Source organism: Oncorhynchus tshawytscha, linkage group LG30 (genome assembly GCF_018296145.1).
Source record: "Oncorhynchus tshawytscha isolate Ot180627B linkage group LG30, Otsh_v2.0, whole genome shotgun sequence".
NCBI lineage: Eukaryota > Metazoa > Chordata > Actinopteri > Salmoniformes > Salmonidae > Oncorhynchus > Oncorhynchus tshawytscha.
In genome coordinates this window covers 23,871,056-24,015,234 of record NC_056458.1, presented here as the reverse complement: position 1 = coordinate 24,015,234, position 144,179 = coordinate 23,871,056, and the positions used below count along the sequence as shown (strand labels likewise).

Genomic DNA, 144,179 nt, shown 5'->3' with positions numbered 1-144,179 from the left:
GTAACCTTGACCTTAAACTTGTTATAATGTTCGCAAGTATGGCCCCACAGTGATCAGTGATACAGTACATCTCATCCCATGCCATCCTGTATGAAATCCATACTCGCTGGCAGACTTCCCCCTCAATAATTGGTAATAATGCTTGTGTTGGACAACCTTGTGGACACTGATGAGGACGATACACATGATCTACAGCCCCCTCCATCTCTCTCTCTCTCTCTCTTTCTTCTCTCTCTCCCTCTCTCTCTGTCTCTCTCTCTCTCTCTTTTCTCTCTCCCTCTCTCTCTCTCTCTCTCTCTCTCTCTCTCTCTCTCTCTCTCTCTCTCTCTTCGTCTCTCTCTCTCTTTTCTCTCTCTCTCTCTCTTCTCTCTCTCTCCTCTCTCTCTGTCTCTCTCTCTTTTCTCTCTATTCTCTCTCTCTCTTCTCTCTTCTCTCTTCTCTCTCTCTCTCTCTCTCTCTCTCTCTCTCTCTCTCTCTCTCTCTCTCTCTCTCTCTCTCTCTCTCTCTCTCTCTCTCTCATTGGGCTATTTGTCAGTTGCTCTGTGTGCAACAGGTGCACCACCACCTGTTGAATGCCTTTGTAGTCTGAATAGATGTTTAGAATTTACAGTATGATGTGTATTAAAGGCCTATAAACGTGGTTTCAATGTTGTGGTAATAAGTGTGAAGTGCTCCTCTAATGTAGGGTTTCCCAAACTCGTACCTGACCCCCCTCGTGGGTGTTCTGGACAGCTGAGGTGACCCAGCTAACAAGAAAATAATTTCCCTCTCTGTCACGGCAAACCAAGCTCAATTGAAGTGTGATGACTTCATTGATTTGAACAACATTACATGAAATTGAACAATTGCTGCGAACTAGGGTGTGAAATAGTCTTTGCAGGCCATATCAGATTTATAGAACACCGTTTAAAACTACATGAAAAATTCAAGAAGCAGAGCTTCTGCGATCGGGCAGAGCTATCAATTTAGACAACAGCATATTTAATGCAGGACCATTTTCCAGTTCAAAAGAAGCGCAATTTGAGTATAATAATTTGCAGTCCATTGGCTAAATTATCAGCCAACCTAAATGTTAAAGTTAACTGCTGTATGATTTTATAATATGCATTAAAACTATCTTTAACTACACTTAAAAATAAAGGTGAAAGTTGGAACCAAATAAGGTTATTAAGAGTAATGCCATAGGAGAACCATTTTAGGGTCTCTTAAGAACCATAAATGGGATGGTTCTTTGAAGAACCATACAAAAATCCAAAGCCAGAAATGTTTTGGCCCTCCAGGACCGGAATTGAAAAGCCCTCCTATAGCTTTTTAAGCATATTGTCCAGGGTGCATTTGGAGTGATTTTTTTTAGTTATCAGTAGCACCCATGACTGTTTTTGCAAGTGAGAGACACATGGTTGTTGCATTCATGAATTTTCAGTCCTGTGGCCTTCACCAAGTGGAATTCTAAGTGAATATGTTGTCATTAAAATGTTATTCTTCAAGACAATACAATTCAAATTTCATAAGGCCTTCTTTTGAGGGCCTAGTTTCACACTATTACAGTGGCCAGAAAAGTTTAGTTTACAGGCCACATCAGGCCTGCAAATCACATTATGCTGGCTTGCAAAGTGATGGATAATTCCTATTGGAATCCAGCCAGAGCAGGGATATCCAACATTTTTCATTTTTATAACATGCATTCAGAATGACTGCCGAGGTTGGGAAGACTAAGCTATGAGACTTCCTTAAACATCCAAACTGGAACAACCATTTTCGGGTGCAATAAGTCCAAGTAACAGATTAGAATAGTTTAGAAAAATGTATGTTATTTATATTTGAGCAGCATAAGATTAATTCATCAATCAATGTACATGCAAAAACATAGATATTAAGTCAAACAATTCAACAAATCTACCTGCAATAGAACATGCTTGGAAATAGGATAACAATGGACATGGTTTTGGTTCAATTGTGGTTATTAACACCTACACTGGGGTTATTTTACATCACTGAGTGTTAATTTAACTCTTTACAGTGTTCATTTGAATCTTGAATCAACTCTAGAAATATTACACTGAAAAATCAACACTAGTTAACACTAGCCAATTTGCTGTGTGCTATGAAAGGGACACATCTGCAGGCTTCCTTACATTTCAAGAACCTTTTAGAATTTTGAAGAAACGTGATGCCACATCAAGAACCCCACACTTAACTCAACGGTTCTGTCACGTTCTGACCTTTATTTCCTTTGTTTTGTATTTATTTAGTATGGTCAGGGTGTGAGTTGGGTGGCCAGTCTATGTTTGTTTTTCTAGGTTTTGGGTATTTCTATGTTTCGGCCTAGTATGGTTCTCAATCAGAGGCAGGTGTCATTAGTTGTCTCTGATTGAGAATCATACTTAGGTAGCCTGGGTTTCACTGTGTGTTTGTGGGTGAATGTTCCTGTCTCTGTGTTTTGCACCAGATAGGGCTGTTTTTGGTTTTCCACGTTTATTGTTTTTGTTAGTTTATTCAAGTCTAGTGTCTTTATTAAAAAACATGAATAACTACCACGCTGCGTTTTGGTCCGCCTCTACTTCACCTAAAGAAAACCGTTACAGGTTCTTTATCGGGCAAAAGTTATCCAAGGAACCTTAAAGGTCCAATGCAGCCGGGTTTTTAAAATCTCAATATCAAATCATTTCTGGGTAACAACTCAGTACATTAGTGTAATTGTTTTCAATTAAAATGGTTAAAAATAAACAGAAATTGCTTCTTAGCTTCTGTCACCAGGCAGGCAAAAAAAAAACATCCCACGAAAACAAGCTGAAGTTTCAGGCAGTCTTTTCAAACAGCTCTTACACTAAAAGGGAATTATCATTATTTTCACAATATTATTCCAACCTCAATAGCGTAGAATTATATAGTAAACACAGGAAAATCTATTTTTTTTGACTGCACTTTGCTGTTAGAGCCTTGGAAGAACCATTAGATATTTTTTTCAGTGTATGCAATTAGGGATACCTAGTCAATTGTACAACTGAATGCATTTTCTTCAACCCCTCTGAATCAGAGGTATGTGGGGCTGCCATAATCAACATCTATGGCGCCCAGGGAACAGTGGGTGAACTGCATTGCTCAGGGGCAGAACAACATATTTTTACCTTGTCAGCTCAGGGATTCGATCCAGCAACCTTTTGGTTACTGGCCCAATTATTTTATTTTTATTTAACCTTTATTTAACCAGGTAGGCCAGTTGAGAACAAGTTCTCATTTACAACTGCGACCTGGCCAAGATAAAGCGAAGCAGTGCGACACAAACAACAACACAGAGTTACACATGGAATACACAAACTTACAGTCAATAACACAATAGAAAAAGTCTATATACAGTGTGTGCAAATTGCACTCTAATGCTCTAACCACTAGGCTACCTGCCTAGCCACTATTTGTGTGGTCATGTACAATTAATTTGAGGCACACTTTACTCTTCACAAATTCTTATCAAAGTCATTCAGTTTCATTAAGTTTCAACCAGAGTAACATTTCTGTTATATAGTAATGCATGAGAAATTCCCACTGGACCATAAACTCTTACTGTGCATATACTGCAACAGCCAAACATACTGTATGTCATATACTGCTGCATCTTCATTTCATACAGAACTATGTTTAAGCTAAAGAAAGATAGGGGGTGAAAGAAACAACACCTTTTGAATGATAGGGCAAAAAAAAAATTCTGCCTAATAGACTCAACCGTAATTATTTGTCATGAGATGGCCATAAAGAATAACTGGTAATATTGCATAGTTTTAGAAAGGTCTAGAACTCGCCTTTCTGGTCATTTTTTTCATAAATTTCTGAGGTGTACTCACTTTTGAGAACACAAGCTCAAGTACATAGTACAAATATTATGAAAATAGGAAAAATCGTATTATTATTTTCCTATTCAACAAAAGTGGGGCAAAGTGGTCTTGTTTCAATTTTTTAAAATGATGTAGTATTTTTTTCCTGTTGAGATCTATAAATCCATCTGAGAACATCACAAAGAAATGACTATTGTTGAATCCGCTAAACTGACCCGTTTCATATACACTTTTGCAAGTGCAGATGTGAGTGTCACAGGCAGAGGAAATCATTCCTTTGTCTGGATAACCTATTTCCTGTGTCTGTGAAACATACAGGTTTGTTTGCAATAGGAGGCAGGTACCGTAGTGGTTAGAGTGTTGGGCCAGTCACCAAAATGCCACTGGTTCAAATAACTGAGCTGACAAGGTGAAAAATCTAATTTGCTTCAGGAGCACCGTACTACTATGGCTAACCGTGTAAAACAACACATTTCACTGCACCTGTCTGGTGTATGTGACAATAAAATATCTATTTAATGGGTGATTTCTCACATATGACTCGGGACAACCAGTACTTTTAGAGAGTGTAAGGCAATTGATGTTCACAGAAAATATTGGTATATAGGGGCCATCTTAACATCTAAAAGAAGCAAACACAATTAAAACAAAACTCTTGGCCCTTGTCATGATGTGTACATACAGTAATTATTTCTATAAAAGAAAAATGACTGTCACAAATATTCACGAGAGTTCTTGTTTCTTCATGAGAGATAAACTTGCATTATCATAAAGCATTAGGCGGGAGGCAATTTAGCCTCTGTTATCTTGTTCTTTAGCTAGCAAATCATCCAAGCTCTTTTCATCTGTCTTGGCAGTGTAAAGTCATGGTGCGCAAACCAACATACACATATTAGAATGGTTATGGCAGATGCCACGCCATGTTAAACTATTCAAGAACTTGGAAAGAGCACCTACTGTGGGGTAAGTTGAGCCAAAGGGCTAGTTGAGCCATCCCTTGATTCGAGGAGATGGAAAGTAGCCTAGCAGTTAAGAGAACTGAGCAAGTGTTTGAAAGGTCGCTAGTTTGAATCTCCAAGGTGACTAGGTGAAAAATCTGTCAATGGGCCTTGAGCAAGACACTTTTAACACTAGTTGCTCTGGATAAGAGTGTCTGCTAAATGACTAAAATCTAAACCATGCACAAAATGTGTCCTTTGACCAAATATTTAGGAAGAGGTCATTTCATGGAGTCTGTGAAGGAACCACATGGAAAAAGTAGGTACAGTGCCTTGCGAAAGTATTCGGCCCCCTTGAACATTGCGACCTTTTGCCACATTTCAGGCTTCAAACATAAAGATATAAAACTGTATTTTTTTGTGAAGAATCAACAACATGTGGGACACAATCATGAAGTGGAACGACATTTATTGGATATTTCAAACTTTTTTAACAAATCAAAAACTGAAAAATTGGGCGTGCAAAATTATTCAGCCCCTTTACTTTCAGTGCAGCAAACTCTCTCCAGAAGTTCAGTGAGGATCTCTGAATGATCCAATGTTGACTTAAATGACTAATGATGATAAATACAATCCACCTGTGTGTAATCAAGTCTCCGTATAAATGCACCTGCACTGTGATAGTCTCAGAGGTCCGTTAAAAGCGCAGAGAGCATCATGAAGAACAAGAAACACACCAGGCAGGTCCGAGATACTGTTGTGAAGAAGTTTAAAGCCGGATTTGGATACAAAAAGATTTCCCAAGCTTTAAACATCCCAAGGAGCACTGTGCAAGCGATAATATTGAAATGGAAGGAGTATCAGACCACTGCAAATCTAGCAAGACCTGGCCGTCCCTCTAAACTTTCAGCTCATACAAGGAGAAGACTGATCAGAGATGCAGCCAAGAGGCCCATGTTCACTCTGGATGAATTGCAGAGATCTACAGCTGAGGTGGGAGACACAGCTGTACATTTCAATGAAACATGGTGAAGCCCCAACATTGCCCTCGCTAGAAGCCTGTGTTTCAGACATAAGGAAGTTGATGGCTGCAAACGTTCTACTTTTAAAGTAGTTTTAGATTCTTGTTCTAGGTCCCAAGAAACAAACAGATCTTCTGGTGAATCTGAAAATTAATCTTGATGTTTGTACAGTCGTCTCAAATAAAACTGTGAAGGACCTCGGCGTTACTCTGGACCCTGATCTCTCTTTTGACGAACATATCAAGACTGTTTCAAGGACAGCTTATTTCCATCTACGTAACATTGCAAAAATCAGAAACTTTCTGTTCAAACATTATGCAGAAAAATGAATCCATGCTTTTGTTACTTCTAGGTTAGACTACTGCAATGCTATACTTTCCGGCTACCTGGATAAAGCACTAAATAAACTTCAGTTAGTGCTAAATACGGCTGCTAGAATCCTGACTAGAACCAAAAAATGTGATCATATTACGCCAATGCTAGCCTCCCTACACTAGCTTCCTGTTAAGGCAAGGGCTGATTTCAAGGTTTTACTGCTAACCTACAAAGCATTATATGGGCTTGCTCCTACCTATATTTCCGATTTGTTCCTGCCGTACATACCTACACATACGCTACGGTCACAAGACACAGGCCTCTTAATTGTCTCTAGAATGTCTAAGCAAACAGCTGGAGGCAGGGCTTTCTCCTATAGAACTCCATTTTTATGGAATGGTCTGCCTACCCATGTGAGAGACACAGACTCTGTCGTGGAAATTTCCTTAATTACCAAATGACGAGAGAGCAAATCACACACCAGTCAGAGTTATGCTTAATCTTCACCTTTAATAATAATTAAGCTTTTGCAATAGCATTTTGACTTTCAACAGTTCAGTATCTCTAATGAAAAGTTGAGAGTGGTCAATGGCAAATGGGATCTTTTATAGCAAAGATCCACCTCCCCCTAGACGACATGACAAACCACAGGTCTTAGGAACTTACACAAAGAAATAATTTACTTCAGAGAGGAGTATCCCCTAGCCAGACAGCGTTGGCTATAAATTATCATTCAGTTTGGTCTCCTAAACAAAGCTCTTATCTCGTTCTTGGTACAAAATGGTACCAAGACATTACCCCCACCCAATGATATATATCAATTGTCATTTTAGACACTCCCATCCCAAATACAACCAATTCTGGACAAGCTCACGGAGAGGAAAGTGAGCCTCTAGGTCAAGATAAGGGCAACGAGAGAGGGAACATAGAATGGTTGCAGACACTGCCATCCTCCTCTCCCCGATGGGAAAAGTAGGGAGTGACTGGCACACAGACATTGTGGAGCCAAGAGATAATTGTTTCCCCATCATTCATCCCTTCCACATGGTTTAAAATATATGTTTACACATGACGACAAGCTTGACCTCTCCCCTCTCCGCGGCCCAAGTAACTGAACCCTGACAGAGAACAGATAACTGCAAATGGCCACCACTATAGTACAACAAGATACATTCTGATGAGAAGTAACTCACAAGCATATAATGAAAATAAAACATCTTAACTATGTTACCCAACTAATTCTGATTAATCCCCGGCTTACTGGTGCTCTTCCATGCCGTCCCTAGGAGGGGTGTGTCACTTGGACCATGCCTAAGGTCTACCTGGCATGATGACTCCTTGCTGTCCCCAGTCCACCTGGCCGTGCTGCTGCTCCAGTTTCAACTGTTCTGCCTGCGGCTATGGAACCCTGACCTGTTCACTGGACGTGCTACCTGTCCCAGAACTGATGTTTTCAACTCTCTAGAGACAGCAGGAGCGGTAGAGATACTCTCAATGATCGGCTATGAAAAGCCAACTGACATTTACTCCTGAGGTGCTGACTTGTTTCACCCTCTTCAACTACTGTGATTATTATTATTTGACCATGTCGGTCATTTATGAATATTTGAACATCTTGGCCATGTTCTGTTATAATCCCCACCTGTCACAGCCAGAAGAGGACTGGCCACCCCTCATAGCCTAGGTTTCTTCCTAGGCTTTTGAGTTTTTCCTAGCCACTGTGCTTCTACACCTGCATTGCTTGCTGTTTAGGGGTTTTAGGCTGGGTTTCTGTACAGCACTTCGATATATCAGCTGATGTAAGAAGGGCTATATAAATAAATTTGATTTGATTTGCTGTCCCCACTTGCTTTAATATGTCCAACATTTGTCCTGTACCCAAGAAAGCAAAGGTAACTGAACTAAATGACTATCACCCCATAGCATTCACTTCTGTCATCATGAAGTGCTTTGAGAGGCTAGTTAAGGACCTCTACATGACCTGACACTCTAGACCCACTTCAATTTGCATACCACCCCAATAGATCCACACTGCCCTGTCCCCTCTGGACAAGAGGAATACCCATGTAACAATGCTGTTCATTGACTATAGCTCAGCCTTCAACACCATAGTACCCTCCAAGTTCATCATTAATCTCGGGGCTCTGGGTCTTATCCCCACCCTGTGCAACTGGGTCCAGGACTTCCTGACGGGCCACCCCCAGGTGGTGAAGCTAGGAAACAACACCTCCACTTCACTGATCCTCAACACAGGGGCCCCACAAGGGTGCATGCTCAGCCCCTTCGTGTACTCCCTGTTCACCCGTTACTGCGTGGCCACGCATGACTCCAACTCAGTCATCAAGTTGGCAGATGACACAACAGTTGTAGGCATGATTACCAACAATGACGAGAAAGCCTACAGGGAGGAGGTGAGGGCCCTGGCGGAGTGGTGCCAGGAAAATAACCTCTCCCTCAACATCAACAAAACAAAGGAGCTGATCGTGGACTTCAGGAAACAGCAGAGAGAGCATGCCCCTATCCACATCGACGGGACCGCAGTGGAGAAGGTGAAAAGCTTCAAGTTCCTCAGCGTACACATCACAGATGATCTGAAATGGTTCACCCACACAAACATTGTGGTGAAGAAGGCGCAACAACGCCTCTTCAACCTCAGGTGATTGAAGAAATTTGGCTTGGCCCCTAACACCTTCACAAGCTGATGCAGATGCACAATTGAGAGCATCCTGTTGGGCTGTATCATCGCTTGGTATGGCAACTGCACTGCCCACAACCAAAGGGCTCTCCAGAGGGTGGTGCGGTCTGCCCCACACATCACCAAGGTTACACTGCCTTCCCTCCAGAACACCTACAGCACCCGATGTCACAAGAAGGCCAAAAAGATTATCAAGGACATCAACCACCCGAGCCACGTCCTGTTCACCCCGCTACCATCCAGAAGGTGAGGTCAGTACAGGTGCATGAAAGCTGGGACCGAGAGACTGAAAAACAGCTTCTATCTCAAGGCCATCAGACTGTTAAATAGCCTTCACTAGCCGGCTACCACCTTATATACATAGACATGGAATCACTGGTCATGTTAATAATGGAACACTAGTCACTTTAATGATGTTTACATACTGCTATACACATTTCATATGTATATACTGTATTCTATTCTACTGTATTTTAGTCAATGCCACTCTGGCATTGCTCATCCTAATGCTTATATCTTTCTTAACTCCATTCTTTTACTTTAGATTTGTGTGTATTGTTGTGAATTGTTAGATATTACTGGAGCTAGGAACACAAGCATTTCGGTACACTATGTATGTGTGTGTGTGTATGTGACCAATAACATGTCATTTGATTTGAACTCAGTATGGTGCATTTTTATCGTTTCAGAGCAGACATTGTCATTTCCCATGTATACAAACGTGAAACAAGCAGGGGTCTTGCTCCCTCCCTCCCAAAAGCCTGTAAGTGACGAGAGAGCCAAGTCTATGGGTCTGTAGCTTGAACCCAGCAGCATACACACATCCACTGATTAATGGACAACTAAATGTATATTTCTTTGTTGTTATTTTTTGTTGTTCTTTTCAATATTATGTCTATCTCTGAGAAGCTACCCAGCAAAGGGCTGAAAATAGCCCATATATAGCCCATAATAATATATGTAGCGTAAGAAATAAGGTTAATGAAATCAATAACTTACTAACATCTGATAACATTCATATTTGAGCAATTTCTGAGAAAATTCCTTTGATGATACAGCAGTAGCAATAGAATGATATAACATGCTTATGGGGAGGTGTTGCTATACATCACAGGAGTGGCTTTAGGACAAGTCTCTGAATGTGGCCACTCAAGTCCTGAAGCCACTCCTGCATTGTCTTGGCTGTGTGCTTAGGATCATTGTCCTGTTGGAAGGTGAACATTCACCACCAGTCTGCGGTCCTGAGTGCTCTGGGGCAGGTTTTCATCAAGGATCTCTCTGTACTTTGCTCCGTTCATCTTTTCCTCGATCCTGACTAGTCTCCCAGTCCCTGCTGCTGAAAAACAACCCCACAGCATGATGCTACCACCACCATGCTTCACTGTAGGGATGGTGCCAGGTTTCCTCCAGACGTGATGTTTGGCTTTCAGGACAAAGACTTAAATCTTGGTTTCCTCAGACCAGAGAATCTTGTTTCTCATGGTCTGAGAGTCCTTAAGGTGCCTTTCGGCAAACACCAAGTGGGCTTTCATGTGCCTTTTACTGAAGAGTGGCTTCCATCTGGCCACTCTACCATAAAGGCTTGATTGGTGGAGTACTGCAGAGGTGGTTGTCCTTCTGGAAGGTTCTCCCATCTCCACAGAGGAACTCTGGAGCTCTGTCAGAGTGACCATTGGGTCCTTGGTCACCTCCCCAACCAAGGCCCTTCTCCCCAACAAGCTCTAGAGTCTTGGTGGTTCCAAACTTCTTCCATTTAAGAATGATGGAGACCACTGTGTTCCTCGACACAATCCTGTCTTGGATCTCTACGGACAATTCCTTGGACCTCATGGCTTGTTTTCTTTCTCTGACATGCACTGTCAACTGTGTGACTTTATATAGACAGGTGTGTGCCTTTCCAAATCATGTCCAATCAAGTGAATTTACCACAGGTGGACTCCAATCAAGTTGTAGAAATGTCTCAAGGATGATCAATGGAAACAAGATGCACCTGAGCTCAATTTCTAGTCTCATAGCAAAGGTTCTGAATACTTATGTAAATAAGGTATATATTTTTTTCTTTCTAAAAACCTGTTTTTGCTTGTCATTGTGGGGTATTGTATGTAGATTCATGAGGAAAACAATACATTTAATCAATTGTAGAATAAGGTTGTAACATAACAACATGTGCAAAGGGGGAAGGGGTCTGAACACTTTCCGATAGGCACTGTGTATTCAGAGCCATTTCTCAGTAATGCTTAGAAAATATCTCATGTCAAGTTCTATTGAAGTACAGTGGCTGCAGGTTCACCTGCCTAATCTAAAGCCTATTCTTTTCGGGTGTTGCTATTGGCCACCAAGTACTAACAGTCAGTATCTAAATAATGTGCGTGGAATGCTTGATAGTGTATGTGATGTAATCTGTCCTCTCAAGAGGAAGCTTCTCACTGTAACTAGCACCTGTAATCTGGTTCAGGTTATTAATCAACCCACCATGGTGTTAACAAACACTACAGGAACAAGATCATCCACATGTATTGATCACATTTTTACTAATACTGCAGAATTCTGTTAAAAAGCTTTATCCATACTCATTGGATGCAGTCATCATTATTTTTAGGCTATATCTAAGAGAACCATGGTTCCAAAAGCTGGGCCTAAAATAGTGTATAAGAGATCATACAAACATTTTTGCTGTGAAAAGATTTGCTGCTGTGATTAATAACATCCAGACGATGCACTTGATACAATTATTGATAAACATAGGAACTGACTGTTAGAACTATTAAGGCTCCATGGATTGATGAGGATTTGAAAAACTGTATGGTTGAAAAAGATGGGGCAAAAGGAGTGGCTAATATGTCTGGCTGCATATCTGACTGGCTGATTTACTGCAAATCGAGAAATTGTATCACTAAACTTAACAATAAGAAGAAACTGTATTATGAAGCAAATATCAATGATCAATCTGTCATCAAATCACATGGCTTATTCATCACAAAACCATTTGATGTTGCCATTTATTTTAATGATTACTTCTTTGGCAAATTAGGCGAACTTAAGCAGGAAATGCCAACAATGAACAGTGAGCCATCGTATTCATGCATAAAAAAACTAATAATGAAAGAAAAGCATTGTAAATTAGAATTTTGTAAAGTTAGTGTGGGACAGGTGGACAATTATTGTTATCAATCAATAATGACAAACCTCCTGGCATTGAAGACTTATATGGAAGGCTACTGAGGATGGTAGCTGACTCTATGGCCACTGCTCTCTGTCATATCTTTAATCTGAGTCTAGAGAAAGGTGTTTGTCGTCAGGCCTGGAGGGAAGCCAAAGTTATTCCGCTACCCAAGAGTGGTAAAGCGGCCTTTACTGGTTGTAACAGCAGACCAATCAGCTTGCTGCCAGCTCTTAAACTGTTGGAAAAATTGTTTGACCGAATACTATGCTATTTCTCTGTAAACAAATTGACAACAGACTTTCAGCATGCTTATCGAGAAGGGCACTCAACATGTACTGCACAGACACAAATGAGTGATGATTGGTTGACATAAATTGATAATAAGAAGATGGTGGGAGCTGTACTGTTAGATTTCAGTGCATCCTTTGATATTACTGACCATAACCTGTTGAGTTAACTTATGTTTTATAACTTTTCAACCTCTGCCATATCATAGATTCAGAGCTATCTATCTAATTGAACTCAGAGGGTTTTCTTCAAAGGAAGCTTCTCTAATGTCAAACATGTACATAGGGTGTGGTGTACCGCAGGGCAGTTCTCTAGGCCCTCTACTTTTTTCTATTTTTACCAATGACATGCCACTGGCATTTATCAAAGCCTCTGTTTCCATGTATGCTGATGATTCAACCATATACGTGTCAGCAACCTCAGCTAATGAAGACACTGAAACCCTTAACAAGGAGTTGCAGTCAGTTTTGGAATAGGTGGCCAGTAATAAACTGGACCTGAATATCTCTAAAACTAAGAGCATTGTATTTGGTACAAATCATTCCCTAAGCTCTAGACCTCAGCTGAATCTGATAATTAATGGTGTGGCTGTTGAACAAGTTGAGGAGACTAAATTACATGGTAATACCTTAGATTGTAAACTGTCATGATCAAACATATACAGTAGATTAAATGGTTGTAAAGATGGGGAGAGTTATGTCTGTAATTGTTCGACACTACACTCCACAAAGCAAGTCCTGCAGGCTCTAGTTTTGTCTCATCTTGATTATTGTCCAGCCATGTGGTCAAATGCTGCTAATGAAGACCTAGTTAATTAACTTCTTATGGATGGGGGGCAGTATTGAGTAGTTTGGATGAAGAAGGTGCCCAGAGTAAACTGCGTGCTACTCAGGCCTAGAAGCTAAGATATGCATATGATTTGTAGATTTGGATAGAAAACACTCTGACGTTTCTAAAACTGTTTGAATGTCTGTGAGTATAACAAAAATCATATGGCAGGCAAAAACCTGAGAATAAATCTAACCAGGAAGTGGGAAATCTGAGGTTTGTAGGTTTTCAAGTCTTTGCCTATCCAATATACAATGGAAATTTGGTCCGATTGCACTTCCTAAGGCTTCCACTAGATGTCAACAGTCTTTAGAACCTTGTTTCAGGCTTCTACTGTGAAGGGAGAGAATAAGAGCTGTTTGAGTCAGAGGTCTGGCAGAATGCCATGAGCTCAGTCTGCGTTCCTTTTCATTTCTAAGGACAAAGGAATTGCCGGTTGAAACATTATTGAAGTTTTATGATAAAAACATCCTAAAGATTGATTCTATATGTCGTTTGACATGTTTCTACGAACTGTAATATAACTTTTTTGACTTTTCGTCTGGACTAAGTGTGCCTGCGCCTCATGAATTTGGATTTGTGAACTAAACGCGTGATAAAAAAGGAGGTATTTGGACATAAAAGATGGACTTTATCGAACAAAACAAACATTTATTGTTGAACTGCTATTCCTGGGAGTGCATTCTGATGAAGATCATCAAAAGTAAGTGAATATTTATAATGCTATTTCTGACTTCTGTTGACTCCACAACATGGTGGGTATCTGTATGGCTTGTTTTGGTGTCTGAGCGCTGTACTCAGATTATTGCATGGTGTGCTTTTTCCGTAAAGCTTTTTTGAAATCTGACACAGAGGTTGCATTAAGGAGAAGTATATCTTTAATTCCATGTATAACACTTGTATTTTCATCAACATTTATGATGAGTATTTCTGTAAATTGATGTGGCTCTCTGCAAAATCACCGGATGTTTTGGAAGCAAAACATTACTGAACATAACGCGCCAATGTAAACTGAGATTTTTGGATATAAATATGAACTTTATCGAACAAAACATACATGTATTGTGTAACACGAAGTCCTGTGAGTGTCATCTGATGAAGATCATCAAAGGTTAGTGATTCATTTTATCTCTATTTGTGCTTTTTGTGACTCCTCTCTTTGGCTGGAAAAATTGCTGTTTTTTTGTGACTCGGTGCTGACCTCAGATAATCGCAATGTATGCTTTCGCCGTAAAGCTTTTTTGAAATCGGACACTGTGGTGGGATTCACAACAATTTTATCTTTAAAATGGTGTATAATACTTGTATGTTTGAGGAATTTTAATTATGAGATTTCTGTTGTTTGAATTTGGCGCCCTGCACTTTCACTGGCTGTTGTCAAATTGATCCCGTTAACGGGATTTCATCCGTAAGAAGTTTAAGCTGCAGCTGGCATAGAACAGAGCAACACATCTTGCTCTTCATTGTAATCAGAGAGCTAATATAAATACTAAGCATGCCAGTCTCTCTTGGCTAAGAGTTGAGGAGAGTCTGCCTGCACACTCCTTTTTTTATAAGAAACATTAATGTGTTGAAAATAGCAAATAGTTTGCATAGTCAACTGACACACAGCTCGGACACAGACACTTACCTCACCATACATGCCACCAGGGTTCTTTTCACAGTCCTCAAATCCAGGAACAAATTCAAGAAACCAAACAGTATTATATAGAGAAGTAATTGCATGGAACTCCCCTCCATCTCATGTTGCTCAAATGTATAGCAAACCTGTTTTCAAAAAACAGATAAAGCAACCCCTCACGGGCACAACTCCTCTCCTCTATTTGACATAGATAGTTCTGTCCTTGAGCTGTTATTGTCTGTTAATGTTCTGTATTATGTTGTTCCATGTTTTGTGTTGACCCCAGGAAGAATAGCTGCTACTTTCTCAACAACTAATGGGGATCCTAATAAAATACCAAATACTCTTGAGGTTTTTTAGACAGTTGCCAATGAAGTGAGAGAATGGAATAATTGAATTTGAGTAGCAGCATGAGATGCACACATAGACTAAATGACACTGAAGAGGTACAGTGACAAAAAATAAAATGAACATGAACCTGTGTGAAAGAGAGGCTATGTTAGAGTAGCAGAGGTACACATCGTCTTATCTGATGACAATGGAGTCTGAGCTTGCTAAACACAGAAAGAATCTCATGGACCAGTTTAATGGGCTTCGTAGCCTCAAATGCAGATAACTTTCCAATGAATTGGCACACTGAAATAACATCCCTGTCCCAGACAACTGGTCAAGATATGAACGGTTAAGTGATATTGAAAAGAGAGATCTATATCTGAATTTAGGCATACAGTTAAAATATACCATACCCCCATTCAATGGATTAAACTTTGACCTACCAGCACCATTACCCACAGTCACAGGACACCTTCACCCACTTACCCCAAGGCAGCTCAACTGACCCTGTCCCTAGAGACCTTTTTTTGACAAGCTATGTTTTCAAAACGGTTATGTTTACATGAATTCTGATTATTTCCAGGGATAGACAACATCCTGAAATATTTGTAGATTTATTTGCTTGAAAGAATACTATATTTCACTTGATGTATTGATGCTGAATGTAGAAAACGTCTCAACTTAACTCACTCTACTTTACAGTAATTTCTCTTAGTCCACTTTGCACTAATGTATAAGATGTGAGAGATAAAATCACTCTACATTCCCCATTACTTTGTGTTTAGGTGACTCATGCTGTGAGATGTGCTTTACCTGGTGTTAATGAAAATGAAGAACAGTTATATGATGGACAAAATGTTAAGTATCATGTTTCCCTTTCCTTGTACTCAGAGTGAATATGGCCACACATGAATATACTATTTTTAAAATAAGTTTATTGATACAGTTTAGATTGCAGCTCAATTCATAAATACAAACTGTATACAGAAATAAAATGAAGATAGTTAACTGACATACATCTTCGCATTATTACAATGATGCCTATATCCATTTGTTTTGCATAGAATGTGCAAGGATCTTCTTCATTTACATCACGGTAAAACAAAACAAAAACTGATTTCTCCATTTTAGCAAAAATGTGTCAACCCACCATTTTGAAATGTAAAATTTAAACGAGATATTCTGAAAGAGGACTAAATAAATGTATGTGAACTAAATTAATGTCATACCACAACATGGATGACATAGCTTTCACTTTTGAAAGCGATATATCAGATCAGCATCTTGAAATAAGAAACAATATGAACTTTTGATTGAAGAGAAGACAGGTAACCGATGTCCCTTTCCAAATAATCTCCCGTGGGCAGATTCTGCATGTAGACTGAAGAATCTGCCGGGACTGAATGGGATGCGTGAGATAACGAGCAGCATTAGTTCAGGCTTTTTGGGGTTTCGTCACTGGGTATTTGGACGTATCAGGATTTGGCGAAGGCGGTGCTCAAACTGCTTCGCCTTGAGTGGTTTGCGCATGTGCCCACACGGATTGGAAGGGGGGACATAGTCTTTGGCGGAACTTTCAATTTCTAATATGCATGAACACAGAAGTTAATCACGCTGACCACATTACGCAAGATTTTACTTCTGGGTTAATAACAGAGATAACATTCCAAATGAATATCTGTATTTACACTATTTTCAAATAGATGGGAGAATGGTCCATCATGCCAAACTCAAAGCAAGGTATGAAGTGAAAATGTGATTGATTGTGAGTGTTGTTTTCTTTTCAACATTTGACCTCATCAACATTTTGTGTTCCTTTCACATGCTGTTCAAAATCGCATCGACACATGGTGTAACACATTTTTGTGAAGCTAAGAAGTAAACAAATTACACAAGAATGCACAATTTCTCAAAACTTACAAAATATATGTCCTTCAATCATATAGTGTTAACACCCATTTTAACGAATTAAAAGTAAATTAGAATATTATAAACAATGCACTCAAAGTCCTGTTTTTAGCTCAACAGACCTTGTTCAACAGGAGAGGTGTGAGAGACAACACATACTGTAGCTAGCACACAAGATCAAAACAATATGTCTTGTAAAATGATAGCGCTGATATATTTATAATTATGTGTCTATTGGCAGGGTTTCATTTTGAGGGTTTGCTTTTTTTTTATTACCATGTTCACAGGGGAATTATTTCACAAATCATAAAATTTGTGAAAACCTTAAAATAATCCATATGAAGTTATGCATGTCAGATAATCCCTCTGAAGATATGTATAACATATATTTGATAAAGCCCTTTAGGAAAATCTGATCGGAAAGTAGCCACATCCTATATAAGCTGAGCTCCTACATCTTCATTCAGTATGGGCTAACATACTTGTTTCAGAGGACAGCCTTGAACGAAGGCAATGATTCATTTGTGGCTTATTAGAATAGTCTTAGAGGAAGTATTAATTGCTGTTCATTTGTGTACCCAGAACCAGAAGCAATGTCTAGTGTTTGACTGTTCATTCAAACTACATTAATAAAATACCATCTTGACCTTGGAAAGCCCTAGTCAAGAGATCAGAATGTTGAAGAAATTATGGCCTTACATAAAGAATGACAAAAACACCCAGAGACTATTCAATAACTGATAGTTAGAATATCATGTGTGCAGTGGACAGGAGAGTACTGGAGGACTGGGTCTGCTTTGAATGATTTACGATCCTTAGTCTGTTATTGGGGCTGTGGCAGAGTCAACTAGTGACTGGGCACTTAGCAAATACTTAGGGCTCTATTCAATCTGTATTGTGTAAATTAAGCATTAGAGCGTGATTGGGATTTAAAGTCAATGTCAATTTGGGTGGTGTTGATACACTCCTCTGATTCAGTCAATTAGCACTGGACACACGCATGTTTGTACACTGTGTGTGTGTGTGTGTGTGTGTGTGTGTGTGTGTGTGTGTGTGTGTGTGTGTGTGTGTGTGTGTGTGTGTGTGTGTGTGCGCGCATGCATGTGCACAGTTCCTAGTGAAATTCTACACATCCCTTGCATGTTATCACAATTTGCAACCTTAAAATTTAACAAAAAATAGATTAAATTGAGATTTTAAAAAATTGACAGATTTATACAAACTTGTTGAAAATTTCAAAGTGAAAGAAAAAATATTAGATTTTCCAAATTAATTACAATAAAAAAATTTATATATCTTGGCCCAGACGGCATCCCCAGCCGCGCCTCAGAGCATGCGCAGACCAGCTGGCCGGTGTGTTTACGGACATATTCAATCAATCCCTATACCAGTCTGCTGTTCCCACATGCTTCAAGAGGGCCACCATTGTTCCTGTTCCCAAGAAAGCTAAGGTAACTGAGCTAAACGACTACCGCCCTGTAGCACTCACATCCGTCAACATGAAGTGCTTTGAGAGACTAGTCAAGGACCATATCACCTCCACCCTACCTGACACCCTAGACCCACTCCAATTTGCTTACCGCCCAAATAGGTCCACAGACGATGCAATCTCAACCACACTGCACACTGCCCTAACCCATCTGGACAAGAGGAATACCTATGTGAGAATGCTGTTCATCGACTACAGCTCGGCATTCAACACCATAGTACCCTCCAAGCTCGTCATCAAGCTCGAGACCCTGGGTCTCGACCCCGCCCTGTGCAACTGGGTTCTGGACTTCCTGACGGGCCGCCCCCAGGTGGTGAGGGTAGGCAACAACATCTCCTCCCCGCTGATCCTCAACACTGGGGCCCCACAAGGGTGCGTTCTGAGCCCTCTCCTGTACTCCCTGTTCACCCACGACTGCGTGGCCATGCACGCCTCCAACTCAATCATCAAGTTTGCGGACGACACAACAGTGGTAGGCTTGATTACCAACAACGACGAGACGGCCTACAGGGAGGAGGTGAGGGCCCTCGGAGTGTGGTGTCAGGAAAATAACCTCACACTCAACGTCAACAAAACTAAGGAGATGATTGTGGACTTCAGGAAACAGCAGAGGGAACACCCCCATCCACATCGATGGAACAGTAGTGGAGAGGGTAGCAAGTTTTAAGTTCCTCGACATACACATCACAGACAAACTGAATTGGTCCACTCACACAGACAGCATCGTGAGGAAGGCGCAGCAGCGCCTCTTCAACCTCAGGAGGCTGAAGAAATTCGGCTTGTCACCAAAAGCACTCACAAACTTCTACAGATGCACAATCGAGAGCATCCTGGCGGGCTGTATCACCGCCTGGTATGGCAACTGCACCGCCCTCAACCGTAAGGCTCTCCAGAGGGTAGTGAGGTCTGCACAACGCATCACCGGGGCAAACTACCTGCCCTCCAGGACACCTACACCACCCGATGCTACAGGAAGGCCATAAAGATCATCAAGGACATCAACCACCCGAGCCACTGCCTGTTCACCCCGCTGTCATCCAGAAGGCGAGGTCAGTACAGGTGCATCAAAGCTGGGACCGAGAGACTGAAAAACAGCTTCTATCTCAAGGCCATCAGACTGTTAAACAGCCACCACTAACATTGAGTGGCTACTGCCAACACACTGTCAATGACACTGACTCTACAGCCACTTTAATAATGGGAATTGATGGGAAATGATGTAAATATATCACTAGCCACTTTAAACAATGCTACCTTATATAATGTTACTTACCCTACATTATTCATCTCATATGCATACGTAGATACTGTACTCTATATCATCGACTGCATCCTTATGTAATACATGTATCACTAGCCACTTTAACTATGCCACTTGGTTTACATACTCATCTCATATGTATATACTGTACTCGATATCATCTACTGTATCTTGCCTATGCTGCTCTGTACCATCACTCATTCATATATCCTTATGTACATATTCTTTATCCCCTTACACTGTGTATAAGACAGTAGTTTTTTGGGGGGAATTGTTAGTTAGATTACTTGTTCGTTATTACTGCATTGTCGGAACTAGAAGCACAAGCATTTCGCTACACTCGCATTAACATCTGCTAACCATGTGTATGTGACAAATAAAATTTGATTTGATTTGATTTGATTGCTTATGTCTTCACACCTCAAGTTAATACTTGGTGGAAGCACCTCTGATAGCCATTACAGCTGTGAATAATTTTGAATAAGATTCTACCAACTTATGGCAACTCTTATGACAACATATATCTTATTGCAACATATATCTATTGATTTTGTCAAATTTGCTCAACCTCAGTCAATTTGATTGGAAATCATTGATGCACAGCAATATTCAAACCTTATCTGTGATTTTCAAACAGATTTAAGTCAGGACTGACTGCACCAGTCAACACTCAACACAACTTGGAAAGACATTTTGTCCTGCTGAAAAATACAACTATCGCAGGGTTAGGTATTTAGAAGACTGAGGTTTTTTTCTTTTTTCTACCTGGGTTTTTGCGACTTTCATATTTATTTTGATCCTGACAAACTCCCTAGTCACTGCTGGTGGCAAGCATACCCTTAACATGATGCTGCCACCACAGTACTTTGTTTCACTCTTGTGTTGTATTGGATTTGACCCAACCTAAAGTTTTTAATTGAGGCCTAAAAGTACATGACACACCAGGATGGCTTTCTAGTGGTGTTGAGTGGTCCTGAGTTTCCAGTATCAGTCCTGACTTAAATATGCTTGAAAATCATAGACAATGTTTGAAAAATGCTGTTAATCAAAGATTCCCCAACCACATTTACTGAGCTTGAGACATTTTGACAAAAACAATGGACATAAGTTGACCTAAGAATTATGCAAAGTTGGTAGAATCTTATTCAAAGTATTTCAAAGCTGTAATGGCTGCTAATGGTTCTTCCACCAAGTATTAACTCTGAGGTATGAAGACATCTTAGTTTTAGTTTTTTATTAATTTGGAAAATGTTCAACATTTTTTATTTCCGTTTGAAGTAGCTGGGTTTGTAGACCAGCAAGGGAAAAATCCAATGTAATCCTTTGTTAGATGACATTTGAAGGCAAAAAATTGTGACAACTGTGAAAGGGGTGTGGCACTGTATGTACAGTATGTGTGTCTCATAACTTTTAGATGGTGCCAAACTGAAATATAAGAATGCTGTAGTTTAGTACAACTGATCTGCTTTTCAGACAATAATAACTATAAAACAGACAAAATTAAATGCAATGTGCCTGGGGAAATGGTTCAGTCATCTTGCAATTTAGTTTATTAAATACTCTCAACAATACTCAGTGGCATTTTACAGTGTGCACATCGGAAATCTAAATAAATAAAATGCTTTTATGTGGAGAAAAAAATTATATTTATATAATTTTACAGAGGCGATATAAAACATAACATCTCTTGAATATACAGTAGCACAATGCTCCACAACATTGACAGAGCTGTAAAAACCCTGCGGTAAAAACCCTCCTGAAGACTGTATTGCTTTCTTCAGCATGGATGATGAGCTAATAACAGGTGGTGCAAGATGAGGCAAACGGCCCCATTCAAATGGAGTAAAAAAAGCAGATGCTGATGCCAGGCAAAGTGGACTTTAGGAAATCCTTTTGCTCTCTAATGAACTTGAACACAGACACTGTTCACTTCAGATCGCCTCAGAAGGATTGCAGTGTATGGGAGCTAAGCACAAGACAAGTACTCAATGAGTACCGTACAAGATGACTATGTCATAGTAGGGGCCACTCCGCTTTTTGGTTTGTGTGTCTGTAACTCTGAGCATCATTAAACAAGTAAAGCCAAATACACAGTCGATAGAAGACATTAAAAAAAACTCTTAGTAGAACAAATTCCACACGACACACGCAAGGAATGCAAAGACCTCACCCCCAACTGCCAAACAAAATGGGCAAGCGTTTCATTGTATTGTTGATCTCAGTGTGTGAGAAGTTTACACAAAATAAAGAAAAAGCAATATAACCTTTACCAACTGGCAAACATGGTATACTAAACATGCTAACCTGTAGAATATCAAGATATTTACTTATTCAATCTTTTTTTGTTGTTTGAAAAACACATGATATTATAAAAGCTTTAATTTAGAAAAAGAGCAGATTTTTCGTTTCATGAGGTTGTGCCCTTGACACACTCAGATGTGATTATGTGTATTTACAGATAAACGGTATAAAAAGTTGACGCTCTTGCTTATATTTCAAAAACAAAAACCATATGTTTACCAACATGTCGGCCCTGATCTTCTTGTCAAAGGCATTAAACCGCTGAAAAAAGACGACAGGAGAAGAAGAGAGAGAGGGTGTGGCTGCATGCAGTTGGGTGAGTCAGAGATATCTTTGCATTCCCATCCTCTACACACAAAAAGGATTGAACCAAAAGGAAAAACTAATGTTGACAAAAGAAAGTCTGTGTGATGTGCTTCTCCTTGCCACAAGTGCATTGATATAAGGCACAGGCACAGTTTCCCCTCTTTGAACAGAGTGGGTCACTCCCAGTACGAGGAATTGGTAGGGTGACCACCTGTGAAGACCATCACCATGCAATGTTTACTATTACTACTACTACTAATGTTCTGTTAGTGGTGTAGGTTTAAAATCTGTGCTGCTTTTGCCTTCTTCATGATTTAAACAAATCAACGTTGACATGAATTGACATGATATGAAAATTAAACCAAGCCTGACATGTTGACAGTCAAAATGATTCAGAAAAGAAAAAATCACTATTGTCACACTCTTCATATTTCAAAAGTTACAATATCTTTAGAACTGCTCAAATTTTTATCATTGAACAAAATAGCAATGAGCCTTCTATCACTACATGTGTGGTAGGTGGCATGAAGCAGAGAGATGGGGAAATGGCAGGATATTGCAGGGTTTCTAATGTGGGTGATCACCCTAGTGATTCTGGTACTGAAATTGTCTTCAGGACATTGAACAGAACATTGTCACTCAGAGTGTCTCTTTGTAAATCTCAGGAGGATCCCTCTCAGTTCCTGTCAAAGGCTGTTAGAAGGAACAGACCCCCTAAGTGTCAATGTATATGCATGATTGCGTGTGTTTCTGTGTATGTGTAGATACATTTTTCTATGTGTTGCGTTGCGTGCATTTGTCTATGTGTTTCACTGCATGTGTGTGTTTCAGTATACATGTGGATGTTTGTTTCAGTGTGTGTGTGTGTTTCGATATGTATGTATGTATGTATGTATGTATGTATGTATGTATGTATGTATGTATGTATGTATGTATGTATGTATGTATGTATGTATGTATGTATGTATGTATGTATGTATGTATGTATGTATGTATGTATGTATGTATGTATGTATGTATGTATGTATGTATGTATGTATGTATGTATGTATGTATGTATGTATGTATGTATGTATGTATGTATGTATGTATGTATGTATGTATGTATGTATGTATGTATGTATGTATGTATGTATGCATGCATGTATGTATGCGCGTGTGTGTGTGTGTGTGTTTCAGTGTTAGTGTGTGCATGTGTGTGTTCTAGAGGCAGACATTGTTGCTGATCTGGCAGGTGGAGCCTGTCCCGGCCTGTGATAGGAAGAGTTTCCCGTTGGGACAGACACACACCTCATAGACAGTCTGTCTGGTAGTGGTCCCCGAGGGAGAGGCCTTGCCCTCAGGCAGACGCAGCAGCCTGATCCTCCGCGCGTCCAGAGTGATCTAACCACAGGGAGACAATGGGTTAAATGAGGACAGAGTCATGTTATTTATTTATGTATAGATGTGGTAAAGAGGTCAATCGAACTAGATCAAAACACTGGAATTGCCATGGAAACACATGGGTGAAAGGGCTGTGGGGGAAAGATCCTGAGTCTCCTCATTGCCCCCAAACAAAATTACCCTACATTTAGGCTATTATTTATACGTGTATTTCACACTATGTTGAGTTAAAAAACCATGTCATCGTTACCAATCAACTGCATTACAGTTCAAAACTACTTTGACTACAACCACCGATTTCTGTATGTGAGCTATTATAACCATCTTATACAAACGGGATGTAGCATAGCCACGGGAAGTAGGGGTGCTTGAGGGTGCGGTAGCACCCCTGAAAAATTGAAAAAAAAAATCTTAATCAAAAGAATTGAATAATTGAAAAAAGGAGTGCACTGCGCCTCTACTAGTCCTGTATTAGCAGACCGATATAGCTGTGTCCCCCGCCCCACCCTTTCTAAACTTGTTGAATGTGCGCCAATCTGGTCAATTAAACATCCACGTTCCATTGACTCCTTTACCGCATATATAGTTGGATAGGTGGGTGAGTGAGTGAGAGAGAGAGAGTAGAGAGAGAGAACTGTGTGACTCTACCCATGTATAGCCTCCTCTACCTAACTTCAAGACAATCACAATCAGAGATGATAAATCACTCAAAGCACTGTGGACAATATACTGTAGATCTGTTTGTATTACCTGTTCTAGCACCTCTGCTGTTCTTCTCTGGGCTAAAGAGAAGTGGCTATCGGCAGACAAAGCCGTTCATGGCATTAACCTCTTAACGGCCACACACCCAACTCATCTCTGTACGCTGAATGATTTACTCCTTTATGATTTAAGATGGACAAATCCATACCCAGCGTTCAAGCTACCAATCAATTCCAGTAATAACTTCTCACTTTACTCCGGTATTATCATTTGAATTGGTACAGTACTTCTCTCTCGCCCAACTTTACCATTCCACCAAACCAGACAGTCGGTCTAAATCCCATCTCTCTAACCTCCTCTCCCCCTCGCCCTCCCGGGACTTTTAAGGGGTTGTATTTCCCTAGCCGGGAGAGGATCTGCTCTTAATATAAAAGGTAAAAGGAGTCATTTCCAGGCGCCTCAGGGAAGCATTCCTATCAAATGACCTGTAACACTTTTAAGTAGGGAGTCTCAGCTGACTTCTCCACACATCTGCTATTGAGATAATCTCTGCAGTGAGAGAGAGGCCGGGGGCCGGGTATCAGCAGGTCTCTAATAGGTAAACCTCACCACTAATTGCGGTTGGAAGTGCCAAGGGGCTCCTAGAGAGCGAGAGGTGTCTTGTGAAGTGTCTGTCCACGAGTCAGGCAGGTGACAAATGGACAGTTGGAAGGCAACTCAAATGGAGTGTGAGAGCAAGGGTGCAGTTACATGAGGAAGATGGCAAAGCACTAAATGTTTGATATAAGCCACATCAAGTCGATAAAATTGAGAGGGGCCTCTGTTCATGTGTTAAATCAAATAGTCCCATGATTCTGTTAAATTGTCTGGTAAAACTTTGGAAGAATAACCCAAGGGCAACGATCGAACAAGTGAAGTTTTACCCTCATCAACATTCACTTCAGATCATAACATCGACAGACAGATATACAGATGTAGAGTATACACAGTTTAAGAACTCTTAATGCAGCCTTCCTTCCTTTCTGACTTCCTTCCTTCATGAGATCAGTGATGAACTAATCTGACATAACTTGAAAATAAAAGCTATGGAGTGAAATCCTTTAGATCAATGACTACTTTAACGGAGGAGTAAGAAAATATGCAAAGATACAAGTTGAGAGAATGGGCCCCCTACCTCTCCGTCTTTGGACTCTAGGCGTAGGTCACTTCTACATGTGGCCTGGATGTCCCCTGCCTCTGCTAGGATCTGGATTCCTTTAGGGGCTTCCATGTACAGAGACCGAGTGGGAGACTCCAGGCTGGAAGAGAGAGAAGAGACAATTCCATCAATGAATGACTGAATACCCAGGAGAAATCAGAAAAACCATATCCATGGGGTAGAGATGATTTATTAGGGGTTCACAGCGAAGCTATTGTTATTAATAAGTCAAGCATAGATTGGTAATAGTTTTTCTAATTTGGCACACAGAAACTACAGGCCATGATTGACTTGGTCAAAAGGAATGGTACTGATTGGCCTATAGGTGCCTCAGTTATAAGCAGTCTCACTTAAACCCTCATATCCGCCTCCAAATAACACCAAATGTATGCCCATATGTATGTATGCCCATGGTAGATCTGTTAACTTAGATAGAGAAAAGCTAAGGGATTTGTTAAGCGATGGCTGAGTTATTGATCAATCAGAAAATCAGATTTTACGTGTCCATTTAAATACTTTGTAAATCCACTTCACAGTGGCCTATCACATTTTTATGTTTTAGGTTCATCAAAGACATTACCATGATGAACCATGTTAAATTTGTCATTGGCATACAGTATCAGGACATCTGTTTTTGGGAGATGCTGGGTTATCACATATCTGGTCGCGAAAATGTCCTTTTGTAGGATACCCGGAGGGCTTGTTCGACATTGCAGCTGACATTGCAGCCGACAGTGCAGGTGAATGTCAACTGACTGATCTACAAAGAACCTTGCATCATAAATAACTACTCATTATTATTTGTAGATCAGTCAGTAACAATTTACCCATGATATATTACGGTTTTGATCCTCTCGAACATGGCCATTAATATCCTTTGGTTGATTGGTTGAGACTTTTTGGGTGCATGACGTCACTCCGAGCTCTTACCAAAACACAAAACATGATGAATAGTTTATCTCGCCTCGGATCTGATAATACCCGCGCCCCAATAACATTGTAAAACTGCTCAGCTAGCTAGGGAAATGCTAATTCACAGAGTGTACAAAACATTAGGAACGCCTGCTCTTTCCATGACATAGACTGACCAGGTGAATCCAGGTGAAAGCTATGATCCCTTATATATGTCACCTGTTAAATCCACTTAAATCAGTGTAGATGAAGGGGAGGAGACAGGTTAAAGAAATACTCATAAGCCTTGAGACATGGATTGTGTATGTGTGCCATTTGGTGTGAATGGGCAAGACAAAAGATTTAAGTGCCTTTGAACGGGGTATGGTAATAAGTGTCAGGCGCACTGGTTTGAGTGTATCAAGAACTGCAACCATGCTCAACAGTTTCCTGTGTGTATCAATAATGGTCCACCACCCATAGGACATCCAGCCAACTTGACACAACTGTGGGAAGCATTGGAGTCAACATGGGCCAGCATCCCGGTGGAACGCTTTTGACACTTTGTGTGTTTCTAATATTTTTTAGACTCAGTGTATATATCCTTAGAAGCTGTGTGAATATAAAGTCACTGCAACCTTAGATGGCTGCACCAGACCAGTTGGTGGTACTATAGATGTTATTGGCACCCGCTAGAGGATGCTAGAGCAATGTGGAATTTTCCTCATGCAAATTAATATTAGATTTAAATCATGCAGACAAACAATGTGAAATATTGTGATTAGTATATCTGTATATTCACATATTGTTGCCCTATTATATAGTCTGAACATACTGAAAAGTGGATATTTTATTCAGTCAAATGAGAAACCGTAAGTCCTGCCGCTTGCACAGTCAGCATATTACAGCTGTGAGAGTGTATTGAATTATTCTGGAATGCTAATGTGGAGTGTACCAATGGAGATTTAAATCAACATGGTAATGCGTTCACTAATTACACATAAAGGAAGATAGTTCCTACATGATAGAGGGCTTGCTTCGTTATCCAACTGATCGTGTATCCTTTCTGTCATCCTGTCCACCCCGTTCATTGCTGCAGCAAGCGACTACAACACACATCAAGTGACTAAAACACATTAGAAGTGAAAGGTAAATTCAGTAAATTGAGATTTCCCAAAATGATTTATGCTTGCTGCCATATGTATCAGTGGTTCATACATAGGGCCTCCATTGTGTAAGAATATGCTATCCATGTCTATCTGTTGGGGGAGTGTTGTTATCACTCTGTCAGTGATAGGAGATATGAACCAGAGTGTGGAACGGAGACAGGGAGACACTAGACAATGATCTGGGATAAGAGGTTGTGGCTGTGACTGCAGTAGCAGAGCTTCCAGTTCATTTCCCTCTCTCTGTCTTCTCTGGCCACTGCCAGCCTCAGCCGCCGCCCAACAAAGGAAATTAAGTATCGATCACATGACCAACAAACAACAAGCAGAATTTATATTCAAATAACTAGCTGTCATCTTTATTAATATCAAATGGGTTTGCTTTGCCTTCACACAGACATTCAAATGTTGTAGTGGAGGATGAATTCTAGATGAAAGATCTTGAATCATATCAGATTTCCATTATGTATTGCTGTGATATTACTTGACTGTGTTTTAGAATTGTATTATGATATTATATATCATATTATTATATTCTAGTATATTACTGCCATTTCATTTGTTCATGTTTGGAAAATGAGGACATGAAAAGGCAACAAAGGGGCCTGGGTTATAACTATAATCACATAATGGCAACCGACAGAAACAACATCTCCACCCCGCTGATCCTCAACATTGGGACCCCACAAGGGTGCATTCTGAGCCCTCTCCTGTACACCCTGTTCACCCATGACTACGTGACCATGCACGCTTCCAACTCAATCCTCAAGTCTGCAGACGACACTACAGTGGTTGGCTTGATTACCAACAACGACAAGATGGCCTACAGGGAGGTAAGGGCCCTTGGAGTGTGGTGTCAGGAAAATAACCTCACACTCAATGTCAACAAAACAAAGGAGATGATCGTGGAATTCAGGAAACAGCAGAGGGAGCAACCCCATATCCACATCGACGGGACAGCAGTGGGGAAGGTGGAAAGTTTTAAGTTCCTCAGTGTACACATCACGGACAAACTGAAATGGTCCACATACTCAGACAGTGTGGTGAAGAAGGAGCAACAGCACCTCTTCAACCTCAGGAGGCTGAAGAAATTTGGCTCACCGAAACCACTCACAAACTTTTACAGATGCACAATCGAGAGCATCCTGTGGGGCTGTATCACAGCCTGGTATGGCAACTGCTCCGCCCACAATTGTAAGGCTCTCCAGAGGGTGGTGAGGTCTGCACAACGCATCACTGGGGGCAAGCTACCTGCCCTCCAGGACACCTACAGCACCCGATGTCACAGGAAGGCCAAAAAGATCATCAAAGACAACAACCACCCAAGCCACCGCCTGTTCACCCCATTGCTATCCAGAAGGCGAGGTCAGTACAGGTGCATCAAAGCTGGGACCGAGAGACTGAAAAACAGCTTCTATCTCAAGGCCATCAGACTGTTAAACAGCCATCACTAATATTGAGTGGCTACAGAGTCAAATCTCTAGCCACTTTAATAATTAATCATTGGGATGTAATAAATGTATCACTAGTCTCTTTAAACAATGCCACTTTATATGATGTTTACATACCCTACATTACTCAGCTCATATGTATATACTGTACTCTATACCATTTACTGCATCTTGCCTATGCCGCACGGCCATCGCTCATCCACATATTTATATGTACATATTCTTATTCATCCCTTTACACTTGTGTGTATATGGTAGTTGTGAAATTGTTAGATTACTTGTTATATATTACTGCACTGTTGGAACTAGAAGCACAAGCATTTCGCTACACTCGTATTAACATCTGATAACCATGTGTATGTGACCAATACGATTTGATTTGATTTGATTTGACGGGTGTGCAATGTTGTCCACACTGGGAAATCATCAAATGCTTATAATATTCAAGCAGTCTGAATCTAGACAGAAATTCAAAATAGGCTACATATCCAGCTAATTCAAAATAGGCGACATATCCAGCTAATTCAAAATAGGCTACATATCCAGAGTGGGGTATAGGACACTACAGCATGTATACTTATTTTATTATGTTTAAAATCAAGGAGATGGTCACTATCTCAGTATGCAATTGGAAATATTGACCAACCAGGGAGCGGGCATATGGACATAATGCTTTGGACATAATGTACACTCTTAGAGAGTAAACATAGTGCTAAGTGTGTCTGCTAAAACATAAATGAGCAGAATAACACTGTGATGATACACCATGTCCTCTCAGAGGTGATCAACACAACAGGACAAAACTTTATTTGGAGTTCGACATCAGTATAGGAGGATGAGAAACAGCTTACTATCTTCACTGTAAAGATGAAGGACAAAACATTGTCATCATGTCATGTGTTGTTGTCATGTTGTGATCAGAAAAGAGTCAAACAACAACTGTTCAATCATTGATTAGAATCACAATAAAGGAATTTTAAAAAGTATTTATTGGTTTGAAAATCCAAACAATCATTCCCATTAATCTTAGCCCAAAGTGCTCTTCCTCTTTGAAAAGCGTGTGAGCCTCAGCCTGGCTATCTATCTGTATTCAGGGTTGGGCTGTGTTGTGTGTCTGAGATGCTGCTGGAGGGAAAATAAACCGATTATAAGACATAACATTACAGCAACAGTATCCTTGGTGTCGACTCAGGATCACAGAGAGTCCCCCTCCCCCCGCTGATTATCACCCGTAAAACAGGAAGATAACGGGTCGTTTGCATACACCGAGAATATGAGATGCCACCAGTGACTCCCTTCCTTCCCCCTCTCTCTCTCTGTTCCCTCCCTTCCTCTGGTGGCATGCACCACCATCAACATCTCCAGCTGAGATCAAAGGTTAATGACTTTTCATGAGTCCTCGTTCATATCACCAGAGTTCAAATATGCCATTGTGTAAATGATATGGTTTTCCAATTGAAAGAAATTGCATGGGATTACAATGTAAATGTACGCCATATTTTTGCGGTGTGTTTTCCCTTTTGTGTCCTTCACAACGTCTCCTAATCATGGCTAATTATGATCTGATACATACAGTATTATCTGTATAGTGGTCAACTGTGAGAAATTAAATGAAATGTATCCTACTTTAACCGGACAAGTGATCATAGAGTTAATTGGTTGGATAACAGTAGAGTTTATTATCTCCAGTGATTAGTGTGATTGTGGCTTTCTGAAATAATTTTGTGACCTGAACATCGGCAACGGCACACTATGTTCGCCCAATTACTCTGACAAATATACACTTTGAAATGGGGGTCTGTTTGACATGTCTGGGTCTTATTGCAGTGTGGATGGAAGCACTAAACCTATTGCATTTCCACCAAGGCCTACTTCCTCACCCGAACTACAGACACAGAATTTGTTTTAATGATTACAAATCACCTCCAAAACTCAACTCAAAGGTATAACAGTTATGACAGATGTCATGACTGTCCACGAGAATCCAAATAGGTCAGATCAGGTTGGCAATGAATAACTTCAATCAGACCCCCTCTCACCCAGAGGGGGAAGGAAAGAACTAGTGGGGATTAACAACTCACGTCCTATTGTAAATGAACGGAGAAGATCCAGGCCTGTGCACTCAAAATTCGCAACAGACTTTTTCCCGCTGAAACTCTAACATGCTCAAAAGCGAACACTGGAACAATATTTCTAACGTAGAACGTGGGGAATGGTCAGAGGCGATCTATAGAACACTAATGTCATTATGTTTGTTATTTTGTGATGTCATTAAAAATGTAATAAAGGAAATACTGTAACTTTGAAACTTACTAGGGGTTGTGCATGTAATATGGAACATGATGAAAGTGTTTTTGTTAAGAGAAGGATGTGATTTGAGAAGTTATAAGAGATAATTTTTTCCCCATAACTTGGCACAGTGAGTAGTCACTGCCCTGGAGTGAGGTCAGGGAGTGTGCCAGCCTGCCGGAACCACCCTTTTTGGGCAAAATGTATAAATAATGGGCTAAGAAAAAAACAGAAGGAACCAGAAAATGTATGAAGCGGCTGCTACACGTTTAAAATGGTTTGAACTTTGAATCTCAACACGAGGTGGAGATGATAACATCACCTTCCGGACAATCACTGGTACGGCTGATTAGCTGTCCTAAGTAAATTATCATCAAAAGCAAATATAAGTAGGACCATCCTGTTACTCTCCTCAAACCATCGTATTACTCTACTCTCATCACCCCACTGGGGAGTCATTGATAAGGTTGGCAAGCCTTTCTTCAAAGAAGTATCTTAAAGAGCGAACGGAAGGAAAATTAACTCTGTAGTTCTGTTCAGCACTACACAACAAGTCACCGGATACCGAACAACTACAAAGAAGGACAACAGTAGAAGAGTTGTTGGAACTATTTTGGACAATCAGAGCCTTACAAGCGTGCCGCGAAATGGCCCATCACCCTTTCCAAGACTGCCCCATTCACCGAGAAATCTCCGGCGAACCCAGGCATTTCAAGTAAATACATTCATGATTTCTTGCTCAAAGAGGGCTACGGTTCGTGTGCAAAGTATATGGTTATTGCAGGTGAGAGTAGTTTCTGAATGTGGCAATGTCAAGTGTCTCTGTCCCTCTCTCTCCCTCTCCTCTCTTCTTTAACAAGAACCCATGTTGTTGTCATTCCGCTAGGGACCTGTTTTCAGCATATTACGTCTCCAGTCAATAACCGGTGCATAGTGTGTATGTTTATCCTGTGTTCTCATTTAATTAGCTAGTAAATAAATAATTAAACCAATTTGTGTGGTACTGAATCATAAGTAAGGCTCTGGTTAGATGCAAGGAGGTTACGACTGTTCAGAATGGTGATATGATACGAGGTTTTGAATAATAAGTTGACTGTTTATAAGTGTGATAGGTAAAGATCTTTTAGAGTTTGATTCGGGAGATGGTAACTCTTTAAAGAACTGCTCTCGTGGTGCCCCAGATCCTAATTAGTTAATTGTTATGTGATTCATTTAATCAGGTAACAATTAGACATATTTAGTTAATTCGAAAAATAACAGTCAATGTTAATGCCAAAGTCAAGTCACGACACGGTCGAATAATAAAGCCAGATAAAATAGTGGCTCCATTTTCAAAGGAAGCCTTTTATGGGTTTGTCAAATTCGCTCTTGAGAACACATTCCATGTTCAAGGAGTTATTGTGATGTTTTTTTGCTCTCAAGCTAGGCGTCATATTGTTTTGTCTTTATTTGTGTAGAGAACGGGTCAGGGCATCTGTCAAATATTCCTGTCCTCCTTTCTGCTGCCACAAGTGAGAAATGTATTCAATAGAAAGACATGTAATGTGGATGACACATGATCATCAACCGAAGAGATATGATGCTGGCTATTGTTCTAAGTAGGAGAATATGACTCTCAAAATAGAACATGATGGGATCCTGAATTGATGCCTGCCAAGGATTCCAACACATTATGGAAATATTATTTTACTCATGCTCCACTGTGCTCACCCCTCTTTCCAATGTAATTGGATAATTTGGGCCATATCTCATTTTCAATTGGCTACTTGTTACAAAAGAGCGCATAAATAGAAGAAAAAGCCCTAGCCTCCAACCAAAAATTACACTGGGAATGGTATGCTGAGCTCCGGAGCATCACTCAAAGTGATCTGTCCTTTTCCTAAAAATGCTGCCAAAAATCCGGTGTTTCTATGTCAAACAATTGTGTTATATTTCAGTCTTCTGTGATGTATATAACGTGTAATATTTCGATGCAAACTCAAAAAAGAAAAAAAAAATCTGACATGGTACAGGTGTCTTCTTTTTTGCAAGCCTATAACCATGTTTGTACGTTGTATATGTTTGTTTCAAAGTAGATTTTTTTAAGACTACCAAGAGTCACTGTCTGACCCAGATTTAGCCCACTGCAGTAAAAGGTTAAATGATCATGTCTAAAGCTCCGTAAATGATTGATGAGTCACGGTTCATTTACATGAAGAAGCTGTACAATTCTATCTAAGTACCACTGAATGGGCCTCCTCTGTTTTGAAAGTAAAGGATGATGCATGGGCTGCTACAGTAGCATGGTGATGCTATGAACTGCGTGTTCATACAGAGTGTTCATTTTGATTGATGGGTGTCAGAATGTTTGGTGTATGTGGAGGCAGGGATGGTAACCAGTGTCAACTGTCAACGAGGGTGGGCCCACTGTACCCTTCTCTCCTCTCACTCTGTTAGGGCCAGGGGGAGGGAGAGAGGTGCTGTGTCTGTGGCTTCACAAACATCATTTTATGGCAGGGGTGTCAAATACATTTTGCCCCGGGGGCTCCATTCGGTCTGCAACGAGTCCTCTATCTATTGTTTTGGGAATTTTTGATACTCCCTGACTGTCTAGTTTTCATTTCTGTGATTGTAAGTGAGCTGGACAGTCAACAAAACTGTATAAATGTAGGTCCATCATTTCTACACAGTTTAAATTTGGGTTTAGTCATTTTAAAGTATATTTACTTTGTTTCGCCCCCACCCAAACGATAATCTCAAAACGCACACGGGCCTTATTGGACCCCAAAACACTGGGCTATATGTTTGACACCCATGTTGTAGATTGGAAGGTGAAGAGTGTGCTTGTGTGTATCCGTCCATATATATTTTGGGTGGTTGTGTGGTGGTATAGTCACCTGTGTGTCGGTGGAGGCCAACGCTCCAAGTGGCACTAACTGCTCATTATCTCTCTCCCTACAAATCTGTCTTTCCTGCCATGTCTAATCCACCACTTGTCAGCCATCAGCCACTCTACTTCTATTTACCCCTCTCCCTCTCTCCCTTCTCTATGTCTCTTGCCTCTGACATTGGCATTGTACTTCATATGTTTGTTTTAGTTCATGAGAAGCTCCTTTAATTACATTCTGATGAGCATCCGGGCATTGATCTGGGTGGAGAGGGGGCTCATCCACTGCCAAAGATACAGCCATTGATCTGTACATGTCGGAGACCACACAACAACGCAGCCAAATGGTTCTTCATCAAAACGGAACTGGACGGGATGGAGTTGCTCGAGGAGTGTAAATTGCTTCACAGAGTCGAGTCTTTCCAAGCTACAGGGCATTGGAAGAAAGTCCAATCCTATAGGCCTGTTCCAAAGCTAATTTTTATATTTAATTATCCTTTATTTAACTAGGCAAGTCAGTTATGAACAAATTCTTATTTACAATGATGGCCTACCCCGGCCACACCCAAACCCGGACGAAGCTGGGCCAATTGTGCACCGCCCTATCGGAATCCCAAACACGGCCGGTTGTGATACAGCCTGGAATCGAACAAGGGTCTGTAGTGATGCCTCTAGCCCTGAGATGCAGTGTCTTAGACTGCTGCACCACTCAGGAGTCCCCAAAAGTAATATTACACTGTATTATTTGCTACAAGGGTAAAATGTATCTATCTACCTGTGAGTGGAGCCTATCTGCTGTTTCTAAACTATTAAAAACGATACTGTGATTTAGTTGACTACAAAAAAGGTATGTTTATACTGTATGCTAGCATATAGGTGGGGACTCACATATCATTCTCTACCCCATTAAGAAGGAAAACTGAACCAAAAGGAAGATGTTGATGCTGTGCCTTAGCACAAGCAAATAACCTTAGTCTGATGACAGGACACACCTGCAGTATAGGCCCTGTCAGCAGAACATCTACAGGAATCTTTAAAACACCACTTATCTGGCTGGAATATATAGTAATGGTTGTCAGAGGCAGTATGCATAGGGTTAGTGAATCATTTAAAAGGAAATAATCCAATCACACCATCCCTCACCACACACCAAGGTTTACACCGTCCCCAAACCCGGCCGTGTGTGTGTTTGTGTGCATGTATATTATGTGTGTGCATCAGGGTGGATTCAAAGAGAAACGTATCTTACCGTAGCTCTTTGAAGGGCTCGGCCCTGACGTGTGGCGTCTCCACAGAGTTGGTGAATACGGCTCCCTCGGCACCTGTAATCACAGAACTACAACATTAGCCAGGAGACCTCCTCTCTCTGCCAGCCGTCGGCCCGTCGCTCAATACCACACTGTGATGCCAAATCAATGGACATAATCTCTAAAGCTACAGATCTATATGGGCCGCCATGGCCGCCACATCCCACAAGGTCTCACCTATGCCACAGAGTTAATTTAGGCTCTGAGCTACTGTAGTCCCACCCTATGCTATTGAATAACCTTTACATTGGGGTGCTGCTAGTGGATCGATGGCCTCACTAAATGTGTTTCAAAGCACTTTGTGGCACGGCAGGGACTCCAAAACACCTCTAAAAGTTTAGCCTCTAAAAGTTATCCTATTCAAAAACGAATAAGGGGAGTATTTTCAATAACAGCGACAGGGTGATGGTTGGGTACCTGAATACTTGAGAATATTTACAGGGACGTTATTCCTTTAAGGATTTTCTTGAATTACAGCTCTCAGTTTTTTGATCGGAAAGCAGCAAGGGAAAATATGCAAACAGAAGTACTCCCTCAGCTATGTGGGACATTCGGAAAGTATTCAAACACCTTGAATTTTTCCAGATTTTGTTATGTTACAGCCTGTTCTAAAATTGATTAAGTTACACTCATCAATAGACACACAATTACAAAGTGAAAACAGGTTTTTAGAAATGTTTGAAAATGTATAAGAACAATTATTTTGAATATCGTATTTACATAAGTATTCAGACCCTTTGTTATGAGAATCGAAATTGAGCTCAGGTGTATCTTGTTTTCATTGATCATCCTTGAAATGTTTCAACCTGTGGTAAATTAAATTGATTGGACATGATTTGAAATGGCACAGAGCTGTCCATATAAGGTCTCACGGTTGAGAGTGCATGTCAGAGCAAAAACCAGGCCATGAGGTCGAAGGAATTGGAGAAGGGAAGGGTCTAGGGAAGGGTACCAAAACATTTCTGCAGCATTGAAGGTCCAAAAGAACACAGTGACCTCCATCATTCTTAAATGAAAGAAGATTGGAACCACAAAGACTCTTCCTAGAGCTGGCCCCCTGGCCAAACTGAGCAATCTGGGGAGAAGGGCCTTGGTCAGGGAGGTGGCCAAAAGCCCAACAGTCACTCTTACAGGGCTCCAGAGTTCCTCTGTTGAGATAGGAGAAGCTTCCAGAAGGACAACCATCTCTGCAGCACTCCACCAATCAGGCCTTTATGGTAGAGTATCCAGATGGAAGCCACTCTTCAGAAATGGGCACATGACAGACTGCTTTGAGTTTTCCAAAAGGCAACTAATAGACACAGACCATGAGAAACAAGATCCTCTGGTCTGAAGAAACCAAGATTGAACCCTTTGGTGTGAATGCCAAGTGTCACGTCTGGAGGAAACCTGGCACCATCCCTGCGGTGAAGCATGGTGGGGATGTTTTTCAGTAGCAGGGAATGGGAGACTAGTCAGGATCGAGGGAAAGATGAACAGAACAAACTACAGAGAGATACTTCATGAAAACCTGCTCCAGAGCGCTCAGGAACTCAGACTCTGGCAAAGTTTCACCTTCCAGCAGGACAACGACCCTGTGCACAAAGCAAAGACAACGCAGGAGTGGCTTCGGGACAAGTCTCTCAATGTCCTTCGGTGGCCCAGCCAGAGCCCGGACTTGAATCCGATCGAACATCTCTAGAGACACCTGAAAATAGCTGTGCAGGGATGCTCCCCATCCAACCTGATAGAGCTTGAGAGGATCTGCAGAGAAGAATGGGAAAAAGTCCCCAAATACACGTGTGCCACGCTTGTAGTGTTATACCCAAGAAGACTCGAGGCTGTAATCACTGCCAAAGTTTCTTCAACAAAGTAAAGGGTCTGAATACTGAATACTTATTATGGGGCATTGTGTGTAGATTGATGAGGGGAAAAAAGAGATACATTTTTAGAACAAGGCTTTAACGTAACACAATGTGGAAAAAGTCAAGGGAATTATTTTCCAAATGCACTGTAGATAACTTGCTGGTCTATTCCAGGTGGAAGTGCTTCTGTTCTCCTGATGTAAATGTAATGGCAACAGCACAGCAGCATTTGTCTTCCTGTATGTATCCCAAAGGCCTCTTGGGCATATGTACAGTAGGCTTGGCAGGGGGTTTGTTTTACTCTGACAGCTCTGCTGCTAGGAGTCACACCTCTTCAGCAGAGATGAAGGGAATGGCTATAAGACTGTGTAACTGGACTTCTAGGCTGTAAAATGACTCAGAAAGTTTCTTCAAGCTATGTTTTTTTGTTTTTGCATTTTCTGTTTGTCTGGCTTCCCCTTTTAGGGGGTTTAGGTCAGGGTTCTTATTCACCACTCAGTGACACATCTTATTTGTCAAAAAGGTAATAATATAAACATTATTTGATAAAATGTTTTTGTAAGGAAGCAAACACTGAAACAGCGGACAGGTGTTGCAGGTAATGCAATGAGAGTTGCATGAAACAGATGAATATGAAAAGTATTATTAATGAAGTCCATATGGAGATAACGCAGGCCACATGGAATACAGTATAAATTGTAATTGAATATTATCAGATGAACTTTGTTTGAACTCCCACAGGGATGAGGGTCCATTAAGAGACACTAAACAGGAGACAGTACTCCATCGGACCATTCATGTGATGTTTTTATTGTCTTGTAAACTAGATAAGTGCAGTGAAATGTGTTGTTTTCTGGGTCAGTCATAGTAGTACGACACCCCTGGAGCAAATTAGGGTTAAGGGCTTTACTCAAGGACACATCAACAGACTTTCACCTTATCAGCTCAGGTATTTGAACCAGTGACCTTTCAGTTACTGGCCCAATGCTCTAAGCACTAGGCTACCTGCAGCCAGTGGTGTAATTTATTTAAGTGAAAATACTTGAAAGTACTACTTAAGTAGATTTTAGGGGTATCTATACTTTACTTTACTACTTATATTTAAGACAACTTTTACTTTTACTTCACTACATTCCTAAAGAGAATTATGTACTTTTTACTCCACACATTTTCCCTTACACCCAAAAGTACTCGTTACATTTTGAATTCTTAGCAGGACAGAAAAAATGCCTAATTAACACAATTATCAAGAAAACATCCCTGGTCTTCCCTACTACCCCTGATCTGGCAGACTCACTAAACACATGCTTCGTTTGTGAATGATGTCTGAGTGTTGGAGCATGCCCCTGGCTATACGTTGTGACGGCCCTGAATTTTTCTGAACCGTCTCAGTGCTTCTCATTCGAATAGGGCGCTTTCCCTTTAATTCCCAATTAAATAGCCAGCATCAGCTGCGCAAAAGTGGGGTTGTGATGGGTTCAACCCTAAGTTTCTAACCCGAGAAGTTTCTCTATTCCGTTTGTTTTGTAGCCTAATAGGGTTTACCCAGGATTGGATCCACTCTTTGCGTCCGTGGACTACACGTATCTGTTCTTCGTGGCCTTTCTCTGCTGGAGATCTGTTGGGCGGATTGGATTGTCTGATTTACTACAACCTTTTTGTATACAGTATTTCATTTGTTTTGATGTGATGTATACTGTGATGATTTATGTAGTTAGTTGTAGTTGAGGACTTAGTAAGAGTTGATACGCTTTATAGCTGTGTGGTAAAATAATTGTTATATTGATTGTATGATAATACTGAGTTTACGCTACACTGAAGGAACGGACAAACATTGCGTGACAAAAGTCACTTGAGTTCCCTGAACTCCTTTACCGGGCTGGACTCTTTTTAGGTCCGAGGTACAGGACATTTCTGGAGGAACCAGAATGTGATGTTATTATATATGTGTGTGTAATCATTGATGTTGCTAATACAACCCGCGCAAAAGAATATAGTTGTTTTTGAAGTTCTTTCCAATGTTTTAAGGGTTTATGGAAAGTTTATTTCCATCCTGACTTTTACATAAGTCCTTTGTATTGGTGTAGACTTGACGGACCAGATGGGACTCATTCCCTCCCAAACCAAAAGGAGAAACCAATGTTTTATCTGGTAGGCACAACCTACCTGGCACCCCTATAAACAATAACCTCAAGTCAAAACCGTTACAACGTAAATAAGAAAATGATGCCGTCTGGTTTGCTTAATTTAAAGAACTTGAAATTATACTTTTAAAATCAAATCAAAATGTAATGGTTACATACACATGGTTAGCAGATGTTAATGCAAGTGTTTTGCGAAGTGCTTGTGCTTCTAGTTCCGACCATGCAGTCATATCAAACAAGTAATCTAACAATTTCACAACAACTACCTTTATACACAAGTGTAAAGGAATGAATAAGAATATGTACATATATGGATGAGCGATGGCCGAACGACATAGGCAAGATGAAGTAGATGGTATAGAGTACAGTATATACATATGAGATTAGTAATGTAGGGTTTGTAAACATTATATAAAGTGGTATTGTTTAAAGTGACTAGTGATACATCTATTACATCCAATTTTTAATTATTAAAAAACGTAGTCAACAGGCAGTGGCTCGGGTGGTTGTTGTCTTTGATCTTTTTGGCCTTCCTGTGACATCAGGTGCTGTAGGTGTCCTGGAGGGCAGGTAGTTTGACCCCGGTGATGCGTTGTGCAGACCTCACTACCCTCTGGAGAGCCTTACTATTGTGGGCGGAGCAGTTGCCGTACCAGGCTATAAAGGTTTGTGAGTGTTTTTGGTGACAAGCCAAATTTCTTCAGCCTCCTGAGGTTGAAGAGGCGCTGTTGCGCCTTCTTCACCACGCTGTCTGTGTGGATGGACCATTTCAGTTTGTCCGTGAATTTTAAACTTTCCACCTTCTCCACTACTGTCCTGTCGATGTGGATAGGGGAGTGCTCCCTCTGCTAATTCCTGAAGTCCACGATCATCTCCTTTGTTTTGTTGAAGTTGAGTGTGATGTTATTTTCCTGACACCACACTCCGAGGGCCCTCACCTTCTCCCTGTAGGCCGTCTTGTCGTTGTTGGTAATCAAGCCTACCACTGTAGTGTCATCTGCAAACTTGATGATTAAGTTTGAGGCGTGCATGGTCATGCAGTCATGGGTGAACAGGGAGTACTGGAGAGGGCTGAGAACGCACCCTTGTGGGGCACCAGTGTTGAGGATCAGCGGGGTGGAGATGTTGCTTCCTAGGGTCTCAAGCTTAATTACGAGTTTGAAGGGTTCTATGGTGTTAAATGCTGATCGATGAACAGCATTTTTACATAGGTATTCCTCTTGTCCAGATGGGTTAGGGCAATGTGCAGTGTGATTGCGAATGCGTCGTCTGTGGACCTATTGGGGCCGTAAGCAAATTGGAGTGGGTCTAGGGTGTCAGGTAGGGTGGAGGTGATATGATCCTTGACTAGTCTCTCAAAGCACTTCATGATGACGGAAGTCAGCCTGACCAGAATACCGCTCTGTCTGCCTCTTCTGCAGCGACGTTGTTTTGGGTCGCCTACTGGGATCTGATCCATTGTCCTGGGTGGTGCTCCAAACAGAGGATCCGCTTTTGGAAAGTCGTATTACTTGCCATAATGTTGGTAAGTTGACGTTGCTCTTATAGCCAATAGTTCTTCCCGGCTGTATGTATAATAACACTTAACATTTCCTGGGGTAACTGTAAGAAATAATACATGAAAAAACTAAATTCTGCATAGATTTCTAAGAATGCAAAGCTTTTGATACCTAAGTATATTTTAGCAATTACATGTACTTTTGATGCTTACAGTATGTACATTTAAAAAAAAAAAACTTTTAGACTGTTACTCAAGTATTTTACAGGGTGACTTTTACTTGAGTAATTTTCTATTAAGGTATCTTTACTTTTACTCAAGTATGACAATTGGGTACTTTTCCACCAATGCTTGCAACCCATATGCATCAACTGTCTCTAGTGGCAGTTATACACTGTAGGCTGTTGTATATGTACATGTATTTACCAACAGACTACTGAGACTATGACAGATAAGAGACATATCCCAATCCCCAAACCCCAAAAGCCTGTCACAAGTCACCCAACGACACAGACCCGAAAAAAAACCATACATATTTCTACACTGTAACAAGGAGCTCTTGGTATAAATAACCAGGCCTCACAGTCAAGACATTACCTTTTGCTCAGATGGTATGGAAAAGAGTCATGATGCAGCTTTTATGAGGATTTTTATTTTATTTTTTATTAAACTAGGCAAGTCAGTTATTAAGAACAAATTATTATTTACAATGACGGCCTAGGAACAGTGGGTTAACTGCCTTATACAGGGGCAGAATGACAGATTTTTACCTGGTCAGCTCGGGGACTCGATTTCGTAACCTTTTGGTTACTGGCCCAACTCTCTAACCACTAGGCTATCTGCCGATTATCATAGTATGCAGAGAAAGATGGCCAGTATAGAGTGCCAGCTTAATGGTCAAAATGAACAATTTGGACTGTTTTTATTTTAACAATGCTGAAAGAGAACTCAGCCCCCTGCCTGAAAGAGAAGACCATTCAAACTTGCCACCCATATCCATGATAAGCAATAGAGGCTGTCCATATGTAATGTCAGTTTTCCCAGAGTACATGGGTGTGTGATGAGCTGTCAAAACAGCAGTATTTCAGAATACCAGAGTGTCAAAGCAACATTTTGAAATATCATTATTTGAGGAGCCTCTTTTGCCATAAACTCACACAAACTCACACATAAGTACCGTCTCTTCAAGCTCGTTTCGTTATGTGAATTCATACAGTCTGAGGGACATAACCCAGAATGGTTTGGCTTAATGCATAACACAGCATTAAGGTGAAGAGTAAAAACCCAGAAAATCTGTTCTAAATTACCAGTGCAGTATATCAGAGAACACGACATCAGTTCCTCATTCTGTCACTGCAGAGCCCAGTCAGTCTTCTCTCAAACACTGCTACCACCCCGCTAGCCACAGTCCATAGACAAGTTGATAGATGCTAATTAGAGCCCATTAGAGAGAAAGTAATAAAGTTACTCAGTGTTGACAGACTGCAGCTGTAGTCAGATCTAGACCAGGAAACAGAAAAAACAACCATTCATTGTGTAGAGACTTATTGTACCATCTAAACCGCTGTGAAATATACACTGCTCAAAAAAATAAAGGGAACACTTAAACAACACAATGTAACTCCAAGTCAATCACACTTCTGTGAAATAAAACTGTCCACTTAGGAAGCAACACTGATTGACTAAATTTCACATACTGTTGTGCAAATGGAATAGACAACAGGTGGAAATTATGGGCATTTAGCAAGACACCCCCAATAAAGGAGTGGTTCTGCAGGTGGGGACCACAGACCACTTCTCAGTTCCTATGCTTCCTGGCTGATGTTTTGGTAGGAGGAGCAGTAGGAGCACTGCCAGAGCCCTGCAAAATGACCTCCAGCAGGCCACAAATGTGCATGTGTCTGCTCAAACGGTCAGAAACAGACTCCATGAGGGTGGTATGGGGGCCTGACGTCCACAGGTGGGGGTTGTGCTTACAGCCCAACACCGTGCAGGACGTTTGGCATTTGCCAGAGAACACCAAGATTGGCAAATTTGGCACTGGCGCCCTGTGCTCTTCACAGATAAAAGCAGGTTCACACTGAGCACATGTGACAGACGTGACATTCTAGAGACGCCGTGGAGAACGTTCTGCTGCCTGCAACATCCTCCAGCATGACCAGTTTGGCGGTGGGTCAGTCATGGTGTGGGGTGGCATTTCTTTAGGGGGCCGCACAGCCCTCCATGTGCTCGCCAGAGGTAGCCTGACTGCCATTAGGCACCGAGATGAGATCCTCAGACCCCTTGTGAGACCATTTGCTGGTGCGGTTGGCCCTGGGTTCCTCCTAATGCAAGACAATGCTAGACCTCATGTGGCTGGAGTGTGTCAGCAGTTCCTGCAAGAGGAAGGCATTGATGCTATGGAGTGGCCCGCCCGTTCCCCAGACCTGAATCCAATTGAGCACATCTGGGACATCATGTCTCGCTCCATCCACCAACGCCACATTGCACCACAGACTGTCCAGGAGTAGGCGGATGTTTTAGTCCAGGTCTGGGAGGAGATCCCTCAGGAGACCATCCTCCACCTCATCAGGAGCATGCCCAGGCGTTATAGGGAGGTCATACAGGCACGTGGAGGCCACACACACTACTGAGCCTCATTTTGACTTGTTTTAAGGACATTACATCAAAGTTGGATCAGCCTGTAGTGTGGTTTTCCACTTTAATTTTTAGTGTGACTCCAAATCCAGACCTCCATGGGTTGATAAATTTGATTTCCATTGATCATTTTTGTGATTTTGTTGTCAGCACATTCAACTATGTAAAGAAAAAAGTATTTAATAAGAATATTTCATTCATTCAGATCTAGGATGTGTTATTTTAGTGTTCCCTTTATTTTTTTGAGCAGTGTATTATCGATTATATATTTTTAAAACAACCTGAGGACTGATTATAAAAAACGTTTGACATGTTTCTGTGGACATTACGGATACTATTTGGAATTTTTGTCTGCGATGTCTTAACCGCTCGAGCCTGTGGATTTCTGAACATAACGCGCCAAACAAATGAAGGGATTTTGGATATAAAAATTATCTTTATGGAACAAAAGGAACATTTTATTGTGTAACTGGGAGTCTCGTGAGTGCAAACATCCGAAGATCATCAAAGATAAGCGATTTAATCTCTTGCTTTTCTGACTTTCGTGACCAATCTACTTGGCTGCTAGTGTTTGTAATATTTTGTCTACTGAGAGAGATGTTCTTACATAAACGCTTGTTATGCTTTTGCTGAAAAGCTGTATTGAAATCTGACACGCCAGGTGGATTAACAACAAGCTAAACTGTGTTTTTCTATATTGCACTTGTGATTTCATGAAAATTAAATATTTTTTGTAATTTAATTTGAATTTGGCGCACTGCAATTCAGCGGGTGTTGATGAAAATGATCCCGCTAAAGGGATGGGTGCGTCAAAGAGTTAACACTTTTTGGTTACTACATGATTCCATATCTGTTATGTGATAGTGTTGATGTCGTCACTATTATTCTACAATGTAGAAAATAATAAAAAATAAAAAAGAACCCTTGAATTATTAGGTGTTTCCAAACTTTTGGCTGTTACTGTATATCTGGATCAACAACATCACCTCTCACTGGGAGGCCTGGTCCACACCGACTGTGCTATATAACCTATTTAGAAACAAGCCTCTGTCTTTGTCGTCCTTTGCCCATACACTCTTCTTCATCACCTCCCTCCATCCCACCACCAGTTGCTATAGTAGCTATTAAGTGAATGTTTATGAGGCCTCCAAACACTAGTGCTATATCCTGCTGCATGCTTCATAAAGCGCTGATTGATCAGCAGGAGACTAGCGGACCAGGGGGGTTGGAGGAGACGTAATGGAAGCACATTGACAAAATCATTTCAGGGGGGACAATAAAACAAAATGGCTTCATCGATATTTCACTCAATCTGTTTATGGATGTTTATGGCCAGTGCATTACAGGATGTCACCGGGAGAGTCGGCCAAGTCCGGTTCCCAATGGAGAGTTTAGTGAGAGAGCAAGTGTGTGCCTGTTTGTGCAAACATTTGTGCGCATGTGTGTGCCTATGTATGAAAGTCGGCTAAAGTTCACAAGGTGATGTGTCAATGAAAATGAGAAGATATTGATCAAGTGGTTCCCATAGGCAGGCTATTGATTCAAGGCCATGCATACTACAACTAAGCTCTGATTGTACTGCAGTTGTTAAGAAAGGAGGGAAAATAACAGTTACCGTTCGATCATAGGCAGTACTGTCTCCTATGTTGAACACCATTCTGTTACCAGATATAAATATATCTATCTATATCTAGGTATATACAGTGCCTTGCGAAAGTATTCGGCCCCCTTGAACTTTGCGACCTTTTGCCACATTTCAGGCTTCAAACATAAAGATATAAAACTGTATTTTTTTGTGAAGAATCAACAACAAGTGGGACACAATCATGAAGTGGAAAGACATTTATTGGATATTTCAAACTTTTTTAACAAATCAAAAACTGAAAAAAAAAAATCCAGAAAATCACATTGTATGATTTTTAAGTAATTAATTAGCATTTTATTGCATGACATAAGTATTTGATCACCTACCAACCAGTAAGAATTCCGGCGCAATTATTAGAAAATGGAAGAAGTTCAAGATGACGGTCAATCACCCTCGGTCTGGGGCTCCATGCAAGATCTCACCTCGAAGGGCATCAATGATCATGAGGAAGGTGAGGGATCAGCCCAGAACTACACGGCAGGACCTTGTCAATGACCTGAAGAGAGCTGGGACCACAATCTCAAAGAAAACCATTAGTAACACACTACGCCGTCATGGATAAAAATCCTGCAGCGCACGCAAGGTCTCCCTGCTCAAGCCAGCGCATGTCCAGGCCCGTCTGAAGTTTGACCATCTGACCATCTGGATGATCCAGAGGAGGAATGGGAGAAGGTCATGTGGTCTGATGAGATAAAAATAGAGCTTTTTGGTCTAAACTCCACTCGCCGTGTTTGGAGGAAGAAGAAGGATGACAACCCCAAGAACACCATGGCTGGGTCTTCCAGCATGACAACGACCCGAAACACACAGCCAGGGCAAGTAAGGAGTGGCTCCGTAAGAAGCATCTCAAGGTCCTGGAGTGCTCTAGCCAGTCTGCAGACCTGAACCCAATAGAAAATCTTTGGAGGGAGCTGAAAGTCCGTATTGCCCAGCGACAGCTCCGAAACCTGAAGGATCTGTAGAAGGTCTGTATGGATGAGTGGAACAAAATCCCTGCTGCATTGTGTGCAAACCTGGTCAAGAACTACAGGAAACGTATGATCTTTGTAATTGCAAATAAAGGTTTCTGTACCAAATATTAAGTTCTGCTTTTCTGATGTATCAAATACTTATGTCATACAGTAAAATGCAAATTAATTACTCCCCACTGTATATCTAGATATGGGAAATATTAAACGTTCAGTATTACAGCGCCCATATTAGGACTGCATCACGTTATCTTGCTCTCTAAATAAGGGTGTGAAAGTGAAAAGACACAGTGAGGTATGCCTTAAATCTGCAATATGAAACTCTATGTAAATTCACATAGAAATGTGCGTTATAGATCTCTCATTCTCATTGAAAGCAAGTTTAAGAAGCAATAGATCTGTTTTTATATGTGCTGTTTTTATGCTTCCTTTTTCTTAAGTTTAGTTTTTGCATCTTTTACTTTCAGTTTTGTACACCAACTTCAAACAGATGAAAATACTATATTTTTGGTTATGGAAAATACACTGCTCAAAAAAATAAAGGGAACACTAAAATAACACATCCTAGATCTGAATGAATGAAATATTCTTATTAAATACTTTTTTCTTTACATAGTTGAATATGCTGACAACAAAATCATACAAAAATGATCAATGGAAATCAAATTTATCAACCCATGGAGGTCTGGATTTGGAGTCACACTCAAAATTAAAGTGGAAAACCACACTACAGGCTGATCCAACTTTGATGTAATGTCCTTAAAACAAGTCAAAATGAGGCTCAGTAGTGTGTGTGGCCTCCACGTGCCTGTATGACCTCCCTACAATGCCTGGGCATGCTCCTGATGAGGTGGCGGATGGTCTTCTGAGGGATCTCCTCCCAGACCTGGACTAAAGCATCCGCCAACTCCTGGACAGTCTGTGGTGCAACGTGGCGTTGGTGGATGGAGTGAGACATGATGTCTCAGATGTGCTCAATTGGATTCAGGTCTGGGGAACAGGCGGGTCAGTCCATAGCATCAATGCCTTCCTCTTGCAGGAACTGCTGACACACTCCAGCCACATGAGGTCTAGCATTGTATTGCATTAGGAGGAACCCAGGGCCAACCGCACCAGCATATGGTCTCACAAGGGGTCTGAGGATCTCATCTCGGTACCTAATGGCAGTCAGGCTACCTCTGGCGAGCACATGGAGGGCTGTGTGGCCCCCTAAAGAAATGCCACCCCACGCCATGCCTGACCCACCGCCAAACCGGTCATGCTGGAGGATGTTGCAGGCAGCAGAACGTTCTCCACGGCGTCTCCAGACTGTCACGTCTGTCACATGTGCTCAGTGTGAACCTGCTTTCATCTGTGAAGAGCACAGGGCGCCAGTGGCGAATTTGCCAATCTTGGTGTTCTCTGGCAAATGCCAAACGTCCTGCACGGTGTTGGGCTGTAAGCACAACCCCCACCTGTGGACGTCGGGCCCTCATACCACCCTCATGGAGTCTTTCTGACCGTTTGAGCAGACACATGCACATTTGTGGCCTGCTGGAGGTTATTTTGCAGGGCTCTGGCAGTGCTCTTCCTGCTCCTCCTTGCACAAAGGCGGAGGTAGCGGTCCTGCTGCTGGGTTGTTCCCCCCTACGGCCTCCTCCACGTCTCCTGATGTACTGGCCTGTCTCCTGGTAGCGCCTACATGATCTGGACACTACGCTGACAGACACAGTGAACCTTCTTGCCACATCTCGCATTGATGTGCCATCCTGGATGAGCTGCACTACCTGAGCCACTTGTGTGGGTTGTAGACTCCGTCTCATGCTACCACTAGAGTGAAAGCACCGCCAGCATTCAAAAGTGACCAAAACATCAGCCAGGAAGCATAGGAACTGAGAAGTGGTCTGTGGTCCCCACCTGCAGAACCACTCCTTTATTGGGGGTGTCTTGCTAAATGCCCATAATTTCCACCTGTTGTCCATTTGCACAACAGTATGTGAAATTTAGTCAATCAGTGTTGCTTCCTAAGTGGACAGTTTTATTTCACAGAAGTGTGATTGACTTGGAGTTACATTGTGTTGTTTAAGTGTTCCCTTTATTTTTTTGAGCAGTGTATATCAACCGGGACTGTCGCTTTTTTCAATAGGAGAGGGAGAGACGATGGCTGCCCCACTCTGTTGCGCAAGCAAAACTCTGCGAACACCCAGCTATCCACTGACGCGATGTTATCTTTCTCTCTAATTTTTCAAAATAAAAGCCTGAAACTATGTCTAAAGACTTTTGACACCTTGAGGAAGCCATAGGAAAAGGAATCTGGTTGATATCCCATTAAATGGAGGCAAGGCATCCAATGGAACAGAGAGCTTTCAGGAAAAACAGCACTTCCTGGTTTGATTTTCCTCAGGTTTTCGCGTGCAATATCAGTTCCGTTATACTCACAGACAATATTTTGACAGTTTTGGAAACTTTAGAGTGTTTTCTATCCTAATCTGACAGTGATATGCATATTCTAGTTTCTGGGCCTGAGAAATAGGCAGTTTCAAATGGGTACTTTTTTTAGTCAAAAACGAAAATCCTGCCCTCGACACTCAAGAAGTTAAACTTTCAGGATAAGGTAAGACCCAGATGCAGACGGTGTCGAAGTAACAATGTTCATAACAGCAACAGGGGCAAAGGTACAGGACGGCAGGCAGGCTCAGGGTCAGGGGCAGGCAGAGTGGTCAGGTGGGCGGGCTCAGGATCAGGACAGGCAAGGGTCAAAACCAGGAGGACGAGAAAAGAGAGACTGGGGAAAAGCAGGAGCTGATACAAAAACGCTGGTTGACTTGACAAACCAGACGAACTGGCAACAGACAAACAGAGAACACCGGTATAAATACACAGGGGATAATGGAGAAGAAGGGCAACACCCTGGAGGGGGGACAATCAAAAAGATAGGTGAAACAAATCAGGGTGTGACATAAACAAATAAATATATTTTCTATTTGAAATTCTTCAAAGTGCCTTGATGACAGCGTTGCACATTCTTGGCATTCTCTCAACCAGTCTCATGAGGACTGCCACAGGAAAGGAAGACCCAGAGTTAACTCTGCTGCAGAGGATAAGTTCATTCAAGTTACCAGCCTCAGAATTTGCAGCCCAAATAAATACTTCACAAAGTAACAGATACATCTCAACATCAACAGTTCAGAGGACAGAAACCACTACTAAAGGACATCAATAATAAGAAGAGACTTGCTTGGGCCAAGAAACACAAGCAAATTTTAGACCAAAGTTGATATTTTTGGTTCCAACCGCCGTGTCATTGTGAGATGCTGAATAGGTGAACGTATGATCTCCGCATGTGTGGTTCCCACTGTGAAGCATGGAGGAGGAGGTGTGGAGGTGCTTTTCTGGTGACACTGTGTGTGATTTATTTAGAATTCAAGGCGCACTTAAACCAGCATGGCTACCACAGCATTCTGCAGCAATATGCCATCCCCTCTGGTTTGAGCTTAGTGGGACTATCATTTGTTTTTCAACAGGACAATGACCCAAAACACACCTCCAGACTGTGTAAGGGCTATTTGACCAAGAAGGAGAGTGAGGGAGTGCTGCATCAGATGATCTGGCCTCCACAATCACCTGACACTACCCTGAGTCTCCCTCACACTACCCTGAGGTGGCTGCTACCGAACAACAACACACCAGCTATTTGTCTCCAATTAATGGAAGCGTCATTGTAGCATCTTTTAAATAGGATTCCAGCCACAGTACTCCGGAAGAGAACTCCAGGTGGCCGAATGCAGTAAATGCAGTAAAATTGGAACTATCTATCTGCCTTGGGTGCAGTGCCATTTAGCAGCTGAATTGCATACATTTGTATCCAAAGACCCGGTGGACCTTTTATAGTGAAAGTGGCTATTGCTCCTGGAACAAAAGTGTACTTGAGTGTTGGGGAGAAGGAGGTTCTTGGACGTGATGTACAGTTGAAGAGTGCTCCAGGGATCCTCAGTGGTACAGTAGACTGCAGATTATAATGAAATGCATTTTGCATCAGCCTCCTCTTGGAATAGGTTAGAGAGGAGTGGGATGGGTGCATTAGTGGCAGGGGTGTGGAGGAGAAGAGGGTACACTGCATCGATAACAAGGCTCAACAGGGACTGAGGAGTATACATTAAACAGTGGGACATAGTTTGTAAAAGCAAGAAGTCAAGTATTTTCAGTACACTACCGCAAATGGTGTGAAATATATGTCTAATACACCAGAACATATTTAGTTTGTAGCTGATTACTTTGAATGCACAATTGCAAGTAAATGTAGGCCCATAGGTTATCTACATGTATTTTCACTATGTATGTCTCCTTCCATTTTTCTATGTACTTATACTGTACCCTTTGAACTACTCTACTATCATCTGGTCGTCCGGTTGATAGGTACAAACTGCAGTGATCACACCTGGAGCAGGTGCCTGGTACAGGTAGAGGGTACGGGATGACAGAACAGTGTGGTGCCGATAGCATCGTCCTCTGCTACCAGGCCATTTGTCACCCCAGCAACATGGAGCCATACATGGAGCTGTGGAACTCATAACTGTGCTGTGTGGATAAACAAGCTCACTCTGGAACAGTGTGATCACACTATTGAGTGTATGTTTGTACGTGTCGAGAGGGTTTGCGGGTGTGTCTGTAGTGGGCTGTGGATGTATGTGTGTGGTTTGGTGTGTGTCTGTGTGTCCTTGACCAGACCTTCAGAGGATTGTTACCCAGAAATAATTTGATATTGAGATAAAAACGGCTGCGTTGGACCTTTTAAAGATACTCAGCTGCAGGCTTACATTTTAGACCGTTACCAGAGCCATCCATGTTCACAGATACCATTAGTTATTATGGATCAGTGGTGGATGCAGTTGGATAATATTGCTATTGGAGACAAGGTGTACACCTAGAGCATCCTCCCTCTCACATAGCCTTGACAGGGATTATATATCCGAAAGATGAAAAGAAACACATTATCCGTCTGTAATGCAGGTCTTAGGGTGTCAGTGACAGAAACAAGACTTGAAAGGCAAACAATGTTGCCATGATTTTGCAAATGGCTCTGCCGGGTGCGCAGCGCTGTAAAACCCCAGGACTGTACTGACTCCATGGTTACAATCTAATCTAGCTTTGTGACCAGACCAGTGGCGGGCTCGATTTATGTGGACCGTGAAACCAAGCCCTAGGAAGAGGCTCAGGTAAAGCAGGAGGATATAACTCACTGGCTTTTAGAGATTCTTTATCATCTACTTAGCATGGTCACCTGACAGAAATCCAATGGCGACTCTGCAAAGCACATTCCCCATTCCTACCTGATCAGACGGTGAAATGTAGTCTCCCTCTTGCGCCCTATATTCATTTCATGTATGACACTTGTCACACAGTTACTCCCGGCTGCTCTTTATGATCGTTTTAATGCAAGCTGGAGCCACACACAAGGAGAGAGAGAGGAAAGGGAATAACATGAGGAAGAGAATGAAGTGAAATGGATGAATTTGGAATGACTCAGCTGTAATTTTGATGGCAATGCAGTGGGCATTTCCTTAACTCTTTCTTTTTATAGCAGACATCTGATAACTAAACTAACCCTAGGAAGCATAGTGCCATAGGCTATAGACCATTGTACCCCATGTGCTCTACTGGTCATTGTTCACAGTAGCAGTGGAATTACAACATACAGCACCAGGAGCAAGACAAAGTCCTGAGACTGACCCCTAACTAACCAAGTCAACCAGTCCACTGTAATGAGGCCACTGGCCATGTGCTGTAGGGTCATGCCCCCATCATCAGCAGTCTGGACCACCACTGCCAGGTAGCCACCCACCAGGAGTGGATGTGACCCTAGCCCTATACAGTAATTAGAGACTGGCTGAAGCAGGAAACTAAGGTCGTGTCAAGTGGCTCTCCAGCAGCCACACACTGTAATACACATCACAGCTGAAGGTCTGAAGGCCACATGATAGATACAGTAGACAGGATGTAAATAAAGGCAATGTTGTTTGGCCGCATGGCCATATCTGTATCTGTATCATGCTCTCCTCATAAATCTGATATGAATTAAACATTGCGCTTAGCAGACTAATTTCCCATTTTCTCTCACGGGTGTCATATTACAGACTAGGGATTGTACAAATATTATGGAGTTGGCATTGTCTCCCCGTCTGTCAGATCAAACATCTGGACTGGTGTAACGACCATTCACTGGGTGATGTGGTTACTGTGAGACAGACACATCACTGACGGATGGGACTACTTTCTGCACGTTGCTTCTCTCAATCCATATTGACATCCCCCATTGTAGCATCTAAAATTGGGTTTGCCACATTATCATCTGTGCCGTGCTAATAACTTGACGAGCATTTCTCCAAACCAGGCTATCTATTAATACTATCTGTTTCAGGGATCCTACAATCATCAGAGTGCTGTTGTGATTATTAAGTGTGTAATTCAATTTGAATCAGCCTCCACTGCAGTCCAATGGGATATAATTTAGGCAAATAAATGAGCCTTTAATTATAATTATATATTTTAAAAAAAACAGCAGCAGGTAATGTCATTATTCTGTGGATTCCTGCTAATTACGGTTGTGATGATGAGTAGAGAGAGGGGGGTGGAGAGGGATGGAGGGAATATGAGAATACTCGATTGAGCATGCTCCATTGACAATTCCGGAATTCCCTGTTCCAAGCATATATTAATTACCATAGAGGAGTGCTCCATTGTGTCCTCTCATTCCCGGCTAATTCATTCCTTTCTCTCATGGTTTTTCTTGTGTAATTGATTAGGTTTGGTTTCCTATGGAAGACAATGAGAATCGCTGTAAACTGCTGGTTGCGCTCCTGTACTGTACAGGGCTGGCTCACGAGACTGTATACACAACACACTGTGCCATTTGGCCACAGTTCTCTAAATCTTGATTAAAGGTCTGCAAAGTGCACAGTGTGTGGTCTTATGTACCATATACAACTGCCATTGTAATTATGGTTTGTGTGACTATTCAGTATTACCCTAATTGTACTCACATAGGTGAAAACATTTGCTGTAACTGACAAGCTAACAATTCATGACATTATTCTGCTCCACAGTGGCGTCTTGCTCAACAAAAACTATCCACCTAGTGTGGAACTTGAAGCAGTTGAGTAACAATAACAATAGACAGGTAAAATTTGAATTGCATTACATCAGGGTAGGTAACAACACATCTGCTCAACACGGCGGCCCCTCAGGGGTGCATGCTCAATCCCCTCCTGTACTCCCTGTTCACACATGACTTCATGGCCAAGCATGACTCAACATGCTCAAGTTTGCTGATGACACAACAGTGGTAGGCCTGATTACCGACAACAATGAGACAGCCTATAGGGAGGAGGTCAGAGACAACCTCTCCCTCAATGTGATCAGGACAAAGGAGATGATCGTGGACTACAGGAAATGGAGGGCCGATCACACCCCCAATCTCATTGACGGGGCTGTAGTGGAGCAGGTTGAGAGGTTCAAGTTCCTTGGTGTCCACATCACCAACGAACTATCATGGTCCAAACACACCAAGACAGTCGTGAAGAGGGCACGACAATGACTATTCCCCCTCAGGAGACTGAAAAGATTTGGCATGGGTCCTCAGATCCTCAAAATGTCCTTTAGCTGCACCATCGAGAGCATCCTGACTGGTTGCATCACCGCCTGGTATGGCAACTGCTCGGCCTCAGACCGCAAGGCACTACAGAGGGTAGTGCATAGGGCCTAGTACATCACTGGGGCCAAGCTACCTGCCATCCAGGACATCTATACCAGGCAGAGGAAGGCCCTAAAAATTGGCAAAGACGTCAGCCAATCTAGTCATAGACTGTTCTCTCTGCTACCGCACGGCAAGCGGTAACAGAGCGCAAAGTCTAAGTCCAAAATGCTTCTTAACAGCTTCTACCCCCAAGCCATAAGACTCAGCTAAACAAATGGCTACCCAGACTATTTGCATTGATCCTCCCCCCATTTTTATGCTGCTGTTACTCTTTTTATGCTGCTGCTAATCTATGTACAGTCACTTTACCTCTACCTACATGTACATATTATCTCAATTACCTTGATTAACCTGTGCCCCCGCACACTGACTCTGAACCGGAAACCCCTGTATATAACCTCGCTACTGTTAATTTATTGTTAATCTTCAATTATTTGTTATTTTTCTATTTTCTTCTTTTTACTTTTATTTTTTATTATTTATTTTTTACTTCAGTTTATTTTAGTAAATACTTTCTTAACACATATTTTTCTTAAAACCACATTGTTGGTTTTAAAACCACATTTTATTTGATTTATTAAACAGCCAAATCAAGTGTTGATATCATAATACAGCCATGCGGTCTCTCGGGTCTCTCATTGGACAATAATCCATTCTGAGGGAGGCATCTCGTGGATCGCAATCTCACTTCCTACAATGCTCTTGTCAGAAATATTTCACTTGTGTTTTCCTCAAGTGTCAAGCTTTATATTTCCACTTCATTGCTTTCAGACACAGTTACACAACACTGGCTTCATATAGCATCGTTCATCTTTGAGACCATCTTGAAAAGGTTGCAGAACACTGTAATCAAGTTTTACCTGGCAGCACTGATTGAGCCTTGTGTTAAAAAGAGAGACATGTAAAAAACAATCATATTTAATATAGCGATACGTGTATAAAACAATCAAATTTCATATTTGCCTCTAAAAGCCTATTTACAGCCACATTTAAGTCGCAGATTGCTTTGACGACATTGAAGACATTTGACGACATTTATCCTTTTGCCTGCAATCAAAAGCTACAGTATATTCTTATCCCAAAGTTGCTAGTTTTGTTCACTGGATGTAGCACCTGTCAATCTAATTTCAGGGGGTTTATTAGCTGTGATATGAGGGAAATCCAGATCTGTAAAAAGCTAGTGACAAATTGCTAAGTTAGCATGATTCCAAACACCTCCCCTATTACCCATTGGAAGCTGAGGGTTCCTGGATCACTGTTCACTGTAGATAGTGCAATAAAGGCCTAATGAAGGCAGTGAAAGCTCTATCATAGATTTCCAATGACCTCAGTTGGGCCAATTAAAGTTATATGCTCAGCATAACTATGCATTTTATTGGTTTGGACAGAAGCATTCATTTGGTAATGGCATGTGGCAGTTTTATAGGAATCTGGCCTCACTTCATCCTGACTGATGGATGGAATGACAGAGGGAGAAGCTAGTAGCAGTTTGCCCAGGCCTGAAATCATTGGCTATATTCATTGATACATGTTGTTTGGCACGGTTTGGAGTGAACGCACAGACACGTACATGAACACACACAAGCAAGTACACAGACACAGGACACATGCATGTGCGCGCACACACACAAAACACGTGTGCACATACATGCACTCACACTCACACGCATACTGTATGCGTGCATGCCCGCCCACACGTACGCACAAAACACTTTACGTACAACAGAGGCCTTTTTAGAATTAGGCTCTTGGTCTGATATTCACTTTTGAACACCTGAGTAAGCTCCACTCATTGCACTGGCGGCGTCATAGTTTTGACCACAGCATTTGTTCACCGATATCCCCTTACTTTCAATCAGAACTCTCAGCCAGAGTTCCTTACCCCGCTAAGCAGCGGGATGCAGAGAGCGAGGGAGGGGGAGAGCGAGAGAGAGGGAGGGAGGGGTACAGCGAGAGCGAGAGAGAGGGAGGGAGGGGTACAGCGAGAGAGAGAGGGAGGGAGGGGTACAGAGAAAGAGAGAGGGAGGGAGGGGTACAGAGAGAGCGAGAGAGAGGGAGGGAGGGGTACAGCGAGAGCGAGAGAGAGGGAGGGAGGGGTACAGAGAGAGAGAGAGGGAGGGAGGGGGGGTACAGAGAAAGAGAGAGGGAGGGAGGGGTACAGAGAGAGCGAGAGCGAGGGAGGGGTACAGAGAGAGCGAGAGGGAGGGAGGGGTACAGAGAGAGAGAGGGAGGGAGGGGTACAGAGAGAGAGAGGGAGGGAGGGGTACAGAGAGAGAGGGATGGAAGGGTACAGAGAGAGATAGTAGTAATGATGATTTGCCAGTTACTCCATTTATCTGCGGCCCTTTTTGATGGGGCTGCCCTGGGCCACAAGGTTCATCAAACACCTTGGCAACCACAGTCCTCAGTAGAAAGGCCTTCTTAGTTCTTCTTAGGTAGTTCTTTACAAGTTTTAGAAAATAGAAATAGAAAATAAAATCTCTCTGCAGAAGCGACAGTTACAGGGATGGTAAAAAAAGCTTGATTGCCGTAGCAACATCAAGGAAATTGGGCAGAAAGGTGTGTACAGCAGTTCTTCAAGTACAGCAGTTCAGCATCATCTTCAATTGAGCCTCTCATTCTCCTTAATTGCCGGCCTCAACACGTTACGGAAAAGGGTAACTGTATAGGAAGCTCTGGGGACAGGTCGTCTGGATATTGGACAGCCAATAAATTGACAGATGCAAACAGATGATCAACTTTAGCGGACAACCGTTCTTGAAGGCTTAAACAAAAAAAGGGTTTGTGATTTTGTTCATACTAGTGACCCGGCATTTGAGTTGTGTGGTTGCAATATCAACAGTCCCTTATCTTTGGTATATTTTGGCAAGGATCATTCAAGACTACTTTTAAATTGTGTGCACCGCAATGGACATATAATGCACAATGTCTCAGGAAAGACTTTCTGGGTTGGCAATACTCAGTATAGAAAACAGTCCGGCCCGCAACCTGGACCTACAGGCCGTTGTGAAAACATTTTAACAATAAATAGATTATATAAATAATGACTGAATTTGTCCTGTCGACTACTTTTTTTCCTCATTATTAAGCCTTTTGATGTGTAAATTTAATTTAAAAAATGTATAAATAGCAACTAAATTCTCTAAACAGCTATAGATAGTAAACTACAATGCATAATGAAACAATGTCTAGAAAGCTAGTGTTTTGTGGGTGGAATGACTGTATTATCTGGTATTAATAGACTGGATTAATGCACAACAACTTTCTATCCAAGCTTGGTGAAAGCGCAAGGACCGCTCATGTCATGCAGGTTCAGGTAGGCTATACAGAACAGTTGTAAATTCCCAAAAATCTATTGGTAGATTATTACCATGCTTTTGCATCGGAAATTAATTTTACAATCTGTAATGTATGAATTTCCAACTTTAATTACTGAACAAGTAATTACATTATTGCCACCAGCCAGCTGTCTAAATAAATGGCAGCATTGCGACACCATGTAATAGCTTCATGAAATTTTACATTTAACATGATAAAATGATGACCAAATAGGCCTACCAATAAACATGTATCCATTATCCAAAGCCAAGCTATAGGCTAAATGCCCTGGCACCACAGAAAGCCTTTCATTGTCACAATTTCAGCACCATGGACAGCAAATGGTAGTCCATACTTTGTGAGTGGCTTTCCACATCCCTTTTTTCTTCTAACTTCTAAAATGACAATGTTATACAACAACAAAAGTGACTGAATCTGTTATTGTTTCACATGGTTGGATGATTTCTTCTAATCTAAATAATACAGACTCACACATCCCCCCCTATAGAAACTCTGACTCAAAGACTCTTTTACATCTTAGTCTAATTTACCATAATTTATGTTCAGCTGTTCTTCAAATGCAAGTTCTCATGTGAAATGTATTAAATTGTTAGCTAGCCCTAAAATGCCAGCTTGTTTTTGCTAAATTTCAATTAATTGTAATGTGATTACAGTGATATTGATCATTCATCCAAAGTACACCACATTTTAGATCTCTCAATTCAGCCTCTAAACACTTGAACAGTGTGAGTCCAGTCAAGTTTAAAACTGTTGTTCACTAAACTGCTAGTAGACTGTTGAGTATGATGTAGTGTCTGGTCCATTAACTCACCCGTCACCCGTAGCCTCTCTGCTCCCACCACCACCTCCTGGTCATCAGCAGAGAACAGTAGCTTCCCGGTGCTGGATTTCACCTCCAACATCTTCCCTTGTGCACGCACTCCACTGGATCCTGGGCAGGGCAAAAGTTGTTAGGAAAAGTCAGTGAAGTTCAACAGGTGGCTTCTGTATGATAAACAAAGATAGACTTCTTGTATTTCAGAGATTCATGCAAGTCAGGACAATCCTAATCCGACATGTAAACGTTATTCTTCAAATTAGATTTTTTTAAAATTGCTTAAACATGACATTTAGGTGAATTTTATAAGGGGAAGATTTGCTTTTGGAATTTTCTAATTATTTTCAAAATTATTAATTTCCATGTCGGATCTATGCCCGGAAATGCCCTTGTCTGGAACAATAATCCACATTTCAAACTCTCCCAAAAAGTTTCTTGCAACAGCCATCTTTGACTTAAAAAAATATTCCTCTCAAAACGGTGATTCCTAAAAAATATATCAGGAGACTTGGTCAACTCAGTCAGATTTATATAAGATCCCAAATGAATCATGAAAGAGAATGGTCAGCTACACCACATTGACCCCTTCTTCATGTCCTCATTACATTGTGCAATGAGACAACTCACGGTCTGTAAAGTTCTTTACTTTTGATAGATTTAAAGAAACAATTTTAAAATCACCATTGTCACAACCATAAACTGTCAATGCCATCTGCATGATAGATAATATATGAACTTTGGTTCGAATATTTACATTTTTATTAGGTTTTAGAGCCATAAAGCAATTGAGGAAAACCAAAATTGTTACTTTGTATATCACTTGAATGAAGACCAAAAATGCTATTTTTTACAACTTCGTAAACTCTGTCCCATCCAATCTTTCAGCACGACATCAGAGTGCCGAAAGATCTTATAGAATGTTTATATTTTCATTGGGGATTTTCAAATGAATAATTTTCAATATTTTACAAATATTTGGCTGTTTTGAATATTTCTTGTCATTGGCTTGTCAACTCCGTCACTGATGGCTTATCTCCTTAAGATCTATGTTTTTGTCAATATTGTACAAATATTTTTGTACACTACCGTTCAAAAGTTTGGGATCACTTAGAAATGTCCTTGTTTTTGAAAGAAAAGCACATTTATTTTGTAAGGTCCAGAGTACAGAGGTCCATTATCAGCAACCATCACTCCTGTGTTCCAATGACACGTTATGTTAGCTAATCCAAGTTTATCATTTTAAAAGGCTAATTGAACATTAGAAAATCATTTTGCAATTATGTTAGCACAGCTGAAAACTGTTGTCCTGATTAAAGAAGCAATAAAACTGGCCTTCTGTAGACTTGTTGAGTATCTGGAGCATCAGCATTTGTGGTTTCGATTACAAGCTCAAAATGGTCAGAAACAAAGACCTTTCTTCTGAAACTCGTCAGTCTATTCTTGTTCTGAAAAATGGAAGGCTATTTCATGCAAGAAATCTCCAATAAACTGAAGATCTCGTACAAAGCTGTGTACTACTCCCTTCACAGAACAGAGCAAACTGGCTCTAACCACAATAGAAAGAGGAGTGGGAGGCCCCGGTGCACAACTGAGCAAGAGGACAAATACATTTGAGTGTCTAGTTTGAGAAATAGATGTCTCACAAGTCCTCAACTGGCAGCTTCATTAAATAGTATCCGCAAAACACCAGTCTCAACGTCAACAGTGAAGAAGCGACTACGGATGCTGGACTTCTAGGCAGAGTTGCAAAGAAAAAGCCATATCTCAGAATGGCCAATAAAAGTAAAATATTAACTTCTTTGGGATAGGGGGCAGCATTTTCACTTTTGGATGAACAGCGTTCCCAGAGTGAACTGCCTCCTACTCAGTCCCAGATGCTAATATATGCATATTATTATTAGTATTGGATAGAAAACACTCTGAAGTTTCTAAAACTGTTTGAATGATGTCTGTGAGTATAACAGGACTCATATGCAAAAACCTGTGAAAAAATCCAAACAGGAAGTGGGAAATCTGAGGTTTTTAGTTTTTAAACTCACCCCTATCCAATACACAGTGGGATATGGGTTATTTTGCACTTCCTAAGGCTTCCACTAGATGTCAACCGTCTTTAGAACGTTGTTTCGGGCTTCTCATGTGAAGGGGGGCCGGATGGGAGCCGTTTGACTAAGGGGTCTGCCTGCAGCCTCGTTCTCAGTCACACGCTTTCACATGAGAGCTAACTGCGTTCCATGGCTTTTCTACAGACATAGGAATTCTCCAGTTGGAACATTATTGAACTTTTATGATAAAAACATCCTAAAGATTGATTCTATACTTAGTTTGACAAGTTTCTTCGACCTGTAATATAACTTTTTGAACGTTTCGTCCGAATGGACCAGATCGCGCTTTTGGATTTGTTTACCAAACGCCCTAACAAAAGAAGCTATTGGACATGAATGGACATATATTATGGACATTATCGAACAAAACAAGCATTTATTGTGGAACTGCGATTTCTGGGAGTGCATTCTGATGAAGATCATCAAAGGTAAGTGAATATTTATAATTCTATCTATGAATAATGCTGACACAGCGGTTGCATTAAGGAGAAGTGTATCGAAAGTTCCATTTATAAAAGTTGTATTTTTCAGCAACATTTATTATGAGTATTTCTATGAATTCATGTGGCTCTCTGCAATATCAATGCATGTTTTGGAACTGCTGAACGTATCAGGCCAATGTAAAATAAGATGTTTGGATATAAATATGAACTTTACCGAACAAAAAAATATATGTATTGTATAACATGAAGTCCTATGAGTATCATTTGATGAAGATCATCAAAGGTTAGTGATTCATTTTATCTCTATTTGTGATTTTTGGGACTCCTCTCTTTGGCTGGAAAAATGTCTGGGTTTTTCTGTGAGTTGGTGGTGACCTAACATAATCGTTTGTGGAGCTTTTGCTGTAAAGCATTTTTGAAATCAGACACTGTGGCTGGATTAACGAGAATTTTATCTTTAAAATGGTACCTAATACTTGTATGTTTGAGAAAATTGATTTATGAGATTTCTGTTGATTTGTATTTGGCGCCCTGCAATTTCATTGGCTGTTGGCGAGAGGTTCCACTAATGGAAAAGAACACAAAAGAACACAGACACGGGATAGAGCAACTCTGCCTACCAGGCCAGCATCCTGGAGTTACCTCTTCACTGTTGACACAAGGAGCTGTCTGTATTGCAGGACTTTTTGTCATTTTGTGCCCTCTTTCCCAGATAAAGACCAGGCTCACCAGTAGGAGTGAGTACTCTGGTGGGCCATATGTTCTGCTCCCTTACTCGCACCCCTTTTCATGTCATCCTACTGTGGGGAAACCAGTCCATCTCTCCGGGTCCACATTGAATCTGGGGCCGATGAGAGCTTTTTGGACGCCACACTGGCTTCCGAGCTGAACATCCCCACTCAACCCCTCTCCATTCCCATGGATGTTAGAACGCTGGACGGGCGCTCTATAGGTCGGGTCACCTATAACACCACTCCCATCAACCTACGTGTGTCAGGGAATCACAGTGAGACCATTCAATACCTGCTCATCAAGTCCTCTCAGATTCCTGTGGTTTTGGGATTCTCCTGGCTCCAGCGACACAATCCCCTCATCAATTTGTCTACGGTTGCTATCATGGGCTGGAGTCCGTTCTGCCACACCCATTGTCTGAAGTCCTGGGGGCTCGGAAGTTGCTCTGGACCTCTCCGTGTACCAGGACCTCCGGGAGGTGCTCAGCAAGCAACAGGATTTATCCATCCCTTTTCCTCTCCTGCTGGCGCAGGGTTCTTTTTTGTGGAGAAAAAGGACAAGACCTTGCGCCTGTGCATTGACTACCGGGGACTCAATGACATTAATGTGAAGAACCATTATCCGCTACCACTCATTTCCTTGGACTTCAAGCTCTTCCAGTGGGGCACTGTTTCCTCCAAGCTGGATCTACGAAAAACGCCTACCACCAGGTGTGGATACGAGAGGGGGACGAGTGGAAGAACGCCTTCAACACAGCCAGCGGCCACTACGAATATCTGGTCATGCCCTTTGTCCTCACCAACGCCCCGTGTTCCAGGCTCTGGTGAATGATGTTCTCCACAACATGTTGAACCGGTTCATCTTCGTCTACATTGATGACATCCTCGTCTTCTCCCGCTCCCCACAAGAACACATGCTCCACGTCCAACAGGTTCTCCAGCACCTTCTGGAGAACCAGTTGTTTGTTACGGCGGAAAAGTGCGAGTTCCATTGCTCCACCCTTCCCTACATCATCTCTGCTGGGAGTGTCCAGATTTATCCCAAGAAGGTGAGAGCGGTGGTGGATTGGCCTGAGCCTACGTCCAGGGTGCAGCTGCAATGCCTCCTGGGGTTCACCAACATTTATGGCCGGGTAACAGCACCCTGGCCTCCCCCTGTCTGCACTCACCTCTACCAAGGTTCCATTCACGTGGTCCTCTGCTGCTGACCCGGCATTCCAGGACCTTAAACACCGCTTCACCACTGCTCCTATCCTGGTTCATCCTGACCCTTCCCGTCAGTTCGTGGTGGAGGCCGTTGCTTCAGATGTCGGAGTGGGAGCTGTCCTGTCCCAACGTTCTGCCCTGGACCTTAAGCTGCATCCCTGCGCCTTCTTCTCTCACCGCCTCAACGCCACGGAGAGGAACTACGATGTGGGGAATCGGGTGCTTCTCACGGTGAAGATGGCGTTGGAGACACTGGCTCGAAGGTGCAGAACATCCGTTCATTGTGTGGACCGACCACAAAAACCTGGATATTGGAGTATATCTGCACTACCAAGCTCCTCAACTCCAGGCAAGCGAGATGGGCCCTACTGTTTACCTGGTTCACCTTTTCCCTCTCCTACCGGCCTGAGTCCAAGGATGTCAATCCGGATGCCCTGTCTAGCCCCTATAACCCCATGGTTACTACCCCAGAGCCCGAGACCATCCTTCCTACCTCGTTCCTGGTGACGGCACATAGCTGGGGTAAAGGGAAACAGGTCTGGGAGGTGCAGCGGTCTCTGCCGAACCCTGGGGGGGCCCAGATAACCAGATGTTTGTGCCTGACGTTGTCCGCTCCGCAGCCCTGGAGTGGGTCTATTCCTCCAGGCTTGCCTGTCACCCGGGCTCTCGTCGGACCCTGGCCTTCTTGCGACAACGCTTTTGGTCGCCTACTATGGTTCTAGATGTTGCCGCATTTGTTGCCACCTGCACGGTCTGCGCACAGAACAAGACTCCTTGCAAGCTCCGGTTGGTCTTCTCCAACCTCTCCCTCACCGTCCCTGGTCCCATATATCCCTGGATTTCATCACGGGTCTCCCTCCACCTGAGGGCAACACTGCCATCCTGACTGTGGTCGACCGGTTCTTCAAAGCCACCCACTTCATTCTTCTCCCCAAACTATCCTCGGCCAAGGAGATGGCAGCACGTCTTCCGGATGCAAGGACTCCCGGTGGACATGGTCTTCGACCAGGGCCCCCAGTTCTTGTCCCGGTTCTGGAAGGCATTCTGCATGTTGTCGGCCAGTCTGTCCTCCGGATTCCACCCCCAGGACTTAGTGACGACTCTTCGCTGCCTAATCTCCGCCAACCCTACCACCTGGAGTCAGCAACTGGTATGGGTTGAGTATGCCCGCAACACCCTTCCTTGCTCCACCACAGGGTCTCTCGCCCTTCAAGTGTTCCTTGGACTCCGCCCACCCCTGAGCAAGAGGAGGAAGTCAGCAGTCCCTCTGCCCAGATGTTCATCCGCCGCTGTTGCTGTACCTGGAAGAGAGCCCGGGCCGCTCTGTCGAAGACCACTTCCAGGTATAGGCGACAAGTGGATCTCCACCGGACCCCTGCTCCATGCTATCGGCTCGGGCAGAGGGTATGGCTCTCCACCCGGGACCTGCCCCACCGGGTGGAGTGCCGTAAATTTCCCCCCCGTTTCATCTGCCCGTTCAACATCTCTAGAGTCATTAGCCCCACTGCTGTCCGTCTTTTGCTACCCCATACCCTAGGTATTCACCTACAGCCTTTTGTCTTCTGTTTCCAGGCCCACCCCTCCTCCCATATTGATGGCCATCCGACGTACACGGTGAGACGCCTACTGAGTTTTCGACCACGGAGCAGGGGTTTCCAGTAACTGGTTGACTGGGAGGGTTATGGCCCAGAGGAGAGGTGCTGGGTCACCGCTAGAGACATCCTTGGACCCATCCCTCATCGCCAACCTCCACCGCCAGCACCCCGGTCAACCAGGTATCTGCCCAGCTAGGACGCCAGGTGGCACCCCTAGAAGGGGGTTACTGTCACACCCTGATTTGTTTCACCAGTCTTTGTGATTGTCTCCACCCCCCTCCAGGTGACGCCCATCTTCCCCATCATCACCTGTGTAATTATACCCGTGTTCTCTGTTTGTCTGTGGCCAGTTCGTCTTGTTTGTCAAGTCAACCAGTGTTTTTGTTCTCAGCTCCTGCTTTTCCCAGTGTCTCTTTTTCTCGCCCTCTTGGTTTTGACCCTTTCCTGTCCCGACTCTTAGCCCACCTGCCTGACCACTCTTCCTGCCCCTGACCCTGAGCCTGCCTGCCAACCTGTACATTTACCACACCTCTGGATTATTGATCTCTGCCTACCCTGAACCTGAACCTGCCTGCCATCCGGTACCCTTGCCCCACCTCTGGTTTACTGACCCCTGCCTGTCTTGACCTGTCTATTGCCTGCCACTGTTGGATTATTAAACCATTGTTATTTCGACGTTGTCTGCATCTGGGTCTTACCTTCATACCTGATATGATTTATGCAAAGAGACAATTACTGAACTATAACTACAGGCAAATATAACTAAGACGAACCAAAGCAGACCAAAAAACACAGCCCCTACACCAAATCAAACTGTTATTGATAGTACAACAAACAGCAGAGTAAAACAACTAATTGACTCTGATGATCCTGAAATGGTTTCATGTAGTGGCGAGGAACAAGCGATCTGAGCAGAGGGCGTGTCACATTCGTCGAATGGAGGAGACCGAGGCGCAGCGTGATATGAATACATGTTCTATATTTAATGAAGAAAGAACACTAAAAACTTACAAAACAACAAATGAACGTGACGCTATATACAAATAGTGCAGACACAGGCAACTAGACATAGACAATAACCCACGAAATACCCAAAGAAGATGGCTGCCTAAATATGGTTCCCAATCAGAGACAACGATGAACAGCTGCCTCTAATTGAGAACCAATCTAGGCAACCACAGACATACATAAACACCTAGATGGTAAACAACCCCATAAAAACCTACAAAAACCCATAGACAGTACAAAAACACATAAATCACCCATGTCACACCCTGACCTAACCAAAATATATAAAGAAAACAAAGAATACTCAGGTCAGGGCGTGACAGGGACACAGACAATTGATTCTGCTTTGCTGTGTCTAGAGTGGAGTCTCTAGCATACTTACTCACTCATCCATTATCTTCGTCAGATAATTAACAGCCAGAAGGCAAATGCAGTTTAACATGCAGTTTAACATGGGAGAGGTGTTTGGCTGTAGGTGTACATGAATTGAAATATCTGTTATTTTTGTGTCTGCTGAATAGAACTCTTGTTCAAGTACATGGATTTGCATTGCTGTGTATGGTGTCCATATTAGCGCACACCCTCCATGGATGTGTGACTGTCTCCTGTTGTGTTGTATGATATTACCTGCAATAAGTTGTGTGACCAGCTGATTCTTTCCATTTAGGATATTGACGGACACATTTTTGGAGGATTGCAGGAACAGTGGGCTGCCCTATGGAGACAAAGCAGGTAAACAAACAATGCTATCGACAATACACAATCCCCCATTAGTGACCCTGGTGCTCAGCATGAGTGTGTAACTAGGACTGTATGTTTTATAGATCATTTCCATTTTCAACAGCCAATCTGGAATGCATATCACGTCTGAAGCCTGGATCTGTCTTACTTGCCAGAGTAATTTTTCATGCTTCAGTCAACTTCTTAATTAAAGATAGCAGCCAGCCTTTGTGTTGTGCTTAAAGTCGGCAAGATAATGCATCTCATGTATATTTTAGATAATATGAGGTCCCTCCATGCTTATCAAGGTTCCTAAGCAACACAGTAAATAAGCAAAATATTGATATTCCTGAATTGACATATCACTTTAACAATGTGGCTCAGCACATGAGATTCAAATTAATAGGTTCCATGGGAATAATGTTCAGTTAGTATATTAGGCACCTCATAAATTAATTGAAAGTGCATTTCTGGCCTTCAAGACTCTTTGTCCTACTACAGTAACCTTGATCCCCATCCCTGTTAATACAGTATACAAGCAATTAACAGTCTCTCTGTAAGGCCTCATTAATATCACCTACTCAGACGAGAGAGAGAGAGAGAGAGAGAGAGAGAGAGAGAGAGAGGTTATATTTTTGGTTATATTTTTCCCCCTTCTGTATCTCCCCTGGACTGGACAATTTATCTTCTCCCATTTTTCACCCCTATCAATAATTACTATTCCGTTCACCTCCACTGTGGCCGGACTGCTCTCTCTCTTTGCTGGTGCGAAACAGATCAGATAAAGCCCCACACATTATCAATCTATTCATCCAATGCATGCTCTGTGGTATTATTACTGCCAGGCAGAGTGTGAGTGAGCATCTATCGCTTCATCGCCTATGACATCACCTCTCTCTGATACTACTTTCCTTTGTAATTCTATGGTGGTGGAAGTGCAGATGCAGTACTTACTGGTCTGGACTGAATTTCTTTGGCATACAGAGGTTGGAGAAACTCAGAGTCCCCCTCCAATTTCAGACCCTTCTCTGTTATTCTTAAATTGCCCATACCATCCTGTAGAGAAAGAGAGAAGGAATAGGATATGGTCAATATTTATTTCGGTATGAGTTGAGATGATTCCATCTGTTGCTGATAAAACAAAGACATAAATATTCCATGTGTACATTGCTGTAATTACATATGAGGACACCGAGGTTCGTGCCTCATACAAATTTTTAACACTGAACAAAAATATACACGCAACATGGAACGTGATTGTCTCGTGTTTTATGTGCTGAAATTAAATATCCTAGAAATGTTCCATATGCACAAAAAGCTTATTTCTCTCAAATTACATAAACAAATGTGTTTACATCCCTGCATTCCTCCTTTGCCAAGATAATCCATCCACCTGACAGGTGTGGCATATCAAGAAGCTAATTGAACAGCATGATGCACCTTGTGCTGGAGACAACAAAAGGCCACTCTAAAATGTGCAGTTTTGTCACACAACACAATTTAGCTGCTTTAAACTATTTTCTAAAAAATATTACAGTTCTCCCTTGTGATGTGGTACATTGTAAACAAGTCTAGCTGTTAGGTCGCTAACTTATGTTTGGTTTTTCGTCAGCGCAACCTGTGATTTAAACTGGTTTATGGAATGAGTTTGGCTATGGATGTGTTCCGTGTGATGCTAGGAAGATGATGTTTGCATTGATCTTTTACATTTAAAGGTTACATTTGTGAATGAAGTTGTCAAGACCTTTATTTCCCATCAGTACAAAACATTGTTTAGATGGTTTTCAGACAACAATACTGTTTAAGTGGATTTCGTGAATCATACGGTTCCAATTACATATTTGAGATGGCACACTGCAAGGACCACAATGATCTCAAATAAATATTTAAGTGCCTTTGAACAGGGTATGGTAGTAGGTGCCAACCACACCAGCATGTGTCAAGTACTGCAACCCTGCTGTATTTTTCATGGGTTGGGGTGGACATTTTAAAAAAAGTTTTAGCTCTATTACTGCATTTCTATGCTTCCCGAACTCAAACCCTAGTTACATTGCTGAATTTTTATGCAAAATGCACACATATAATTAATTCATCCCATCCATACTTCTTTGGATACAAATATTTTGATGTTGATCTTGATCTTGGCACCCGAGTGGCGCAGTGGTCTAAGGCACTGCATCTCAGCACAAGAGGCGTCACTACAGTCCCTGGTTTGAATTCAGGCTGAATCACATCCGGCCGTGATTGGGAGTTCCATAGGGCGGCGCACAATTGGCCCAGCGTCGTCTGGGTTTGGCCGGGGTAGGCCGTCATTGTAAATAAGAATTTGTTCTTCACTGACCTGCCTAGTTAAATAAAGGATAATTAAATACAAAAAAAGATCAACAGAACTTTGACTATAGAGGCATAAATCGGCTAACTGCAGTACAGGTATAAATACCCCAATGACAGTCACTGAATAGTGGAACAGTGTTCACAAAATCCCTATCTGTTTCTGTGTGTTACTGAATCATGTCAGACTAAAGGATATATTAAACAACAATGAAGTGAGCTTTGGAGACAAGAAAGGAGTTCACAGAGCTGCTTTGATTCCAACAAGTTTGACTTTGACCTCTTGCTTCCCCTGGTCAATAAATAAGCGTGGTGAATCATTGTGAAGATGAGTGCCTTGTCTGATAAGAGACAGGAGCTCTCTATCTCTTTCTATCCCTCCATGTGATCATGAGGAGAAACCAAGCCTCTTTGTTTCCCAACATCTTTGATCCTGAGGAGTTCTGAGGACCATTCCCAAATGGAGATCAAGACCTGAGCAATCCTTCTAGATCTGAATGCTTTAAAACGCCTTCTCGCCTCTACCCAACACTTTCTACTTCCTCTATTAGAATTCTGTCAAGATAGTGAGAAGTTTAAAGTAAGTGAGACCTGAACGTGGCGTGAATATGTATCTCTTTCCTGTAGAACCATAGGAGATGATATTGCTGCAAATGTAAGTATCGTAGACACTTTGAAGAAGATAATAGCCTATATGACAACAAGTGGTATATTTTGCCACTCTGCAGTATTTTCCCCTTTGCTCCATAAGGGATAGTGTCTTCATCATCAGATTCAACCACTGACTCACATTAAAGACGCTGATTCTCTCTTTCCTGGTTTTACTGTAATATTATGGACTTGTTACCCCCGTAGCTCTTCCATTTCATAAACTATCTGAATAGTTGAAAATATAATCACTTCTTCATCCTTCATCTCTCCCTCTGTTACAAAAACTCACATCTTCGGAGATGGAGCATCTGAGCTTTGCTGTAGCAACGGCACTGGGTAGGAACTCTCGGTAGGAAACTCAAATTCCACAGATTTTGTGAGCCTTGCATACCTCTCCCAAAAGAGCTCAACGTGAGAGTAACACAGCTAACAAAAAACGTCCACAGAACGAAAAGGGAGAGTTTTTCATCAGGTTCCCATTTGGTTTGCATGATATACTCCAAACGTTATTCCAATGCTTTAATGGGTAAGCAAAATGTTCAACAAATGTCCCCCTGGGGGGGAGGGGTGGATTATTTTGGGACAAAACAGATGAAAGGTCTTAACACCCTGGACATCCCTTGGACAATTTGAAGTGAGAGAGCCATAATCCCTTACCTACTGTAGTGTTACGCCAACTACTTCTTCATGACTGTGTTTGGGGATAGGACCCTCTGTCTCTCTCCTTCCCTTTTCCTCTCTCTCCTCCCCCTCTCTCTCTCCCTCACTCATTCCCCCTCTCTCAGCCCCCACACCCCCTCTATCGCTCTCTTCTGAGTGAGTGGTGTGGTGCGGTGCAGCCGGGGAGGACAGGCAGGACACATGTCATGAATAATGCAGAGAGGCATTCGTTGTCAGAGTGGCCCCATAACACTCAGGTGTGTCTTCTCCGCTCTCCTCTTTTTCCTCTACTCCACTCTCCTCTCCCCGCTCCACACTGCTCCGGTCTGTCGGAAGTCAACAAACCTGCACTTGCATGCCAGAGTTTAAGCAGCATCAGGGAGTAAATTAATTTTCACTCGAAACACCCAGGCACGACTGTCAATGCGCTGGGAGCTTAATATTAATCGTGGACCCGAGAATGTGGGATGTTGCTTGTGTGGCTTGTGTGTAGCTTGTATGTTTAGTATGTGTGTGCGTGCATGTGTGCATGCATGTGTGCATGCCTGCCTGCTTTTCTGCCTGTGTGGGTGTGTTTGCGACAGTGGACCTGGCTAAGATATAGATTTCATCTCTTGATGTGACTTTGAGGGACAGCGGTGAGCAAGCGGGAGCCGAGAATGCAGCCAAAACAACGGTGCTCCTTGTCAACAGCTTTTAAGGGTCTTTTCCGTCAAGCCGCTAGATCTTATCTGCCATGCTGTCAAGAGGAGAGGACAAAGCACGGGCCCCAACGCTCATTTGCATAAGAATCTGGAGGTTGTCCGCCCCCTTTAGCTAAAGTATGCACATTCATCAGTACAGGTGACCCACCCGCTGAACAGAGCCGAGCTGTGTGTGCAGCGCTTTGAGATCACTATGATGTATAATGTCAATATTGAGGGACCTCAGGGCTATTATCTAATGAGAGCATAAACATGTAACTTATTCCCCCATCACTTGAAGCAAGAACAAATAGTGGGATGATTAAAAACAATACCTTTGTGATTAACAGAGGAAATTATTGTATTGTACTGGGAGAGACAGTACTTCTCTGTTATAGGAATCTCTGCTTGACAACATATTACTATCACTAATTAGAGATTCAATTATTATTGAACATTCCTTCCCTGTTAAATCAAAAACAAACGTTTGATTCAATGCAATAATTAAACTCCTGAAAAAGGATTCTACTCTCAGATAAAGCAAGATGTGAATCAAAATTTGAGAAAGTATTTTTTGTCTTATGTCAAACTATGAGGGAGTCTGAAAATACAGACTGAGTGGGCAGGGAGCTAGTAGGCTGAGTAGATGGGGAGCTTTGCTCACCTTGAGTGATGCCTATGTCAAGCAACATGGACACAGTGAGCAGTATTGCAGTGAGATTATATCAAACAAATGTGCTGATACACAAAGCAACTCAAACAACATTGAAATTGCATGTAACATCCAATCCTGTCATACATCACATTTATCCAACTGTTTGGTTATTGTAACACGCAAAGTGCTGGCTGTATAATTTAGCTAGCTAGCCCAAATTGAATTGTCAGCACTGTTTATCAAGCTAGCTAGCTAGCTAGTTCATCTTGGAAAACTTCAGTTGAAACTCAACAGGGTGAGGTCTGGTACAGACAATGTTCATACAATGCCTTCAGAAAGTATTCACACCCCTTGACTTATTCCACATTTTGTTGTGTTACAGACTTAATTTGAAATAGATTAACTTGAGGTTTTGTGTCACTGGCATACACATAATACCCCATAATGTCAAAGTGGAATTCTATTTTCGAAAATGTTAAAATGTAAACTCCGCAAATCTCACTGTCAACTGCGCTTATTTTCAGCAAACTTAACATGTGTAAATGTTTGTATGAACATAACAAGATTCAACAACCGAGATATAAACTGAACAAGTTCCACAGACATATGACTAACAGAAATGAAATAATGTGTCCCTGAACGAAGAGGGGTTTAAAAGTAACAGTTAGTATCTGGTGTGGCCACCAGCTGCATTAAGTACTGCAGTGCATCTCCTCCTCATGGACTGCACAACATTTGCCAGTTCTTGCTGTGAGATGTTACCCCATTCTTCCACCAAGGAACCTGCAAGTTCCCAGACATTTCTGCGGGGAATGGCCCCTAGCCCTCACCCTCTGTTCCATCAGGTCCCAGACGTGCTCAATGGGATTGAGATCAGGGCTCTTCGCTGTCCATGGCAGAACACTGACATTCCTGTCTTGCAGGAAATCACACAAAGAAAGAGCAATATGGCTGGTGGCATTGTCATGCTGGAGGGTCATGTCAGGATGAGTCTGCAGGAAGGGTACCACATGAGGGAGGACGATGTCTTCCCTGTAACGCACAGCATTGAGATTGCCTGCAATGACAACAAGCTCAGTCCGATGATACTGTGACACACCACCCCAGACCATGACGGACCCTCCACCTCCAATTCGATCCCGCTCCAGAGTACAGGCCTCGGTGTAACGCTCATTCCTTCGACAATAAACCATCACCCCTGGTGTGACAAAACTGCGACCCGTCAGTGAAGAGCACTTTTTGCCAGTCCTGTCTGGTCCAGCAACATTGTGTTTGTGCCCATAGGCAACATTGTTGCCAGTGATGTCTGGTGAGGACTTGCCTTACAACAGGCCTACCAGCCCTCAGTCCAGACTCTCAGCCTATTGCGGACAGTCTGAGCACTGATGGAGGGATTGTGCGTTCCTGGTGTAACTCAGTTGTTGTTGTTGTTGCCATCCTGTGCCAATCATGTGCAGGTGTTGTTACATGTGGTCTGCCACTGTGAGGACCATTATCTGTCCATTCTGTCTCCCTGTAGCTCTGTCTTAGGCGTCTCACAGTACGGACATTGCAATTTATTGCCCTGGCCACATCTGCAGTCCTCATGCCTCTTTACAGCATGTCTAATGCACGTTCACGCAGATGAGCAGGGACCCTGGGCATCTTTCTTTTGGTGTTTTTCAGAGTCAGTAGAAAGGCCTCTTTAGTGTCCTAAGTTTTCATAACTGTGACGTTAATTGCCTACCGTCTGTAAACTGTTAGTGTCTTAACGACAGTTCCACAGGTGCATGTACATTAATTAATTGTTTATGTTTCAATAAACAAGCATGGGAAACAGTGTTTAAACCCTTTTACAATGCCGATCTGTGAAGTTATTTGGATTTTTACGAATTATCTTTGGAAGACCGGGTCCTGAAAAAGGGACGTTGCTGAGTTTAATACAAATGAAAAGCTGAAAAGTCTTGAATCAATAAGTATTCAATCCATTTGTTATGTCAATCATAAATAAGTTCAGGAGTAAAAATGTGCTGAACAAGTCACTTATTAAGTTGCATGGACTCACTCTGTGTGCAATAATAGTGTTTAGCATGATTTTTGAATGACTACCTCATCTCTGTACCCGATGCACACAAGTATGTGTAAGGTCTCTCAGTTGAGCAGTGAATTTCAAACACAAATTCAACCACAAAGACCAGGGAGGTAATTCCAATGCTTGCAAAGAAGGGCACCTATTGTTAGATGGGTTTAAGATAAAGAAGCAGACATTGATTATCCCTTTGAGCATGGTGAAGTTATTAATTACACTTTGGATGGGGTATCAATATACCAAGTCACTAAAACGATACAGGTGTCCTTCCTAATGCAGCTGTTGGAGAGGAAGGAAACCACTCAGGGATTTCACCATGAGGCCAATGGTGACTTTAAAACACTTAGAGATTAATGGCTGTGATATTAGAAAACTGAGTACAGATTAGCAGTGAAAAGAAGGAAGCCTGTACTGAATAAAAATATTCCAAAACATGCATCCTGTTTGCAATAAGGCACTGAAGTAAAACTGAAAAATATGTGGCTGAGAAATTAACTTTATCTCCTGAATATAAAGCAATACAATTGAGGAAAATCCAACACATCACTGAGTACCACTCTTCATATTTTCAAGCATAGTTGTGGCTGCATCGTGTTATGGTTATGCTTGTCATCGGAAAGACTAGGGAGCATTTTAGGATAAAATGAAACAGAACAGAGCGAAGCACAAGCAAAATCCTAGAGGAAAACATGGTTCAGTCTGCTTTCCAACAGACACTGGGAGACAAATTCACCTTTCAGCAGCTCAATCACCTAAAACACAAGGCCAAATATTCAGTGCATTCGGGATGTACTCACACCCTTTACTTCTTTTGTGTTACATTGCAGCCTTATTCTAAAATTTATTAAATTGTTTTTTTCCTTCACACAACACCCAATAATGACAATGTCATATTTTTGTTGTTGTAAATGTACAGTTCTAGTCAAAAGTTTGACACACCTTTCTTTATTTGTACTATTTTCTATATTATAGAATAATAGTGAAGACATCACAACTATGAAATAGCACATATGGAATCATGTAGTAACCAAAAAAGTGTAAAAATCAAAATATATTTGAGATTCTTCAAAGTAGCCACTTTTTCTTGATGACAGCTTTGCACACTCTTGGCATTCTCTCAACCAGATTCATGAGTTAGTCACCTGGAATGCATTTCAATTAACAGGTGTGCCTTGTCCAAAGTTCATTTGTGTAATTTCTTTCCTTCTTAATGCGTTTGAGCTAATGAGTTGTGTTGCGACAAGGTACAGAAGATACCCCTATTTGGTAAAAGACCAAATCAATATTATGGCAAGAACAGCTCAAATAAACAAAGAGAAACAACCGTCCATCGTTACTTTAACACATTAAGGTCAGCCAATCTGGGAAAATTTCAAGGAACTTTGAAAGTTTCTTCAAGTGCAGTTGCAAAAATCATCAAGCACTATGATGAAACTGGCTCTCATGAGGACCACCACAGGAAAGGAAGACCCAGAGTTACCTCTGCTGCAGAGGTTAAGTTCATTAGAGTTACCAGATCAGAAATTGCAACCAAAATAAATGCTTCACAGAGTTAAAGTAACAGACACATCTCAACATCAACTGTTCAGAGGAGACTGTGTGAATCAGGCCTTCATGGTCAAATTGCTGCAAAGAAACCCCTACTAAATGACACCAATAAGAATAAGAGACTTGCTTGGGCCAAGAAATACAAGCAATTGACAAATCTGTCCTGCATCTGATGAGTCCAAATTTGAGATTTTTGGTTCCATCAACTGTGTCTTTTTGAGACGCAGAGTAGGTGAACGGATGATCCGTCTGGCCACTCTACCATAAAGGCCTGATGGGTGGAGTGCTGCAGAGATGGTTGTCCTTCTGGAAGGTTCTCACATCTCCACAGACAAACTCTGGAGCTCTGTCAGAGTGACCATTGGGCTCTTGGTCACCTCCCTGACCAAGGCCCTTCTTCCCCAATTGCTCTGTTTGGTATTTCTGTTTTTTTATGTTCAATACATTTGCAAAAATGTCTTAAAACCTGTTTTCACTTTGTCATTATGGTGCATTGTGTGTAGATTGATGAGGATTTGTTTTATTTAATCCATTTTAGAATAGGGCTGTAAATGTACGGAAATGTGCAAAAAGTCAAGGAGTCTGAATATAGTCCGACTGCGCTGGAGTTTGATATCTAAGATCACATTGAATGTTCCTGAGCGGCCTAGTTACAGTTTTGACTTAAATCACCTTGAAAATCTTTCACAATACTTGATAATGTTTGTCTAGCATCTATCAATAACCAACTTCAAGGAGCTTGAAGAGTTCATTAAAAAAATAAATATATTGTACAATCCAGGTGTGCAAAGCTCTTAGAGACTTACCACAAAAGACGGATTCTAACATGTAATGACTCAGGGGTGTGAATAGATATTTCTGTATTTCATTTTCAGTCAATTCAATTTGTCATTATTGTGTATTGTCTGTAAAAAAAAATGTTTTTAATCCTTTTAGAATTCAGGCTGTAACACAACAAAATGTGGAATAAGTCAAGGGCTATGAATACTTTCATGACGATCAATGATGCCAAAAAGTTTGTATGCATCAGCCGTTTGGCATGTCTTTTGATATCTGTCCCGTTTATTTAACCTGGCAAATAAACAGTGTGCCCACTACTGACCCTGATTTAAGAGACGGGGCTTCATTACTTTTTTCCAGCCTCCCATCTGCAACTCATCACCATCAGCTGCTATAGATTTCATATTAACTTCATATTCATCTGGGCCACCCAACACAACCCTGGGCTGCCCAACACAACCCTGGGCTGCCCAACACAACCCTGGGCCGCCTATAGGAGTGCTGAATCGAGGCGTGCCGTGACATTGATTGTTATGTGAACAGACAAACCGCTGTGCCAGAACATACTAGAGCCCCCTCACCTACGGTTGCTGAGCTGTAATGGATGGCTCGTGATACAAGACCAAACAGTGCAGTTAGCACCCCTTAATATCTAATCTCTCACAGCTAATTGTAAACAGTTACATTTTTTTCCTAAGCAGATATGAGAGAGGCTGAGAGAGGTTCTGGGAAGAGGCATTGGCAGTCACGCTCAAGCCTTGACTGTGCGACAGTGCTCTCTCCGAGTTGAAGAGACACAGTTTGGACATTGATTGACTGGGATGTTGATGAAACACAATGTCCTGGAATTGACCTGACCAAACCGCTAAAGTAGGGGGCAGTTGTCTTTCCACCACAACCTGCAAACTTTGTTCCCCTCCTAGAAGGCAGCAAAAACTAAAGTGCCTCATTTCTCTTTGTTTGCATTCATTCTGTTTTTTCCCAAGACACTTCAAATTAGGTCTTTGTCCTAGCCTCCTAACCTCCTAGCCTCTCCCCCAGATCCGTGCCACTAGATCAGGATTCCATAAAAACCTGCATGTAGAAATTTACGACACCCGGGCTTTATTGAGTCTGACCAGGGAGATTGAATAGCCTTGTTTTTAAGGCACAACATCAAAGGGAAGTGCTGGCTTCAAGGTAATAGATTCTGCCACAGCAGAGTGGGGAAGGCTTTTTACTCCCCTACTGCAGAGACACTATATCCACTGGACAAAGGCAAGCGTCTTATTCACTCTCTGTCCTCCTCTTCAATATGACTGCTATGGTGCCCCCAATCAAAACACTTCTTCTCTCTTTGTCATCCACTGTCTAACACTTAACAAAAGGCCATTTTATTGAGTTATTCTACAGTACATTCCGTGGTATATGTTTCTATCGAGCTATGATATCTTGCACTGTCCTTGGACCCAGTGATGTAAAATATAGCCAATAGTGCAGCAGGTTGTCCCATCTATATTATCAGGGAGATGTCAATGACAATGTATGCTCCCTCTGGACTATAACATGTTCCTGCAGCTCTAGAGATAACCTTTTAATTCATTGGAGGTGACCTGTATTACGCTACGTCTGACTGGCTAGAGGTGTGTAGAGGAGAGGGGCTGGGGTAGTACAGGATTTACAATACACTAGGTAGTGGTGGAGTGGGAAAGGGGAAGTTACATCTTAGCTGGTGCAGAGGTAGTTTTTTTTTACCCCTGGGGCATTGTAAACCAATTGCAACCCTTGCTCTCTCCCCTGATCAAGTCGAATGAGAGATTCACAGGCCTTGGCATTATTTTAGTCAGGCCTATCACACTCCTTTATCCTGGCTTTAATGTTGATTTCACATGGGAGATGCCAAACATTTACCCTATTATACACTGTACACCATCCCCATCCAAACAGCATTTGTAAAGGAATTGTAATCTGTGTGACTGCATAGGTATTCATTGTTCCCCAAGGGTTATTGTGTTTCACCACAGGGTAGAAAGCACGTCAAAGACGATATAGTATTTTTCAAAATGTTTTACATCATATACAGTAGAAGTGCTTCGTCTATTCTTTGTGGTATGAGTAAGAGGGAGTAAAGCCAATTTAATCCCAAAATATGTATTTGAGAGGAAGATTATACAGTTTTTCATTTCAACTAGCACATTGGGGTAGCACGTTAAATAGTGCTGCATTCCCCTAATGTTATCTCCCATCCCCTGCAGATAGAGAGTCAGCCCTATATAATAGGGCAAGTTGTCAGAGTTATCTCCTGTCTACCTTTTGATCTCTACCTTCTGGTGCTTTTCTCTCCATGATAAAACCATGTCCTTCAGGCTATGCCACGTCAGAAGTGGCATCCTGTCTATCCACTGGGAATGTACAATATTGTCAAGGCTGTTTAACGCTGAATTGGATAAGTAATATACAATATATTCATGTCTATTTTTCACATATTATTATTTTGAACACTCAAAACTGTGCAGTATGTCAGTTTTTTTATGGAAAGAGAGAGAAAGAGGTAGAGAAGGGGGTATATAGAAGATCTGAAATACGTTTCCCTTGTCAACGATCTATACCTCCTGTTCTCTCGGAGCCCCTGCAGTAAGCTTAAAAAGAGAAAAAAGGCCTTGCAAGTCAAGAAATAATTCCAAGTAATAACACTGATCTGTGAATGCTAGTATTGATATTCACAACAGATCAATTGGGAGAAAGCGTCTATCTGAGAAAATGTTTGGCGTGAGACAAAGTAGGGAGAAAAGGGCTTCCTTCTATAGCTAGAGGACTCCTGATATCTCCAGGAGTGATAAGTATAATTTTTGTCTTTATCTGTTGTCTAGTACTGTCTATTTGCTAGCTAGGACAATCTACTTTAAGTGTTGCCTGTTTTCCCAGTAGCCTACTTGGTGTGTGAACTGCTGACTGCTCATAACTTGCAGATGATTGTTGACCCATCAACCAGGACCAAGCGGCAAAGCAATTTGTGACTTGTTTTGGGAAGCAGTGGCTGTATTGGAGGGAGAGTAGCTCCTCTCTTAGGCTATCAGCAATTAATACAGGGAGGTGTGCTCTTCACCTCTGCTTGGCAATTAGCAATTAGTGTTAGTACTTCAGTCTTCCCTGGTTTCTCAGCGACAGCTAGAAGCTGCGGTCGTGTCAGGGGCAGTCTCGTTTGCAAAACCTAGACTGTCGCCAGGTGTTCGAGAAAGGAAAGAGAAGAAGGCTACACACCACTCTCTCACTTGAGTATCTTACCTAGTTATTTTCTATACCTGTTCGCTCCTCTCTGTAGGCTTTACAGATGCTCCCTATCCCTTGGCAACCCTTCCAATTTAATGTTCCCTGCGCACACAACACATGTAGAATTCTGGGTCTCTGGCAGCATTTGGAACTGCCAAACTGCAGTCAAAAATGCAGAGTTCATCTCAGCCTATGCTTCACTTCAGTCCCTTGAACCCCTTCAGTCCCTTTTTGCCCTTACGGAGACATGGATAGTTCCTCAATGAGCTTGACACCTTGATAAGCTAATCTTTTGTACTTGGAGACTTCAACCTCCCAATGTCTGCCTTCGATTAATTTTTTCAAACTCTCTCTTTCCCCTCCTCGCCTCTTTTGACCTCACCCTTTCCCAATCCCCTCCAACTCACAAGGCAGGCACTTCACTTGACCTCAAATTTACTAGAAGCTGTTAACCTACTAATCTCACTGCAACACCCCTCCAGGTCTCTGATCATTACTTTGTTTCCTTTTCTGCCTCCCTTTCCTCCGACCCTAACCACCCAGCCCCTACCCAGATGGTCATGCGCTGTCACAATCATCCCTCTCTCTCCCACTACTCTTTCCTATTCTCTCCTATCATCTCTCCCTTCCGATAAATCCTTCGCCCTCCTGTTTCCTGATTCTGCCTCTTCGACCCTACTCTCCTCCATTTCCGCATCCTATGACTTGCACTGTCCCCTTTCCTCCCGGCCGGCTCGGCCCTCCCATCCTGTTCCGTGGCTGAGTGACTCTTTGCGAGCTTACAGAACAGGGCAACGGGCAGCTGAGAGAAAATGGAGGAAACCTAAACTTCCGGAAGACATCATCCTTTCACTCCCTCCTCTCTACCTTCCCTTCCTCTGTATCTGCTGCTAAATACACTTTATATCACTCTAAATTTCAAGTGTCTGCCTTTAACCCTAGGAAACTCTTTTCCACCTTCTCCTCCCTCCTTAATCCTCACTACCCCCTCCTCCCTCTCAGCGAACGACTTTGTCAACCACTTTGAAAAGAAGGTTGACGACATCCACACTTCATTCACTCAGCCTATTGGTCCTACTGGTCCTACTCACCCAGAACTACATTACGTCTTGACCTCTTTCTCCTCTCACACTCCAGATGAAATCCTGCGACTAGTGAGTTCTGGCTGCCCCGACAACCTGCCCACTCGAACCCCCCCTTCTCCAGACCATCTCTGGAGACCTTCTCTCATTCCGTACTTCTCTCATCAACTCATCCCTGACCAATGTCCTGAGTCGCTCCTCTCCTCAAGAAACCAACACTCGACACATCTGACGTCAAAAACTATAGACCTGTATCCCTTCTTTCTTTTCTTTCCAAAACACTTGAGCATGCTGTCTCTGATCCACTCTCTTATCTCTCTCAGAGCAATCTTCTTGACCCTAACCAGTCAGGCTTCAAAGTCACTCAACCGAGACTGCTCTTCTCTGTGTCAGAGGCTCTCTGCACTGCCAATGCTGACTCTCTCCTCTGTTCTCATCCTCCTAGATCTATCCACTGCCTTCAACACCATGACCCCTACAGGTGTCCACCAGGGCTCGGTTCTAGGCCTTCTCTCTATACACCAAATCACTCGGCTCCATCATATCCTCACATTCACTCCTTTCATTGCTATGCAGATTACACGCAACTACTTTTCTCCTTTCCCCCCTTCTGACACCCAGGTGGCGACATGTGTCTCTGTGTGCCTGCCAGATATCTCAGCTTGGATGTCTGCCCACCACCTCAAGCTCAACCTTGACAAGATGGAGCTGCTCTTCCTCCCAGGAAGGCCTGCCCGCTCAAAGACCTTTCCATCACAGTTGACAACTCCAGTGTCACCCTCCCAGAGAGTAAAGAACCTTTTATGTGACCCTGGACAACACCCTGTCGTTCGCTGAAAATATCAAAGCAGTGACTTGCTCCTGCAGGTTCATGCTCTACAACATCTGTAGAGTACGACCCTACCTCACACAGGAAGCGGTGCAGGTCCTAATCCAGGCACTCCCGCCTGGACTTCTGCAAATCACTATTGTCTGGGCTTCCCGCTTGTTATCAAACCCCTGCAACTTATCCAGAATGCTGCAGCCTGTCTGGTTTTCAACCTTCCCAAGTTCTCCCATGTCCCTCCACTCCACTGGCTTCCAGTCAAAGCTCACCTCTATGACAAGACCATGGTGCTTGTCAGGGAACTGTCCCTCCCTGCTTTTAGGCTATGCTCAAACCCTATATACCAACCCAAGAACTCCGTTCTGCCACCAAAGGTCTCTTGGCCCTCCCACACCTAAAAAAAAACATTCTTGAACCAACACTTGCACTTGCCCCCACCCCTTTTCTAGCTCAGACTTTGCTGATAGCTACTTTATTGAGGAAAAGTGTACATACTATGCCTGTGATACAGTATGTGGTTGTCCCACCTAGCTTTGTTGAGATTTAAGCACTAACTGTAAGTCGCTCTGGATGAGCGCATCTGCTAAATTACTAAAATGTAAATGTTAGCAAATCTTTCCCACACTAAAGTTTGTCATAGTTTGGGAAACTTTATTTCCTTGTAAAAATGTATAGAAGGCTATTACAATAATCACTATCATAAAATTGATCTGCTATCAATGAATAACCCTGAATGTGGAGTGCAGTATGTACTAGGGCTGCAAAATTAATTAAATTCACATCGAAATCACAATATTGACGTGCAATATCCATATTGCAACAGAATCATATCTCATGCCAAATTCTATACCGCCACTCAGCCGCTTGTAACTTCTGTTTTTTTGTTTGTTTACTCCCTGAATAGAAATGCTAATATGCAACTAGAAAGTGTTCCAATCACCCAGGGTTGGTCCTCCTAATGTTTAATATTCCACAGGGGTGCTTTGGTCTCCCATTGTAATGCAGTGTACGTTATACATCACAGAGGCACAACAATTGCTGTAACTGCCACCTTTGCCCCTGTCCAGAGTCTAATTAATGACCCTGCCTATTAGTAATAGCCATTTCTAAGACAGCTCCTATGGCTGCCAGAGCAGGTCAAACAGAGCCATTCTTATGAGTTGTCAATTCCCTTTCAAGAAATAAGCATTTAAATGAAGGGTTTTAAAAAGGTACACAATTATTTTTCTCTCAGTTTTGCTAAATGTCACACTGAATGCTTTTCAATGCGTGTGTGGAAATAAGTTCTGATTGAATGGACATGTTTGATTGTAAATTTGTTCTCTTTTGGAATGTATAACACGGGATTAACACACAATCACTCAATAATCTACAAATGATCTTCAGACCTCAATTAATGAATTGAGACCTCAAACAATGAATTGAGACCTCAAACGGTTTCAAGTGTATTAGTTAGATGTTGCTCTCCAGGACCACAGTTGGCCATCCCCAATATAATTGAAGGCACATACAGGCAGTGTCCCATCCTCAATTGTATTTATTTAACTAGGCAAGTCAGTTAAGAACTAATTCTTATTTTCAATGACAGCCTAGGAACAGTGGGTTTAACTGCCTGTTCAGGGGAAGAATGACAGATTTGTACCTTGTCATCTTGGGGGTTTGAACTTGCAACCTTCCGGTTACAACTCTGACACTCTAACCACTAGGCTACCCTGCCGCCCCAATATTGACACTGAGGGAGTTTCACCTGACGATGGAGTGACTTACTAATATGTATGTTGTAGGCTGTCAGGTGTTAGTTGTGCAGAGGTGAGAACGGAGTCAGGCGCAGGACACAGAACTGAGTAAAATAACAAACTTTACTCAGGAAAATAATCAGGAAAAATAAATCCACGTAGGGATCACAAACCCTAACACAAAAGACTAACACAAACCAGGAACAATCATGCACAAAACATCATGGGAACCAGAGGGTTAAATAGGGAAATTATAATAACTTAATGGGAACCAGGTGTGTCCACTCAACACAGAACAAATGGAAAACAGAAACATGGATCGGTGGAAGCTAGAAAGCTGGTGACGGCGAGCGTCGAACGCTGCCCGAACAAGGAGAGGCACCAGCTTCGGCGGAAGTCGTGACAGGCTGAAAATCTGCATTTTATTGTTCTTTCTTTTAAATCAGTGTCTGAGCCAGATAACCACTCAAATCAAATTGTATTTGTCACATACACATGGTTAGCAGATGTTAATGCGAGTGTAGCGAAATACTTGTGCTTCTAGTTCTGACCATGCAGTAATATCTAACATTTTCAAAACGACCTTATACACACAAGTGTAAAGGAATGAATAAGAATATGTACATAAAAATATATGAATGAGTGATGGTCAAACGGCATAGGCAAGATGCAGTAGATGATATAGAGTACAGTATATACATATGAGAAGCGACATTAATGAGTCAATGAAGTGCCGGTCCAGACAGAGGAGCAAACCATCAGATACCGTGAAAATTCAGAATAATAGAAGAGCAAATGATTTATCTCAGCTTTTATTTATTTCATCACTTTCCCAGTGGGTCAGAAGTTTACATACACTCAATTAGTATTTGGGTGCATTGCCTTTAAATTGTTTAACTTGGGTCAAATGTTTCGGGTAGCCTTACACAAGCTTCCCACAATAAGTTGGGTGAATTTTGGCCCATTCCTCCTGACAGAGCTGGTGTAACTGAGTCAGGTTTGTAGGCCTCCTTGCTTGCACACACTTTTTCAGTTCCGCACACAAATGTTCTATAGAATTGAAGTCAGGGCTTTGTGATGGCCACTCTAATACCTTAACTTTGTTGTTCTTAAGCCATTTTTCCACAACTTTGGAAGTTGGGGTCAATGTCCATTTGGAAGACCCATTTGCAACCAAGCTTTAACTTCCTGACTGATGTCTTGATGTTGCTTCAATATATCCACATTTTCCTACCTCATGATGCCTTAGTTTTGTTGACTCAACGTCAACAAAACTAAGGAGATGATTGTGGACTTCAGGAAACAGCAGAGGGAACACCCCCCTATCCACATCGATGGAACAGTAGTGGAGAGGGTAGCAAGTTTTAAGTTCCTCGGCATACACATCACAGACAAACTGAATTGGTCCACTCACACAGACAGCATCGCGAAGAAGGCGCAGCAGCGCCTCTTCAACCTCAGGAGGCTGAAGAAATTCGGCTTGTCACCAAAAGCACTCACAAACTTCTACAGATGCACAATCGAGAGCATCCTGGCGGGCTGTATCACCGCCTGGTACGGCAACTGCCCACAACCGTAAGGCTCTCCAGAGGGTAGTGAGGTCTGCACAACGCATCACCGGGGGCAAACTACCTGCCCTCCAGGACACCTACACCACCCGATGTTACAGGAAGGCCATAAAGATCATCAAGGACATCAACCACCCGAGCCACTGCCTGTTTACCCCGCTATCATCCAGAAGGCGAGGTCAGTACAGGTGCATCAAAGCTGGGACCGAGAGACTGAAAAACAGCTTCTATCTCAAGGCCATCAGACTGTTAAACAGCCACCACTAACATTGAGTGGCTGCTGCCAACACACTGACACTGACACTGACTCAACTCCAGCCACTTTAATAATGGGAATTAATGGGAAATGTAAATATATCACTAGCCACTTTAAACAATGCTACCTTATATAATGTTACTTACCCTACATTATTCATCTCATATGAATACGTATATACTGTACTCTATATCATCGACTGCATCCTTATGTAATACATGTATCACTAGCCACTTTAACTATGCCACTTTGTTTATATACTCATCTCATATGTATATACTGTACTCGATACCATCTACTGTATCTTGCCTATGCTCCTCTGTACCATCACTCATTCATATATCCTTATGTACATATTCTTTATCCCCTTACACTGTGTATAAGACAGTAGTTTTGGAATTGTTAGTTAGATTACTTGTTGGTTATTACTGCATTGTCGGAACTAGAAGCACAAGCATTTCACTACACTCGCATTAACATCTGCTAACCATGTGTATGTGACAAATACAATTTGATTTGATTTGATCTATTTCATGAAGTGCACCAGTCCCTCCTGCAGCAAAGCACCCCCACAACATGATGCTGCCACCCCCGTGCTTCACAGTTGGGATGGTGTTCTTCGGCTTGCAAGCCTCCCCCTTTTTCCTCACAACATAACGATGGTCATTATGGCCAAACAGTTCTATTTTTGTTTCATCAGACCAGAGGACATTTCTCCAAAAAGTATGATCTTTTTCCCTATGTGCAAACCGTAGTCTGGCTTTTTTGGCGGTTTTGGAGCAGTGGCTTCTTCCTTGCTGAGCGGCCTTTCAGGTTATGTTGATATAGGACTCGTTTTTACTGTGGATATAGATACTTTTGTACCGGTTTCCTCCAGCATCTTTAACACCACTGAGGGGTTAAACTGCAGTACTATGAGCCATCCAGGGGCTACTACAGAAACACCACTGACTGGTTAAACTGCAGTACAATGAGTCATCCTCAGGGAAAGAACACTAGTGTCTTTGATCTCCATTTTTAAGAGACAATGACCTCCCTTTATCTTTAAACTCCTACTCTCCCTTGCCTTTTCATGTCACATGATCTATCTGCAGGTACAAACAAATTCCACTCTAAACAAAGGAATGGTGGTTATTACTATGTACATTTAAGTCTGCTCAAAGGGAGACCAATGATGATGTAAGACCTCTAAGGGATCCATGACACAATGAAGGAAGGAGACTGAAAACATGCAGCAACTTTACAATATATTATTTGTATGATTCTTTAAAGTGTTGAGTCATGGGAGAGAAAGTGGTAGTATAAGGGGATGCTCTCCTAATATGGACAATGTTGTGGCAAATTCACTTGTGTATGTAGGCCTACAATCCACCCCTCACACTTTCAAACACAATCCAATTCCAGCCCATTCTCCAATCTGCTCTTCATTTTGTAAATGAATTACATCTGAATGGTGGAAAAACAAGCTGCCTATTTCTCCATGCTCTCTGTCTTTGACCTTTCCATGCTGTTTCTGTGTAGTGAGACTTAATTGTCCAGAGCGAGAGCCAGCCAGTCAGCGGCCCACACATCATCGACAGAGTTAGAATTAAACAGGCAGTGAATCCAGCAATCTGGAGTCTGCATGGGAGATAATGGGTCGTTTCAAAGCGAAGTGGACAAATTCGTGTAGGACAGAGACCGTTCTTCATGGGAAAACTATTATTCAGTTGATACAGGAATGGAAAGCGAAGGAGCCTTTAGTGTAGCTCATTGAAACACTAACGGGAATTGGAAAATCAAAGCTCATCAATGTTCTTTTACCTCGTTGTGTGTGCAGCTGCTGCAATATGTGTATGTGTCACCATCGGTTGTATATACTGTACAGTGCCTTCGGAAAGTATTTAGTCCCCTTTTCACACATTTTTGTTACGTTACAGCCTTATTCTAAAATGGATTAAATCAAATTTCTTTCCTCATCAATCTACACACAATACCCCATCATGACAAAGCAAAAACATGTTTTTACATTTTTTTGATAATATATATTAAAAAAAACGAAAATGTACATTTACATAAAGTGGCAAGAAAAAGTATGTGAACCCTTTGGAATTACTTGGACTTCTGCATTAATTGGACATAATATTTTTTCTGTAGTTGCAAATCAAGACCTATACAATGGTCAGGAGGAATTTTGGACCATTCCGCTTTAGTTCAGCAATATTCTTGGGATGTCTGGTGTGAACCGCTCTCTTGAGGTCATGCCACAGCATCTCAATTGGGTTGAGGTCAGGACTCTGACTGGGCCTCTCCAGAAGACATTTTCTTCTGAAGCCATTCTGTTGTTGATTTACTTCTGTGTTTTGGGTCATTGCCTTGTTGCATCACCCAACTTCTGTTGAGCTTCAATAGGCAAACAGAACCTTACATTCTCCTGCAAATTGGGAATTCATTTTTCTGTTGATAATAGCAAACTGTCCAGGCCCTGAGGCAGCAAAGCAGCTCCTAACCATGATGCTCCCTTCACCATACTTTACAGTTGGGATGAGGTTTTGATGTTGGTGTGCTATGCCTTTTTTTCTCCACAGATAGTGTTGTGTGTTCCTTCCAAACAACTCAACTTTAGTTTCATCTGTCCACAGAATATTTTGCCAGTAGCGCTGTGGAACACCCAGATGCTCTTTTGCGAACTTCAGATGTGCAGCAATGTTTTTTTTTGGACAGCAGTGGCTTCTTCCGTGGTGTCCTCCCATTGTTTAGTGTTTTACGTATCGTAGACTCGTCAACAGAGATGTTAGCATGTTCCAGAGATTTCTGTAAGTCTTTAGCTGACACTCTAGGATTATTCCTAACCTCATTGAGCATTCTGCGCTGTGATCTTGCAGTCATCTTTGCAGGATGGCCACTCCTAGGGAGAGTAGCAAGAGTGCTAAACTTTCACCATTTATAGACCATTTGTCTTACTTTAGACTGATGAACATCAATGCTTATAGAGATACTTTTGTAACCCTTTCCAGCTTTATGCAAGTCAACAATTCTTATCCTTGGGTCTTCTGAGATCTCTTTTGTTCGAGGCATGGTTCACATCAGGCAAAGCTTCTTGTGAATAGCAAACTCAACTTTTGTGAGTGTTTTTTATAGGGCATGGCAGCTCTAACCAACATCTCCAATCTAGTCTCAATGATTGTACTCCAGGTTAGCTGACTCCTGACTCCACTTAGCTTTTGCAGAAGTCATTAGCCTAGTGGTTCACATACATTTTCCAACCTACACTGAATTTTAAATGATTTATTCAATATAGACAAGAAAAATACAACATGTGTGTGTTATTCGTTGAAGCAGACTTTATTTGTCTGATGTTGTAAGTCATCAAATCTCATTTTATGACCAATTTATGCAGAAATCCAGATAATTCCAGAGGGTTCACATATGTATTCAGACCCTTTACTAAGTACATTGTTGAAGCACCTTAGGCAGTGATTACAGCCTTGGTTATTCTTGGGTATGATGGTACAAGCTTGGCTGTGTGCTTAGGGTTGTTGTACTTTGCCCCAGTCTGAGGTCCTGAGCTAGTTTTCATCAAGGATCTCGCTATACTTTGCTCCGTTAATCTTTCCCTCGATCCTGACTAGTCTCCCAGTCCCTGCCGCTGAAAAACATCCCCACAGCATGATGCTTCACCATAGGGATGGTGCCAGGTTTCCTTTAGACGTGATGCTTGGCATTCAGGCCAAAGAGTTCAATATTGGTTTCATCAGACCAGAGAATCTTGTTTCTCATGTTCTGATAGTCATTTAGATGCCTTTTGGCAAACTCCAAGTGGGCTGTCATGTGTCTTTAACTGAAAGGCTTGCGTATGGCCACTTTACCATAAAGGCCTGATTTGTGGAGTGCTGCAGAGATGGTTGTCCTTCTGGAAGGTTCTCCCATCTCCACAGAGGAACTCTGGACCAAAGTCAGAGTGACCATCGGGTTCTTGGTCACCTCTGTGCGGAGATCATCCACTCACCTAATTTGTAATCATCAAACCAAAGGACAGATTTCCAATGTCTATGCCCATTGCTCGTGTTTCTTGGCCCAAGCAGTCACCTCCTTATTGGTGTCCTTTAATGGTTTATTTGCAGCAATTTGACCATAAAGGACTGATTCACGCAGTGTCCTCTGAACAGTTAATGTGTCTGTTATTTGAACTCTGAAGCATTTATTTGGGCTGCAATTTCTGAGGCTGGAAAACAGAGGTAACTCTGGGTCTTCCTTTCCTGTGGAAGTTCTCATGAGAGCCAGTTTCATCAGGCGCTTGATGGCTTTTGCGACTGCACCTGAAGAAACTTTCAACGTTCTGAATTGACTGATCTTCATGTCTTAAAGTAACGATTGACTGTTGTCTCTTTGCTTATTTGAGCTGTTCTTGCCATAATATGGACTTAGTCTTTTACCAAATCTTCTGTATACCATCCATACCTTGTCACAACACAACTGATTGGCTCAAACACGGTAATTTCTTTCCATCTTAACTTTTAACAAGGCACACCTGTTTTTGAAATGCATTCCAGGTGACTGACTACCTTATGAAGCTGGTTAAGACAATGCCAAGAGTGTGCAAAGCGACCATCAAGGCAAAGGGTGGCTACTTTGAAGAATCTCAAATATAAAATGTATTTTGATTACCACACTTTTTTGGCTACTACATGCTTCCATATCTGTTATTTCATAGTTTGTCTTCACTATTATTTTACAATGTAGAAAATAGTAAAAATAAAGAAACCCTTGAATGAGTAGGTGTGTCAACTTTTGACTGGTACTGTATATTACATTTTATTTTTATTTTTGCAAACAGACAAAATGAAGAGACAAAACAACATGGTTTGTTAAATTTACAGTGATGGCCGATGAATCTCAAATTTTGAGGACAAATAATTGACAGATCAATGAGCAGAAAAATGAATTGAATGGATGAATGGGTGGGTGGCATTTATTCATCACTTTCACATTCTAGGTGTCCAAGAGCTTTGCATTTTGGGGTAACTCAATTCATGCACCACGTACAGTATGTGTAGAACCTATGGTCTTATTGTGGAGACAAATGTTGCTGGGTCTGTCATGGTGTAGTTGCTTTTGATTAAGCGGACCAGGGGATAAAATAACCATATGTCTGTGTATTTCTCAGGTAATCAACATGATGACAAATGTGGCCTTCCAGCTTGTTGTATATTTAATTCCACATATATTACAAAGCCAGACTATACAGTATACTCCCTAGACGTTTCTGCTGATGCCAGTGAAAGCAACACAAGACGAGTTGTCCAACACTGACTCGCTGCACAGACACAATCTGCAGTGTTCCATGAGAGAGAATGTAAGATAGAGAGAGACTGTGTGAGAGAGATAAAGAGAGCGAAAGAGAGAGAGAGGGGCATCAGAGAGAGAGAGAGAAAAAGTACATAGTAGTGAGCAGAGAGAACGACTGTGGAGAATGTAGAGAGACATAGGATAAACATCTCAGAGGTTAATAGAATACGACAAAATATTCAGTGCAAAATGCAGAAAACTAGCGCTGCCACCGTGGCCCCTCACTGGCTTCCATAAACAAACAGAACCAGGGGAGTTATGCACCTCAAATTCTGAGGGGGCACAATGTATGAGAGGATGGTTGGGGGGTGGTCCGTAGGGGGGCTAGGTCCCTAAGCGTAAGTTGGAGACTAGCCTTTTCAAACACCTGAGACCGCTTTTTCCTGCAAATCTAGAGCCTTAACCATTAAGCTTAATTCGATGTAAAAAAAAAAAAAGTATATTTTTCTGTCTATTTAATCAGACCTCTGGAGCTGTCTGTATCCTCCTGACTGGTGGTTATTTATTTTAAGAAACTAAATATGCATCTCTGCTAATATATGGATAAACGATTGAAAGGAAAGTGAGTCTTATTCAGTATATTTAGTTATTGCTTCCTTTTCTAAAGTCTACCAACCTTGCCAGCAAGCATGCCAGTTTAGATCGTAAGACAAGCTAGCTACTCTAACTTGATTGACAACCTGAAATGGAACCAATATGGGCTAGCTAAAGCCAACTTCATAAAAAAGTAGTATTACAGAGAAAAAATTAAATAACAAAATGTAAACAATTCAAACAATTTCAAAGGTCAAATCTAAGGGGGCATGTGCCCCTGTGCACCCTATGGGAATTATGCCTCTGAAGAGAAGAACAAGCTCCACGGCCCCTTTATATGACAGGCCCCGCTTAGCTCAGCCCAGGCCTGAGAGCACACGCAGCACCAATGAAAACACATGGCCAGAAAACATAGGACTGGCCTGGGGATGAGAATGATATGTCTCTGGCCCTGTGGAGCGTAAAGCGGGACTGTTGCTGCTCCATCCTGAGCCCTAGATCAGTCTGCCCAGAGCGATGATCCATGTTCCAGAGAGAGGACTGCGAGGGCTATGGATGGATGTCTTGGGTGGAGCAGCTGCTCCAGGGAGGCCACCCATGTTCCCCTCTCACCACATTAGATAGAAGCCTCTCCCAGGCAAGGCCAGGGGCGCAGGATGGCCTGGCATGGGGCCCAGATAGAACCAGAGCAGCAAGGCTCCTGTTTGAATAGGATGGCTACCTCTGACTCTCAGGACAAAGAGCCCTGTAACCTATCTGCCCATGGTTAAAAAATGCTGCAGCAGCACAGTGGAGGAGGTTGGGGAAAAGACCAGGTTTATGTAACCCTGCATGACTCATCTGTTTCTGACACGTGCCAAGACGTGTCTGAATCTGTACGCCCCACTTATCTCTCTTCCTGTTCTTAATGAGGAAGGTTTATAAGTATGAGTGAGTTTTACAGGAAGACCCAGGATAAGGACAGTGTGACTAATTACCATTACTGCTGACACATGATGTTAGTGAAGTTCGCCTTGTTAGCCCAGTCCAGAACAGTAAAATTATATGAATTTTAACGGTGGAACCCAGATATGACTACTGCCAATAGATCTGTCTCCGTTTCCCCATTAACTTTGTATCTGTGTGCTGCAATAGCAAGGAGTGCACTGTACTTTAATCTGTCATAATCTAGACCAGAGTTTTACTTGCATTAGAACATCCATATTTAACATGACGAGGAGTTCAGACAAGCACTAGGTCTGAAAGGGAGAGTGGGAGTCTGAGGAATTACAGCCTACTGTTTGAATCCGCTTGGTCTGGCATCAAGCTTGCTCTGTGACTGGACACTGACTCTGACTCCTACAGCTAGCTACTTCCTTTGATGTACTTTTAAGACACAGAACTGCAATTACTAAACGCTCATAAAAAGACAGCCTAGGGGATCAGAGACCTCACCAACTCTGTCATTGAAACACAACCAGCTCCAGCTTCTCAACCGATACTTATTGCTTCCTCCCCAAGAGTTCAGTTAATTCTGGGGTGAAACTGCCCAGTAGGCCTGTGTGTGTGTGTGTGTGTGTGGGGAAACGTGCAACGGAAGAGATTTGACTCATTCACTGTTGACCTGTAGCTCTGGCATTCTACGCTTTGACAAGCTGCTTGTGAAGATGGATAGAGTGGAGGCTTGAATTAGAACTGGCAGTGTTGTGGCAGTGCTGTTTATGATATGAATAACATTCTACTGATGAAAAGATCTTATGTATCATGACAAAAAAAAACAAGTGACACCTGGAGGGGGTGGAGACAATCACAAGGACAGATGAAACAGATCAGGGCGTGACATTATGATCTCATGCAAGCTGGAAAATAGTGGCAAATTGTATTCCCTGAGAAACCTATCAGTCTGAAAATGGCTTATTTTGCATTACAATCACCTGGGAATGGAAATGTAATGGAAATATTTAATGAACATTTAATGGGAATATATTTACATTTCCTTGTCATGTTATTGAAATACTGAGGAGTGCATGTGAACTGTCATTCTGGGTTATACTGAAAAAATATGCAGCAAAGATAGTTAGTTCAGGACTGGACATCTTTTTGTAGAAATACATAATGTAAGCACGCACAGACACACACACACGCACTCCCACCTAAGGCCCCCACCCTCTCCACATTAATTTTCACAGTCCCACTGTAACTCGACTTTCATCCAAACCCCATCCTTGACGTGTCATGCAGCACTGTTGGGCTTCGGAGCAATTAAATACAACATAAATCTGTAAATTAGCCATCTGCTCTTCTGCCTCCATGGATCTCCAGTTCTGTCATCAAACTCTTTCCATACAACCTGTGACCTTGAGACCATTTAAAGTACATGAGACAGCAATACCTTTATAGTCCATGGGCCAGCAGGCCAAATTTCACATATTTGTCCACTTGGGGTGGCAAAGTCTAATGATAATTTTCATGTCTCTGGGTTATTTTTGTGGGTTATCGAAGGCAATTTGATAAGGTATTAACTTAATACAATACATATTAATGTATGAAACAATTGTAATGGTAATGACATCTATATGTGCCCACCTTGAGGGGTCCAAGGTCATACATCCATGCATTTTTTTGTCTATGGATCCAGAATGGACAGTATTGGGATGTGCTCTGTTATCACATGGTACACTCTTAAATTAATGGGTTTCAAAAGGGTTCTTAGGCTGTCCCCATATAATAACCCTTTTTGGTTCCAGGTAGAACCCTTTTTGGTTCTGGGTAGAACCCTTTTGGGTTCCATGTAGAACCCTCTGTGTAAAGGGTTATAGCTAGAACCAAAAAGGGTTTTTCAAAGTGTTCTCCTATGGGGACACCTGAATAACCATTTTAGGTTCTAGATTTAAAAAAATGTGCTCAGGGTGCTTTCAGACCAAATTGGTTTGGAGAGTATTTCCTTAGTTTTGTTCGTTTGGACTGGTACTTGGGCGTGCACTAAACAACTCACCATGGTTGTTCAAAAAGGGTGGTCTCTGTCCAATTTCATTCATACCATGGTGCGGTTCGCTGCAGGTGAGAACGTGGTCCAGACCAAACACAGGAAAATCACCAGAGGTGTGCATTATTATTGGTTGTTTGAACCATAACTTGATATCACTGAAACATTCTGTGAGTAGCAAAGCATTTATGAATGCATCCGATGCAGATTAAGGGAGACGGGGCCTATACTGGGGATATAGGCTACTTATTATAGCCTACTCACCTTGCAGTTACAGCGTCTATTGCACTGTTTCCTCCTGCATGTTGTTTGAACGCAAAAGCGTAAGTAATATGAAGTTTGGGACAAGATATGCTTCTTGATAATCATAGATTCATTTAACGTGAGCATTTTTTCAAATAAACAAATTACTTGAACATGTAAAACATATGGTTTTGTTTAGGCATTTTAGTTATTTGACATTTGGCAATGTGAAAAAGTACAATGTAACAAACAATTAAACTCTGATTCGAACTATAGCTCAGAACTATGTATGAAAACAACCTAAGAGTGTACCCTAGAATCTGATAACTATACCACATTTTAAACAGAACAATGAGACCCTATATAAATTCATCATAGATTTAGTCTATAATCAGTCCCAGCAGCCATTTATTTCAATGGGGAGGAACTGCATTGATTTTAAATGGCCAGAACTGAATAGAATAATTGGTGTAATAAGACTAATAATGGCTTAAAATTTGTGTTATAATGAGGACAACACAACATGATAGCCCAAGTATGTCAGTTATATGTATTTAGCTAAAAATTGTCAGAATTGCTGAGTTTTGTAGCCGTTTCAAATATATTACATTAAAACAAACGTTCAAGAAGCATTCACGGATGTCTAGTCATTAAAATGATACTGAATGCAAAATTATTCTATAAATTCTGGCACCATCAAGGAATATGATTTGAAACCTGCTCCGTTCATTGCACCCTGTATGAAATCACATAGGAATACATTACGCCCAGAAAAGAGGTCTGTTAACTGGTGAAGTATTAAAGCCTTTATTGATCGGTCTCTAGTTACACTATTTATGGAAAAATAGGGATATCGTAGTATAGGGCCTACTGAAATATGTATTGGTTTTTGGCTGCTGACGGTTGTTGAGGGCATCAGCAATGGTCCAACTGTTAAAAGGCTGGATTATTTTCTAATCACCAATTGGATCATTTATATTAAAGGTTCCAAACAGTGAAAATCATGTTTTTCATCAAATTGGATGATATTTGAATTAAGTTCATAGTCGGTTGACATAATTATGAAAAATGACTGTAGCTGGTACATTGACAAAGTTGATCATAAAGTTACTGGTCCCCTCCCCCCGTGTCAAACGCTTGGAGCCAGGAGGCAGGCATATTATTCATTCACTTCATCAAATTTGTAATGATATGCATTTTAGAAAATTCAACATCTACTCTGTCTGCTCAGCTTCCCAGGCATCCACCGCAGCAGGAATGCTGTGATATAAAATCAGCTTTCCCAAAAAAGAATGGGGGATATGCTGTAAAGTCTGTGAAGACAGACCCAACATGCTGGAAGTCATATTAATTCGTTTCAAATCAATTGAGGATTTCAGGCACACAAAAAATTCCATATGCAAACATTGAAAAGTTTCACAAAAAAGTGCTCAACCAAATATTGTATATTTACAATTGAGCACTTTAAAAACACCAGAAACACATTGTAGAATGAGTAGATCAGGACATCAACAAATTCATAACATAATAACAGTAAATAAAAGGACATTCAATTCACTACCCATTTAACATATTGAGAGCATCCTGTCGGGCTGTATCACCGCCTGGTCGGCAACTGCACCACCCACAACCACAGAGCTCTCCAGAGGGTGGTGCGGTCTGCCCAAAGCATCATTGGCCTTTAGGACACCTACAGCACCCGATGTCACAGGAAAGCCAAAAAGATCATCAAGGACAATAACCTCCCGAGCCGCTGCCTGTTCACCACGTTATCATCCAGAAGGAGAGGTCAGTACAGGTGCATCAAAGCTGGGACCGAGAGACTGAAAACAGCTTCTATCTCAAGGCCATCAGACTGTTAAATAGCCATCACTAGGCGGCTTCCACCCGGTTACGTAACCCTGCACCTTAGAGGCTGCTGCCCCATATACATAAACTCGAAATCACTGGCCACTTTAATAATGGAACACAAGTCTCATACGTTATGTACTGTATTCTATTCTACTGTATTTAGTCTATGACACTCTGACATTGCTCATCCTAATATTTATACATTTCTTAACTCCATTCTTTTTCTTTTAGGTTCTGTGTATTGTTGTGAAATGTTAGATATTACTGCACTGTTGGAGTTATTACGGGTGTAGCATTTCGCTACACCCGCAATAACATCTGCTAAACGTATATGTGACAAATACAATTAGATTTGATTTGAAACATTTCCCTTTTCAAAAACATTACAGGTTCCTGGATCTCCACTTCAACGAGGGGAAGCTGTGCGAGATATCCATCCCAGGCCTGACAAGGAGGCCATAGCTGGAGGAGTCTCCCGCTTCAATCTTCGGGGTGACTGACGCCCGCTTGATTGAAGCGGGGTACATTAGTCCCCATCCTCTCCTGCTCCCCTCCCCATCAATCTCTTTTTTTTACGTGATATGTCTCATTTTGTTACTTTGTATCGTTTTATTCAGGCATTCGGACGAGAGATGAGTGTCACAAATTGTACAAATTAATGGGGTCCTGCACATTTTAGGGAGGCTGGTTGCCTATATTAGGCTTATAACAACAACAACAAAAAATGTGTCTCACAATTATTTCTCATCTTTATTTATCATGAGTGTTCATGTTGATCAATATTTCAGCTATGCTGGCCAATTGTAAATGTCTGATGAATACATATTGTCATTTACAATGCTTATGCAGAAGCACCAATAAATTGTCCATGTTGTTTTCATGTACATTCCTTTATGCCTAAGTTTCTAAGGTGACTCAGGCTTTACTAATTCATGTGAAGAAGTGTATCAGTGAACTGTCTTCTCTAATTAGATGCAAAGCAATATAAATATATTTGCTTATTGCTGCTGTTTGTCTGATATTCAATAGTTCATTTTCAGTTCTGTTGACCATGAGAGCATTTTGCAGAGAGAATGGGGTGAGGTATACTATTTAGGCTTGGAATCATGGAATTAATACTTTTTTGTTTACCTTGTTACCCGGGAACGACCACAAGGGTGTTTCAAAGTGCTGTCAGTCAAGGAGAGCTCATGAAGACAGGCTCCCCACCCACATACATTAATCTTTTAAAGGGACTGTAGTTCCTTCCCTACAAGGATGATGGTAAAATCAAAGTTTTATACTGCAATTTAACTGGATCACTTTTCACCATGACATTCCACTTGCCATGACATCCCACTTGCATCTATTTGGATAAAGGTTAGAACCCTTATATAGCCACCCAGTGTCCAGCGCAGATGCAGACGGACACACCAGTTATCCAAATTGCTTTGGGTAACCACACCGATAGACCTCGGAGTGCAACTCAGATGAAACTCCACTGTGAAACATCAACCTGTTCTCATGGTTTATTCAGACAAGGAGGGGAGGCATGCAGCACTACAAGTATCTGACTCATCGCAGGTCCTGAGGATTACTAAGCAAAAAGCAACCAGACACTCAAACGGCATGGCTCACAGGGCTTGAGCTACAGACTAATACAACAGATATACAGAGAATCACAGTGGAAATTAATGTCAAACTCCGCAGTCGAGAGCTAGGTACTGTATACACGGCATTAATGTGAATGGTACACATGTATAATATACTTTAGTGTATGGCCCTGATGTCACCACTCTCCTTTGCTGATCTCACCCTATGACAATAAATGCCAACCTGCATCCTGCGCTGTCACCTCTTTCCTGTGCAGGAAGTGACAGTGTCATCGGTTCTAGACTTGTACTTTGAGGCCGTTGTACTAAGCATGCCCTCAGTTGAACTCTCTCCGTGAGAGAAGAAAAGAACAGTGGGGTACTCGGAAGCTAAGATGCAGGGATGAAAGTAGAGGAGAAATAGAAGGAGAGACGAGGGGAGGAGAGAGACCCCTAGCTTGGAGTTAGCTAAGTGGACTAAGACCATATCAGATCGACCACTGAGAGTGAAAATGAAGTCGCTGTACTAAAGTGCCACAGCTCGCAATTACCAGCCCGTCATTATAGTCCCCCTGTGGAGAAAAACCCTATTATTCCAGCACACTTGTAAGCAAATCAAATAATCAATGCCCCAACAGTCATAAAAATAAATCACAAATAAAAAGAGACTGGCAGGTAGGGAGTAGGACTTACTATGGTGAAATTCATGACCTTTACTATCCAGATGGTTAAAGCGAGGTTGACCAGGATCAGGATCATTAACAGGAGCACAAAGAAGTAAAGGCAACGTTTCCGCCAGCCGTAAATTCCCACTTTGTACACGTGTGGTTTCTCTGAGCTCTGGACATTGTTCCTATGAGTGCACTGTTCTTGGGTCATCTGCAAGAGAAGAAGAAGAAGAGGGTAAGTGACTTCCTGTAAATTAAGCCTATGCATTCTGAATCCAACATGCCCCAAACAGTACATTCTGGCTCTACTGTTGAAGCCGTAGTCGGCCATTGAGTTCGGACACAATGAAAGACAGTTTAGTTAGGAAACAAACTGATTCATTGTCCCATAAGCTTTCTATATATCCATTACTCCCTCTCTGCACCATTGATGTGCTGATAGTGTCCATTAATGATGATTCTAATTGTCCGCCTGTAAAGTGGGAGAAGGCACTGTTCACTTCAAGCTCCATAATAATAGCCTAATAACTCTGTGCAAAATACAATTTTACTTTCTACAGTGCTTTGAGTGGCTGGCTCCGCTGCCAAAGCCAATCACATTTGACAACCACACACCGCTAACTGGTACAAATGACACTAGACAGCCCTCTAAAGCCAGTCAGCAAAACCAAAAATCTGATTGTACTGTTGCACTTCAGTGTTTGTATGTAGGGCATAGTAAACGGTAGGCATGTGCAGGGACACATTGTTTTGATGATGATGGTGATGATGTTGATGGAGAACATGACATTTACTTTGTGCATAGCTCTTATATTTCAGTCCTGAAGTTCCATATGAAATAGTGTGTACCAGTGTTCTTCCATACTTTTTTTCCTATTTTTTTTTCTCCTCAATTTTGTGGTATCCAATTGATAGTTACAGTCTTGTCCCATCGCTGCAACTCCCGTATGGATTCGGGAGAGGTGAAGGTCAAGAGCCGTGCGTCCTCCGAAACATGACTCAGACAATCCGCACTGCTTCTTGACACAATGCCCACTTAACCCAGAAGCCAGCCACACCAATGTGTCGGAGAAAACACCGTACAACTGGTGACTGTGTCAGCGTGCATGCACCCAGCCCACCACAGGAGTCGCTAGTGCGCAATGGGACAAGGACAGCCAGGCCGGCCAAACACTCCCCTAACCCAGACGACGCTGGGCCAATTGTACGCCGCCCCATGGGTCTTCCGGTCTCGGCCGGCTGCGACAGGGCCTGGACTCAAACCAGTACTCTAGTGGCATAGCTAGCACTGCGATGCAATGCCTTAGACAACTGCACCACTCAGGAAGCACTTGTTCTTCCATCCTTACAGGTGCTCCAGACTAAATTGGTGTGGTTCAGAACAGGACCAAATACTCTGTTACCTTCCATGAAGTCTAGTTTACCACGTATTGCACCTCCAGGTTGGCATCTTCCATTTCCAAAGTAAACATTGAGTTTAGAGCAGAACTGTGCAAAAACAGACTTAGTGCTTGATTAATTTAACAGGGGGTGTTGGTACTGGCTCAAATCAAGGCTTGCAGACTGTGGCTCACTCAACCTACACTACATCAACTAGGGGGGAGGAGGTTCCTTTCAGTCAATCTCACCAGGTAGCTGGTGATATAAAAAATGTATGTGGATACAGCTGTCAGCAACCCCAGGTGGTGTGTACACGCTGTACAGTACAGAAACAAACCGACCGAGAGAAACAGGATTCACACACAGTATTATTACTGCAAACATGACTGTTTGAGTATTAACCATAACCCTGTTGGAGGCCATCGGTAAATCGTATCTCTGTGTGACCCACTGGTGGGTCATCTCACTGTACATCAGCCACAATAACCTCCTGTTGTATTACATACAGAGTTAGTCCCCTCATACATATACGTCTACTTCACACTATAGGGACAAGCCAAGCCAAGCTTTACTTGGCTGGCTTGGTTACGCATCCACCATAGTTGCTGTAACCGTGCTGGAAAAAGGACAATGTGAAAATAAAATATCCAAGAGGTTTGGGTGGGCCTATAGTGTTAATCAGGCAAAAGAGTCAACAGTGTCACCCTTGATTTCGGGATGAAAAAATGTGAGCGGATAAATCTGAGGGCAAACCATGGTATTTTACACCCAAAAGGGACTGGTGCACAGAAGGAAAAACTGATGCGCCAGGAAAAATAAATGGAGGCCCACCAGAACACTGCCATTTGAAGGTTTCATCCCGCTGTCTAGCTACCGTCTAATGATAACTAGATAGTTAGTTAGTGCCTAAAGAAAGAACAGCGGCACAAAACAAAGTCTGTTTCTGATCAAAGGCATCCCAAGCATTGCTGAATGTTGTTGGTTCTTCTCGCTTGCCAAATCACTGGGCATCTCTCCACTAGGCTCTTTTATAGACAACATGTGGTTCGGTACCAGATTCTGCCAACTTCTGTCCCAGTTCTCCATTCAGAGGCAATGCCTGTCCAAATGTGAAAATACACAAAATGTCCTCTACTGTGTCTAATGCAAGAGGCTTCTGAATGGATCCTAACATTGTTTATGTAATTTTAGGCTGGGAAGAAGCAGACTTGAGATATAATACATTTACTGTATATGCACAATTATGGGAAGAAAATATGCCATGAGCACATTTAACTAATTAACATTTTGCCATTCACAAGCAGTCCTAATCTTCACTTTCACCACACAACATTTATAAGAGCTATCTAGTCCATATTGTCTCCTTTGCCTCATTGTCTTATTACATGGACACACTGTTCCACTTTACATAATGTAGATATGCATGGCCAATTAAATCAGATTTCTTTTAAAGGTCATGGCATTACAGTCAACAACCTAATGAGTGTTGAATCTGCTCCAAATATAACAAAGTGTTCTCTCAGTCATTCATAAATCATTGAGTTCCAGCTACACAATCAACAGAATGCATTAACTAACGCTTGTCTGAAGGTGAGAATACAGCCTGTGATTGCTGTCTGCATGGCACAATGAATACTATCAGCTCAACATGCTCTGTATTTTTACTTTATTACAAATACAGCAGGAGAGTGAGCTTTTCAAATCAAGCTTACCAATGAGCTTTATAACCCTGATTAAGGCAACTTGGCAAGGTATGTGTGTGTGTGGCCCTCTATGACTGTTTTTGGCTTACAATGCCCTCCAACATATATACTTGTATAAGATAAGATACCTCTGAACATCATTGTTTAATGGGTATCAGGGCCCATGTACTGAAGTCACCCACTCATCTAAATTGCTGTATTCATGTTAAAGAACAGAGGGATACATACCATTGGATTCAAAGACTCAAGTCTAACTTAATTCAAAAAGTACTGTTGCAGTAGAGGCCAAATGTATCTCTATCCATGTAGTGATTTTTACATCACCAAAGTCAACAAGCCCTACAATTACCATAATATTACTTGATTGAGGTCTCGCTGAATATCTGAGCGACCACAAGTAGGGCAGAGAAAGTCTCAGCCAAACTATTCCAATTTGCTTCAAACTGACACTACTTCAAAAATGTTGAGGAGGAATTACATGAGCTAGGGGTTGAAAGGAGCAGCACTCCGCTGTGTTTAAGACATGTGGCCTCAAAGTGAGGGAGAGAGAGAGCCCTCCACATGTGTAATTAAAGACGGGATTAAGGAGAGAGGCAGGGAGGGATAGACCAGAGAGGGAGAGAGACAGAGCGACTTCACTATCAGAACTATACTGAAATCAAATATCAAATTACAACTTTCAAATAAAACAACATCCATAATGAAATGCTGAAACTGAGCAGCCCTAAGCTGGAGGACGCACTGCTTAAATTATTAAACTTAATGCTGGAAATTGGATGTTTCCCTGGAATCTACAATGAAGGTCTAATAACGCCCATCTATAAAAAAGGAGACAAATTCGACACCAATAACTACAGAGGCATCTGTGTATGCAGTAATCTGGGAAAGATATTTTGCAGCATAATGAATACCAGAAGCGGTTTCCTCCCCAAACATCACACCTCAGGTCACATTTACTCCCTCCACACTCATAAATCTAAATATCAAAAGGAACACAAGAAAAGGTTTTGCCTGCTTTGTAGACTTCAATTTGGCACGATGGACTATTAAACTAACTCCTCCAAATTGATATGGGGGAAAATGTATTACACCTTAAAATCCTAATGTATGAATAACAAATGTGTAATAACAATTGGAAGCAAAATAACAGAATTGTTTTCCCAAAGACGTGGAGTCCAACAATATTTATATAAATTAACTACCAAAAATGTTGAAGCAATCTGCAGCTTCAGTCCTCACCCTCCATGACACACATATGAAGTGCATGTTGTACCCTGACAACTGAATTTTGTTGTCACCCACAGAACAAAGATTACAACAGAGCCTGTCCCTTGTAGAGCAGTACTGCCAAAGATGGGTACTAATAGTAAACTTAGAAAAAACTTCAATCATGATCTTTCAGAAGAAAGCCAGATCCCAGTGAAACCAGTACCAGTTTACCTACAGTGGAACTACACTAAAACACAGTTCCAGCTATAATTACCTGGGCCTGGAGAAAAGTTAATCAGGGGAGTTTTAGGCTGGCTGCAAAGGCCCTGAGTGAAAAAAAACTGAAGAGCATTTCTTGCTATCAAATCCAGAAATACAAATATCCCAATAAATATTAGGTTAATAAGTGAGTATACACAATGCCCACAGAAAAATAAGTGTGTGTACGGTATATACCTGCGTATACCCTCCACTACAACACTGCTCAGAACAGCCTCAATTTGTCAATGCATGGACTCTACAAGGTGTCTAAAGCATTCCACAGGGATGCTGGCCCATGTTCACTCCAATGCTTGTCAAGTTGGCTGCTTGTCAAGTTGGCGTCTACTACCATACCCCGTTCAAAGGCACTTTGTATGTGCGCTATTCACGCTGAATGGAACGCTGAATGGAACACATACACAACCCATGTCTCAATTGTCTAAAAGGCTTAAAAATCCTTCTTTAACCTGTCTCCTCCCGTTCATCTACACTAATTGAAATGGATTGGATAACAGGTGATCATAGCTTAAGGGATCATAAGGGATCATAGCTTTCACCTGGTCAGTCTACTGTATGTCATGGAAAGAGCAGGTGTTCCTAATGTTCCCTTTCTCTAATCACCATTATTTATATTTTGCTGTTGTTGTTGATGATGTCACTATCTCACTTTGCTTTAGAAAGTGGCCTTGTAATTCATGCTAATAAAGCTTATCTGAATCTAAGAGAGAGAGAGAAAAACAAAGGAACCCTCCCACCGGTCAGCTTATAGTGTGTTGACAGGTCAGAGGGAATCAAGCGCATCACGCTTCTCGCCTCCCTCCCTTGGGAGAAGACAGTGATCGCAGATGCATTGGACTCTCTCTCTCTCCCTCTCTCTCTCTCCCTCTCTCTCTCCCCGCTCTCCCCCTCTCTCTCCCCCTCTCTCTCTCCCCCCTCTCTCTCTCCCTCTCTCTCTCTCCCTCTCTCCCCCATCTCTCTCTCCCCCTCTCCCCCCTCTCTCTCTCTCTCTCTCCACACTATGAGAGGCTAACACCTTAATCATTAGATTGTCATAAATGCTGTGGCAGGTTGTTGAATAACAGGTATCAGCCACAGTGGAGTGTGAACAGTGTACAACAACTGCATCCAAGAGGAGGTCTCTGGAGTAGGGCTATGATGATGTGGAGAGCTGTACTGAACTGAGTCTATTGCTCAATAATACTGTGTCGTTCACACATGTTGCCTATCAGGAGATGGTGTTCTGACATTCCAGCCAAATGTGGGTGTATAATCAAAATGGCATACAGTACATGCCATCCAAATGCAGTAAATTCAAATGTAACATGTGACACATGGAGAAATAACTACCATCAACTATCTATAAATAGCTATGGCCATCCACTCTTACAATAAATGGTTAGCTGGAAACTTGATACTAACAGTGTCTCTTTAAGAGTAAGTGTTTTTGATACTGCTTCTGTGCTTGGAGGCTGACAGATAGAAGAGTATGTGGATCTCATAGTTTCTGTTTAGCCCCTGAATTACAAAGGGATTGAGATGGAGCCAGAGAATATGAAACACCTTGTACTGGTTCAGTACCTCTCTCCCTCACGTACGCACACACACACATAGAGATAACACACACAGGAATACACAGACAAAAACACACACAGACAATAGCACACGCAGACAGGAACACACAGGCATGACCATGTGCGCGCGCACACACACACACACACACAACACACACACACACACACACACACTGTTGCTAGGAAATACTCCACTATTGGAGGGCCTGCAGGGGATGGGAGCAGCTAAAGGCTTTATTTAACCAGATGGCACACTAGTTCTCTCACCAACAATATGACAAAATATTAATTCGGGACAAGAGGTGCTTCCCTTTCCCAGTGTTCATGTACATAATATTTACAATAGCTTTAGAGTCCTTGTATCTTCACCCACACATTTTCCCCATTATCTTAAGATCAACAGGGCTACTTTGAATAGGAACATTTGCTGTCTATTTAATAGGGATTTTGCATATCAAATAAGAGTGTTTACAATATCAATTAAAACGTATTTTCTAATGTCCTTCTAAATGAAAATCCCTGATTGAGTTAAGGATTTTTCAATAGAGAAACCACAAAGACTCAGATAAAAGTATTTCATATTAGTACATCGGACTCAAAAGAACATGTTTGGCCACTTTCATGTAGACTTTCAGATAAAGCCAATGAATTTAATCTCTCTTGAGATCTCAACCCAATTATTACTACACTCTGCTTTCTTCTTGAGCACTTCTTGTTTTACATATTAAATGGATCCAATTCCATGTCAACCGAAAAGGTTGGGCCACAATCATAAGACAATTTCACTTTCTAAATTAGCAATTTCTTCAATAGGGTTGGATACAAGTAGCCGGTCAAGCAATTGCAAACAGTGGGGAGAACAAGTATTTGATACACTGCCAATTTTGCAGGTTTTCCTAATTACAAAGCATGTAGAGGTCTGTAATTTTTTATAATAGGTACACTTCAAAGGTGAGACGGAATCTAAAACAAAAATCCAGAAAATCACATTGTATGATTTTTAAGTAATTCATTTGCATTTTATTGCATGACATAATTATTTGATCACCTACCAAACAGTAAGAATTCCGGCAATCACACACCTGTTAGCTTTTCTTAAAGAATCCCTCATGTTCTCCACTCATTACCTGTATTAACTGCACTGTTTGAACTCGTTACCTGTATAAAAGACACCTGTCCACACACTCAATTAAACAGACTCCAATCTCTCCACAATGGCCAAGACCAGAGAGCTGTAGAAGGACATCAGGGATAACATTGTAGACCTGCACAAGGATGGGATGGGCTTATTTATTTATTTTTATTTTACCTTTATTTAACCAGGTAGGCAAGTTGAGAACAAGTTCTCATTTACAATTGCGACCTGGCCAAGATAAAGCAAAGCAGTTCGACAGATACAACGACACAGAGTTACACATGGAGTAAAACAAACATACAGTCAATAATACAGTATAAACAAGTCTATATACAATGTGAGCAAATGAGGTGAGAAGGGAGGTAAAGGCAAAAAGGCCATGGTGGCAAAGTAAATACAATATAGCAAGTAAAACACTGGAATGGTAGTTTTGCAATGGAAGAATGTGCAAAGTAGAAATAAAAATAATGGGGTGCAAAGGAGCAAAATAAATAAATAAATACAAATTAAATACAGTTGGGAAAGAGGTAGTTGTTTGGGCTAAATTATAGGTGGGCTATGTACAGGTGCAGTAATCTGTGAGCTGCTCTGACAGTTGGTGCTTAAAGCTAGTGAGGGAGATAAGTGTTTCCAGTTTCAGAGATTTTTGTAGTTCGTTCCAGTCATTGGCAGCAGAGAACTGGAAGGAGAGGCGGCCAAAGAAAGAATTGGTTTTGGGGGTGACTAGAGAGATATACCTGCTGGAGCGTGTGCTACAGGTGGGAGATGCTATGGTGACCAGCGAGCTGAGATAAGGGGGGACTTTAGCTAGCAGGGTCTTGTAGATGACATGGAGCCAGTGGGTTTGGCGACGAGTATGAAGCGAGGGCCAGCCAACGAGAGCGTACAGGTCGCAATGGTGGGTAGTATATGGGGCTTTGGTGACAAAACGGATTGCACTGTGATAGACTGCATCCAATTTGTTGAGTAGGGTATTGGAGGCTATTTTGTAAATGACATCGCCAAAGTCAAGGATTGGTAGGATGGCCAGTTTTACAAGGGTATGTTTGGCAGCATGAGTGAAGGATGCTTTGTTGCGAAATAGGAAGCCAATTCTAGATTTAACTTTGGATTGGAGATGTTTGATATGGGTCTGGAAGGAGAGTTTACAGTCTAACCAGACACCTAAGTATTTGTAGTTGTCCACGTATTCTAAGTCAGAGCCGTCCAGAGTAGTGATGTTGGACAGGCGGTTAGGTGCAGGTAGCGATCGGTTGAAGAGCATGCATTTAGTTTTACTTGTATTTAAGAGCAATTGGAGGCCACGGAAGGAGAGTTGTATGGCATTGAAGCTTGCCTGGAGGGTTGTTAACACAGTGTCCAAAGAAGGGCCGGAAGTATACAGAATGGTGTCGTCTGCGTAGAGGTGGATCAGAGACTCACCAGCAGCAAGAGCGACCTCATTGATGTATACAGAGAAGAGAGTCGGTCCAAGAATTGAACCCTGTGGCACCCCCATAGAGACTGCCAGAGGTCCGGACAGCAGACCCTCCGATTTGACACACTGAACTCTATCAGAGAAGTAGTTGGTGAACCAGGCGAGGCAATCATTAGAGAAACCAAGGCTGTCGAGTCTGCCGATGAGGATGTGGTGATTGACAGAGTCGAAAGCCTTGGCCAGATCAATGAATACGGCTGCACAGTAATGTTTCTTATCGATGGCGGTTAAGATATCGTTTAGGACCTTGAGCGTGGCTGAGGTGCACCCATGACCAGCTCTGAAACCAGATTGCATAGCAGAGAAGGTATGGTGAGATTCGAAATGGTCGGTAATCTGTTTGTTGACTTGGCTTTCGAAGACCTTAGAAAGGCACGGTAGGATAGATATAGGTCTGTAGCAGTTTGGGTCAAGAGTGTCCCCCCTTTGAAGAGGGGATGACCGCAGCTGCTTTCCAATCTTTGGGAATCTCAGACGACACGAAAGAGAGGTTGAACAGGCTAGTAATAGGGGTGGCAACAATTTCGGCAGATAATTTTAGAAAGAAAGGGTCCAGATTGTCTAGCCCGGCTGATTTGTAGGGGTCCAGATTTTGCAGCTCTTTCAGAACATCAGCTGAATGGATTTGGGAGGAGGAGAAATGGGGAAGGCTTGGGCGAGTTGCTGTTGGGGGTGCAGTGCTGTTGACCGGGGTAGGAGTAGCCAGGTGGAAAGCATGGCCAGCCGTAGAAAAATGCTTATTGAAATTCTCAATTATGGTGGATTTATCAGTGGTGACAGTGTTGGGCTACAGGACAATATGCAAGCAGCTTGGTGAGAAGGCAACAACTGTTGGCGCAATTATTAGAAAATGGAAGCAGTCAATCACCCTCGGCCGGGGGCTCCATGCAAGATATCACCTCGTGGGGCACCAATGATCATGAGGAAGGTGAGGGATCAGCCCAGAACTACACGGCAGGACCTGGTCAATGACCTGAAGAGAGCTGGGACCACAGTCTCAAAGAAAACCATTAGTAACACACTACACCGTCATGGATTAAAATCCTACAGCGCACGCAAGGTCCCCCTGCTCAAGCCAGCGCATGTCCATGCCCGTCTGAAGTTTGCAAATGACAATCTGGATGATCCAGAGGAGGAATGGGAGAAGGTCATGTGGTCTGATGAGACAAAAATAGAGCATTTTGGCCTAAACTCCACTCGCCGTGTTAGGAGGAAGAAGAAGGATGAGTACAACCCCAAGAACACCATCCCAACCTTGAAGCATGGAGGTGAAAACATCATTCTTTGGGGATGCTTTTCTGCAAATACTAAATACTTTCATCCAGGTCGGCTGTTATATCTCAAGAATATACAGATTGTGGTACAGTCTGCATGGTCAGGTCAGGCGTTGTATATATTACAGACTGTTATTACACTTTGAGAAATGTCACAGTGCAATATATTCTCAGGCTAATGGTACGTCTTGTGGAACATGAAACCGTTATTTGATCAGGGCATGGTGGTTTTCCCTCTACCTTATCCTTCACCTACAGCTCTTCAGTATGCACAGTAACATCCTCCACTGGAGACAGTTTCTATACAGTAATACCATTACCTTTAGTACCAATCAGTCATTCTACTCTCTAACAAGACTTTGCAGAGTAAATTAGACACAGAGAGAGAAGCCAGAGGTGACCCTGTTTGCCCCATACTCCATAGGCCATAGACAACACATGCAACTCTACTTAGTATCTATACACTTACAGAGAGAAACACCTCTGGCAGCTTTGGTGTTATATGAGGAAAAGGACTGTACTCGACCTCAAGTGATCTGAATGAGACTCAATAGTATTTTGCATTGCTTTGAAGACAGAACAGCAGTCAGTAAAACATGGATTTTGGATAGATTTTTAAAATGACAAAATTGCGCCTGTGCAGGGAGGACTATTTAAAAGGCATGAGGTGACTAGCTGTAGTTAGGGAATAAAGGAAGTAATATTGAAGGAAGTGATCAATATGACACAATTAATGCCTTCATCATAAAACCTTCACATTTAATTTGTTGGTGCCCATGCCAAGAGGGGTGAATGACTCTTCAGAACAATTGCTTTTGACTGCTGCTCCCCAATTATCTTTTGCAGTGAGTTTGTGCACCCTAATGAAGCCCTAATGATCTGGAGAGAGAACCGAAAAAATCCTTCTTGCAACCATGGAGGAGATGCTCACAGAATTTCAAGTCAGGACGTCATGTAAAAATCTTCCCAGTGTGAAACAGTTGATAAATTGTTCTGATTGTGTTGTGATTGTGACGTCACGTTGTAAACATTTTCACAGCTTGAAAATGTTCCCAGTCAATAATTGCATGCAGGTACGTACGGATGTTTGTCTCACACCCCCTCAAACTTGATTTAGCTAGCTAACTGGCATAATTAGCTGTAAACTGGTCGAAATGGTTTGTTCTCAGAGGTGTGCAGTTTTAACTTGTTTGTATAGCTAGCTAGCTAACTAACTAACCCAACTAACAAACAAATAATTTATATGCACTGTCAGTCGAAAACATAGCGCCCAAGTCTTAGTAATCGCAAAATATCTCTACACACATCAACCCTCAGAATTTTGACGCGCGAGTCCAGGTATTTATAAGTTGACCTCACGCCTCAACAAGCTTCTGTTGGTCAGAGTCAATACTCCTGGCCACCATTGATTGGCAGATGTGTGTAGCATATGAGCGTGCCCACAGAACAGTTTTTCGAGGTCGAGGGAGGGTGAGAGAGAAACATCCGCACGAGCACAGCCATCCACATAAAGAGATGCGCGTGCAATTATTGAACTGATAACATTTTTATGCTGGGAGAAATCTTACAGCATGACGTCACAATCAGAACGATCAGAACTATTGCGAACTATTTCACACTGGGATGATTTTTACATGACACAGGACATGCTGTATGTTGCTCATCAAACTGCCAGAACTAACCAAAAAGGAAAGAAATAAAACAAGAACTCACAAACTTGCAATTATTCATTGTCTCCCAAGACACTGGAATATGAACATCAACAACAACAATATACAGTACAAGTCAAAAGTTTGGACACACCTACTCATTCAAGTACATTTTTTCTTTTACTATTTTCTACATTGTAGAATAAAAGTGAAGACATCAAAACTATCAAATAACACATATGGAATCATGTAGTACCCAAATAAGTGTTCAAGAAATCAAAATGTATTTTATATTTGAGATTCTTCAAAGTAGCCACAATTTGCCTTGATGATAGCTTTGCACACGCTTGGCATTCTCTCAACCAACTTCACCTGGAATGCTTTTCCAACAGTCTTGAAGGAGTTCCCACATATGCTGAGAACTTGTTGGCTGCTTTTCCTTCACTCTGTGGTCCAACTCATCCCAAACCATCTCAATTGGGTTGAGGTCCGGTGATTGTGGAGACCAGGTCATCTGATGTATCACTCCATCACTCTCCTTGGTCAGATATCCCTGAAGGTGTGTTTTGGGTCATTGTCCTGTTGACAAACAAATGATAGTCCTAATAAGTGCAAACCAGGTGAGATAGCATATCATTGCAGAATGCTATGGTAGAAATGCTGGTTAAGTGTGCCTTGAATTCTAAATAAACCACTGAAAGTGTCTCCATTTCAGGCCACACTACTTGCCTAGAGAGTTTTCAGCTATACCTTTCGTGGCTGTTTATTTACCACCACAGACAGATACGGGCACTAAGACTGCACTCAGTCAGCTGTATAACGAAATAAGCAAACAGGAAACACCTCACCCAGAGGCGGCACTCCTAGTGGCCGGAGACTTTAATGCAGGGAAACTGAAATCAATTCTTCTAAAAAAATCTAGATCACCTGTACTCTACACACAGAGACACGTACAAAGCTCTCCCTCGCCCTCCATTTGGTAAATCTGACCACAACTCTATCCTCCTGATTCCTGCTTACAAGCATAAATTAAAGCAGGAAGCACCATTGACTCGGTCTATACAAAAAGTGGTCAGATGAAGCAGATGCAAAACTACAGGACTGTTTTGCTATCACAGACTGGAACATGTTTTCAGATGGCAGGACACCACATCAGTCACTGGTTTTATCAAAAAGTGCATTGAGGACGTCGTCCCAACAGTGACTGTACGTACATACCGCAACCAGAAGCCATGGATTACAGGCAACATTTGCACTGAGCTAAAGGGTAGAGCTCCTGCATTCAAGGTGCAGGACTCTAACCCGGAAGCTTATAAGAAATCCTGCTATGCCCTGCGATGAACCATCAAACAGGCAAAGCGTCAACACAGGGCTAAGACACTACACCGGCTCTGACGCTTGCCTTATGTGGCAGGGCTTGCAAAATATTACAGACTACAAAGGGAAGCACAGCCGCGAGCTGCCCAGTGACACGAGCCTACCAGGCGAGCTAAATCACTTCTATGCTCGCATCGAGGCAAGCAACAGTGAGGCATGCATGTGAGCATCAGCTGTTCAGAACGACTGTGTGATCACGCTCTCCGTAGACAACGTGAGTAAGACCTTTAAATAGGTCAACATACACAAGGCTGCGGGGCCAGACGGATTACCAGGACGTGTGGTCCGGTTATGTGCTGACCAACTGGTAGGTGTCTTCACTGACATTTTCAACATGTCCCTGATTGAGTCTGTAATACCAACATGTTTCAAGAAGACCACCATAATTCCTGTGCCCAAGAACACAAAGGCAACCTGCCTAAATGACTACAGACCCACGTTATGTTAGTAGCCATGAAGTGCTTTGAAAGGTTGGTAATGGCTCACATCAACACCATTATCCCATAAACCCTAGACCCACTCCAATTTGCATACCACCCAAACAGATCCACAGATGATGCAATCTCTATTGCACTCCACACTGCCCTTTCCCACCTGGACAAAAGGAACACTTATGTGAGAATGCTATTCATTGACTACAGCTTAGCGTTCAACACCATAGTACCCTCAAAGCTCATCACTAAGCTAAGGATCCTGGGACTAAACACTTCCCTCTGCAACTGGATCCTGTACTTCCTGACGGGCCACCCCAGGTGATGAGGGTAGGTAGCAACACATGTGCCACTCTGATCCTCAACACTGGAGCTCCCCAGGGGTGCGTGCTCAGTCCCCTCCTGTACTCCCTGTTCACCCACGCCTGCATGGCCAGGTACGACTCCAACACCATCATTAAGTTTGCAGATGACACAACAGTGGTAGGCCTGAACACCAACAACGACGAGACAGCCTATAGGGAGGAGGTCAGAGACCTAGCCGGGTGGTGCCAGAATAACAACCTATACCTCAATGTAACCAAGACAAAGGAGATGATTGTGGACTACAGGAAAAGGAGGACCGAGCACGCCCCCATTCTCATCAATGGCCTGTAGTGGAGCAGGTTGGGAGCTTCAAGTTCCTTGGTGTCCACATCACCAACAAACTAGAATGGTCCGAACACCAAGACAGTTGTGAAGAGGGCATGACAAAGCCTATTCACCCTCAGGATACTAAAAAGATTTGGCATGGGTCCCCAGATCCTCAAAAGGTTCTACAGCTGCAACACTGAGAGCATCCTGACTGGTTCCATCACTGCCTGGTATGGCAATTGCTCAGTAGTGCGTACGGCCCATTACATCACTAGGGTTAAGCTGCCTGCCATCCAGGACCTCTAAAACAGGCGGTGTCAGAGGAAGGCCCTAAAAATTGTCAAAGACCCCAGCCACCCCAGTCATATAGTGTTCTCTTTACTATTGCATGGAAAGCGGTATCGGAGTGCCACGTCTGGGACAAAAAGGCTTCTCAACAGTTTTTACCACAAATAAACTTTGATTTGATTTGATTTGGGAATCACACATGCGGAGGACCTCCATTTACCTACACTGCGTCTCACAGTTAGAACCAAAAATCAGACCAAAGGACAGATTTCCACCGGTCTAATATCCAGTGCGCGTGTTTCTTCGACCTAGCAAGTCTCTTCTTCTTGTTGGTGTCCTTTCATCCTGGTTTCCTTGCAGTCATCCTGGTTTCCTTGCCTGATTCATGCTGTCTCCTCTGAATAGTTAATGTTGAGATATGTCTGTTACTTGAACTCGGTGAAGCATTTATTTGGGCTGCAATCTGAGGTGCAGTTAACTCTTATAAACTTACCCTCTACAGCAGAGGTAACTCTGGGTCTCCCTTTCCTGTGGTGGTCCTCATGAGAACCAGTTTCATCATAGTGCTTGATGGTTTTTGTGACTGCTCTAATATGGACTTGGTCTTTTACCAAATAGGGCTATCTTCTCTACCACCCCTACCTTGTCACAACACAACTGATTGGCTCAAACACATGAAAAAGTTCCACAAATTAAGTTTTAGCAAAGCACACCTGTTAATTGAAATACATTCTAGGTGACTACCTCTTGAAGCTGGGAAGGCAGGTAGCCTAGTGGTTAGACCGTTGGGCCAGTAACCGAAATGTTGCTAGATCGAATCCCTGATCTGACAAGGTAAAAATCTGTCCTTCTGCCCCTGAACAAGGCAGTTAACCTCTCTAGGGTACGTGGGAGCATCCCACCTCGTCAACAGCCAGTGAAACTGCAGGGCTCCGAATTCAAAATAGAAATCCCATAATTAAAATTCCTCCATTATACATGTATTTCACACCATTTTAAAGATACACTTGTTGTAAATCCAGCCACAGTGTCCGGATTCAAAAAGGCTTTACGACAAAAGCAAACCAAACGATTATGTTTAGGTCAGAGCCAAGTTACAGAAAAACACAGCCATTTTTCCAGCCAAGGAGAGGAGTCATAAAAATTTGAAATATAGATCAAATTAATCACTAACCTGTGATGATCTTCATCAGATGACAATCATAAGACTTAATTTTACACAATACATGTATGTTTTGTTCGGTAAAGTTCATGTTTATATCCAAAAATCTGAGTTTACATTGGCGCGTTATGTTCAGTAGTTCCAAAACATCCGGTGATTTTGCAGAGAGCCACATCAATTTACAGAAATACTCATAATAAACATTGCTAAAAGATACAACTGTTATGCAGAGAATTTTAGATCCACTTCTCCTTAATGCAACCGCTGTGTCAGATTTCAAAAAAGCTTTACGGAAAAAGCACACCATGCAATAATCTGAGTACGGCGCTCAGAGACCAAAACAACCCATGTTGTGAAGTCAACAGAAGTCAGAAATAGCATTATAAATATTCACTTACCTTTGATGATCTTCATCAGAATGCACTCCCATCAGAATGCACTCATATCCATAATTTATGTCCAAATACCTCCTTGTTGTTAGCGTGTTTAGTACACAATTCAAATTCATGACGCGCGGTCACAAGCAGCAGACTAAAAGTCAAAAAGTTCCGTTACAGCCCGTAGAAACATATCAAACGATGTATAGAATCAATCTTTAGGATGTTTTTAACATAAATCTTCAATAATTTTCCAACCAGAGAATTCCTTTGTCTGTAGAATTGCAATGGAACAGAGCTAACTATCATGTGAACGCGCAAGACTGAGCTCGTGGCTCTCTGGCAGAGCCCTGACTCATTCCCCTGTCATTCGCCCCCACTTCACAGTAGAAGCATCAAACAAGGTTCTGAAGACTGTTGACATCTAGTGGAAGCCTTAGGAAGTGCAATTTGACCCCATAGACACTGTGTATTCGATAAGCCAAGAGTTGAAAAACTACAAACCTCAGATTTCCCACTTCATGGTTGGATTTTGTCTCAGGTTTTTGCGTGCCATATGAGTTCTGTTATACTCACAGACATCATTCAAACAGTTTTAGAAACTTCAGAGTGTTTTCTATCCGAATCTACTAATTATATTCATATTCTAGCTTTTATGGCTGAGTAGCAGGCAGTTTAATTTGGGCACGCTTTTCATCCAAAATTCCCAATGCTGCTCTCTACCCTAGAGAAGTTAATCCACTGTTCCTAGGCCATCATTGTAAATAAGAATTTGTTCTTAACTGACTTGCCTAGTTAAATAAAATAAAATATAAAAAAGCTGGTTGAGAGAATGCCAAGAGTGTGCAAGGCTAAAGGTGGCTACTTTGAAGAATCTCAAATATAAAATATATTTGGATTTGTGCATGTTTTTTGTTTACTACATGATTCCATGTGTGTTATTTCATAGTTTTGATGACTTCACTATTATTCTACAACGTAGAAAATAGTAAAAATAAAGAAAAATCCTTGAATGAGTAGGTGTGTCCAAACTTTTGACTGGTACTGTAGTTCAAAAAGAAGGTAGTTGAGAGCTGTTTTCGCAGGAACTACTTTTGCAGCAAGATGCCAAACTTGACAGGGAAGCAATGTGCATCAAGAGCAAGGGCGTAGTGCTGCCATAGCACAGAGGAGCGGCACTCTCTCACTTTTTCAATTTGAGAATACACAGAGTTGGTAAAACTATTTCTGGAAAATGTATTTGATAAATTCTAATTAAATTCTTTTGATTTTGAAAAAAAATCTCAGTTCCCAGTGTGTCTGCCTTGATGTTCATAAAACTCCACAATTGGTAATCCTTCACAGGAGAGCCGTCATAAAAATGAACTCAAATGCTTGAAAAAAATGTGCCTCTATTGTCTGTAGTGGAGCTGACCAACCTTCCCACTAGCTATGATTGGCTGAGATAAAGTGTGGACATGCTTCTCCACTTTCTGGAGGACCAAGTTTTGAAATCAGTGGAATTAGAGTATGATAGCTAAAGAGATGGTGAAAACACCTGTCTCCGGATTACATCTTCAAACTAAGGGCATGGCATTCCTGACAGGGAGACACGTGCATGCACGATGATGTATACAGGTAAGATAGTCTACTGTTAGCTAGCTACATTTTCAGATATTACACGATTTCTAATTATGACAGAAAGTGGTTTCATTTCAAGCTAAAGTGTACTGTTAGCTATCTAGCTAACATTAGCTGGCTGGCTCCCTAGCTAAAGTTATTATTCATTTCACAGAGCCGTTTGATGTTCTAGATAGAGCCTAATATTAGCTAGCTAACATTGATCATGATTTGGTTAGCTCCCAGCACTGTGTCATTGTTGTCACTGTTCATTTTTGTTTAACTAGCTAACATTGGCTGGCTGGCTCATTAGCTAATGTTATGTGACGTGTGTACAACACACGTTGAATATGGCCAGTGTCAGTAAACGTCTGCAAAAAAGCGTAATGAAATTGTTGCCAGCAGAGATGGTTAGGCTGTTTTCATGTTATCCAGAGGTAAACAAAATATCGGCCAGAGCGTCAAGTGTGCACTTTCAGAGTGAAACGAGATGGGTGGCGCTAAAGATTAGGGTGAGGGTGTGAATGATAGCAAAATATTCAAAGGCGATTTTCTCAAAAGTGAGTTTACATGTTGATCAACTTTCAAAGCAGAATTACTCTCCCGTTGTTCCTCAAATGCAGTGTATGATATACCATTTTGTAGCTCTGAGTCCATTTATCTGATGTAAAAAACACCATTTCAAATTTTGCTACATAAGACCAAATCCAGGTGGAGAGTCACAATTAGTGTATGAATTGATAGCTCACCTTTCTGTTGTACAGTATATGTATTCTGTAATAGGGTATATTGTAACCATGTGTTCAAGCTAATCAAATCACGCAATACGCAATACAATGAAATGCCAACTCGCAGTAAAGCTCTCCCTTACACTAGGCTATATCCTACAAATATCTATACCATGTAATCGTAGGCCTATTAGGCTATAGGCCTACTGCAAATTATTGTTGTTTGTCCCTGAACTGGCCGAATGCGCCGAGCTATCCTTCAGCTATCCTTCAGCACCACAAGTTGGTTCATATTCTTTAACAAAATTAAGCGACTCTGGTGCTGTCTTTTCAACACTACGAAGGGCGCAGCAATCGCTTAAAATGACATAAAATGAGGCTAGTGGAAGGGGGGAAAAAATAAGGAACTTCTCAGTCAGCCCTGGAGGCCTTATGTAAACATGTTTTCCCAAGGTCTATTAGCAGGACAATAGACACGATGTGGTCCCAAAAACATCTCTCTGACATAGGGTCCAGCATATCTCTCGATGATGATCGGACTCGAGCCGACACGGGCTGCTTTCAATAATGAACTTTTCCTTATTTATTTATTTTTCCATATTTTCTTGTTATGTAGCCTACAGTAGCCTACAGTGATGCCTCTTGCACATCTCAGTATAAGAGGCATCACTACAGTCCCTGGTTCGAAACCAGGCTGTATCACATTCGCTGTGATTGGGAGTCCCATAGGGCGGCCACAATTGGCCCAGCGCCATCTGGGTTTTGCCAGGGTAGGCCGTCATGTGTAAATAAGAATTTGTTCTTAACGGACTTGCCTAGTTAAATAAAGGTTACGTAATGTCATGTGTTTTGTTTAGTAAATTGTTTTGTAAATATGAATTCACATTTGTGCTGCCACTAAATAAACAATGAATTATTTAAGTCAATATTTTTATTATTAAAATATTTTTTATGAAGGAGGGAGGGTTGATAGGGAGTTAAAATGTTTTACCCCAAAGGGTACTTCAAGGGAACCTTTATAAGGGGTGCTTTGAATAACCTTTATCAAGGGATCTTCAAAGAACATATAGTGGTTCCCCCACAGTTTCAATTTGAAGAGCACCTAAAGGATACTCCAGGAACCTTTTCTTTTTAGAGTGTAGGAGTAAATGTCAGCTGGCTTTTCAAAGCCGAGCATTCAGAGGTCAAGACAGCAGGTGTGTGTGTGTGAGAGAGAGAAAATATCAAAACACACACAGTAACGTGTGTTAATGAGTTCCGAGAGCTGATCTGTTATCCAACAATTAGTTTAATAGCCCGGCTACTGTGTGAAAATGCTCCCCAACAAGCAATAGTCTACCCATGCGTGGTCAACTATTTCAGCACCGTTTCGCACTTCTCTGAGACAAGAAAGACTACTTAATAAACATATACATTTTAAAACAGTTAATTTTATTAACCCTGCATTGTAATTGTATAAAAGCCCCTTAGATATTAATTTAGAATACTCTAAATTTAATTAGATCTACTACTGTGCAAGGACATTTTATTAATCTGCCAGTATTTCCATTTTGAGAATCCAGGAAAAGAAATGTGTATGTAGAGGGGTAACTTTCTTCACTATTTCTCTTACCAATTTGTACAATTGTATGATTAGCCTACCAGTTGGTGTAACTGTAATGTTAATTCTCTTGAGAGGAATTTTTCTCTTCACTATCACAGTATTAAAAACTTTCAAATGCATTCATGAATTAAATTGCTTTAGCCGACGTATGTTGACCCCTCATCTCCATTTAGCCTGGGTTGCACCCGACCAGCTCCATTCCCCCCGTTAGGCATGGCCGCATGGCACACACTCTTTCTCTGTTAGGCATGGCCACATGGTGCACCCCTTTTCCCGGTTAGGCAAGGCCACATGGTTCACCCCCAATATCAAGGTGCACGTGGGCTTATTTATGTAATGAATATGAATTTGGAAGGCAGAAATTATGAAATATTTAAAGCATTAGAGTTTTAAGAATTGTGTGTGTTCAATTATTTGTGACATTGTGGCATTTAAAGCATATTGAAGTTAGAAGCAATAGGATTTGAAGCACTAGCCTACCCGCGTGTGGTCAACTATTTCAGCAGCGTTTCTCGCTGCTCTGAGACAAGCATGGGGACTGGTCTTGATAAATCAATGAGATTTTTATTTTTACTGAATCTACAATCTAGTTAGACTACAATTAGGGTGTGGAAATGTTAGGATTATTTGCTCTTATTATTGTAGCCTGCTCCTGACTTTGTGCAGCGCCATATTTTCCTATCAGAAACCCTGAAGGTTTCGTTTTTCTTGGAATAGGAACACCATAATATTAATAAAATGAATTAATTTCTCAATCTCATATACTATGTTCTATATGTATAGTATATGTTCATATACTAAAAAAGGTTTTACATTCTCTAGTACAGACAATATTGAAGACTGTCAAATGCTTCTCAAAGATGCCTTCTGGTGTTCAAACTAGTACTAACTAGCATTAATGGCTGACAATTAGTAAGACCAGTCTGAACGTTTGGACCATAACGTGACGCAGAGTTTTTTCAGGCGCATGTGCATTTCTTGTTATTGTCCGGTTGAAATATTATAGATCATTTAGGCTAAAAAAACAACCTGAGGATTGAATATAAACATAGTTTGACATGTTTCTATGAACTTTACGGACACAATTAGGATTTTTTGTCTGATTGTTTTGACTGAGTTTGAGCTTGTGGATTACTGAAGAAAACGCGCTAACTAAATTGAGGTTTTTGGATATAAAGAGACTTTATCGAAAAAAAAAGAACATTTATTGAGTAAATGAATGTCTTCTGATTGCCACCATATGAAGATCATCAAAGGTAAGGGATTAATTTGATCTCTATTTCTGAGTTTTGTAACGCTTCTGCTTGGCTGGTTACTGTTTGTAATAATTTGTCAACTGGGCTATGTTCTGGGCTAGGTATGTTCTGGGCTAGGTATGCTTTCGCGGAAAAGCATTTTATAAATATGACACTGTGGTTGGTTTAACAAGAAGTTCATCTTTAAAGCTATGTAAAATATATTTTTTTTCTGAATTTTTACAATGAGCATTTCTGCGCTAGCATCCCACATACCCTAGAGAGATTAAATAACGTGCCATAGAATTCTGCGGTAGCTCGCAAGGTGTGCTGCAGTATGACACAACTTTTACAGGAAAAACTACTGTAAGCTGCTCCAACTGCATCAAGACTCCTGTAGTGTGGCAGACTGAGCGGTAGATTTCCACATGTTGGCGGCTGAGAGTGCCTGCAACCCAGAAGCCCAGTTCGATACGTTCCTTCACGGATTATCACAGGTGAATAAAAATGAGCTTGCAGCCCGAGAGCTGCCCATGGACCTTGAATCCCTCATAGCCTTGACCATCTGGAAAGATGTATCACATCAGATCCCTCGGAAATTACAATGGGCTGTCGACTCACCTCCTCTGAAGCCCATTCAACTGGGCAGGGCTAAATTGTTTCCACCAAGAGTCTGTTTTGTGGCGCTACGGGACGTTTGTTATCTACCTGCCCATTAAAAGACCTGATCATCAGTTGTTACGAGTACACTGGTGAGTTTCCAATCTCTCACTACTCGTAACTCCCTCTATGCTACCCTGTTGTGGGGAGACCAGTCCATCCGACTGCTCATTGACTCTAGCGCCGACGAAAGCTTTATGGACACTACCCTGGTGTCAGAGCTGGGTATCGCCACTCAACTTCTTTCCATCCCGATGGACATCAGAGTGCCAGATGGGAGCTCTATTGGCAGAGTCACTGACAATATGGTTCCTATCAACCTGCGAATGTCAGGCAACCACAGTGAGCCTATGCAGTTTCTGCTCCTGGAGTCTCCTCATGTACCCATAGTTTTGAGATTTTCATGGCTCCAGAGGCATAACCCTCTTATCGATGGAGCTACGGATTCCATCATGGGTTGGAGTCCATTTTGCTATGCACATGGTCTGCAGTCGACGCAGACAATAACTCATCCATACTGCAGCAACGCTTGGGTAAAGCTTCGGATCTGTCATGCCCTGGTCATAGAGAGGCTTTTATTCTCTATTTTGGGTAGGCCAGGGTGTGACTAGGGTGGGCATTCTAGTTTCTTCATTTCCATGTTTTCTGTTTCTATGTTTTGGCCGGGTATGGTTCTCAATCAGGGACAGCTGTCTATCGTTGTCTCTGATTGGGAATCATACTTAGGCAGCCTTTTTTCCTTTGTATTTTGTGGGTAGTTATCTTTGTTAGTGGCACTATAGCCCTAGTAAGCTTCACGGTCGTTTCTTTGTTTCTTGTTTTGTTGGCGACATTTACATAAATAAAGGAAAATGTACGCTCACCACGCTGCACCGTGACAGGATCTCTCCACCGTTCCCGCGGAGTATCAGGACTTAAGGGAGGTTTTCAATTCTGCCCGCGCCACATCTCTTCCTCTGCCCTACGACTGTGCTATCGACCTTCTCCCGGTTACCGCACCACCTCGGGGCGACTTTATCCCCTGTCGGATCCGGAGACCAAAGTGATGGAAGGGTATATTGAGGACTCTCTCGCTGCAGGGATTATGCGTCTCTCTGCCTCCCCCGCTGGCGCAGGGTTCTTCTTTGTGGAGAAGAAGGACAAGACCCTGAATCCATGTATCGACTACCGGGGTCTTAATGTCATTACGATTAAAAAACGTTACCGATATCACTCACCTCCTCGGCTTTGGAGCCTCTCCAGGGGGCGGTCATCTTCTCCAAGTTGGACCTTCGGAACGCCCACCATCTGGTTCGGATACGGGAAGGAGACAAGTGGAAGACAGCCTTTTACATGGCTAGCGGGCACTACGAGTACCTGTTGATGCCATTCTGACTGACCAACGCTCCCACATGTTCCAGATCCTGGTCAATGATGTACTCCGTGACATGTTGAACCGATTTATGTTTGTCTACCTCTATGAAATCCTAATTTATTCCCAGTCAGTTTAAGAGCACATCCTCCATGTCCGACAGATCATCCAGCATCTCCTGGAGAACCAGCTTTTCGAGAAGGAGGAGAAATGTGAATTCCATCGCTCCACCATCTCCTTCTTAGGATATGTCATCACTGCAGGGAATAGTCAGATGGACCCTTACAAGGTGAGAGCGGTGGTGGATTGACCTCAACCCACATCCAGAGAGCAGCTGCAACCTTTCCTGGGGTTTGCTAATTTCTACCGTTGTTTCGTCCTGGGTTACAGTACCCTTGCTTCCCCCCTCTCTGCACTCACCTCTCCCAATGTTCCTTTCATATGGTCTCCAGCAGCTGACCAGGCGTTCTCAGACCTCAAGCAGAGATTCTCTCTACAGCTCCCATCTTAATCCATGCGGACCCGTTCCCTCAGTTTGTGTGGGGGGGGCTGTCCTGTCCCAGCATTCTGCCCAGGACCAGAAGTTGCATTCCTTTCCCATCATCTTAACCCCGCAACAGGAACTATGACCTGGGAAATCGAGAATTACTTGCAGTTAAGACAACGTTGGAGGAGTGGAGGCACTGGTTAGAAGGGGCACAACATCTATTATTGGTGTGGACGGACCATAAGAACCTGCAAGGCTCCTTCAACCATTCCCTGTTCCTCACCACCCATGGTTCCATATATCCTTGGACTTTGTCACGGGTCTCCCTGCTTCAGATGGCAACACCACCATCCTTACGGTGGTGGATAGGTTTTTCAAAGCTGCCCATTTTATGCACCTTCTTAAGTTGCCCTCAGCTAAGGAGACGGCCCAGCTCATGGTGCAGCACATCTTCCGGATCCATGGACTTCCGGTCGCGGTCCTCAGTTTTCATTCCGGTTCTGGAAGGCGTTCTGCACCCTCATTGGGTCATCGGCCAGCCTGTCCTCTAGTTTTCATCCCCAGTCTAGCAGCCAGTCGGAGCGAGCCGATCAGGACCTGGAGACGACTCTTTGTTGCCTCTTCTCCACCAATCGCACCACCTGGAGCCAGCAACTCGTGTGGGTGGAATATGCCTGGAAAACCCTTCCATGTTCTGGTACTGGTCTCTTGCCTTTTGAGTGTTCCTTGGGATATCAGCCCTCACTCTTTCCAGAAAAAGAGGAAGAGGTCGGCATACCTTCTGCCCAGATGTTCGTCTTTCGCTGTCGCAATACCTGGAAGAGAGCCGGGACCGTTCTTCTCAAGACCATCTCCAGGTACCTCTGCAGCTGGCCTTCTGTTGTCTCGCACGCTCCATATACATCCCACTTTCCATGTATCTAGAATTAAACCCCTATCTTACAGCCCTTTATGTCCTGATTCCAGGCAGTGTATTCCAGTACCTGGTTGACTGGGAGGGTTATGGCCCGGAGTTGGGTCCCCACCATTAATATCCCGGACCGAGCCCTCGTTGTGAACTTCCGCCATCTACACCCCAGTCAACCAGGTATGTCCCAGGGTAGGACGCCAGATGTCACACCCTGATCTGTTTCACCTGTCTTGTGATTGTCTCCAACCCCCACCAGGTGTCTCCCATTACCTTGTGTATTTGGACCTGCGTTTTCTGCTTGCCTGTTGCCAGTTCGTCTTGTCCCATCTAGTCCTACCAGCGTGTTACCGTGTTGTCCTGTGCTTTAGTTTTTGTTTTTCCTAGACTTCCAGTTCTGACCTTTCTGCCTGTCCCCGATCCTGCACCTGCCTGACTCTGATTTGGAATAAGACTCTTTTCCTGCCTTGACCTACCGATTGCCTGCCCATTGTACTGTAATAAACTCTGAGACTCGTACTAGCTGCCTCCTGTGTCTGCATCTGGGTCTCAGCCTGAGCCATGATAATAAGCTATAATGCTAGGCTATTCAATTGGCTACATCTGTTGGTACAATTCATTTTTTACATTTTTGCTCCCTAACCTAAAAAAAAATACACCACTGATCAAGTGGCTCCTATTCATAAGCCTAATCCGCACATTATCACTCAGCATTACTCTCCCTCTCTCTCCTCTCCCTCTCAATCTCTCTCTCACTTTTCCCTCTCTCTCCTCTCCCTCTCAGTCTCTCTCTCGTTTCCCTCTCTCTTTTCTCATCTCTCTCTCTCTCGCACTCTGGTTTCCAGTGAGCAGAGAAAACATCACTGCACAGTCAAGCTAGATTTTAAGCAGATGAGAACAAGCTCTCCTTTTGAAGTGTGTGTGTTATGTACTGAGCCTTGGCATAGATCCTTGTGAGAAAAACTCAGACATTTTCAGTAAACTCCGTCTCTGGGGCAGACTGGAAAGGAGCTGTTGAATCTCATAGGCCTTCCTTTCACATCTGATGCAGAGGAATGGACACCTTCTATTTGGCTTGTTTGCTCACAGAAATGCAGGAATGCACAGTAAAATGCACTAGAGTTTGCAATGCACAGCTGAGACTGCACATTAAGGAAATACTGTGCATGTGTGAATGTACATACAGTACATACAATACATGACAGTACTGTACACGTGAGAGCCAAAAATAGGTGTGTATGGATGTTCAAAGAGAAAGAGAGTGATATATTGTGAGAGTGTGTCCAGTAGGAATATGTGGGTGCTTTTATTCAGTGGCTTTATACAGAATGAATAACAGTAATGTCCCCATCTCTGTCATCTCAGTTTACTGTGTTTTTCTCTCTCTGAGAAAATATCTACATATCCTGCCTCCTCTTGGATTCCTAACACCGGCCCTTCTGCTTATGACTCACGAGGTCACAGGAAATATCAACAACGCGAATAAACACTTAACACCTGCTTGGATCCTTAACACCTGCTTGGATCCTTACTGCTATATCAGGGTTTAGTACTGTCCCCATGGACACACAGCAGCTGTTGTTCACAACACTATTTTGGGAAGAGTTTTGCCAAAGACCACCCCTCCTAACCCTGCCAATACACATAGGCTATTCATAGACATACCAGTAGCCACAACCCCCTCCTACCCTGCTGAAACTAGGGGCATGCAGCCCCTCTCAGTAGGCCCCCAGAACAGTTCAGACAGGCTGTTGCTGTCTGAACTCTTTCCACAGTAAGTGCGTTGTTACTTATTTATAGCAACATGTATCCCAGAGGGGCAAAGTAATTGAAACCAAATGTGATGCCGACAGGACTGATATGGGGAAGTGGGCCGGTCAGCCCCAGCGTTCACTCGCTAGCAGCCCCGAGGGTTACAGATCAACACCCTTGGAAATCTTTTTTGCAATTCATTTTTATTAAATAGTTGTGGCTTTCCACCTTCGTAACTTCTCCTGGCAATACATTAATTTCTAGCCTCAGTCCAGAGGTCTCCGTAAACAGCGGTTCTAAAATATACTTTTGTGAACGTCGGGAAAAACCTAAAGCAAAAAACAGAGCTACTGAGACTAAACTAAAAATACTATTTTCAAAAGATAAAGGCAAAATTTCTTTAGTTTCTTCAGAATAATGAGGCAATAGTGTTTTAAGTAAAGAACAGGCTTCTTTCTCCATGCATACTCCCCCTCCCACCAGTCAACAGTTATGAGTAGGAAACTTAAATGTCCCCCTAAAACAAAGGACAGGAACTGAGCGAAAACTAAACTTACCTCTCCCTCTGTCTTGCTCTCCTTCTCCTATATCTCTCTCTCTTTCTCTCTCAGGGCTCTCAGTGAGCTCTCACTAAGTCAGGGAGTGTCAGGCAGATAAAAGGAGATTGAGCTCCTCTTAAAAAGTTGCATGAGGCCTCCTCTGACAGACTCCAGGCAGCCCCCTTGTCAGCTTTTCCAATAACACACTCCCCGGCCAAGTCCCTGCCCAATTCGTGAGGTATTTCCTGGACACTACACGCACTCTGTTATCCCAGCCATCTCATTGGAGGCTCTTTTTACGCCTGCTATGTTAGGTTAAGTTGGAGGCTACTCTACTCCGCTGTGCTGTGCTACTGGTGGGGACTGGAGATTCTGCACCACACTGGCTTCTAGTGCTGAGTTACAGCCTTCTGGTCACCAGCCAGATTTAGAAGCCCAGACACATGTGGGAAGTTACAGGCAGGGCTGTCTGACGATGTGTGTGCGTGTGTGTGTGTGTGTGTGTGTGTGTGTGTGTGTGTGTGTGGTGGGTGTGTGTGTGTGTGTGTGTGTGTGTGTGTGTGTGTGTGTGTGTGTGTGTGTGTGTGTGTGTGTGTGTGTGTGTGGGTGCGTGGGTGGGTGGGTGCGTGTACGGGTGTGTTTGTATGTATGTGTGTGCATGTGTCTTTTGGAGGGTGGGAGGGGGTATGGGGGGGGTATCTCTGAAAGAAAAGAAGGACTGTAAAAATAGAAGGAAAAAAACATTCCCCTCCTCCACTTAATATGCTGTGGCCTGCCAGTCCGTCCAGCAAGGGAGGAAATAACCACAAAGGTTCTCCTACACAGCACTTTCTTTTACTCCCCCTCCCAGCCATAGCGTGGTCAGAGCTGATGAATAATAGTAATCATTGTTTAACAGGCACGGCCCATCCAGCATCTTAATAAGTGGTCAGTGAAGACAGCCTAGAGACACCAGGGAACGCATGGGGTTGTTGTTGGTGGTGGTGTGGAGCTTCAGCTGCTTGGGTTCATGATTTTTTTATCGATAAAGGGAAATCCCTAATAAGCCAGCAGCATGAGACACAATGCTCCTGAGCTACTTGACTTGCATGTGGAGATGTAGCCTACAGTTTTAATACAGTACATCTGGGGAGTTATCATTGCTGTTTTAAAGAAATGTTTAAAGATTCCAAGAAGAAGCTGTGAAGAGGAATACAATCTTTGAAAAAAAGGTCCCATCTAGAACCTAAAAGGGTTCTTCGGCTGTCCCGATAGAAGAACCCTTTGAATAACCCTTTTTGGTTGCAGGTAGTACCCATTTGGGTTACATGGAACCAAAAAGGGTTCTACCTGGAACCAAAAAGGGTTATCCCATGGGGACAATCAAAGAACACTTTTGAAACCTTTTTTTTATGTAGGAGAGATAGAACATCAAAACAAGAGCATTGGTGAATTTCAGGAAGGTTAAAGCTTTGGCTTACTCTTGGCTTTGTTGTGTTGTTGTGTGAATCTCACCTCTGAGACAATTCCCCAACCTGTTATATGAATATCCAGGCTAGAATTGACAGTGAATCCTTCCAGGGCTCATTTTTTATTTTGATATGGGTTTCAAAACTACCAATTAGAGTGGTATCCATCGACAGGATTTAGAGCTGGTCCAAACACAAGCAGCCTTAGAAAATATGGATTGTGACACAGATGTCATCATGAATAAATATACGACAATTCATTCTTCCACCAACAACATTCACTGCTCTCTCTCCTTTCCAAACACCTGCTCTATTTCTGAAATATAGGCCCTTAATTCCCTGATTATTTGTAACACCATTATGAGTAAGATTTCACAAGTCATCAAAGATGGTATTATGGGTCAATTAATAACAATATTGAACGCATAGATAATTGTCTGATCATAGAGAAACTGTATTACATGAACAGAACATGTCAAAAGATTAACTAAGTGAACTAAGACCGAGTGCACCAAGACCGCACTCAATGAGCTGTATACTGCCAGAAGCAAACTGGAAAAGGCTCATGCAGAGGCGGCGCTCCTAGTGGCCGGGGACTTTAATGCAGGGAAACTCAAATCTGTTCTTCCTAATACAAGCAAAAACTAAAGCAGGAAGCACCAGTGACTCAGTCAATAAGAAAGTGGTCAGATGAAGCAGATGCTAAACAACAGGACTGTTTTGCTAGCACAGACTGGAATATGTTCCGGGATTCTTCCGATGGTATTGAGGAGTACACTGGCTTCATCAATAAGTGCATCGATGACATCGTCCCCACAGTGACCGTACGTACATACCCCAATCACAAGCCATGGATTACAGGCAACATCCACACTGAGCTAAAGGGTAGAGCTGCCACTTTCAAGGACTCTAGCCCGGAAGCTTATAAGAAATCCCGCTATACCCTCCGACAAACCATCAAATAGGCAAAGCGTCAATACAGGACTAAGATTGAATCGTACTACACCAGCTCCGACGCTCGTTTTCCCATTGCAAACTATTACAGACTACAAAGGGAAGCACAGCTGTGAGTTTCCCAATGACACAAACCTACCAGATGAGCTAAAGAAAGGAGATGATCGTGGACTTCAGGAAACAGCAGAGCACCCTCCCACCCACATCGAAGGGACAGTAGTGGAGAAAGTGGAAAGTGTTAAGTTCCTCGGGTACACATCACAGACAAACTGAAATGGTCCACCCACACAAACAGTGTGGTGTAGAAGGCGCAACAGCGCCTCTTCAACCTTAGGAGGCTGAAGAAATTTGGCTTGTCACCTAAAACCTTGACAAACTTGTACAGATGCATAATCGAGAGCATCCTGTCGGCTGTATCATCACTTGGTACGGCAACTGCACCGCCCTCAACCGCAGGGCTCTCTGTAGGGTGGTGCAGTCTACACAATGCATCACCGGGGGCAAACTACCTGCCCTCTAAGACACCTACAGCACCCGATGTCTTAGAAAGGCCAAAAAGATCATCAAGGACAACAACCACCCGAGCCACTTTCTGTTCACCCCGCTACCATCCAGAAGGCGAGTTCAGTACAGGTGCATCAAAGCTGGGACCGAGAGACTGAAAAACAGCTTCTATCTCAAGGCCATCAGACTGCTAAACATCACTAACTCAGAGAGGCTGCTGACATATCACTGGCCACTTTAATAAATGGATCACTAGTCACTTTATAATGCCACTTTAATAATGTTAACATATCTTACATTACTCATCTCATATGTACATACTGTACCTTATACCATCTATTGCACCTTGCCTATGTTGCTCGGCCACTGCTCATCCATATTTTTATATCTACATGTTCTTATTCCATCCATTTAGATTTGTGTGTATTAGGTAGTTGTTGGTGAATTGTTAGATTACTTGCTAGATATCACTAGAAGCAAAAGCAATTCGCTACAATTGCATTAACATATGTTAATCATGTGTATGTGACCAATAACATTTGATTTGATTTGAAAAATTACTTCTATGCTCTCTTCGAGACAAGTAACACTGAAAAATGCATGAGAACACCAGCTGGATGAATGTGTGATCACACTCGCCGTAGCCGATGTGAGTAAGACCTTTAAACAGGTCAAAATTAACCTGCCTAAATGACTACCGACCCGTAGCACTCACGTCCGTAGCCATGAAGTGCTTTGAAAGGCCGGCCATGGCTCACATCATCACCATTATCCCAGAAACCCTAGACCCACTCCAATTTGCATACTGCCCCAACAGATCTTCAGATGATGCAATCTCTATTGCACTCAACACTGCCTTTTTCTACCTGGACAAAAGGAACACCTATGTGAGAATGCTATTCATTGACTATAGCTCAGTGTTTAACACCATAGTGCCCTCAAAGCTCATCACTAAGCTAAGGACCCTGGGACTAAACACCTCCCTCTGCAACTGAATCCTGGACTTCCTGACGGTCTGCCCCCAGGTGGTGAGGGTAGGGAACAACACATCCGCCACGCTGATCCACAACACAGGGGCCCCTCAGTGGTGTGTGCTCATTTCCCTCCTGTATTCCCTGTTCAGTCATGAGTGGATGGCCAGGCACGATTCCAACATCATCATTAAGTTTGCCAATGACACAACAGTGGTAGGCCTGATCACCGACAACTATGTGACAGACTATAAGGAGGAGGTCAGAGACCTGGCCGTGTGGTGCCAGGACAACAACCTCTCCCTAAAAGTGACAAGGACAAAGGAGATGATTGTGGACTACAGGAAAAGGAGGGCCGAGCACACCCCCATTCTCATCGACGGGCTGTATTGGAACAGTTGAGAGCTTCAAATTCCTTGGTGTCCACATCACCAACAAATGGTCATGGTCCAAAAACACTAAGACAGTCGTTAAGAGGGCACGACAAAGCTTATATTGTCCCTCGGGAGACTGAAAAGATTTGCCATGGGTCCTCAGATCCTCAAAATGTTCTACAGCTGCACCATTGAGAGTATCCTGACTGGTTGCATCACCACCTGGTATGGCAACTGCTCGGCCTCCGACCGCAGGGCACTACAGAGGGTAGTGCTTACAGCCCAGTACATCACTGGGGCCAAGCTTCCTGCCATCCAGAACCTCTATACCAGGCTATGTCAGAGAAAGGCCCTAAAAATTGTCAAAGACTCCAGCCACCCTAGTCATAGACTGTTCTCTCTGCTACCGCACGGCAATTGGCACAATAGCGCCAAGTCTCGGTCCAAAAGGCCGGTTCTAGCCCCACAAGCCATAAGACTCCTGAACAGCTAATCAAATGGCTACCCAGACCACTCTTTTATGCTGCTGCTTCTCTCTGTTTATAATCTATGCATAGTCACTTTAACTCTACCTACATGTACATATTACCTCAATTACCTTGACTAACCGGTGCCCCTGCACATTGACTCTGTACTGGTACCCCCTGTACCAGTAGAGGGGGTACCAGTACTGGTACAGGGGTGTTTAATTATTTGTTACTTTTATTTTCTATATTAAATTTTTTACTTAAAACTTCTTAAAGCATTGTTGATTAAGTGCTTGTAAGTAAGCATTTAACTGTAAGGTCTACACTTGTTGTATTCGGCGCATGTGACATAACATTTGATTTGATTTGATTAGCTGACTATTGGAATCAAGTGACAGACCATTATTACATTCCTACCAATCTTCCTGTTTATAGCTAAACTAGCTAGTTAACCATCCAGGCTAGCCAGCTAAGCTAACTAGGCTAGCTAGTTAAGTTAACTAGCTAGGTTTCTTCAACACTTGTCCTGCAGGCGCTTTGGCTCTGCTGTTGGTTATGATCACTCACAGCGTTTGATTCATTTACTGGAGTAATTGCTGGGGATTGAAAGTCACCTCTTTTGAGTGGTCCTGCAAATAGACCAGGCTCTGATAGACAGACTCTCATAACTTGATCACTTCTCACCTGGAGCTATTTTCGTGGTGACTTTCTACCATTACTCCACTTAGATTTGGAAATGATCAATTAAGGGCTCATTTTATTAGTAGTAATCACACCTGTGAGGAGAGGGGCATTCTTCTTACCAAACCACATGACCTCTGTGTTGGAGGTGTTCAGAACAAGGTTAAGGGCAGAGGAAGCTTGTTGGACACTAAGAAAGCTTTGTTGTAGAGCGTTTAGCACAAAATCCGGGGAGGGGCCAGCTGAGTATAAGACTGTATCATCTGCATATAAATGGATGAGAGAGCTTCCTACTGCCTGAGCTATGTTGTTGATGTAAATTGAGAATTGTTAGATTGAGCAAAATACCTGTAAACTTTTTCAAGAGAATCGGGGGAGGATGCAGCTACAAGAAGTAACAAAGTAAGTACTCAAAATTGGGTATTCATAGGAATATGTGTCAGGGTAAGTTAGTGTTTTTATTAAACATGACAGCACACTCACTTGATGCAAAGTACTTGCTGGGAAAAGTCCTACATAGCAACTGAGTCTATGAAACTTAGATATAGTTGGAATCACTTCTTTACAGCCTGACACTTCTTAAACGGTGAGATATTTTCCCTGTTCTCTTTTAACTCTACTGCTCTTTCAGAGGATACATGCATTTTTACATCACTGAAAGTCGAGGCATTGAAATAACTGGGTAAGTGCTGGAATCACTGACAATCATTGAGTCTGTCACTTACGGCAGCCTATGCAATGCATGTAAGAGGATTCCTGCACTGTCACTCTTTCTAACTTCTATGCCCATTTTGTGGTGCCCAGGAAAAAGTGAAATTTTACCACATGCAATTTTAATGTGACACATTAGACCTTGCTTTTAAATGTGCAGTATATGCAGAAACACTCGGTAAATGGTGATAACGGAGTTTACATTATCCCTGTTTGAGAACAAGTGTACCTTTAGAGGAACTACCCCACCGGTTCCACAATATAATAACACACAAATAGAGAACACAACACAGTGCTGAAAATATGTTTCTTGGGCATTATTAGCAAATCAATTATGTATTGTGTCCAGAATAGAAAGTATTGAATAGATGTCTGGTACATTTTTTAAGTCGGCGCTATTCTCCTAGCGTCTCTTCGCCCATTTGAGCTTTTGCAACACTTTCAGACTGCACAGCTTTGACACCCACTGTAGGCAAATTAAAATAAATCATATGTTACCTCTCAGGCAGGTCTTCCCAGCATTGTCATAAAAAATACAAACATATTTCTGCTGCTATAATCAAACTATTGCTCACTTTTGTTTGGACGTGTGGATGTGTAAAAGGCTATTGATGGGGATTTAGTACTAGTGTGCTTTGGAACTATTGCTGGGTCCACCTGGTGTTTCAATGGATGGAAGACTGTGAGAGAGAGGAATTACATAGAGACGGGGCAGGGTGAATAATCATAGTGGCCTGCCAGGATAGCAGTGTTATTAGACATAAATGATACTGCGCTTTCTCTTCACTCCAGTAACCAGAGTAGGATTAATTTCCCCCAAGACACTGATCTAATGTCAGCTTGGTAGAAATTTTGTCACAGTGGTGAAAGTTTGGATTTGGGGGAGGGTCCACTGATCCTAAATCAGTGCATACTAACAAGACCTACCCAGAGCAGTATTACCAGTCATATGGCATTGCTGCCAAATACTAAGGTCAGTTTTGTGTTAACAATAGTTAAGTCATGAATGGCTAAGGTGAAGATGATTCTAGATATTTTATATTGGAAACTTTGACATGGAGAGGTAACACCAGAGGGACGTCACATCCTGCTTCACAGTGTTTAGGTCCGTTCCTCAGCTAAGGTGACGTGACGCAAACAACCAATGGGCGAACTCTGCCGGTTCACGCTGGGTTCATAGCCCCAAAAAGTGTCCCAGCGGTCAGGGGAAAATTATGCCGTCGACGGAAGTAGAGTCACCGCCTGCGTCTGCCGCAAATTGTGCAGTCCTGAAGTCGGTCTCCACTGCCTAGCCAGGTAAACTTTGTGGGTGAGTCATTTAACTGGTATAATAAGCTGAAAATGAAGGACACCAATACTGCCTTGCTCTTACCGAAGCATTTTGCTTATGTCTGTAATTTTCTGTGATTTTGCTACACACAGTTCCTATAGATTGTTCTAAAACCATTATTTGGTCAACACTGTAATAGCCTGACTCAACAGTAATAGCCTATGCATTATGTTGATTCCTGCTATGAAAGTATCTGCCTGTCAGGCTGCTGACTCTCACTCCCACTCAGGACTGTGTGCACTCTCCGGACTGTGTGGATGTAGGTGGGAGAGATGCATTCTGAGAAGCACAAGCATATGACCGTTACTCAAAATGCAATTATGGGAAAATACAGTTTTCAAAGTACTACTGTTGTTCTAGGTACAGAGGGAGGTGTCACAGATTTCTGGGAGTAGGCATATATCATGTCTTTCTCACCTCTTAATAATGAGGTCATGGCACCACTTTACAACCGGAGTAGCTCCTTGTTCACACCTACAGAGTCATTGCGTGAAATGGCATGCAGCATCATCTGGATCTGTGTGCAACAAAAGTTCTACATTCTTCCGCTAACATTTCTGTCAAGTCGTCTACGCATACAGTTTATAAATCCATCATATGCACCACACAGAACGCACTGCAACTTCCTTTGCAACGCAATGCTGCAAGGCAAATGCAGCTTTCCTAAGGCAATGAATGGTACTTTTTGTGTACCAAAATGCAATGACGCTGTAGGTGTGATCGAGGCGTACCGTAGGCTGTAGTTAGTATGGTTTTGATGAGCTCTTGGAAAGGAGCCGAGCAGAGTGAGCCATTTGCAGTGAAGTTTCATCAAGTACATCAAGTAGCTTAGGCCTGGTGCTGGAAAGTTTTTGCAGGACATAAGCTGACATTTATTGACAGATGAATCAAGTGTTTTGAGTTCCCACTTCATCAGGTGGTGAATAGTATAGCCTATAGGCCAATATGCACAAAAGAGTCGGCAAATTATCTGAAGAACAAATTCTGGATCCTATTTTGACAAGTTGCACATATATCAATCATGCATTTCCTGGGTGTGTTACATGAAATATCTCACTTGTTCATTCATAGTCTTCCATCTCAGTTGTCTTACTTGGCACTGGAATAAGGTAACACCAGAGCCCTCCCACTTATATAAAAGTAACTGTCGATAAAACATTTTTGTTGTTGTTGTCTTTGTTACTGAGCAAAATATTAACATTTATTTTGTCCATATTGCCCACCTCTAGCACCTCCCCCAAAAGTATTAAGCATAATTTATCACTGATTTATCTTTATCCCCCCAAAATGTGTCAATTTATAACAATATGGAATTTTGTCCATATTGCCCAGCTCTATTGAGACATTATTTAATGTGATTTAATACATGCTATTAACAGTGTGCTCCATTTGAAGTAGAAATTAAAATAAACTTTATTACATAATATAAATGTTTAATCATTTTGACACTAGGGAAATAGGTTGACTCCTATGTTAAACAACTGCAGTAATGGTTTCTTTGATTGTCAAGAGGCTTGTGTAGTCTTTTGACTATAAAAAAAACTGGTATCTCTAAAGTGGTCCCAGGTGAGGCAGGCAGCATGCGTGGGAGGGCCAACTGGACATGTGTTTCACCTACACCTCATGGCCTTCTTTCAATCCAGCGGAGGACTCCCCAAAGTGCTCCTCAGGAGTCGCTAATGGAATTAGCATCTGTCATTCCAGGCCTGTGCCTTCATGTTTCACTCTCTCCCCACAGCCAGCAGAGAGAGAAAAAAAACATATTGCTCCCATTATGTCTTTGCGTTTTCCATAGAAATGTACTGATTGTGTTCCGTTGGAGCAGGGAATGATGTAGATGATGGCTTTGGCAGTCTGATACAGCAGCACTCCGAGCAGCTAACACTCCAGTGGAGGAGAATAGACAGGAAAAGGCATGAGAAACATTCTAGTTGCTGTTTAGTGAAGACAGCGTTAAATGTTCCTTGGCACTGTTACAATTGTTTAACTGTTCAGTGAGTCCGAAAGGGAGTGTTCTTATGTGCAGATTTGATTGTTGCTGGTGTTAGACGGATTGCAGCCGAGTACTGCGGAGGCACACACACACACATACAGACATCACACCCATGCACACAGGAACACTCACAGACAGAAACACATACAGACAAGAACACACGCAGACAGGAACACACACATGAACACGTGCACATACACACACATGCACACACACTCACTGACATCTGAAGGACCCCTGGAACATGATGTTTGACAGGCCTTATTGATCTGTGAGTAAATAGCATCTTTGGCATTAAAAGCTGCTTGGCGTTGAGAGAGAGAGCCTGGCCGTGTGAAATCAACCTCTGCAGCATCATGCTCTTCCCATAGGTAATTATACAGAGGAACCAGGACATAAATGTTGCCAGATGAGGTCTTGAGGATGGGATGTAAACACTACACTGTGCCAACTGATATTATGCCTATTATAGAGAGAGAAAGGAGGAGGAGTTGTGCTTCAGCAGCTGAACCTTGTCGAGTGGCTCTCTACACAGAGTGCAAGGACAATCAAGCAAAAAGCACTTTAGAGTTATGAAAGCACACTTCAACCCAGTGGGGAAAGAGAGTGTGAGAGGGGTCACACAGTGATGCCATGTTTGTGAAGAGCTCAGGTCAAACAAAAAGGTTCTGTCCAGGTCTACAAAAACAATCACACACTCTACCAACAACCTTCGAGTAAAAGGTTGAGTGGGTTTATTTATGTTTTATTTATTGAACCTTTATTTAACTAGGCAAGTCAGTTAAGAACAAACTATGTTTTGATTTGTCTTAAGGGTATGGTGAGGAGATAAACAGCAATCAAAATTGCTTTAACACACTGGGCACACCACATAATTTCTACGTGGATTATTAGGTAATATTTGGTTGAGACGTTAATCAATGAGATTACAACCTATATTCACCCTCTCAAAAAGACAGCCAAAAGTTAGTTAAATTGTTATCACTATGGTTTCAACAATCTAATTGCACAACCAATTTAAAATGGAAAAAGAATGCCAGATATTTCCTTTATTTAAACAACAGATTAATGTGTTATCACTGTACTTAATCTAATAGCAGAACCAAATTACCTGGATTTGCAGTTAATATTACATCATTTTTAATTTAATTTATTTAACTAGGCAAGCCAGTTAATAACAATTATTATTTACAATAATGTCCTACCCCGACCAAAATCTATCCCGGACGACGCTGGGCCAACTGTGCGCCGGATCTATGGGACTCCCAATCACGACCGGTTGTGGTACAGCCTGAAATCAAACCAGGGCCTGTAGTGATGCATCTATCACTGTGCCACTCAGGAGGCCTAAAACTACATGGTGGGGGTGAACAATGCATTTTGAGATTCTGCACAGACTATTACAGCAATTGTGAAGATCTCCACAGACCGGTGATGACCTATGCATGCTACAGTGCCTTCAGAAAGTGTTCACACCCCCTTGACTTTTTCCACATTTTGCTGTGTTACAGCCTGAATTTAAAATGTATTAAATGTAGATTTCTTTTGTCACTGGCCTACACACAATACCCCATAATGTGAAAGTGGAATTATGTTTTTTAATTTATTTTAAGTAAAAGTTTGCTTAAGACGTCACATAATAAATTGCATGGATTATGTCTGCAATAATAGTGTGATCTTTTTGGAGTGTCTACCTCATCTCTGTACCCCACATACTGTATACAATTATCTGTAATGTCCCGCAGTCAAGTAGTGAATTTTAAAAATAAATTCAACCACAAAGACCAATACCCCACAATGAAGGGCTGCACATTTTTTACTTTTAAACTCAGACAAAACAAAGAAGCTAGTTCTAGGTCCCAAGAAACAAAGAGATCTGCTGTCAGACCTGTAATCTCCAGCTACCCGGATAATGCACTAAATAAAATTAATCTAGTGCTAAATACGGCTGCTAGAATCTTCACTAGAATAATAAAAAATATCATATTACCCCAGCTAGCCTCCTTTTGTTTCTTTTTTTTCTTCCTGTTAAGGCTATGGCTAATTGTATGGCCAAGGTTTTACTGATAACTTACAAAGCATTACATGGACTTGATCCTACCTATCGCGCTGATTTGGTCCTGCCATACAAACATACACGTACGCTTCGGTCACAAGATGCAGCCCTCCTTATTGTTCCTACAGTTTCTACGGAAACAACTGGAGGCAGGGCTTTCTCCTAGAGAGATACATTTTTATGGAATGGTCTGCTCATCCATGTGAGAGACGCAGACTCGGTCTCAACCTTCACGTCTTTACTAAAGACTCATCACTTGAGGAGGTCCCACGATTGAGTGTAGTCTGACCCAAGAGTGTGAAGGTGAATGGCAACGGTGTCACTATAGGCCACCAAGTGCTAACAGTCAGTATCTAAATAATATGCGTGAAATGCTTGATAGTGTATGTGATGTAAACAGAGAGGTTCACTTTCCTGTGGACCCGAATATTGACAGGCTTTCATCAAGCTGTCCTCTCAAGAGGAAGCTACTCACTGCAACCAGTGCTTGTAATCTGGTTCAGGTTATTAATTAGCCTACCAGGGTATTTACAAACACTACAGGGACAAGATTATCCACATGTATCAATCACATTTTACTAATACTGTAGAACTTTGTTCTAAAGCTGTATCCGTCACAATATTATGGCAATATCCAGGAAAGCCAAAGTTCCAAAAACTGGGCCTAAAATAGTGTATAAGAGATCATACAAAATATTTAGCTGTGACTCTTATGTGGATGATGTTAAACATATTTATTGGTCTGATGTGATTAATAAGGAGTATCCAGACACTGGACTTGATGAAATTATGAAATTGCTTCTTCCAATTATTGATAAACATGCACCTGTTCAAATTTAAGAAACTTACTGTTAGAACTGTTAAGGCTCCATGGATTGATGAGGAATTGAAAAATGGTATGGTTGAAGATATGGAGCAAAAGGAGTGGCTAATGAATCTGTCTGCACATCTGACTGGCTGACTGCAAATTGAGAAATTATGTGACTAAACTCAACAAAAAAGAAGAAACTATATTAAAAAGCCAAGATCAGTGATTTAAAGAATCGTGGGGAAAAAAACTTGAGTACTTTAAATTAAATTATGGGCAAAATGACCAATTCAACTCTATATTTTATAGAGTCAGATGGCTTAGTCATCACAAAACCATTGATGTTGCTATTTATTTAAATGATTACTTAATTTGCGAAGTGGGCAAATTTAGGAAGAAATGCCAACAACGAACATCTTTTCATGCATAAAAAAATAATAATGAAGGAAATGCATTGCAAGTTTGAATTTTGCAAAGTTAATGTGGGAGAGGTGGAAAAATGATGACAATAATGACAAACCTCCTGGCATTGACAACTTAGATGGAAAGCTACTGTGGATGGCAGTTGACTCTATAGCCACTCCTATCTGTCAAATCTTAAATCTGAGCCTAGAGGAAAATATTTGCCAAAGTAAGAGTGGTAAAGAGGCCTTTACTGGTTCTAACAGCAGACCTATAAACTTGCTGCCATCTCTTAGTAAACTGTTGGAAAGAATTGTGTTTGACCAAATACAATGCTATTTCTCTGTAAACAAATTAACAAGACTTCCAGCATGCTTATAGAGAAGGGCTCTCAACATGTACTGCACTGACACAAATTACTCATGATTGGTTGAAATAAATTGATAAGAAGATTGTGGGAGCTGTACTGTTAAATTTCAGTGCAGCCTTTGATATTACTGACCATAACCTATTGTTAAAAAATGTATGTGTTATGGCTTTTCAACCTCTGCCATATAATGGATCCAGAGCTATCTATCTAATATAACTCAAAGGATTTTCTTAAATGGAAGCTTCGCTAATGTCAAATGTGGGCCCTCTCTAGACCCTCTACTCTTTTCTATTTTTTCCTATGACATGCCACTGGCATTACACAAAGCATGTGTGTCCATGTATGCTGATGATTCAACCATATATGCATCAGCAACCACAGCTAATGATGTCACTGAAACCCTTAACAAAGAGTTGCAGTCTGTTTTGGAATGGGTGGCCAGTAATAAACTGGTCCTGAACAAATCATTCCCTAAGTTCTAGATCTCAGCTAAATCTGGTAATGAATGGTGTGGCTGTTGAACAAGTTGAGACTAAATTACTTGGCGTTACCTTACATTGTAAACTGTCATGGTCCAAACATATAGATTCCATGTTTGTAAAGACGGGGAGAGGTCTGTCTGCAATAAAGAGATGCTCTGCCTTTTTGACACCATTTCCAAAAAGTCCTTTGGACTCTAGTTTTGTCTTATCTTGATTATTGTCCAGTAGTGTGGTCGGGTGATGCAAGGAAAGTTAAGCTGCAGCTGACCCAGAACAGAGCGGCATCTTCATTGTAATCAGAGGACTGATATAAATACTAAGCATGCCAGTCTCTCTTGGCTAAGAGTTGAGGAGAGACTGACTGCATCACTTAGTTTTATAAGAAAAAGGTATGTGTTGAAAATCCCAAATTGTTTTCATAGTCAACAGCGATGACACACACACTTAACCCACTAGACAAACCACCGGGGGTCTTTTCACAGTCCCCAAATTCAAGAAAGCGTATCGTATTATATAGAGCCATTATTGCATGGAACTCCAGTCCATCTCATGTTGCTCAAATGAACTGCAAACCTGGTTTTAAAAAAAACAAACCGATAAAGCAACACCTCTCCCCTATTTGACCTAGATAGTTTGTGTGTATGTATTGGTATTGACATGTAGGCTACATTTGCCATTTTAATTATTTATGTAGTTTTGTCCTTGAGCTGTTATTGTCTATTACTGTTCTGTATTATGTCATGTTTCATGTGGACCCCAGGAAGAGTAGCTGCTGCTTTTGCAACAGCTAATGGGGATCCTAATAAAATGGCAACAAAAAAAGGCACTGGCATGACGAACCACCCTGGCTGTCTCTGCCTGGCCGGCTTCTCTCTCTCTCCACTGGGATTATTTGCCTCTGACCCAATTACGGGAGCTGAGTCACTAGCTTGCTTGCTTGCACTCTCCTATCCTTCCTGTAAAAAGGGCTTTATATATTGGTAGATTGGTAAAAAAAAAGAAAAGATAAAGCAGACATTCAATATCTGTCACACCCTGATCTTTTTCACCTGTCTTTGTGCTTGTCTCCACCCCCCTCCAGGTGTCACACATCTTCCCTATTATCCACAGTGTATTTATACCTGTGTTCTGTTTTTCTGTTGCCAGTTCATTTGTTTGTCAAGCTAGCGTTTTTCCCCTTGCTCCTGTCTTTTTCTAGGTTTCCCAGTTTTGACCGTTCTGCCTGCCCTGACCCTGAGCCTGCCTGCCATTCTGTACCTTCTGGACTCTGATCTGGATTACTGACCCCTGCCTGCCCTTGACCTGTCGTTTTGTCTGTCCCTGTTCTAGTAATAAACTTGTTACGTTGACACTGTCTGTGTCTACTCCTGAAACGTGATATCCTTTTGAGCATGGTGAAGTTTTTAACTCCACTTTGGAAGGTGTATCAATACACCCAGTCACTACAGAGGTACAGGTGTCCTTCCTAACTCAGTTGCTGGAGACTAAGGAAAGTGTTTCGGGATTTCACCATGAGGCCAACTGTGACTTGAGAACAGTTCCTGAGTTGAATGACTGTGAACGAACTGAAAATGGAACAACATCTTAGTTACGCCACAATACTAACCTAATTGACAGAGTGAGAAGGAAGCTTGTAGACAAAATATTCCAAAACATGCATCCTGTTTGCAACAAGGCACCAAAAGTAATACTGCAAAAAAATGTGGCAAAGCAATTTACTTTTTGTTCAGAACACAAAGTGTTATGTTTAGGAAAATCCAATACAACACATGACTGAGTACCACTCTCCATATTTTCAAGCATAGTAGTGTCTGCATCATGTTATGGGTATGCTTGTAATTGTTATGTACTGTGGAGTCTTTCAGGATGAAAAATTAACAGAATGGAGCGAAGCACATGCAAAATCCCAGAGGAAAACCTGGTTCAGTCTGCTTTCCACCATACTGGGAGATGAATTCACCTTTCAGCAGGACAATAACCTAAAACACATACAAATCTACACTGTGAATGACCAAGTTAGCGTTTTGACTTAAATCCACTGGAAAATATGGCAAGACCTGAAAAGAGTTGTCTAGCAATGATCAACAACCAATTTTACAAAGCTTTAAGAATTTTGAAAAAAATATCAAATCAAATTTTATTTGTCACATACACATGGTTAGCAGATGTTAATGCGAGTGTAGCGAAATGCTTGTATGGGTAAATGGGTAAATGTTGCACAATCCAGAAAGCTGTAGTCGCTGCCAAAGGTGATTCTAATATGTATTGACTCAGGAAGTTGAATACTTATCTAATCAAGAGTTTTATTTTTCATATTTTCTTTTACAAATGTTAGTTGTGCTTCTACATTGACTGTATTTAATGTACATTGTGAACAAAACATGACAAATCCATTCGTCCCCGTGCCATGGAAGGCCCGGGGACGCAGCCCAAAACAAACACATATACAAAACAGGCAGGGATGTAACCAACAAACACATATACAAAACAGGCAGGGATGTAACCAACAAACACATATACAAAACAGGCAGGGATGTAACCCAAACAAAATAGTGAGGTTAAATCTCTAATAAATACACGGGATGAGACCCATAATAACAATTGCACAAATCACGCAGGTCAAGAGCCGAAACAACAACACAGGTACTCACAGGTCCAACAGACATGGTAACAATAACCGACAAGACAATGGTGAACAGGGGGCACATATATACAATTACTAATCAGGGGGAAATAGGAACTAGGTGTGTGTAATTAGACAAGACAGTCCGTGGTTAGTGGTAATGAACCAGTTCAGTGACAGAAGCTGTTGATGTAGAACTCCGGAACTGGTACACGGAATAAGCAGCAGTACCGGAGGGATCGGTGACATAATCCCACTTTGTAACAAAACATTTTGGAAAAGTCAAGGTCTGTGAATACTTTCTGAAGGCACTGTAGGACTAAATAGCATCATTGGTGATACAGTATATGAGTGATAAAGTATGGTTACATTTAATTTGCTTAGTTAAACCTACCATTTGGAATGAGATACACAATGGTAATAGTCAGCGACAAATATCATTGTTAAGCATTGCTGGACTTGGTTAAAACCCTGGATGGGAGAACAATGGTTAGCTGTAGATCGATTAATTCTTAACCTGAAAAGCCGCTCAGCAAGGAAGAAGCCACTGCTCCAAAACCGCCATAATAAAGCCAGACTTCGGTTTGAAACTGCACATGGGGACAAAGATCGTACATTTTGGAGAAATGTCCTCTGGTCTGATGAAACAAAAATAGAACTGTTTGGCCATAATGACCATAATTATGTTTGGAGGAAAAGGGGGAGGCTTGCAAGCCGAAGAATACCATCCCAACGTAAAGCACTGAGGTGGCAGCATCATGTTGTGGGGGAGCTTTGCTGCAGGAGGGACTGGTGCACTTCACAAAATAGATTGCATCATGAGGGAGGAAAATTACGTGGATATATTGAAGCAACATCTCAAAACATCAGTCAGGAAGTTAAAGCTTGGTCGCAAATGGGTCTTCCAAATGAACATTGACCCCAAGCATACCTCCAAAGTTGTGATAAAATGGCTTAAGGACAACAAAGTCAAAGTATTGGAGTGGCCATCACAAAGCCCTGATCTCAATCCTATAGACAATTTGTGGGCAGAACTGAAAAAGTGTGTGCGAGCAAGGAGGCCGACAAACCTGACTCAGTTACACCAGCTCTGTCAGGAGGAATGGGCCAGAATTCACCCAACTTATTGTGGGAAGCTTATGGTAGGCTACCTGAAACCTTTGACCCAAGTTAAACAATTTAAAGGCAATGCTACCAAATACTAATTGAGTGTATGTAAACTTCTGACCCATTGGGAATGTGATGAAAGAAATAAAAGCTGAAATAAATCATTCTCTCTATTATTATTCTGACATTTCACATTCTTAAAATAAAGTGGTGATCCTAACTGACCTAAGACAGGGAATGTTTTACTAGGATTGAATGTCAGAAATGGTGAAAAACTGAGTTAAATGTATTTGGCTAAGGTGTATGTAAACTTCTGACTTCAACTGTAGGTTAGTATTGTGGAGTAACTAGAATGTTGTTGATCCATCCTCATTTTAAAATCATCATTGGTCCCGTGGTGAAATCCCTGAGTGGTTTCTTTACTCTCTGTCAACTGAGATAGAAAGGACGCCTGTATTTTTGTAGTGACTGGGTGTATTAATGCACCATGTATAATTTTTAACTTCACCATGCTCAAACGAATATTCAATGTCTGGTCTTTTTTTTTACCCATCTATCAATAAGTGCCCTTCTTTGTGAGGCATTGGATTACCTCCCTGGTCTTTGTCGTTGAATCTGTGCTTGAAATTCACTACTAGACTGAGTGAACTTACAGAAAATTGTATGTGTGGGGTACAAAGATGGGGTAGTCATTCAAAAATCATGTTAACCTCTATTATTGCACACAGGGTGAGTCCATTCATCGTGTTATGTGAATTGTTAAGCACATTTTTACTCCTGAAATTATTTAAACTTGCCTTAACAAAGGGTGTAAACAGTGTAAATTACTCTCCCCGTCTTCAAAACACACACTTACGCACACATACACTACTGGTCAAAAGTTTTAGAACACCTACTCATTCAATGGATTTTCTTTATTTTTACTATTTTTTACATTGTAGCATAATAATGAATACATCAAAACTATGAAAAAACACAAATGGAATCATGTAGTAAACAAAAAAGTGTTAACCAAATCAAAATATACTTTATATTTGAGATTCTTCAAAGTAGCCACCCTTTGCTTTGATGACAGCATGCACCTCTAGGCATTGTGTTATTTCATAGTTGTGATGTCTTCACTACTATTCTACAATGTAGAAAATAGTAATAATTTTAAAAAAAACTAAATGACTACCCAGACTATTTGCATTGCCCCCTCCCCCCCACCCCTTCTACGCTGCTGCTACTCTCTGTTATTATCTATGCATAGTCACTTTAATAACTCTACCTACGTGTACATATTACCTCAATTGCCTCGACACCGGTGCCCCTGCACATTGACTCTGTACCGGTACCCCTTGTATATAGCCCCGCTATTGTTATTTACTGCTGCTCTTTAATTATTTGTTATCCTTATCTCTAACTTTTTTGTAGGTATTTTCTTAAAACTGTGTTATTGGTTAAGGGCTTGTAAGTAAGCATTTCACTGTAAGGTCTACAACTGTTGTATTCGGCGCAAATACAATTTGATTTGATTTGACTTCCTGTATTTCAAAGCTGAAGTATTTGTATCCAACAATACTGTAGTCAGTGAGATAATCGCAGTGTTTATCTGTTTCATGATAACGATGATCATTTTCACCCTAAAGCCTTTAGAATAATCCGTACAGTAGTCACCTAATCTTTCTGCCCTAATTTAGCATCATAGATTGCTTAATATATATTTTTTTATCCATGTTTTGCATGTATTCATGTTTTTATGTTTAAGCTTTCTAAAAGCTTAGCCGAATTGTTGTTTGCCTCCATTTTTCCCAATCTAGCCTGAAACAGCAGTACACCTGATCGTTACTAAACCCTCCAGATGGTTTCTTCCTCCTGTCTCTGGCACTAAGTTGATGTGCATTACTTACATGGTGGAACGTACAACAGAAGGACTGGGTATAGTCAGCTCTGCTGGGCTACGCACAGCCATAATTATCCATTCCTCTCAGTGTGGGTAGTAGAATCAAGGCTGGATTGTGTCAAGGTTGTAGCTACCAACCTGAGATAGATGGTATTTATCTTAGGGTGGTAGCTCTTTCCCATTTGATCTTCTTTAAAGACACTGAATAAGCCCGTCTGAGATAAATGATGAGGATAAGGCCAAAACCAGACACTGTTTGCTTCTGATGAGTCTAAACAGACCCCAGCAAGATTGATGTGTTTATTTTGCAGAATAAAACATTGATTAGAGGCATCTCCTCTCTGGAAAAGCTACACAGATTGGGGTTTTCTAATCGGGTATGTGTTCTGCAGGGAGGTTGTCCAACAACTACAACAACACAGATTAAAGTACAGTACAGCACTGTTCAATACTGATAAGCAACGTTGTGTAACCCTCCTATCTATGTCAGACATGCTCATTCATTTGTGAATGTGGTGAAGAGACAGCACGGTGCGTCAATGCTGAGTGCAGAATACCCAGACCTCACAATGAAGCCAAGTCCAAAGATTGAAATCATCTCCCATATACTGTCTAACAACTCACGTTGAGTGTGAAACATATCCATCTTAGAGCAGATCATTTCAATAGAAAAACCTAAAAACCTTCTCATAGCAGAAGATGGCACATTGTCAGAGAGATTGAGGGCAATGCTGGAGATATGAGTACGCTGATGTGTCCCTCGTTATAGGTTCCAGTTAATTGCAAACTTTTGTTTTCTCCAGCTGTGTTCATGCACGTCTTTGCACAGTCAGTTGCGATAAGAAAGAGTCCATCTACAGTAGTAGATGTAGCATGTACCAGTCCACACACTACATTGACACATGCTCACTACAATGTACTAAAGCTCACAAGACACTGTCATTATTGCTGACCCTAAAAAGCCAATGTTTATTTTTGGTTGGCAGCAATAG

General features: G+C 42.1%; 1 protein-coding gene across 1 annotated transcript; it reads right to left on the bottom strand.

Annotated features, from left to right (window-relative positions):
* Positions 1-23,467: 23,467 nt before the first annotated feature.
* Positions 23,468-124,368, bottom strand: LOC112228549 (delta-sarcoglycan). Its single transcript, XM_024393958.2, has 8 exons — positions 124,040-124,368; positions 97,259-97,444; positions 66,935-67,036; positions 65,888-65,975; positions 58,170-58,289; positions 35,494-35,566; positions 25,558-25,681; positions 23,468-23,681 (listed from the first exon to the last, which is right to left on the bottom strand). Exons 2-8 carry the CDS (start codon positions 97,442-97,444, stop codon positions 23,502-23,504), a joined length of 873 nt encoding a protein of 290 aa, XP_024249726.1. The 5' UTR covers positions 124,040-124,368; the 3' UTR covers positions 23,468-23,501.
* Between the last annotated feature and the right edge of the window lie 19,811 nt (positions 124,369-144,179).

Coding starts and splice junctions, on each gene's coding strand:
- LOC112228549 (XM_024393958.2), bottom strand. CDS start 97,444: ATGACCCAAGAACAGTGCACTCATAGGAACAATGTCCAGAGCTCAGAG. Junction 35,567..58,169: donor AGAGAGGCTACGGGTGACGG/GTGAGTTAATGG, acceptor CTGTGATTACAG/GTGCCGAGGGAGCCGTATTC. Junction 25,682..35,493: donor GAGCCCTTCAAAGAGCTACG/GTAAGATACGTT, acceptor TCTCTCTTCCAG/CCTGGAGTCTCCCACTCGGT.